General features: G+C 33.5%; 10 protein-coding genes, 1 non-coding gene and 6 pseudogenes across 13 annotated transcripts; 7 read left to right on the top strand and 10 right to left on the bottom strand.

Moving 5' to 3' along the window:
- Positions 1-9,525: 9,525 nt before the first annotated feature.
- Positions 9,526-11,460, bottom strand: LOC114712863 (legumin B-like; annotated as a pseudogene).
- Positions 11,461-17,744: 6,284 nt separating this feature from the next.
- LOC114712881 (cocosin 1-like) lies at positions 17,745-19,030 on the bottom strand (annotated as a pseudogene).
- Positions 19,031-23,532: 4,502 nt separating this feature from the next.
- Positions 23,533-24,505, bottom strand: LOC114712864 (probable 3-hydroxyisobutyrate dehydrogenase-like 3, mitochondrial; annotated as a pseudogene).
- Positions 24,506-25,944: 1,439 nt separating this feature from the next.
- Positions 25,945-31,100, top strand: LOC114712880 (3-ketoacyl-CoA synthase 7-like; annotated as a pseudogene).
- A 1,312-nt stretch (positions 31,101-32,412) lies between these two features.
- Positions 32,413-34,506, bottom strand: LOC114712862 (cocosin 1-like). Its single transcript, XM_028897427.1, has 3 exons — positions 34,311-34,506; positions 33,161-33,893; positions 32,413-32,763 (listed from the first exon to the last, which is right to left on the bottom strand). The coding sequence occupies exons 1-3, from the start codon at positions 34,504-34,506 to the stop codon at positions 32,655-32,657; spliced, it is 1,038 nt and encodes a 345-aa protein (XP_028753260.1). The 3' UTR covers positions 32,413-32,654.
- Positions 34,507-48,818: 14,312 nt separating this feature from the next.
- On the bottom strand, positions 48,819-50,682 carry LOC114712879 (cocosin 1-like; annotated as a pseudogene).
- A 2,565-nt stretch (positions 50,683-53,247) lies between these two features.
- On the bottom strand, positions 53,248-55,714 carry LOC114712860 (cocosin 1-like). Of its 2 annotated transcripts, XM_028897423.1 has the most exons (4): positions 55,496-55,714; positions 54,680-55,412; positions 54,414-54,585; positions 53,248-53,323 (listed from the first exon to the last, which is right to left on the bottom strand). In XM_028897423.1, exons 1-3 carry the CDS (start codon positions 55,689-55,691, stop codon positions 54,426-54,428), a joined length of 1,089 nt encoding a protein of 362 aa, XP_028753256.1. In that variant the 5' UTR covers positions 55,692-55,714; the 3' UTR covers positions 53,248-53,323; positions 54,414-54,425. The 2 variants fall into 2 exon arrangements, with proteins under 2 accessions (XP_028753256.1, XP_028753257.1); XM_028897424.1 differs by lacking the exon at positions 53,248-53,323 and having other exon boundaries at positions 54,212-54,585.
- Positions 55,715-59,354: 3,640 nt separating this feature from the next.
- Positions 59,355-60,867, bottom strand: LOC114712865 (probable 3-hydroxyisobutyrate dehydrogenase-like 3, mitochondrial). The gene has a single exon (XM_028897428.1). The coding sequence runs from the start codon at positions 60,849-60,851 to the stop codon at positions 59,928-59,930; it is 924 nt and encodes a 307-aa protein (XP_028753261.1). The 5' UTR covers positions 60,852-60,867; the 3' UTR covers positions 59,355-59,927.
- A 1,755-nt stretch (positions 60,868-62,622) lies between these two features.
- LOC114712878 (3-ketoacyl-CoA synthase 7-like) lies at positions 62,623-64,002 on the top strand. The gene has a single exon (XM_028897440.1). The coding sequence runs from the start codon at positions 62,623-62,625 to the stop codon at positions 64,000-64,002; it is 1,380 nt and encodes a 459-aa protein (XP_028753273.1).
- A 1,758-nt stretch (positions 64,003-65,760) lies between these two features.
- On the top strand, positions 65,761-69,839 carry LOC114712859 (RNA demethylase ALKBH9B-like). Of its 2 annotated transcripts, none has more exons than XM_028897422.1 (9): positions 65,761-65,990; positions 66,340-66,423; positions 66,654-66,737; positions 66,949-67,032; positions 67,218-67,727; positions 68,334-68,419; positions 68,514-68,824; positions 69,167-69,238; positions 69,452-69,839. In XM_028897422.1, the coding sequence occupies exons 1-9, from the start codon at positions 65,879-65,881 to the stop codon at positions 69,609-69,611; spliced, it is 1,503 nt and encodes a 500-aa protein (XP_028753255.1). In that variant the 5' UTR covers positions 65,761-65,878; the 3' UTR covers positions 69,612-69,839. The 2 variants fall into 2 exon arrangements, with proteins under 2 accessions (XP_028753255.1, XP_028753254.1); XM_028897421.1 differs by having other exon boundaries at positions 66,931-67,032.
- A 1,654-nt stretch (positions 69,840-71,493) lies between these two features.
- LOC114712908 (uncharacterized) lies at positions 71,494-72,333 on the bottom strand (annotated as a pseudogene).
- An 8,780-nt stretch (positions 72,334-81,113) lies between these two features.
- Positions 81,114-88,931, top strand: LOC114712902 (uncharacterized). Its single transcript, XM_028897461.1, has 5 exons — positions 81,114-81,637; positions 85,919-86,028; positions 86,113-86,484; positions 86,814-87,444; positions 88,384-88,931. The coding sequence occupies exons 1-5, from the start codon at positions 81,391-81,393 to the stop codon at positions 88,470-88,472; spliced, it is 1,449 nt and encodes a 482-aa protein (XP_028753294.1). The 5' UTR covers positions 81,114-81,390; the 3' UTR covers positions 88,473-88,931.
- A 612-nt stretch (positions 88,932-89,543) lies between these two features.
- On the bottom strand, positions 89,544-92,138 carry LOC114712847 (E3 ubiquitin-protein ligase RING1-like). The gene is made up of 3 exons (XM_028897401.1): positions 91,295-92,138; positions 90,261-90,355; positions 89,544-89,563 (listed from the first exon to the last, which is right to left on the bottom strand). The coding sequence occupies exons 1-2, from the start codon at positions 92,136-92,138 to the stop codon at positions 90,321-90,323; spliced, it is 879 nt and encodes a 292-aa protein (XP_028753234.1). The 3' UTR covers positions 89,544-89,563; positions 90,261-90,320.
- Positions 92,139-96,986: 4,848 nt separating this feature from the next.
- LOC114712919 (protein RETICULATA-RELATED 1, chloroplastic) lies at positions 96,987-102,240 on the top strand. The gene is made up of 8 exons (XM_028897481.1): positions 96,987-97,526; positions 98,450-98,614; positions 98,717-98,809; positions 98,890-99,005; positions 100,474-100,572; positions 100,674-100,979; positions 101,133-101,297; positions 101,536-102,240. Exons 1-8 carry the CDS (start codon positions 97,140-97,142, stop codon positions 101,822-101,824), a joined length of 1,620 nt encoding a protein of 539 aa, XP_028753314.1. The 5' UTR covers positions 96,987-97,139; the 3' UTR covers positions 101,825-102,240.
- Positions 102,241-103,217: 977 nt separating this feature from the next.
- LOC114712901 (probable plastid-lipid-associated protein 4, chloroplastic) lies at positions 103,218-111,227 on the top strand. Its single transcript, XM_028897460.1, has 7 exons — positions 103,218-103,317; positions 103,456-103,588; positions 103,671-103,784; positions 104,443-104,541; positions 104,690-104,764; positions 105,511-105,578; positions 110,871-111,227. The coding sequence occupies exons 1-7, from the start codon at positions 103,280-103,282 to the stop codon at positions 110,941-110,943; spliced, it is 600 nt and encodes a 199-aa protein (XP_028753293.1). The 5' UTR covers positions 103,218-103,279; the 3' UTR covers positions 110,944-111,227.
- Positions 111,228-111,720: 493 nt separating this feature from the next.
- LOC114712856 (patatin-like phospholipase domain-containing protein 4) lies at positions 111,721-115,598 on the top strand. The gene is made up of 7 exons (XM_028897419.1): positions 111,721-112,309; positions 112,714-112,857; positions 113,676-113,748; positions 113,929-114,034; positions 114,141-114,237; positions 114,583-114,678; positions 115,168-115,598. Exons 1-7 carry the CDS (start codon positions 111,794-111,796, stop codon positions 115,303-115,305), a joined length of 1,170 nt encoding a protein of 389 aa, XP_028753252.1. The 5' UTR covers positions 111,721-111,793; the 3' UTR covers positions 115,306-115,598.
- LOC114712923 (small nucleolar RNA Z103) lies at positions 115,596-115,698 on the bottom strand. Its single transcript, XR_003737290.1, has one exon. It is a non-coding gene; the product is annotated as a small nucleolar RNA Z103 (small nucleolar RNA).
- Between the last annotated feature and the right edge of the window lie 12,480 nt (positions 115,699-128,178).

The following is a 128,178-nucleotide window of genomic DNA, read 5'->3' as shown; positions in this document are numbered from 1 at the left end:
TTAAAATATTATCAAATCCTTTTATCTCAGTAAAATTATAATATGCGTGCATGATATCCAGATCTCAAAAAATTAATTGAATTCAGTAAAATTTTTGTTTTACCAGAATTGCTCTGTTTCTAATAATGATTTGCGATCGCCATTCTTTATATTAATTAATTTTCAGAGTATATATTTATAACTAATTTTTCAAGTAAATCTTTAATTTGTAACTTGATCATCTTTAAATTGATCTTTTTGGGCTCAGGTTTTATTTCCTTTTCCCCCTTAACATTTCTCATGTTTAAAAATTTGTCTTGGACGGCTTAGCCAGTTAAATAAGCCATCATATTATGTGGCTTTTCTTTTTTATTGTTTATTTTGCTTTTATTTTGTAAAGCTGCTCTATGATATTTCTATCTTTTTGGTGATTTTATAATTTGCATTTTGTTTTGACTACAAAAAAAAAAATCTCACAAAACATGACATATGATCTTCGCCATTTAAGTAGCTAGTTCAATAGTCAAAATCAAATAGGGTCGGTCCATATATTGACGAGAATTTATCAATGAGAGAATTACTATAAAACTTAAAAAAAGAATATAATTACTAAAATTTTTTGTAATAACTGATCAGTATATAATGACAAATTTTTTCAGTGTAAGAAATAATAACAGATATTCACGCTATTCATTTTCTTTCTGCACCTTTTTAATTTAGATTTCCATATAAGGGGTGTTTTTGGAAACATGCATTGATTACAACTAAAAATTTGTATGTAGAAATATAAAAATTGGGACTTATGTTAAAGGACTAATGAAGTAATACCATAAGATTTTAAAAAAAAGGTGTCATGAATATTTATTTGTTTTTTTTAATCATTCTTCACCTCTCAAATAGAACTCACGTATCGACGTATTCATTATGGTCATGAAAAGTTCAACATACAACATCATGCTTAACTAAGATTTAAAGAGATACTTAATATAATTTACGCCAAACCGCATGACTTATAAGATCCAGTTAATTTAGTTGGGAAGACTAATGAAGTTAATAACTCATATTATAGTATATTCATATTTATTGTTTTTTAAACTGATCACGGAAGTATTTTAAAAATATCATATAACGTATGTTGTAATTAAGTAATTTAATAACTTTTTTAATCTCTCCAAATTATTCAAATAAGATCTTATATTAATGACCAGAGATCTTATATTAAGGACCAGAGATAGTATTACTTTTGTTTTAAACAAATGTTTCTGCTGAAAGTTTTAATTTCACCATCTGATCACTGATCCCCACCATGAAAAAGACTCAAATAGAAGTTGTCGAACAAAACACAAAACTGCCTCTATCTTTCCCTCTATCTCCATCATATAAAAGTGGCTCGGGTTGCTGAAAGAGTTATTCAAGTTTTTGTCCTCCTTTACCGCAAGGGCACAGCCTACTATTGGTATCATCATCCATCCCTTTCTCTCTCTATCTCCATTAGAAGGATCGGACGTATTCAAAAAATTGTAACTTTCATCAGTTTTGCTATTTAATGAATCAATAAATTATGGATCTTGTTTGTTTCTTTATTTCTTTGTCAAATTGTGTACTAGGATGTATGGGAATATATTCTCAGCATAAATGAAAAGGACCCCACGTACATGGGACCCATAGACCCTAGTTATAATCGAAGAAGCAAGTTAAAAGGGGAAATCACAAATAAAGACCCTTGAATTAGCAAAATCACTCTATGGTCACCTGAATATGCTAAATTACTATGAGGGACCCGGTCTCAAATTGTAATTATGAAATCATGGCCAAATTACCAAAATACCCCTCTTTAATTTTTTTTTAAAAAAGAAAGCCACTGCCTCACCGGAATCCGGCCACCGGCGCCGGAGCTCCGGCGGCCGCTTCCGGCCACTGTCGGCGGCAGGACGCCGGAGTCCGGCCGCCGGAGCTCCGGTGCCGGTGGCCGCTTCCGGCGGTCTTCCTTTGTTTTTTTTTTTGAAACTGTTTTTTTTTTAAATTGGGGGGAAGTGAGGTTGGGGGGATTTGATCCCCCAACCTAATGCTTCCCAAAATAAGGAATGACCATTGAGCCAACAAATTTTTGTTAACATTATGATGCAAAAAAAAAAAAAAGTTAACTCATTTACTCTTGTTCCAGGTGATAACAACAATACATTTGGAAATAACAAGTTCTGATTGTAAAATAACACGTCTGGAATAAAAATTTAACAATATGTTTTTTTTATAACAATAAATTTTGTTGCAGGCAATAACAACAATACATTTAAAAATAACAAGTTCTGATTATAAAATAACAAGTTTGGGATTAAAATTTAACAACACGTTTTTTTTTATAACAACACACTTTATTTCAAGTGATAACAACAATACATTTAAAAATAACAAGTTCTGATTATAAGATAATAAGTCTGGGATTAAAATTTAACATGTTTTTTTATAACAACACACTTTGTTTTAAGTGATAACAACAATACATTTGGAAATAACAAGTTCTGATTATAAAATAACAAGTCTGGAATTAAAATTCAACAGCACCTTTTTTTTATAACAATTAATTATTTTATACTTTTGGAAAATAAATTATTTATAACTTATAAAAAGTACTTGTAATCTATTTAATTTGCTAAAAAAATAATTTTTATCTCCAATTTATAATCAGAACTTGAAGTATAATTTTTTATAGATTAAAAATACTTTTTTATTGTTCAAATTTATAAATAAAATTTAGGGAAAATGGCAACACACTTTTTTAATTTTTTTTTAAATTTTTAATCTATATATCTATACAACTTATTATAAATCAAACTACTTCTTATAAATTATAAATAGTACAATTTATTGTGGATTAAAAATACTTTTTGACTGCTTAAATTTATAAATGAAATTTATCTCTAATTTATAATTAAAAATACTATTTTATTCTTTAAATATAAAAACTATTTTTAATATTTAAAGAATGAAATAATATAAAATTTATACTATGATTAATAAATCAAAAATGCCTTATTATAAATACTTTATAATTTATAAGAAGTAGTTTGATTTATAATGAGTTGTATAGATATACAGATTAAAAAGTATTTTTTTAGAGAAATAAATATATTAAAAATATTTTTTATAAGTTATAAATAATTTATTTTTTAAAAGTATAAAATAATTAATTGTTATAAAAAAACGTGTTGTTAAATTTTAATCCTAGACTTATTATCTTATAATCAGAATTTGTTATTTTTAAATGTATTGTTGTTATCACTTGAAACAAAGTGTATTGTTATAAAAAAAACGTGTTATTAAATTTTAATCCCAAACTTGTTATTTTATAATCAGAACTTGTTATTTTTAAATGTATTGTTGTTATTACCTACAATAAAATTTATTGTTATAAAAAAAACATATTGTTAAATTTTTATTCTAGACGTGTTATTTTACAATCAGAACTTGTTATTTCCAAATGTATTGTTGTTATCACCTGGAACAAGAGTAAATGAGTTAACTTATTTTTTTTTTTGCATCATAATGTTAACAAAAATTTGTTGGCTCAATGGTCATTCCTTATTTTGGGAAGCATTAGGTTGGGGGATCAAATCCCCCCAACCTCACTTCCCCCCAATTTAAAAAAAAAAACAGTTTCAAAAAAAAAAACAAAGGAAGACCGCCGGAAGCGGCCGCCAGCGCCGGAGCTCCGGCGGCCGGACCCCGGCGTCCGGCCGCCGACAGTGGCCGGAAGCGGCCGCCGGTGGCCGGATTCCGGTGAGGCAGTGGCTTTCTTTTTTAAAAAAAAAATTAAAGAGGGGTATTTTGGTAATTTAGCTATGATTTCATAATTACAATTTGAGACCGGGTCCCTCATAGTAATTTAGCATATTCAGGTGACCATAGAGTGATTTTGCTAATTCGAGGGTCTTTATTTGTGATTTTCCCAAGTTAAAATTGTACGAAATTATATCTCTCACATGTGCACAATTAATTAACATCAATATCTTCAACATAGACTAAATGAAATGTAAATTGTATAACAAATCGTACTATCTATGCTTCCTCATCTTTCAAGCTTCATGCAATGAATTTCTCCAAGCGAAAATACTATGAAGTATGAAATCCTTTTAACTCGTCATAATTATATGCAAGAATGATATTTAAATCTTAAAAAAATTAATTTAATGACATTTTGGCCTTAAATTTGCCCATATTTAATACCACAAATTACATGAGAGAAGTCATAGAAGTTGCAATTAATGATATTTTAAATAGGGAAACTTAAAAAGATATAATTAATATCCCATTTAGCAACTTATAATAAACATGATATATTTTTTCCCAAAAAAATGCCTCATAAGAAATTTAATATTCTTTTTTAAACCTGTACTGTTTAGAATTTGTTTTGGACGATTTAAATAATATTGAACTTGCTGAAATAATCGTAGCATTGTGTGGCTGAAACAAGAAAGGATCTTATCACAAAAAATGTACACCTGTAGTGTACTATTTACAACAAGGCCGCGGATCGAGTTAGAAGTTTTTATTCATTTGTTTTCTAATTCTCTTTGCAATGTCTTAACCTTTTAAATGTTTTTATTTTTATGAAATAATAACGCAGTCTTGAATTTTTTTTTAAAAATACTAAAATTGTGTGGTTTTATTTTTGGAAGAATTACAATGAGATCCCAAGCAAGGAAAACAATTTAAAAACAAGTCCCAGATGTTGTCATTATCACTATAGGACTTGTCATTATAGGCTGTCGAAGTTGTTATTGGGATTTTTTGATAATTATTTCTTTTTTGTAGGACTTGATTATAATTCTCTTTTATTTTTTTTAAGAATTGTGAAAAAAATTTAAAACTATACCAATTTATGTCTGTAAGATATTAAAAATATCGCTCATTTTATGCATGAACACCATAAGCTCCAATAGGGACTAATCCCATTTAATTTGTGATCATCTATTACAAAAGCAGCAAGAGGTTTATAAAGCTTAGAACACGATATTTTTTTTAGCAAAAAGGAGAGATTTTTCAAAGGACCCATATGCTAATGAAAAAGATATAACCTTCCATCCATTTAACTTAGCTTCCTTCTAACTCTATCTTCAATGTGGCTATAGGGGGACCCTCCAAATATTCCCCTATTGATTAGCCAACACAATTAGTTGATGGAGTATTTATAGGGCTAATTTAGAGAAAATTGATAAATATGAGAAATAGGTCTTATATTTAGGCCAAAACCAACTCAACAATTGGGTCATATATTAAGGACCGGAGGAGTATTAGATATAGTGGCGTATTTTTCATGTGCTTTTCAATAATATCCTTCACACACACACATATTTATATTAGTAATTTATATGGTTGAAAGAGGGATCGAGAAAAGTTAGTAAGATTGGATTAGAATTCTTTATATTTAATTAAGGATATTTTTGAAAAGATTGAATAATTTTTTTTATAAAAAAAATCAACTAATTTTAATTTATATTTAAATTTTATTTGAATTAGCTAAGAACGACTTTAAATAGTAATTCCTTGAAGCTTAAGGATCAGGGCTCCTTGTTGGCTCTTTGTGAGTTTGTCAGCTTCTTTGTTGGTCAAGTTGTAAGCTTTGGTTATGACCTCAGTGGAAAAGCCTCCCATAATTCCTTGAGTTCCACTAAGAAGGAACTAAGTGAACTGGCCAGGAACATGAGCATGAGATGTTTCACGCAAAAAAACACTATGCTCAGTTCAGAATCTCTATAGTTGGACCACCACCATGAGACTGCTTCCATAGGCACTGGGATTACATCTCCTTTCTTCAGCCCCAAAACGACCTCTTTATGTGCGTTTGGGAGTACCATCCCAACTACGCCATTAGTTCCTTCGTTGAAGATCAAAACTGTAAGGTTAGAAGAATCCGCACAGTGAGAGAGAGCAAAGCCTTGAGGCTGAAGAACAAGCCGACCAGCACCAATGTTGTTGTTAGCCAGAGCAGGAACCTGAGAAATTGACCATAAGTGCGAAGTAAGATCCACCATCTCCTTCAAACATGGCTTCTGCTTTCTTGGGTGTCAAGTCCATCTCCATTTGCCTTCTTTAATTGATTTCCTTCAAACAAGAAAAAAAAAATTCAACACTTTCAATGAAAATATGCAGAGAGACAGTGAATATTACATTCTTCAAACAGTTTCTCTTAATAACTCTTTACAAATCATTAGAAGTAACATAATGTGAGACACTAAATTTGAGTATTTCTCGTTGGCAGGGATTCAAATCTTGATTTGTTATGTTGTGAAGCACTAATTCCTTTGTGCAACTCATTAGTAGCATATTACACCTTAATATGCCTAATTAATTAAAGTGAACACAGCTTGAAAATGATTTGATAAATAATCCTTTTACCTAATGCGTAGGGTAATGGAATCACCGATCGTCCAGCCTTTTGTGGTCAAGGTTGATATATAGTCATTTCCAATTTTATCTTCCAGTTATATACATGTAGCATTAATTAACACTTGAACAATCAGGGGATGGAGGGGTAGTAAACGTATTTGTATAGAATACGCATATAAAATTTAAGACTTTTTCTTTATCTGAAAAATTTAAGACTTGTTTGGTCCACTCTCATTTCACCACAACACAAAACTAGATAAACGCTGTGTCCATCTCCATCATAACGGAAGGGGCTATATATTGACTTTGTCGTTCTTCACCACCCATCGACAATTATTTGTACCGTCATCCATACACGTAGCTGTAAATAATTTTAATATTTCATATTTAATCATCTTTAATATATATATATATATATCTTTCTGATGAAACTTTCCATATTTTTGTCCATGCCCACTAGTAGTTTCCAACTTTTTTATCTGTAATTAATGAACCAATAAATTATGGGTCGAGTTGTACACATTTTCAAGATATAGGAATAAGGACCACAGTACACACACACACACACGTGGCCCCTGGTTATTCTGGTGAAACAATATTCTTGCCTTTCATCACTAATATACCTGTCAAAACTAATTAACAAACGTGTTTTCGAAAAACTGTCTGTTAAACAAAGATCCAATTTCTACTTCCCATATGCACCCACTGCTTTTCTCTGTTCTCAAATTGTATACAAAATCAAGATGATCCCTTTAGTGAATCATCTGCGTACATGTCATTTCTGACATCAACCTGAGCTAATCATGTTTTAAGCCAAGTGATTATATCCTCTTGCTAAACGACATCGGTGTTGGGTTCAGCTCATTTTAAGTGATTTTGTGATGTACCTGAGAAGAGTTTTATTTCATATGATACAAAAGTGATTTTTGATAGTGGTCATTAGAGATGCAAATTAAACCAGAAAGGGCTATGCATATGAGAAGGAGAGAGACAAGCAATGGGTTTTTGTTACAGAGCCAAAGGTGAGTGTTTTATATATAGAGGACATGCACATATATATATATAGACTTTTTTTTCTTGAAATATGTGTACCAAACTTGTTTTGGTTAAATTTGTACTGCTAATTACAATTTGTTTTGGGCGATTTAAATAATATAGAATTTGCCAAAATAGTCGTAGTATTGTATGGATGAAACAAGAAAGAATGTTATCACAAAAAATGTACATCAGTAGTATACTATTTACAACAGAGTTTGATTTCAGAAGTTTTATTCATTTGTTCTCTAATGCTCTTTGTAACGTACTAAATTTTTAAATGTTTTTATTTTTATGAAATAATGGTGCGGTCTTATGATTTTTTTTAAAAAAAATCTAAAATTGTGGGGTTTTTTTTTTTGTTGAAGAATTGTTAAAAAAATTTTTATGTTTGTAACACATCAAAATATCACTCAGAATTTAATGACTAATAAAACTAAAAGACACGTGATATGATCCAATAGGGGCCAATCCCGTTTGTGATCATTTGTTACAAAAGCAACAAGAGGTTTAGAAAGCATAGAACATGATTTTTTTTTTGGGCCAAGGAGAGATTTTCAAAGGGCCCATGATTTATTTATTTTTTTGGGCCAAGGAGAGATTCTCAAAGGGCCCATATGCAAGTGAAAAAGACAACCTTCCATTCCATCCATATAACTCAACTTCCTTCTAGCTCGATCTTCAATGTGGCTACTGGGGGACCCCAAATATTTCTCCAACCGATTATCCAACTCAACATGTTATGTTACGAATAAGAGTTAGTACAATAAATAAACAGTCAGTTTATAATTTATAAGATTGTGAGTTCAAATCTCACTATCGATTAGAAGACTTTATTAGTGAGTGATCTGTATGTAAATATTTTGTAAGAGCTCTTTAAACCTATAGACATATCTAAACCCTAACGAACTCTTAAAATCTAACTCATCTAAACTTTTACAGAACCAAAAAGAACCAACTTGTGTATTGGCTCAAAAAAAATTGTAAAATGTTTCCTTCCTTGCCGGCAATAGGTATTAGCTATAGGGGCATATCTTTCATGTGCTTTCAATAGTATCCTTCATATATATGCATCAGTAATTTATATGGTTGAAAGAGGGATCTAGAAAATTAGTGAGATTGGATTAGAATTCTTTATATTTAATTAAGGGTATTTTTGAAAGGATTGAATAATTTTAACAAAATCAACTAATTTTAAGTTATCTTTGAAATCCATTTGAATTAGTTAAAAACGACTTTAAATAGTAAGAAATGCCGTCATGAATGTCGGTATGTTTTAAACAGCAGCATATCTGCATATGACCACTGATTCCCCCCATGAAAAAGACTCAACAGAAGTTGTCAACTTTTTTAGCAAAGACATATAAAGCTATATATAAGGGGACAATAATGGTGGATGGGGGCCATATTTTTTTGAAGAAAATAATTAACACATGTGGGCATATAATTTTTTTATTTCACTAATATAAAAAATCTAATAATACTCCCTCTGTTCCTTATTATAAGAGACATTGATGATTATGGCATGTTCCCATATATAAGAAACACTTAAAAGTTGTCTCTAATTTTTTTGTATTGATTTCTATTTACTCCTATTTATTTTATCTCCAACTCATACTCTCTCTCCCTCCACTTCTCTTCTTTTAATAATTTAATTGTTCTCTCTCATATTCTCTCTCCTATTAATGGGGGCATTGTTGGAAAAAACATTATACTTTTTACACATTATTGTTCTCAACTAATTTTAACTGTTTTTTTATTAACGTAATTGGGTTATTTGTCTCTTATAATAAGGAACGGAGGGAGTAGTTTATAACTTTTAATTCTTTTTTTAAATAATTAAAAGCCAATTTGAGTCCTTAATTAAGGATATGCTTCTCACAAATCATCTGTGATCAACAGTACAATCTCCCATAGAATAACTTGCTAAAGATTTCTTCTCCTCCCTCACTTACTGCATCAATGTTCTACACATCCATTTTCTTTTAACTCAATCTTAACACTATTACACTCATCACACGTGTGTCTGTGCGTGCATGCTCTCTCTCCATATATGCAAGAAAGTCAAAGCACAATACAGACTTATTGTAGAAATAACATTACATACATGCATACATACATACATATATTCATGTTCGTGCGTAGGATGCAACATGTGAAGCACAAGAGACTATTAATTAGTTGGAGGGAGGAGATTTGAGGTTGGGCGAGATCAAAGCTTCTCTAAATCTGCAGGATCCACATTAAGAACCACTTGTTGCACTTGAGGAGACATAGCCTCCCATATTGATGACTTCCCAGCTAACTCTTCAAACATAGGCCTGCAAGTGATCCGTGTATGTATAAGCATGAATAATACTACCTCTATTCCTTAATATAATAACTAGTTTAACGTTTAATTTGGTCATAAATATAAGACCCTTATCTACTTTGTCTCTCATATTTGTCTATTTTTTCAAAGTAATTATTGTAGTAGTTGTACAAATTAAAAATTCCATCGAATGTCAATTCTAGTTAATATACATAATTAGAAAAAATATTCTAAGGAAGATACCATTTACTTATTACAAATAATTAACTTAACAAACTTTTTTAATTTACTCAAAATTAGTCAATTAGGTCTTATATTAAAGATCAAAAGTAATAATAATGATTTGATTAAGAATTCAGACGAGAAGCTAGACAAGTTACGTGCCTCTTTGCCGTGACGATGGAGTAGAACTCCATTCCAACTTCACTAGCAATCTGTGCACACAAAGAACTTTGGCACAACTATCAGTTGACCAGCTTCAACCTTAGAATCCAACACAAGCTTCCCGTTGAACCCCACAATCTCAATCTTCCCACTTCCTCTAGCAACATAAATCAATTGAGTTGAAGGGATGGTTAGATAGAGCGGTGCCTTAGTGGCATTAGGTTCAAGCTTCACTCTGATCACACTCAGCCCAACTTCTGCAACAAAAGGGAAATCTAAGTCAGTCACAGTTGTGACTAATCCTCCATTATTTTTGATCCCATGGTCTGGTTTTGCAGAATCAATGTTGTACACCATCTGTTTGGTCTTGTCCATCTGGGGTTCTGGAATTTTGTGTTGGTCTTTCTGAAGCTTAAGGATCATAGATCCTTGTTGGCTCTTTGTGAGTTTGTTTGCTCCTTCGTTGGTCAAATTGTAGGCTTTGGTTATGACCTCAGTGGAAAAGCCTCCCATAATTCCTAGAGTTCCACTTAGAATGAAGTAGGTGAACTGGCCAGGAACATAAGCCTGAGATGTTTCACCCAGAAATACCATGATCAGCTCAGAATCTCCATTGTTAAAGCACCATGAGAGTGCTCCTATAGGTATTGGGATTACATCTCCTTTCTTCAGCTTCAAAACCACCTCTTTTCCTGCGTTTGGGAGCACCATCCCAACTATGCCATCTGTCCCTGCATTGGCCAAGCCGTTCACATTAAGACTCAAGACTATGATGCAGAGACTACACAGTTAGGAAACAGCCATGTATATTACCAAAAAAAAAAATTACTGCATCTAGTAATTAATATAAGAGTTAGTTGACTAATTTGAGTAAATTAAGAAAATTTATTAAATTAGTTATTTATAATAAATATATCTTATCTTTCTTAAAATATCCTTAATAATCATATGCATTAGCTAAAATTACTATTTGATGGAACTTTTAACATATAAATTTATCACAGGGATTACTTTGAAAAAAATTGATAAATATAAGAGACAAAGTGAATTGGATTCTTATATTTAGGACCAAATTAATTGTCAAATTACCTTTTATATTGAAGACCGGGAATAGCACTTATGAAAAACAATACTGTATGGCTTGAAAAGATTGTAAGCTACCTTGAAGAATACAGCCAATTTTAGAAGAATCTGCATAGTGAGGAAGAGCAAAGCCTTGGGGTTGAAGAACAAGGAGACCAGCGCCAACGTTGTTGCTGGCCAGAGCAGGAACTTGAGAAGCTGACCATAAGTAGTAAGATCCACCATCCCCTTCAAACATGGCTTCGGCCTTCTTGGGTGTCAAGTCCATCTCCATTTGCTTTCTTTTGTTTCCTTCAAGTACAGCAGGGAAAAATCGCACATGTCAATGAAAATCTATAGAGACAGTGAATATTCTTTCAAACTCTTAATAACTCTTAGCAGATCATATTCATCAGGAAGATAGTGTCACAGAGAGGAAGAGAGAGGCACCTGTTGTTTTGGAGGAAAATGGCAATGAGAGAGACAAGTGATGAGTTTTTATTACAGAGCCAAAGGTAAGTGTTTTATAGAGCCATGCGTTTATATAGGCTCAATCTCAAACACACACAGTGGTCCGTTCGAAAGGATTAGCCTTTGTTTTCTTCTTCGCCTTGCTTTAATTATGATGTTTTGTTTTTAATTTGAAGTTATTAATACTCCTTCCTTTCCTGGTCTGAAAGTTTGGTATGATGCAAAGCACCAGAAAAAGCACAAGACAATAAGGACAATCTGATTTTTGGGGTTTGAGTAGACCATTTGAAATGATTTGATAAATCCATGACACCTAATAGGTAAGATGCATGCAATCACCGATCGCCACCCTTCAGTGATTAAAGTTGATATATAGTCATTTCCCATTTTATCTTCCATTTATTTACATGCACGTAGCATTAATTAACACCTGAAAAATTGTGCGGTGGAGGGGGAAGTAAGCATATTATCAGGGAAAAAGGGTGTCTCCACTTTCTTTTCCTTCTATTTTCATCCACTTCTCATCTCAGTCATAAGATGGAGATTTTAACAGTTCAGATTTCATATTTATAAAATTATAAATAAAATATTAAATTTTCAAAAATAAATAAATAAAGTTAAATAAAACTACTAAATTTTAGTCAGTATGTAATTCAAAACAATAATAAAACTACTTTATAAATTATTTTCAAAGGATGGCATCTAGACCATTAAACTTTTAATCTTAATAGTTGAGATGGGAAGTGGATGGAAATAGAGAGGAAGAGAAGTGGAGAGAGTCTTTGCCAGTATTATCAAATATTAGGTGTGTTCATGAGGCTCAATAGCTCGGTGTGCCTGCCCGAGCCTGTCCAAAAAATGCCTAGCCCGACCCAAAAAAAACTAGCCCGAAGAAAAAATGAGCATTTTCGGGCTGGGCTAATCACGGGTAGGGTTGGGCCATAGGCAAGGCATGCAACCTTTCTCATTTGGCCCTGACCGAAATATATATATAATTATTTATATGATAATATATATTTTTTCAGAATTATAATATATATAGTGTAATATTAGTATATTTTATTTTATTCTATTCCAATACCCAAAATAAATATTACTCCCTTATATTATTGGACTTTACATTTTTAAAGTTTTAATTTTTTTAAAATATACCACATATTTTAATTTTTCTGAATTACCTTACTGTGTATTATAATTGTCTTTTAACTTTTTCAAGTTAATATTACTTCATATGTCATGAAGTGATACTAACTATACTAATTTAAATGTAATATAGATCTCTATAAATTATATTAAACCATAAGTTAATAACATAATTGAATATGTTTATACAGTTTGTATTCTTTTTATATGCTTCGTCATTTTCTCAATTTTGTGGAGATTGATTCAAATCATTTGATCTTTAAGGTTTTAATTATAACTTTTTATTGTCTTGTTTTTAATAATTATGGATGTTGTTTAATTCTTGAAGCATAGATATTTGTTAAAATATATGGTAGAATCTTAAATTTCATGACTCAAGTTGTAAATTTGGATAAGAAAAGTTTGTCCTACCCAGCCCGCATTAGCCTAGCCCAAAATAGGTAGGGCTTCTATCGGGTAGGGTCAGGCAACAAGTTGTATTTTGCAACCCGTTCATCCTTCGGGCTGGGTATCAGACAAAGGTCCTGCCTTGCCCCATGCGCACCCCTATAATATCAATTTTGTGTGCATATGGCCTGCAACATAAGAGCATCTTAAATGTTTAATACTATCTCCGCTCCTTAATATAAGAGTTAGTTCACTAATTTGAGTATATTAAAAAAATTAATTAATTTAGTTTTTTGTAATAAATAGATGTTGTTTTTCCTAAAATACCTTTACTAATCAAGTGTAATTTGATAAAATATTTAATATGTATAATTAATACAAGGATTATTTTAGAAAAAATCAATAAATATGAGAAGTAAAGTAGATTTGGATTTTATATTTAGGATCAAATTAAAAGTCAAACAAGTTTTTATATTAAGGACCGAAGGTATTATTTAATTCTCTTTTATATATATATATATATATATAAATCTTTCTTTCTCCCGAAACTTGCCATATTTTTGTCCATGCGCACCAGTAGTTTTCGGTTTTGTTATGTAATGAATCAAGAAATTACGGGTCCTGTTTGCTTTTAATTCTTGGTCGATCGAGTTATATCTTATTCTGGTGAAGCCCAATTCTCGCATTAACAAAAGTTTTCTTGAAAAACTGTCTGTTAAACAAGGATAAGGCATTTTAATTAAGCCTATTTCTCCTTCCCCAGCCCCATTACTTTTCAATATTCCCAAATACTGCCCCTAATCTTTAATATAAGAGCTAGTTGAAAGTTAAACTTGGTTCTAAACACCACATCCAGTTGTAAATATAAAACCTAATTGACTAATGTGTGGTCCACTCTTATTTACCAGATTTATAATTTTTTTTCTTCAAAATATCCCTAGTGATTATAAGGGATCTTTACCAAAGAATAGTTTCAATACACTAATTTAACTAAGTCAACATACATTTATCACAAATAACTAATTTAACTAATTTTTTTAATATCTTTAAATTAATTATCTAGTTCTTATATTATAGACTGGAAATAATAATATGCCAATTAAAGTCACGATGATGCTCTTAGTGAAATCCATCCACATGCTATTTCTGACATCAACCGCTGAGCTAACCATTTTTGAAGTCAAGGAATTAAATCCTCTACTCGCCGCGACTCAGACTTAATCAATGGCCATTGGAGATGCAAACCGAAAACTTCTTAGTCACTGATATTGCAAGCCAAAAAAAAAAAAGATGTATTGATCGATTTTTCTCACCCACTGGAATTGCAGAGTTGAGAATTATTTTACAAGTACGCAAAATGATCCTATGAGTTGACAATTTCCTCATTGAGCTGCTAACTTAATTATATGTCTTCTTCGCCGAAAAACATTCCCACAATCAACTGATGATCCTACTTATCAAGACAAAAAAAAAAAAGGGAATTTGATAATATAGCATTACAAGTTCGGGGAGAGAGAATAATTTGGCTGGGAATCCGCAGAAGTTCCACCTCTCTCTCTCTCCATTAATCAAATTTGACAGCATGTTATATTTATAACACCACCCGGTGGAGAAGACAGCATAGAGCACCATAGATAATGGTTGATTGGGATATTTTCTTCGGAACCTACTATACAACCGATTATTATTCAAGCAAGCAAAATTATATTGTACTCCCCGTCCTAATGTATTATCTAATTAACTAATTTGAATAAATTAAAGATGTTAATTAAATTAGTTAATATGATATGTTCTTTTCAAAACACCCTAAACATCTCCCTTAATTTCCTCCCCCCTCTCCTACTTGATTATTATTGAAAAAATATCAATAGGATTAATTTTAAAAAAATTGATAAACATGTGAAATAAGTCTTATGTATAAAACCAGCATTAACTCTCTAATTAGATCCTATATTAAGGATTGGAGGAATACTATATATATCACTACAAAAATTGACTTTCAACAACAAAAAGTCATTGCTAAAAATAAAAGTTGTTGCTGAAAATACTATAGCGACCGTGATTGAAAAGTTTCAGCATTCAATGATGACTTTTGTAGACTTTTTGACAAAAGTGTGGCACATTTTTTTGTTGCCGCTAAAAGAGATACAGTAGAAAAATGGCTTTGCCAGCGCCACGTCATCACCAGGCGGCCGCATGTCAATGTCATGTCACCACCTCACCACCACATCATGATCCAAATATTTTCAACTTAAATATGTCCTCTTCAATATTCAAACTCGTGACCACCTCCTTCGATGTCCAATCTTCTTGTCATTGAGTTGGACTGAATTTGTTGATTATTATTGTAAAATAAAAATATATATTATCATATTATACTTTCAGTGGCAACTTTAGAGAAAGTTTGACCTTCAGTAGCGACTTTTAAAGTCGCCACTAAAAGTCTAAAGCTAAATGAATGCCTTAAAGACTTTTAATGGCAACACTAATAGTCACTACTAAAAGTAAGTCTTTCAGCAGCAAATCTAGGATGTCGCCACTGGATGTATGCCCTCTAAAGGCATTCAGTGGTGACTTTTTGTATCGCTACCCAAAGTTGTTGCCAGAAGTCTTTTTTTTTTTCCCCTATAGTGTACATAGGGAAAATTAAATTATATTGTAATCTCAAGAAAGGAACATAATTATTGTAAAGTCTCATAACTAGTCAATAAGAAATTCTAGTATAGAAAATAACAACAAATTTCAAATTGCTCACTTATTATTGGGAGTTTTTAGTGGTTATATTTTTTATTTGGAAGCTGATAGTGATTTCCCAACACACACACATATCATCTTTTTCAGCCTCACATATGCACATTAATAAACTTCAATATCATCGACATCAAACATGATCGTATTTATAACTCATGAATCACATGTTTTGATGATGGTCGGATTGTAGGCCTGACACAAAGGCTTTCAAATGTGCACAGCTTGTGGGATTTCGGACTTGAAGGTGTGTCACTATGTTTGAAGCTTGTGCCAAGCTCTCATTCCTTTTTTTTTGGTCGCACACCTGATCGTGGTGGGTGAGTCTCCCAACAGGGATTTTTATATATGTTGAGGCTCGAACTCGAGACTTCACTTAAGCGGTACCAAGTCGTTTACCACTTAGAACAACCCCCGTTGGTGGCTCTCATTCCCTTTCTTAACCATTTACGTGTTTTTTCTAAGTCTGAAGATATGTTTTGGTCTTAGTGAGTCTCCCAATCCAGCTCACCTAAACTGTGTATGACAAGGCAGCAGAGCTCATTAGGCCCACTCTCTGCATTAGACAAACTAAGTTGTCTGAGAAATGGCCCATTCGGCCCTACTTTGAATTGGCTTCATCATAATCCTCACGTGTGATCTTTCTACAAGAAAGAATTATATAAATTAAAAAAATTAGTTAAACACAATAACTTGTAAATATATATTTTACTTTTTAAAAATACTCTTATAGAAAGAGGGAGTAAGTAAGAGAGAGAATGAACAGAAAAAAAGGATGATAATTATTGCAATGATATATATTCTATATGGAAGGATATATAAATATATAATATATAGATATACATAAAGTGAAAAAATTACATAGATAAAATTTTTTTTGGATAAAATTGATTAAAGACAACAAATACTAAGAAATATATGGTTTTATTTTCAAATATACCCAATCATATTTGGAAAAATGATAATAAAAAAACTTGTTAAATTTCAAAAAGACAAAGGTCGCATTGGCCACTTTTATAATGGCTTTTATATGTCAAAATATATCAAAATTACCTATTTGTCATTTAAAATTTAGGTTTTTTTTGGGTTATTTTTTCATGATAGTTTTCTGTTAAAATATCAATCGTTATTATTTCGTTTGTCTGCATTATATGCAATTCTTCGCCACAAATGTCAAGATAAGGGGAGCATCTGCGTTTGCGCGGCACATGTATCCTTGTTGGCCACAAATGTCACAATTCTTGCTGAAGTGAAGTTTTGTAAACTTCTATGAGATGATCGTTATCTTTGTTAGCCAGGTCGTCGGTTTTATATAATCATGACCACCTCCGGTTCTAATTATAAGGCCTTTCTTATAGACTATAAATGAGGTCTTATAAGTAGAGCAGGAGGTAATACCATATATTATTATTTACCGTTTGTGAACATCCCCAAAATTTTTCATTTTTGACGTATATTAACATTTTTTTTTTACCAGAAATGTATATTAACATTGATGATACTTTTTTTTTTTAACACGAAAAGTGACTCATTTTGAATCAAACTTCACCAGCTTTAATTAATTTAGCCGATTTAAATGTTGTATTCTTTAACATTAAAGATAATTTTCTGCTAAAATCTCCATCTTTAATTTGCTCACCTAGGCCCAAATCAATCTCCACCCTTAATGGATCCATATCCATCAAAACTTGATTCTTTTTGTTCCTCCTCGTACAAACCATAAATTAATTTTCGTCCTACTCTATTATTGGCGTCAATATTATCAAAGAAAAGTGGGCCCTATATGTGGCCTGTAATTATTCAAAGAAGCAAAATTGTAAATTGCGTGTGTGTGTTCTTACAGAACCAGCCAATTATTCGAGTTGGTGGGAGGAATGATATTTGTGGAGTTGTTGATGTTGAGCAAGAAGAGCTTCTCAAAATTTGGATCCACGTTAAGAGCCACTTGTTGCACTTGTGGCGATATGGCCTCCCATATTGATGACTTTCCAGCTAGCTCTTTAAACACAGGCCTGCAATTAAATTTTTTAACGCTTTAGAGTTTTGGGCTAAGGTGGAGTGTCAAAATTACACACATATTAGATTTATTTACGTTTCAAAATTCACCTTTTTGTGGTGAGGATAGAGTAGAACTCCATTCCATCTTCACCAGCAATCTGTGCAGCCACAAAGAACTTAGGAACAAGAAGCAAATGGCCAGCTTCAACTTGAGAATCCAACACAAGCTTGCCATTGAACCCCACAATCTCAATCTTCCCACTTCCTCTAACAACATAAATCAATTGAATTGCTGGGTTGGTTAGATAGGCTGGTGCCTTCATATATAGCATTAGGTTCAAGCTTCACTCTCATCACCCTCATCCCAACTTCTGCAACAAAAGGGAAATCTAGGTCAGTCAAAGTTTTGACCAACCCTCCATTTTTGACCCCACCATGGTCTGGTTCTGCAGAATCAACGTTGTACACCATCTGTTTGGTCTTTTCCATCTGGGGTACTGGCATTTTGTGTTGGCCATTTTTAAGCTTAAGGATCAAAGCTCCTTGCTGGCTCTTGGTGAGTTTGTGTGCTTCTTTTTTGTTCAAATTGTAAGCTTTGATTATGACCTCAGAGGAAAAGCCTCCCATAATTCCTTGAGTTACACTTAGAAAGAAGTATGTGAACTGGCAAGTAACATAAGCCTGAGATGTTTCTCCCAGAAACACTACGACCAGTTCAGAATCTCCATTGTTGAACCACCATGAGATTGACCCCAGGTGGTAGTGGGATTACATCTCCTTTCTTCAGCTTCAAAACGACCTCTTTTTCTGCATCTGGGAGGACCATCCCAACTATTCCATCTGTTCCTGCAAAGACTATACAATCAGATTACAGATATATAGTAATGAAAAACAATATATGGCTAGAAAAGATTGTGAGCTATATACACCTTGAAGAACACAGCCAATTTTAGCAGAATCTGCATGGTGAGGAAGAGCAAAGCCTTGAGGTTGAAGAAGGAGCCGACCGGCACCAACGTTGTTGCTAGCCAGAAGAGGCAGCTGAGAAGTTGACCATGTGAAGTAAGCTCCACCATCTCCTTCAAACATGAGCTGTGGCTTTTTGGGTGTCAAGTCCATCTCCATTATGAATTACCTTTCTTCTGTTCTATCTTGCTGAAACAAGAAACACCTCAATGAAAAAAAGTTCATATAAACACATCCATTCAAACTAGTTTCTCTAATTACTTCTTCATCTATTTCAGTAATGTGATGCTATATTTACATGTATAAAGATATAGATATGAGTTTTCAGTGAGATGTGTATTGTTAATAAAGTGAGAAGGAGGAATAAATAGCATAAAAGAAACTAAAACTTGGATATATTTCTACTCTTTAAATTATATGCTACACCTTTACATTTTTGTTTTTTTTTTTGTGATCAATATTCTTAGCTATGAGAGGATAAAAGGGTAAGAAAAGATGGTGAGTTTTGGAATAGCAGGGAAGGGAAGAGAGAGAGACAAGTGATATAACTGAAGAAGAGGAAGGCATTCGCTTGGATGATCTTAAGAAGACGAGGTTGTGATATTTATAGCGAAAGATGACAATGATGTTCTAACTAATTACTAAGAACAGATGAATAAGCCAAAACACCAGTTTACATTCTTTGAAAGGCAACAAAAAAAGAGTTGCTGAAGTGGTCTGTTCAAAATTTTCTTGCATTAATGGCTGACCATCTTATCTGAAGCTATATCCATATTGTGTGTGTGAATATATATATATATAGATCAAATTAATAACAGAAAAAACATAAGATTCTGGCTATATGTGATATTCATTTTTTATCTAAAGGTGAATATGAAATTCTGAGAAAAAGGAAAATGAGAGAATTTAGATCCGTTTGAAAGAGGAAAAGAATAAATGGAATGATGCATAATCCTAGAGAAAGATAAAACCCGGCCAAGGGCACTGGTATTATGATAAATTGATTAAAGAAAAGAAGTGAGATTTGAGAAAATAGTCAATGAATAATTGCTTCACCAAATATCCATGAGATGCTTTGTCTTACTCCTTCGGTCCTGAATATAAGACTTTTTTTATAGTATAAAAATATAATACCTTTTTTCTAGTGTAATTTACACTACAAAAAGAGTCTTATATTCAGGACTGAAAGAGTATTTCAACATTCGCAATTAAGAAGCACTGAACTGTCTTTCCTTTCAAATAGGCTCGGAACAATGAAGAAAGAGTGGATGTCAGTCCATTTAGAAATGCCAGATGAATTTCGTGAGAGATCTAATCTTACAATTCAAGTGACCTCAAACGCTTTCTTTAACATTCATGTGCTTATTTGAACTGGTTTTTTCAATTCATTTTTAAAAAATTTTATGCAATTCATAACTCTCCACTAATTTTAATTAGGACAAAACAGGGTTAAATTTATCATGTTCATTATGTTCATTGCTCCAATATTATTCCGCCACTTATATAATTTTTTTCCCCATAAGCTTTTATTAGTTCTTGAAAAGTCTAGAAAAACATTTTTGTTTCTAAAAATAGAAGACAGAACTCTAGGTTTGGGGCCTGTTTGTTTTTGTTCTTTGTTTTCTTGTTCTCAAAACAATTTTATAAAATTGTTTCTTAGAACTATTTTTGAAAATAAAAAACAAAAGAATTTGTTTGGATAATAATTTTAAAAAATCATGTTTGAAAAAAAAAACTATAAAAAACCATACTTGGTAAATGATAGTTGTCGCTGGCACTGGTAAGTAGTGGATACTAGGTGAGAAGAGAAAAGATTTTTCAAAATTTTTCAAAACAAAAAATAAAAAACACAAAAGCAAAAACAATAAAACATGTAAAAATTGTTTTGGTGTTTTAGTTTTTAAAAACATGTTACTGTTTTTTATTTTTTAAAACAGTCAACTAAAAACAAATTACCAAACAAAGTTTTTTGTTTTTCTGTTTTTAAAAACAAAATTATTTTCAAAATAAGAAACCAAACAAGCCCTATTCTTTGTAATGTTCCAATCTGTGGAAAGTTGTTTCTTTCCTTTTAGTCATTAGAGAAAGTGATGATATTGTGATCAGTGAAGAGAACCACCGGCCGAAGGAGCAAAGAGGGGTTTCCTGGCTGAGCAGTTCATGAAGCTGAACGTGACTCTCTATATAAGAATCAATAAGGGCAGTGATAGGAACAGAGGAGAGAAATTGAGATATTTTGAGAGAGAAGCTGACAAGATATTGATGGGAAGATGAAGGGGAAACAATATGAGATGTTGAATAATACAGGTGGGGAGAACATGATTGAACAGGGACATATAATGAAACCAATAAACTTTACTTAAATTGTACTCTTCCGGATCTAAACGTAAAACTCATTTTATAATGTAAATTATAATACTACACGAATTTTTCTTTCTCTAATCCAAACCATAGAAAAATAGTTTTCTGAGAAGTAGATTGCATGGTCCCTTCTCTTTGAAACAGACCGCATGAGATCATGTTTTATATATTTCGCATGTGTCACACACGTTTTGTACATTTTGCATATTTGTGATTGTCGTAGTTAGCCATTCAATTACGCAATTATTCACTTGATCAGTTATTCAGAGAAACAAACACAAAGATTCATTGTACATTGCATAATACTCCTTTAATCCTTAATATAAGACTTAATTGTGGAGTTGATTTTGTTTCTAAATATAAGAAATATTTTTTATATTTTTTTTTTTCAAATTATTCCTATTGATACTACCTCAGCCATAATCAAATATGAGAGGGAGAGAGAGGATATAATGAAGATAATTAAGGTATTTTAGAAAAAAACAAATCATACTCTTCCGATCATTAATATAAGACTTATTTAACTAATTTGATTAGATTAAAGAAGTTAGGTAAGTTAGTTAATTATAATAAATGTGACACATTTTTCCTAAAATACCATTATCATCTTTCTTAATAATCCATCTTCCTTTTCTGCTTGATTATGGTTAAGGGAGTATCCATAGCTTGATTATGGTTAAGGGAGTATCCATAGGGGTAATTTAGAGAAAATTGATAAATATGAGAAATGAGTTTTATATTTAGGATCAAAACCAACTCAACAATTGAGTCTTATATTAAGGACAAGAGGAGTATTTATTATGGTTAATTAACTTACCTAACTTTTTTAATCTAATTAAAGTAATTTTTCATACTAATGGCCCAAAAGTTAGCCTCCCTTCAAACTGATCTCATTTCCTGCAAGGCCATCCTCAGGAAAGCTTGTGGAAGAACATTGCCATAAGATGAGTAAAAGAAAAAAACATGACAAGGATAAATATAGAAGCACAGGCAGCTGAAACAGCCACTCCAAACACACATCTTGAAACCTCTTTTAACGTTTTTGAATTAGAGAACAAACACTATCGGCTTATTTATTATGGTTAACAAACACTTACTGTTACAAAGAGAATTAAACCTACAACCTCCCACTGTAGATGGAAATATTTACGCCATTAGATTACAAGGTCATTAATACACACCCTGATATGAACCTTGGGATGAGAACCATGCCAAAAAAAGCTAATTCATAATGCAGAAGAGCGCAAAGTTCATATAAGCTTATATTAGACTCTCATGCTTGCAATTGAAGAATAAATCAGATACCTTGAAATTGGGCAGTGAAATGTTTTGATACCATTACTATCAGTCTTAGGGAGGACCCTACCCTAAAGGTTTCTTGTGAGATTAAAGATCCCAAGGTTCACACAAGTCCCAAACAGTCTCAGTGAGAAATAGATATAGAAACGCAGAATTTTTTTTTTGCCCCCCAAAGGAAATGAAGGTTTTGATTATTACAAACAATTTATTTTAGAATAAATTGATAACCTCTCTTAAACATTTTGTAATTTGATAATAATTATTAGAGTATGATACAACTCGTTTTGAAAAGGTTTTAAGCCAAATGTATTCACTCCCAGCACTAAGTTAAACTCTATTCAGGAATGTATCAGTCTCAGTTGGATATTACCGTCTCAGGCACTTCCCGTTCTCGTGTGTAATACGAAACAGTACACTTAAAAAAATCTATTGACATAATTTCAGCATAAAAATTATGTAAGCACACTTCCTATTTCGTAGGATACCACATCATATATTCATATTCTTAACATCTTGTTTCGTTTTACATTTGGTGTTGGCATTTTATTACAGTAAAGCTTATACCCTGCTGCCATTTTGATCTCTCTGGTTGTCTCCAAATAAAAATGTTCTTGCAATAAAACACTTTGGGCATGTTCAGAGTCATAGATCCAGCATAAGCTAAATGAAACCTCAGGCACTGTTGTAGCCACAACGATTTACTATATTTACCAATGATCAAAATGCATCTATTTTCCTCAACGCCTCTCAAGGCTCAAGACTCGTCCAATAAAATGAATCTTGGATGACGCTCGTCTTGCAGTTTTCAAACAAGAATGGGAAGCCAAAGATACGAGATTCATGCTTTTCGTGTAAGAGCTCATACTCCAGCTGCTTAGGCCAAGCAATACCTACCACACAATGTTAAAGTTCTTATTGCAAAAATACAACAATACGAGTTATAATAACTTAACATGCAAGATGCTGATATCCACCATTCAAAGGAATAGGGAATGAGAAACTCATAGCCCATTGATTCTCTGAATGACAGTGATAAGACCTTGACTCCCAAGCTTTCCATCTCCATTAGCTACCATACTGGAGTACAGTTGCTTGCACAGTGAAGCTTCGGGCAACACCACAACCTTATCATTCTCACTCTTCTCTACTATATCCACCCCCATTCCCAAATCTTTCACCATATACTCAGCAAAACCACCAGGCCTAAAATCCTTCTCAATTATTCTCTCTCCAAATAACCCCAACGCCTTGGTACAAGCCGATCCACTTCTGATTGCTTCCACAAACTGCTTCAGATTCAACCCTGCTCGTTCTGCAAACACCAAACCTTCACTCAAACCAATCAGATTCGCCCCAATTGTAATCTGATTCGCTATTTTGCAGCTCTGTCCACACCCTGCTTGACCCACATACGTTGCCTTCCCTAGAATCTGAAATAAAGGTTCTACCCCCTACAACACAGCTTGTTCACCAGCAGCAAATATAGCTAATTTCCCATCCCTCGCACCAATGTCGCCTCCAGAGACTGGTGCATCCACAGACCAACAATTTCTCTCGCGCGCTGGGGTGAAAATCTCTCTGGCAAGATCAGGGTGGCTGCTAGTCATGTCAACGGTGACGGAGTTAGGGGTTAGGCCGGAGAGAACTGAGTTAGGATCTTCTAAGACGACTGATCGAACATCTGATGGGTGACCTACCATGGGGAATACCACGTCACAGGATCGAGCCACTTCAGCCGGAGAATCGGCAACATGGGCACCTTGGGATTGCAGAGGAAGAGCCTTGGATGGGTTGCGCGCGTAGATGGTGACGGAGTAGCCGGCGGAGCGAAGGCGAGAGGCCATAGCAGCACCCATAACGCCGATACCTATCCACCCTATTCGGGCTTGGGTCGGATTTATGGGGTTCGGGTATGGAGTTCCCATAGATTGTGGAAGAGACGATGACGATGGATTGATAGGAAAGAGGAGGGTGACGACTTGGTGTTCACTGGTTAAAGAGGCAGAACAGAGCGGAACATACAGTGAGCACTGACAAGGAAGTAAGGAACTAAAAACATTTAAGAATGAGGAATTCATTATTAAGTTAATTCTAATTCTAAATATAAAATATATTTTTATATTTATTAATTTTTTTAAATTATTTTTATTGATACCCCTTAATCATAATTAAGTAAGAAACGAAAGGACAATATTAAGAAAGATTATTATAGTATTTTAAAATATATATATTTTTGTAATTAACTAATTTAACTTACTTTTTTAATATAATCAAATTAATTCAATAGATTTATATTAAGAACTAGAAGGGTATAATGTATGCATTTTATGAGTTATCATAGTTTCTTTAATGTTTTATGATAATGTAATAATTTAATTTAAATTTATGATAATGTAACAATTTAATTTAAATTGCTTTTGAAAATGGAATATATTTCTAGCTTCTTGCATGCATGTTTCATACTGCTAAAACATTCAACGCCTCTCTATATAGGAAATTTTGCATCTATAATCCGTATAGTTTGTTTCAAACTCAGCTGTATTGTGATTTTTTTTATAAATATATGAAGTTTAATCTTTCAACTTATATATATATACATATATTATCTTTGTTAAATTTATTTTAGAGAAAATAAAAGTACAAAGTCAAAGTATGGAATACAAACAACACTTAAGTGTCTTCATTTCGTCTTCTAAATTGATGTGGTTCACCTGGTAGTAGCTAAAATAAATTAACTGCATAACTAGGGTTTAATTTTTAGTATTATAATTTTTTTTACCTGCAATTTTTAGTATTCTAATTATTTATAATGCATCTCTTTTAGGTTTATTATATAGGATTGAGGAAAATTCACTATAAAAAAAAATCAAAGAGCTGTAAAATAAAACGACATAACTTAAAGTGAAAGTGATATCACCTAAAATAATGATAACTTATACATGACTTTTTAGAAAAGTTAAAGATAGTCACAAGACAAAAGACATATATAAAGTAAACTAACATATCTTTGCTTCGAGGTCTAATAATTCAAAGTTTGGATTTGGCCCAATACCTCAGAGCTACAATTAATGTCCCTATGCAACAAAAAAATGTTCTCACCAATATATGCTTTTGACTCTAACTGCTAAATAATAAGCACAACTTGTTGATTTTTACTTTTTATTATTTTATTTATTTTCTTGGGAAGGTTGGAAATATGGTTATATCATGAGAATTTTGTGATAAAAGCCATTTCCCAATACAACACTACTATTTAACTGGAAGAAAGATGCACAAATTGTAACTCCAGACTTTATCACAAAACACATCACATAGTTGCATTTTGAAACTTCTCTCTTTCTTTCCTTTGTTTCATTATTATATCATTACAAGCCCACCAAAGTCCTAACAATTTACCTGTATCTCATCTCACAATGGATTCTCTTCTTTCTGATTTTTCATCTCTTTCTTCAAACTTGTCTGCAGTACCACTTCAAGGTTCAGTAACTCTGACACAAACCTTAGCAACCATGTTTATTCTCATCATAGTACTATTTTTTCTTAAGTTAAGGTCAAGAAATGTCTACCTTGTTGACTTTGCTTGTTTTTTTGCCACCAAACAACCTACGAGTTCCTCCCTCCAACTTCATAGAACACTCTGAGGTCTGCGGTATCACCAAAGAAGCTATTGATTTTGAGTCCAAAGTGTTTGAAAGATCTGGGATTGGACCTGAAGCTTGCATGCCTGATTCAGTTCAGGAGATCCCACCTAATGAATCACTCAAGAATTCTCAAGAAGAGATTGAACTAGTCCTCTTCACTATAGTCCATGACCTTCTTAACAAATGCAAAGTCCATCCTAAGAACATAGACATCCTAGTATCAAACCGTAGCCTGTTCTGTCCCACAACTTCGACAACTTCCATGATCATCAACAAGTTTGGTTTCAGAAGCAATATAAAGAGTGTGAGCCTTAGTGGTATGGGATGCAGTGTTGGTATGTTATCAATAAGCTTAGCTAAAGATCTTCTTAAAGTCCACAAAAATTCTTTAGCTTTAGTTCTAAGTATGGAAGTTGTAGCTCCAAATGGTTATAGAGGTACTACCAAATCCAAGCTTATTCCCAATGTGTTGTTCAGAATGGGAGGAGCTGCCATTTTACTATCTAGCAAGAAAGAAGACAAGAAAATGGCCAAGTATGAGTTAAAGCACCTTGTGAGGACTCATTTAGGATCAAATGATAATGCCTATAAGTGTGTTTACCAAGAGCCTGATGAAGCTGGACATGTGGGGGTGTCCTTATCAAGGGCACTTCTAAAAATGGCTGCGTTGGCTTTGAGGACAAACATCACAACTTTAGGCCCTCTTGTGTTGCCTTACTCCGAGCAGATTCAATTCGCGTGGTAGATGATTTGTCGGAGAATCCAATGGGGAGATGACAACCAGAAGGCAGCATATGTGCCAAATTTCAAGAAGTCATTTTGGCATTTTTGCATACATGCAGGGGCCAAAGGGGTGATAGATGCAATAGAGGAGAGTTTGAAGCTGAAGAAGGAAGATGTGGAGGCTTCAAGAATGACATTGTACAGATTTGGTAACACTTCATCCTCTTCACTTTGGTATGAACTGTGTTATTTGGAGGCAAAAGGAAAGGTGAAGAAAGGAGATAGGGTTTGGCAAATTGCATTTGGAAGTGGCTTCAAATGTAACAGTGCAGTGTGGAAATGCATATCTGATATCAACCCAACTCAAAAATGCTTGGTCTGATATGATCCATTTGTATCCAATCCAGATACATGAGTTTGACTCTCAAACAACAAGAAGTTAACTATTTACTTGTGAGAAACATAGCTACTGATTTCTGCTATGTATTGTTTGTTTGTTTGTTTGTGGTGGTAGATACCAAACATAATAAAATTTGCCTTATGAATGCTTCACTTTTTTTTCCTGGTTTATTTAGTTCCAAACAGGCCTTTCATACTAACTTGTTTCCCCTCAATTCTTGCCCTAGAAGGGGAAGTTTGTTGATAGCACATAAAAAATATAGTCTGCCTCCATGAATTAAACCAACCCCTTATATGTTGTGCCAAATTTTACTGCTTTTACCTGCTGTGAACTTGAGAAAATTTTGCCTCTTGACTCCTTCATTAGTTTAAAATCACAAATTAATATATTTATTCTTTTTTTTTTGCCAACAAATTAATGTATTTATACACACTAATGTGGTACTTTCTTTTGAGATATGCCCACTCAATAACCAGAACAAAAAATGAGGAGAATTTTTGTTTTTTTGTTGAAAATAAGTTTATTTCTATTGGATAAACGAAACTTAGTATTTTGAAAACATCTATTATCTCTTTATAATACTAACTCATATCCCAACTATAAGATTTAGTCCATAGTGCAAGACTAAATTTTATATTTAGTACTAGATGAAGTATTTGATGGTTCCCAAGTTTGGAATTAATTTATTTTTTCTTTTTTTCTTAAAATAATGGCATTGATTCTGTCACTTATCTATCATACTTTCTTAATATTTTCTTCTTTTTGTCACTTTCCTTGCTATTTTTTTATTGTATTTTGTTCAAATATTAATAATTACAAGATTCTAAATATTCAAATACAGCTACAAAAAAAACATAAAATAGTCAAGAGTTATATTTTTATATTATTAAAAAAAATAGATGCGAATAAATTTCCAATTTTCCATTAAATTTTCGAAGGTTTGTATTTGAGATTTTATGAGTTTTTTTTTTAATTTTCGTTACGTATTTACGTCAATTATAATTTCACATCTTTATAAATAAACTATAGCAACATAATCTCTTCCTATTTTTAGGCATCAAGCGGTCCAATTCACTCCCATCGAGTTGTCCATTAAATTAGGAAAATATTTTTAAAATTTTATACTTTCGTTTAAATAATATTCCTACATCCAATTTATTTAAATAAATAAATACTTATTATTTTGGCAAAAAAGTAGATACTTGTTATGAAAAAAATTTTCACTTCAAATTTACTTTCTATTTAAATTTTTTTACCAAAATTTAAATAAAAAAACATTACAATATTCATGATAAAATGGCACAAAATCTGTACCGTCTTATCTCAACTTATTATACCTCTTTTTTTTTTTTGACCTTTAAAAATTTTCATTCATAAAATGATAGCGAGAGTTTAATACATATTGAAAAAGCAAAAATTCACAAAAAAACAGAAAAATGTTTTTAAAAAATCAGTATTATAAATTGAATACCTTATAAAAATTCGAAATATCTTCGTAGCATTATGATGAAAATTGGTATCACTCACCCTTATTATATAAAGACAACAAATAAACAACAGTGAAATTTTCTTTTCTTTTTTTCCGAAGTATAAAATGTTGAAAAATAACAAATGAACCATAAAAAATTTTTTTTTTATTCAAGTTAAAATAAATAAATTAATTAACTCGCCTGATTGAGGACCAAGAAACTACCACGAAATTAGGAAACTAACTAAGACATCATATACTTGTCTTGGTCCTCGCGTCAGAAGTCAGTCAACTCCAAAGTCGTTCCTTCCCCCATCTCTCTCCTCACTCTCTCTCTCTCTCTCTCACTCTGCGTTGCTCTCTGCCTGCAATTTCTATTTTGATCTCGCACGCTCTCTCCTTCTCTCTTGCTTTGTTTTCAAGTAGATACTTATCTTGGCATGGAATTCCTAGAGTCACTGAATAAGGAGCAAATCCTGCAGATTCTCTCTGATACCTTCTGCAACCATTGTGAGGCTCGACTTCATCAAAAAATTTCAAATCTCTGTAAAAGTAATCAAACTTGTCTTTTCCTCTATTTCTTTTAAAATGAATGGTTCTCATGGGTTTCGTTGTGTTCTGCTCATGAAGTTTTGTTTTCTTCATTATTGTTTCACTCTCTCTGTTATTCTTCAACTCTTCCGTTCTGGTTCAAGGAGTTAAGTTTATGGCTTTGTGTTTTTTGCCAATCTCGTTGGGTACTTCTGTGTTTTTTTTCCTACTTGTTATGTATTTTGTGCATTGATATTATAAAAGCACTTGATTCTAAATTTTATTTAAAATTATCTGAGGCAAAAGCCTTATCTGTTATCTTTGATGTTGTTCATAAATTTAGGGTGTGTTTGAATAGAAACCAAACCATGGTTTCAGAAGTACTTTTACGGATTACGAAGTAAATATGTGGAGGAGATTATCTTGTTTTACGGAAAAGTGCTTCTGAAACCATGGTTTTGGGATACCCAAACAGGCCCTTAGTATTTCGCTTGAACCCCAGGAAACCACTATGAAGCCTCACATGCTGCTGCTGATGACTACTATGGATCTTCTAGACATACATCCTACAAGTCCAGGAATGGTAATGCATTATTTGTTATCTTTTTGATTGATTGATGATTGATTAACTAGCTTTAACCATGTGCATTTACATGGGGATTTAGAAGTTTTTTGAAAAATAATGCAAAGATTAAAGTAAGCAAATCAATTGATTTTTTTGGGGGGTGTTTACACAAGTGAATAGTGAAATATTTTTCATTGTATGTTTATATAAATTATATTTATTTAGCTTTTCTTCTAAATGCAGGAAAGTACTATGAAAAAATAATAGGTATTATATTAAGAACCGGAGGAGTACTAAGTTTAAAATAAAGAAATCAGTTGATAAAAAAATTGGCACTTCCACATAAGTGAATAGTGAAGTATTTTTCATTCTATGTTTATATAATATATATATATATATAGCCTTTTCTTTTAAATGCAGGAAAGTTTTTTGAAAACCCTTATCCCGAGGATGAAGATGATTATCACGTTTCCTCTACTGATGCATCCTACAAGTCCAGGAATGGTAATGCATTACTGTTATCTTTCTATTGATAAACTAGCTTCAACTCTGTGCATTTATAATTTTTATTGAAAAATAGATTTTAAAATTGATAAAAAAAACAAATTGACAGTTACTGAAATGAATAATGATTTTTTTTTATTCTATGTTTATATATTTATTTAGTGCTTCTTTTGAATGCAGGGGAGCACTATGAAACGTCTTATGCTGATAATGATGACTATGCATATTCTAGAGATGCATACTTCCACTCCAGAAATGGTGATGCTTTAGTGTTTCATCATCGAAATCATAGAGAAGAAGAGGATAGTACAAGAAGCTATATCCAAAGGCATGAAACTCCTTGGTTGAGGAAGCATGATAATAGACTTGCTTTTGATTCCACACCTAAATATTTGAATCGCAAACGGCAATCTATAGTGCCATCTGATTTTGAGTTGCTACTAAGTGATGGAATCGGTGGAGTCTCATTGTTTGAATGCGGATTGTCTGCGGAACAAAAGGAGCATATCAGGTTTTCACTGGTTGGTAGAAAAAAGAACTTTGTTTACATTCAAAGAATTGGTGGGAGGGACACAAATGTTCTCCAAGGACTTGAACTTCATAATCAAGTATTCATTGCTGAGGAGCAAAGGAATATTATCAAGTATGTCTATAAATTGCAAAAGATGGGTCAAAAAGGGCAATTTAAAGGTACATGGATTGAACTTCCGCCTTCCTATTCTTTTCCAGTTCTTTAATTCAGTGATTCTGCGTTTAACTATTTCATTTGCTCGGAATTGTACTTTTTCTGCATTTTTTCTGCATTTCTAATCTTTGTTGTTTTTCCCCATTATGCTTATGGCTACTTTTGGCACATCTTTAGAACTTACTTTATTTTTTTTAAAGAATTGTTAAAAAAATTTAAAACTGCACCATTTTATGTTTGCAAGATATCAAAATATCACTCAGAATTTAATGCCTAATAAAACTAAAGGACACCTGATATGATCCAATAGGGGCCGAAGCCATTTGTGATCATTTTGTCACAAAAGCAACAAGAGGCTTAGAAAGCATAGAACGTGATTTTTTTCCCCCCCGGCGAAGGAGAGATTTCAAAGGGTCCATATGCAAGTGAAAAAAATGTAACCCTTCTGTCCATCCATATCGCTTAACTTCCTTCTAACTCGATCCTCAATGTGGCTATAGGGGAACCCCCAAATATTTCCCCAACCGATTATCCAACTCAACATGTTATGTTGCGAACAGGAGTCAGTCTAATTAGTAAGGAGTCAGTTTATAATCTACAACATCATGAGTTCAAATCTACTATTGATGTGAAAACCTTGTTGGTGTGTGATTTGTAAACACCTCTGCAAGAGCTCTCGAAGCCTGGAGGCATATCCAAGCTCTAATGAATTCTCAAAACCTAACTCATCTAAACATTTGTGAAACCAAAAAAAAAAGAAATCAACCTGTGTGTTGGCCAAAAAAAAAAATTGTAGTGTGTTTCCTTCTTTGCCCCACAATAGCTATTAGCTATAGGGGCATTTTTTTCATGTGCATTCAATAATATCCTTCTTATTACATTATGCATTAGTAATTTATATGATTGAAAGAGGGATCTAGAAAATTAGTAAGATTGGATTAGAATTCATTATATTTAATTAAGGGTATTTTGAAAAGACTGAATAATTTTTAAAAAATCAACTAATTTTAATGTCGGTATGTTTTAAACAGCAGCATATCTGCATATGACCACCGATTCCCACCATTAAAAAAACTCATTAGAAGTTGTCAATTTTTTTAGCAAAAACATACATAGCTATATAGAAGGGGACAATAATGGTGGGGGCCATACTTTTTTGAAGAAAATAATTAACACGTGGGCATATAATTCTTTTTATTTCACTAATATAAAAAATCTAATGATGGTTTATAATTTTTAATTCTTTTTTAATAATTAAAAGCCAATTTGAGTCCTTAATCAAGGATATGCTCCTAACAAATCATCTGTGATCGACAGTACAGTCTCCCGTACAATAACTTGCTAAAGATTTCTTCTCCTCCCCCACTTACTGCATCAATGTTCTACACATCCATTTTCTTTTAACTTAATCTTAACACTATTAGACTCGTCACACTTGTGTCTATGTGTGCATGCTCACTCTTCATGAAAGAAAGTCAAAGCACAATACAGACTTGTTGTAGAAATAACATTACATACATACGTACGTACATGTTCGTACGTAGGATGCAACATGAAGCACAAGAGATTAATTAGTTGGAGGAAGGAGATTTGAGGTTGGACGAGATCAAAGCTTCTCTAAAATTGCAGGATCCACATTGAGAGCCACTTGTTGCACTTGATGAGACATGGCCTCCCATATTGATGACTTCCCAGCTAACTCTTCAAACATAGGCCTGCAAGTGATCCATATATATATATATATATATATATATATATATAAACATGAATAATACTACATCTGCTCCTTAATATAAGAATTAATTTGATATTCGATTTGTTTCTATATACAATACTCCAACTCACTTTGTCTCTCATATTTGTCTATTTTTTTTCAAAATATTCATTACAGTGGTTGTACATGTTAAAGATTCTATTAAATGGTATTTCTAGCTAATACACATTATTAGAAAGGGCATTCTAAAAAAGATAACACTTATTTAATATAAATAACTAACTTAATAAACTTTCTTAATCTACTCAAATTAGTCAATTAGCTTCTATATTAAGGACTTGAAGTAGTAATAATGATTTGATTAAGACTTTAGACGAGAAGCTAGACAAGTTACTTGCCTTTTTGCTGTGACGATGGAGTAGAACTCCATTCCAACTTCACCAGCAATCTGTGCAGAGACAAAGAACTTTGGCACAACTATCAGTTGACCGGCTTCAACCTTAGAATCCAACACAAGCTTCCCGTTGAACCCCACAATCTCAATCTTCCCACTTCCTCTAGCAACATAAATCAATTGAGTTGAAGGGATGGTTAGATAGAGCGGTGCCTTAGTAGCATTAGGTTCAAGCTTCACTCTGATCACATGCAGCCCAACTTCTACAACAAAAGGGAGATCTAAGTCAGTCACAGTTGTGACTAATCCTCCATTATTTTTGATCCCATGGTCCGGTTTTGCAGAATCAATGTTGTACACCATCTGTTTGGTCTTGTCCATCTGGGGTTCTGGAATTTTGTGTAGGCCTTCCTGAAGCTTAAGGATCATAGATCCTTGTTGGCTCTTTGTGAGCTTGTTTGCTTCTTCGTTGGTCAAATTGTAGGCTTTGGTTATGACCTCTGTGGAAAAGCCTCCCATAATTCCTAGAGTTCCACTTAGAATGAAGTAGGTGAACTGGCCAGGAACATAAGCCTGAGATGTTTCACCCAGAAGCACAATGATCAGCTCAGAATCTCCGCTGTTGAACCACCATGAGAGTGCTCCTATAGGTACTGGGATTACATCTCCCTTCTTCAGCTTTAAAACGACCTCTTTTCCTGCGTTTGGGAGCACCATCCCAACTATGCCAGCTGTCCCTGCATTGGCCAAGACGTTGACAATAAGACTTAAGATTATGATGCAGAGACTATACAGTTAGGAAACAATCATGTATATTACAAAATATATACACACACACTACCGGTCTTAATATATATGTAAAAACTAATTTGACTAATTTAAATAGATTAAAAAAGTTTGTTAAGTTAATAAATGTGTTATCTTTTTTAAGATACCCTTAATAATCATGTGTGCTGCCTAAAATTATCATTTAATAGAATATTTAACACATACAATTACTATAGAGACTATTTTAGGAAAATGAATAAATATAAGAGATAAAGTGGATTGGGTTCTTATATTTGAACTAAATTAATTGTCAAACTGGTTCTAATATTAAAGACTGGATACTTATGAAAAACAATACTATATGGCTTGAGAAGATATTGAGCTACCTTCAAGAACACAGCCAATTTTAGAAGAATCTGTGTAGTGAGGAAGAGCAAAGCCTTGAGGTTGAAGAACAAGGAGACCAGCACCAACGTTGTTGCTGGCTAAAGCAGGAACTTGAGAAGTTGACCATAAGTAGTAAGATCCACCATCTCCCTCAAACATGGCTTCGGCCTTCTGGGGTGTCAAGTCCATCTCCATTTGCTTTCTTTTGTTTCCTTCAAGTACAACAGGGAAAAATCGCCCATGTCAATGAAAATCTATAGAGACAATGAATATTCTTTCAAACTCTTAAAAGCTCTTAGCAGTTCATTTTCATCAGGAAGATAATGTCACAGAGAGAAAGAGAGAGGCACCTGTTGTTTTGGAGGAAAATGGCAATGAGAGAGACAAGTGATGAGTTTTTATTACAGAGCCAAAGGCAAGTGTTTTATAGAGCCTTGCGTGTGTATGGACTCAATCTCAAACACAGAGTGGTCCGATCGAAAGGATTAGCTTTTGTTTTCTACTTGGCCGTGCTTTAATTATGATGTTTTTTTCTTTTAATTTTGAAGCTATTAGCTTTTGTTTTCTTCGTCGCCTTGCTTTAATAATGATGCTTTTTTTTAATTTGAAGTTATCAATAATCCTTCTGTTCCTCGTCTGAAAAGTTGGTACTCCTCCGGTCCTTATTATAAGACCCAATTTGACTTTTTATTTGGTCCTAATTATAAGACCCAATCCATTTTCTCTCTTATATTTATACATTTTTTTCCAAGATAATTCTTCTAATAATGATAGTTTTAGCCAATATACTTAATTAGCAAGGATATTTTAGGAATAACAACACTTATTTATTATAAATAACCAACTTAACTTACTTCCTTAATCTCCTCAAATAAGTCAATTGGGTCTTATAATTAGGACCGGAGGAGTATAATGCAAACCACCAGAAAAAGCACAAGACTGATTTTTGGGGTTTGAGGAGATCATTTGAAATGATTTGATAAATCCATGACACCTAATATACGTACGATGGATGCAATCACCGATCGCCACCTTTCCGTGATTAAAGTTGATATGTAGTCCATTCCTATTTTATCTTCCATTTATTAATTATCACTTGACAAATTGTGGGGTGGAGGGAGAGTAGGCTTATTATCAGTGGAGGGTGCGTAGGGCCCACAACATCTAAGAGCATCTTAAATTTTTAATATTTAATTCATTTATATTATTTCTAGTTCTAATTATAAGACCCTGTTTATAAATTATAAACAGGGTCTTATAATTAGGAGGCAGTGTGTGTATATCTCTTTCTTTCAGCTGAAACTTTTCATATTTTGGTGTGTATATCTCTTTCTTTCAGCTGAAACTTTTCATATTTTGGTCCATGCCCACCAGTAGTTTTCAGTTTTGTTATGTAATGAATCAAGAAATTACGGGTCTTGTTTGCTTTGGTTATCAATGCTCCTCCTGTTCCTGGTCTGAAAAATTGGTACGATGCAAAACGCCAGCAAAAGCGGAAGATTGATTTTTGGGGTTTGAGCAGTCCATTTGAAATGATTTGTATATAATAGGCATATAAAATTTAAGACCCCCCCCCCGGGGAAAAAATTTAAGACTTGTTTGGTCCAGTCTCATTTCACCACAACACAAAACTAGATAAACGCTGTGTCCATCTCCATCATAGCGGAAGGGGCTATATATTGACTTTGTCGTTCTTCACCACCGGTCGGCTATTATTTGTACCATCATCCAGGCACGCAGCTGTAAATAATATTAATATTTCATATTTAATTCTCTTTAGAGTGTGTGTGTATAGAGCTTTCTACTGAAACTTTTCCATATTTTCGTCCATGCCCACCAGCAGTTTCCAACTTTTTTATGTGTAATTCATGAATCAATAAATTACGGGTCTTGTTTGTTTTGAATTCTTCATCGAGTTGTGCACACGTTTCCAAGATATAGGAATAAGGACCACATATATATGTGGCCCCTAGTTATTCTGGTGAACCAATGTTCTTGCCTTTCATCACTGACATACCTATCAAAACTAATTAACAAACGTGTTTTCAAAAAACTGTCCGTTAAACAGATCCAATTTCTACTTCCCATATGCACCCATTGCTTTTCTCTTTCTCAAATTGTATACAAAATAAAGATGATCCCTTTAGTTAATCATCTACGTACATGTCATTTCTGACATCAACCTGAGCTAACCATTTTTTAAGCTAAGTGATTAAATCCTCCTGCTCGATCGACCACATTGGTGTTAGGTTCAGCTCATTTTAAGTGATTTTGTACTGTACAGGGTAAATACGTGGAACGAGTTTTATTTCATATAATACGAAAGTGATTTTTGAGAGTGGCCGTTAAAGATGCAAATTAAACCAAAAAGGGCCACGCATATGAGAAGGAGAGACAAGTAATGGGTTTTTGTTACAGAGCCAAAGGTGAGTGTTTTATATGCAGAGGCTATGCACATATAAATAGAGAGACTTATTTTTCTTGAAATATGTGTACCTAACTTGTTTTGGTTAAATTAATAAATATAATAAATATGTTTTATATTTAGAATCAAAATCAACTTAATACTTAGATCCTATATTAAAGATCAGAGGAGTAGAAAAATTAGTGAGATTGGATTAGAATTCTTGATATTTAATTAAGGGTATTTTTGAAAAGATTGAATTTTTTTAAAAAAAAAATCAACTTCTTTGAAAAGATTAAATTTAATTATATTTAATTAAGGATATTTAATTAAGGGTATTTTTGAAAAGATTGTGAGTTTGTCAGCTTCTTTGTTGATCAAAAATTGTAAGCTTTGGTTATGACCTCAGTAGCGAAGCCTCCCATAATTCCTTGAGTTTCCACTTAGAAAAAGTAAGTGAACAAGCCAGGAACATAATTAAGCCTGACATGTTTCACCCAGAAACACTATGATCAATTCAGAATCTCCATTACTTCACCAAAAAATAAAAATTTCAGAATCTCCATTTGTTGAACCACCATGAGACTGCTTCCATAGGTTCTGGAATTGCATCTCCTTTCTTCAGCCCCAAAATGACCTCTTTATCTGCGTTTGAGGTTCAAGAACACGCCGACCAGCACCAACGTTGTTGCTAGCCAGAGTATGAACCTGAGAAGTTGGCCATAAGTAGTAAGATCCACCATCTCCTTCAAACATGGGTACCGCCTTCCTAGGTGTCAAGTCCATCTCTATTTGCTTGCTTTAATTGGTTTCGTCCAAACAAAAAATAAAAAATAAACACTTTCAATGAAAATCTACAGAGACAATGATATTCTTTCAAACAGTTTCTCTTATTTATAAATTACTTTTAACATACGGACTAAGAAAAATTTTAAATTTTATTAACTCTCATTTAAAATTCAATAACTTTTTAATTTTATCCCTGTTTAATATACATTATACTTCATGTAAACAAAGTCAACACAATCATAAATAAAGAATAAAATTGTATATCTATATAAAAAATTTCTCTCAGTACCCTATAAATAGGACTAAAAAATAGGGAGAATTAGAGAGAGGGACCTATTGTGGATAATATTTATTCGAAAGGATTTTAAAAATTATAATTACTTAGAAAGACCAATCAAAAAAATATAAATTTAAAAATACTATTTTGCTCCTAACTGAATCTCCTTTATTCTCTCTCACCATGTCCTATTATTATCTTATTTTTAAATGAAATAATGAAGAATTCAAACTGATCAGAATTACAAAGTTACGAAGCAATTCTAATTAGTAAAATGAAATTAACAATCAACACTAGTTAATTTATTTGTCTATCATTTTTTTAATTAACAAAACTCTTTTTTTTGGCTTTTCATACTATTATTCTGTTTCATGCCTTATAATCCCAATTTAGGATTAAATTGAATCCTCTTAAATAATACAATTACAAATTTAAAAAAATATAATAATAAATAATGTATAACTTATTCATAACTTATAAAAGTAAAAAGTATTGTAGCAATTTTTTTAAAATGAATGTTACCACTTCATGTGTTCATATTGTGTGGTAAATGTTGGTATGTCATGTATATTTTTCTTAGATTTTGATATCATTGATCGTTAATATGATACAAGTTCAAGCCTTTTTATGTATGAAATTGAACACTGAGAATTTATTAAGAAAAAAAATAGGGGGAAAAGATATAATAAACATTGAACCCAAATAAAAAGCTCTTTTATGCAATATTTGATATTTGGTGTTATTAGGTCAAATTTTTATCAAGTCTAAATAGAGATAGCTCTTTCAATTTTATCTTTTATATTTATGTAGACTCAAATTTGAATTTTGGCACTCAAACTATTATAGTTACTTTTGTTATGATAAATACCTGTTGATATAATGACTTTTATATGCTATTTTTTATTTGAAATTTGTAATTTTATTAACCAATATGATTCAATTTATTTCTAAGGGTTGGGTTTATAAATTTATAATTAATGTCCTGAAATAAAACAAGAGTACCTTGCCAAAAAAAAAAGGTTATGAAATAAATAAATAAAAATGTGGTTGACTTTTATAACTTTGATAACTTCATCATTCAGAAAGCTTAAACAAAGTTTTATTGATTAAAAATAATGGAAAAATAAATTAATTAGTGTTGGTCATTAATTTAATTTGATTAATTACAATTGGTTTTGACTTTGTAATTCTAATTAGTTTGAATTAATATGAATAAGAAGTTATTATTTCATTTTAAAAAAGATAATTATAGGATATGGTGAGAGAGAATATAGGGGGTTTAGTTAGGCGCAAAACAATATTTCTAAATTTATATTTTGGTATTTGGTCCTTCTAAACAATTATAGTTTTTATGATCCTTTTCAATAAATATCATCTATATTAGGTCCTTTTCTCTAATTCTCCCTAAAAAATATCTTCTCTCTCTGCCCTATAAATAAAATCAGAAAAATAACATGTGAGACACTAAATGCGAGTATCTTTCACTATCAAGGACTTAAAGTTGTGAGGGACTAATCCTTCTTGCAACTCATTGGGAGCATACGACACCTTAATAGGCCTTATTGAAGTGAACAGCTTGAAAACGATTTGATAAATAATCCATTTACCTAATACGTAGGATAATGCAATCACCAATCCTCCAGCCTTTTGTGGTCAAGGTTGATATATAATAGTCATTTCCAATTTTATCTTCCAGTTATATACATGTGGCATTAATTAACACTTGAACAATTGGGGGATGGAGGGGTAGTAAACGTATTTGAATAGAATACGCATATAAAATTTAGGAATGGTTTTTTTTTTTTTCACGTGAAAAATTTAAGACTTGTTTGGTCGCCAGTTATATACATGTGGCATTAATTAACACTTGACCAATTGGGGGATGGAGGGGTAGTAAACGTATTAATACGACCAAACACGTCTTAAATTTTTCACGCTTTTTTGGAGAGAGATACTATTTCACCAATCGAGTCACAGGTATCTAACATATTCATACCTAACGATTTTCCGCAAAGTGGTGACGAAAGGTATAACTTGTACAAATATTTTCAGAATCAGCGGATGAGTTGTGGTTAGGGGTGAAATGCCACTCGAACCCAGAGTTAGCTGGTTCTCCCCGAAATGCATTGAGGCGCAGCAGTTGACTGGATATCTAGGGGTAAAGCATTGTTTTGGTGCGGGCCACGAGAGCGGTACCAAATCGAGGCAAACTCTGAATACTAGATATGACCTCAAAATAACAGGGGTCAAGATCGGCCAGTGAGACGATGGGGGATAAGCTTCATCGTCGAGAGGGAAACAGCCCGGATCACCAGCTAAGGCCCCTAAATGACCGCAAATCGAACCAATTGGATGTCCGACTCGGGCCTATATGACATGACCGATCAATAAAAATACTCTAACACTCCACCTTTGTCATATATTCCATACATCACACTAGATAGATATCATATGTTTGGTCGCCAGTTATATACATGTGGCATTAATTAACACTTGACCAATTGGGGGATGGAGGGGTAGTAAACGTATTTGAATAGAATGCGCGTATAAATTAAAATTTAGGACTGGTTTTTAAATTTTTCACGTGAAAAATTTAAGACTTGTTTGGTCCGCTCTCATTTCACCACAACACAACCATATATATGATGTGTCCATCTCCATCACAGCGGAAGGGGCTATATATTGACTTTGTCGTTCTTCACCACCGATCGACTATTATTTGTACCATCATCCATGCACGTAGTTGTAAATAATTTTAATATTTCATATTTAATCATCTTTAATATATATATATATATATCTTTCTGATGAAACTTTCCATATTTTTGTCCATGCCCACTAGTAGTTTCCAACTTTTTAATGTGTAATTAATGAATCAATAAATTATGGGTATTGTTTGTTTTGAATTCTTCATCGATTGTACACACATTTTCAAGATATAGCTAGGAATAGGGACCACATATATATATATGGGGCCCCTAGTTATTCTGGTGAACCAATATTCTTGCCTTTCATCACTGATATGCTTGTCAAAACTAATTAACAAACGTGTTTTCAAAGAACTGTCTGTTAAACAAAGATCCAATTTCTACTTCCATATGCACCCATTGCTTTTCTCTGTTCTCAAATTGTATACGGAATAAAGATGATCCCTTTAGTGAATCATCCACGTACATGTCATTTTCTGACATTAACTTGAGCTAACCATTTTTTAAGCTAAGTGATTAAATCCTCTTGCTCGACTACATCGGTGTTAGGTTCAGCTCATTTTAGGTGATTTTGTGCTGCACAGTGCAAATGTTTTGTTTCATCAGTAAACAAACATTTCACTACAAAAAAACAGCTAATTACCGACGGAATTAGTGACGGAATAATTGCCGTCGCTAATTTCTGACGAATTACCCACGAAAATTCCGTCGCTAAACTTAGCCACGGAATTAGCCACGGAATTTTTTCCATGAGAAAATTCCGTAACTAATTCCGTGGCTAAATTTTTATAATTAAAATTAGCCACGGAATTTTTTCTGTCAGAAAATTCCGTGGCTAATTCCATGGCTAAATTTTTATAATTAAAATTAGCCACGGAATTTATTCCATTAGAAAATTCTGTGGCTAAAGTTTTATAATTACGATTTGTGACAGAATTAGCGACGGAAAATTATTCCGTGGCTAATTTCCGTGGCTAATTCCGTGGCTAATTCCGTGGCTAAAATATAATATATAATATAATATAATATAATATAATAAATATATAATTAAATTCTATATCTTATAAATATTAAATAAAAGAATTAAATTTAAAAAATATATTTATGAAAAAATTATTTATTATTTAAAATTCAAAATTAGTGACATTGGAAATTAATATTATATTTAAAATAATTTTTTAAAAAAAATAAAGCATTATAAAATAATAGTAAAACAAATATCTAAAAATTATTTTTTACAAAAATAGTTATAATTAAAATTATATAGTTTATTTTTAGTTTCTAATAATATATATGTGTATAAATAATTATTTGTGTAAGAGAATATTATATATATTTAATTTTGTATAATAAGTCAGTAAGTTCATTGCAGCTCAACTAGTGAAGTCGCACGCATGCACAAACGAGGTCTTTGGTTCGAGCCGTGGAGAAGTCAATTTGAAGAGGAATTATATGGTGACGACATGTGGCAATACAAGATGGCATGTGAGATAGCAACACGTGGCGGCAGAGGTGAGGTGGCAGGGACACGTGGCGATAGAGCTGAGGTGGCAATGACATGTGGAGATGAGATGGCAACGACACGTGGAGGAGAAGGTGAGGTGGCACTGACACGTGGAAATGAGGTGGTGACATGTGGCGGCCAAGGTGAGTGGCATTTTAATTTTTTTTTTTAAATATTAGCGACGAAATCAGGAATTCCGTTGCTAATTACCGACGGAATCGGAATTCCGTCGGTAATTAGAGATGGAAAAATTCCGTCAGTAATTACCAACGGAATTTCAATTCCATCGCTAATTCCGTCGGTAATTACTGACAGAATTTATTCCGTCGGTAATTAGCGACGGAATTGAAATTCCGTCGGTAATTAGCGACGGAATTGAAATTCCGTCGGTAATCCAATTAGTGACGAAAAAATTAGCGACAGAACCAATTCCGTCGCTAATTCCGTCGGTAATTTGATTCCGTCGCTAATCCGTCACTAGTCCGTCGCTAATTCCATCGCTAAATAAAAATTCCGTCGGTAAATTCTGTCGCTAATCAAATGTTTTTTGGTAGTGTTTGAATTGCGGTATTATTAGAAGATACCATATTACCTTCAAATGTTGCCCTTTATTTGCCTCATTAGCATCACTATCACTACCTATGTTCTTCTCCACTTTATATCATGAAGATTGGCATTTTGGACACTCATCACTAAGATCAGCATACTCTTCCTTGTATAATATGAAATCATTAGGACAAGTGTGTATCTTTTCATAGCCCATACCTACCTAAGACAAAATTTTCTTTGCCTCATACACACTATTTGGAAGAACATTGTCAGCTGGAAGCATATCACCCAGCAATTGAAATAACTCCATAAAACTTTTATCTGTCCACCCATTAGTTGCCTTCAAATTGACTAATTTCAATACAGTTGTCAACCTTGTATAAGTAGAACACCCAGGATATAAAGCTATTTCTACATCACTTTGCAAGCTGTCATTCCCCATTCCAATGATGAATCATATCACCCATTCTATCATTCAATCCACCCCGCACAACTTCCTCTTCTTCAACCAATGGCGTTGTTTCTCTTTCGTCATGCTATATCCATCCTGTATATCAAAGATTTATCCTCTCACAAAATAAGTGATCCTTTATACCATCAATAGTTAATCGTTCCCATTTAAACAATTAACACAGGGGCAAAAATACTTTCTACTTTTATCGTAAGCATTCCTTTTAGTACCCTATTCTCATACTCCTTACTTATTCTCAAAGCACTCATCTAACTACGATACATTCTGTTAATATATAAATAATACTAAATAATTTAATTTAATTTAAGACCAAAATCAATAATACTTTAATTCCATCGAGCTCAATTCCAAGAAAAGTAAAGCAACTCAAAACTAATTTCAACAATTTAATCTTGCAAATTAAGTAATTTAGAAAATTTACAAATAAGGAACATAAATTAAAGCCTTTTACAAGAAATAAAAGATTATCTAATATTAAACTTTTATAAACAAAAATAAAATTTATTAATTGCACAATTAGTATTTTGACATAAACATTTATTTTATGTATTAATAATATTGATAATGTTTGTATGATTTATCTAAAGATGAACAACTTGGTCCCTTGATCTTGAAATTTTGCACGGCACCATAATCAAATTTTTATTCATTTTCAACAAATAAACTTTATCATCCAAAAAATTTTTTACAATAAGTGAAACATGTTTTTTTCTATTTAAACTCACTAATTTATTTAATGTAATCATTATTAATTGTTTTTAGCTCAAATTCATATAATTCATACACACAGCCATTTCATCAAACATCTAAACTATAACAATAAAATCTTTAAAACCACTCATTCTTCATAATTCATGGCTATAATAATTTTTTTAAAAAAAAACCAAATAACATAAAATCCCAAAACTCAATTCTATTTCATTGGTTATACATAGAGGCATTTCATCAAACATCTAAATTGCAATACAATCACAATCACAAACCTCCTAATTCTAACGGATTCAACTACAGCAACACAAGTAATATATATACCACCAATTAAACCTTCAACCTAGAGAAGATATCTAGCTTATCTATGAAGTGAACAATAAAAATGAAGGAGGAGTTGTAGACTACCCACCTACAGTGAGCTGATTTGGGAACAGACAAGGAACAAAATGTGAGCAAGGAAAGAGAAAGAGAAGAAGAAAATATGAAATGGAGGAGGGGAGACTGTTGACCTTGAGCTGGAAATTTGGGGTGCAAGCTGGAAAATGGAGGGACAGAGCACGAAATTTGGGGGGGTGAAGGTCGTGGCGGGGGGGGAGCTGAGGCCATTTAGGGGGGTTGGGTTACGAAGTGGTGGGGGGAGGGAGCTGAAGGCCGCAGGGTGGGTGGGTTGTGAAATAGTGTTGGGGGGAGCTGAAGGTGGGGAAGCTTGGGAAGGCAACTAGCGTTAGGGGAAGGGGGAGCTAATGGGGGGAATGTGGGGGGGCCGCAGTGGGGTAGGGTTTGTGAAATGGGGGTGGGGATTGTGAAATTTGGGATGGGGAGGAGGAGCTGAAGGTTGGGGAAACTTGAGGTGGGGAGTGAAACTGAAGATGCTGTCTGCGAAAATTTGGGAGGGGGGAGCTGGAGGGAATGAGAGCGAATTTGGATTTGGGGGAGCTGGAGGGAGAGTGAATTTTTGGTGGGGGGAGGCGTGCAAAGGGCCCTAAAACAGGGCCCATAGTGGACCAGACCAGACAAGTATAAGCCCATATACTCATTTGGTCACTAGACCATATGAGTATATGGACCCCATACTCATCTGTTATGGCCTAACAGACAAGTATGAAGCCATATATTCCTCTGTTTGGCTTAACCAGATGAATATATCATCCTTTTTTCCCCTCTTTTTTCAATTTCAGATGAAAATGGGGGACAAAAATGGACCTTTTTGTAGTAGTGAACGCTGATTTTTGAAAGTGGCCATTGGAGATGCAAATTAAACCAAAGGGCCATGCCTATGAAAAGGATAGAGACAAGTAATGGGTTTTTTGTTACCGAGCCAAAGGTGAGTGTTTTAACCAACGAGGATTGGGTTTAGCAGAAGGAGCTAGTCCCTCACAACATGGAAAATCAAGGTTTGAATCCTCGCTAAGAGAGGTGCCCACATTTAGTACCTGATAGTGTCTCGAATAGAATTGCCTCAAATAGCAGAATACTTGTACTTTACCAAAAAAAAAGGGTGAGTGATTTATATACAGAGGCCATGCACGCGCGCACACACACATATATAGATAGACATGTTTTTCTTGAAATATGTGTGCCTAACTTGCTTTCGTTAAATTTGTGCTGCTAATTAGAATTTGTTTTGGGCGATCTAAATAATATAGAATTTGCCAAATAGTCGTAGTATTGTATGGGTAAAACAAGAAAGAATCTCATCACAAAAAATGTACATCAGTAGTATACTATTTACATCAGCGTTTGATTTCAGAAGTTTTATTCATTCGTTCTCTAATGCTCTTTGTAATGTACTAAAATTTTAAATGTTTTTATTTTTAACGAAATAATGGTGGTTTTTTTTTTTTTTAAAGAATTGTTTAAAAAAATTTAAAACTGCACCATTTTATGTTTGCAAGATATCAAGATATCACCCAGAATTTAATGACTAATAAAACTAAGGACACCTGATATGATCCAATAGGGGCCAATCCCATTTGTGATCATTTGTTACAAAAGCAACAAGAGGTTTAGAAAGCATAAAAGATTTTTTTTTTTTTTGGCGAAGGAGAGACTTTCAAAGGGGCCATATGCAAGTGAAAAAGATATAACCCTCCAGTCCATCCATATGGCTTAAATTCCTTCTAACTCGATCTTCAATGTAGCTATAGGGGACCCCCAAATATTTCACCAATCGATTATCCAACTCAACCTGATATGTTTGCGAATAAGAGCTAGTCTAATTAATAAAGAGTCAGTTTATAATCTATAAAATCGTGAGTTCAAATCCATTATTGATGTGAGGACCTTGTTAGTGGGTGATTTGTAAATACCTTTGTAAGAGCTCTCGAAACCTGGAGACATATCTAAGCTCTAATGAATTCCCGAAACCTAACTCATTTAAACATTTGTGAAACCAAAAAAAAAATCAACCTGCGTTTTGGCTAAAAAAAAAATTGTGAAGTGTTTCCTTCTTTGCCCCACAATAGCTATTAGCTATAAGGGCATTTTTCCATGTGCATTCAATAATATCCTTCATATTATATTATGCATTAGTAATTTATATGGTTGAAAGAGGGATCTAGAAAATTACCAAGATTGTATTAGAATTCTTTATATTTAATTAAGGGTATTTTTGAAAAGACTGAATAATTTTTTTAAAAATCAACTAATTTTAATGTCGGTATGTTTTAAACAGCAGCATATCTGCATATGACCACTGATTCCCACCATTAAAAAAAACTCAATAGAAGTTGTCAATTTTTTTAGCAAAGACGTACATAGCTATATATAAGGGGACAATAATGGTGGGGGCCATACTTTTTTGAAGAAAATAATTAACACATGTGGGCATATAATTCTTTTTATTTCACTAATATAAAAAAATCTAATAATAGTTTATAATTTTTAATTCTTTTTTTAATAATTAAAAGCCAATTTGAGTCCTTAATTAAGGATATGCTTCTAACAAATCATCTGTGATCGACAGTACAGTCTCCCATACAATAACTTGCTAAAGATTTCTTCTCCTCCCTCACTTACTGCATCAACGTTCTACACATCCATTTTCTTTTAACTTAATCTTAACACTATTACACTCATCACACGTGTGTCTTGTGTGTGCATGCTCTCTCTTCATGAAAGAAATCTATTAATATATAAAAATATAGTACAAAGCAGGAATTGCTGACAGGTCGACACATGGCATCACCTATGCATAGATAAATGGTCTTTATTTTTTATTTTGATTATTTTTTAAAAGCCATGTTTCCATGTTTCTACCCATGTTCCCCACATTCCTGCATATAACTCACATGTGGTGTTAGATAAATGTGTTTTATTTTTCTATTTTTACAAAAACCGAAATTCCCTACACGTCCCTATGTATAACTCACCTAATATCCAATATATGAGCTTCTAATTCTAATTCCTTTCATGTCATCACAAATCATGGCACATATATAAGATGAAAGTAATCATTTATTCATGCAAGTAATTTTCGGGTGGTTATGTAATTTCAAATTCGATTTATGAATGTGGAGACTATATTAGATTTCAAATTCGATTTGTAAACATGGAGACTATGCCAACCATGATGTAAAGTACATATTTTCAATTTTGCATTAATTTCTTAGTGCGATTTAATCTATCCATGTATTACTATTATAAGGGAGGGGTCTCTGTAAGGCTATTTAGTAGTGCAACAAGTGCTAATTCAACTTTGGTTTCCATTCAGGTATCTGCTTGATTAGTATTGTAGCTTTTTAATTCTAAAAAGTTTCTTCTTTTGTCCCTTGCTGTTTCAATTTTTTCTACCATGCACCTCGAAATACTAGTCAAATATAGGTATATACATTTAGTTTTGGAAAATTAAAAAAAGGATGGACCTAGTGCATGACAATCCTTTGGAAGTTGCTTTCGACAAAGTACTATGAATTTATATCTACTACAGTCATTGTAAGATTTTATAACTACAAGAAATCTATCTTTTATCAATCAGTTGCCTCTGTCCAAGATTCATTTACTGATGCTTGTCATTTTCTACAGGTGAAAGATTTAATGAGATAGTTAGAAGTCCTTACTTGGCTCCTAAGGTACTAAAACAAAACTAGCCATATTAGGTAGGTTAGATTTGTCTTGTGAAAAGCGTATTTCAACTCATGACAATTGAATTTTTAATGGCTAAGAATTAAATTTAAAGTCACTATGGATATGCTGTTAGAAGAAAATATATAAATGCTTGTCTTCAAATGGCTTCAATATGGTCAGAAAAGAGTAGTCTATTTGCTTCTCAAGTAACAAATATATCTTGTCTATGCCATCTGAATTTTTGCCAAGGGGTTTGCTAGATAAGAGTCAGATTTGTTTGGTAAATCAACAACATTTACTGACTTCTATGCTCCTAATCTGGTCACTGTGCTTGCTTTGGTCTTAGATTGCGACTAAATGGGTGCTCTTGAGCTTAGAAAATAGCTTCATACTTACCAACATGGTCTGCTACTTGATCATAGTTCCACGTCTTTGTCAACGTCTTAAAGTTAAATGTCGAGCTACAACTAACCATTTAGTTTTGTGTGGATCCAACTGAAAATATAAATATTATTAAATCAAGGATTTAAACTGAATTTTTATTTGAGTTATCATCCTTCCATATCTATCAGTTTTTTTTTCTTCCCAACAATTATTACATGTAGGGAAAAAAAAAGATAAAAAGTGCGAGTTGTAAAAACTTTTATTTGCCTTGAACATACCCCTGTGCATTGCACGGGCATTGAACTAGTTAAAGTCAAAGCACAATACAGACTAATTGTGGAAATAACATTACATACGTACAACCCCGAGGGGTTAGGTCAGCTGGTTGGGGCTGTCCTAGCTTAACCACGGGTCTCGAGTTCGAGCCGTGGAAACGCAGCACCTTGAGGGACCAGAGGGCGCCGACCGAAAGGTTCCTTGCAAGCCTTCAATCCAGATTAGTCTGGAGCCGCTGTCACGGCTGAAAGATGCCTATTGCCCTGAGATACCGGATGGAGAAATCCAAAAAAAAAAAAAAACATTACATACGTACACACACACACATTCATGTTCGTACGTAGGATGCAACATGAAGCAAGAGGTTATTAATTAGTTGGAGGAGGGAGATTTGATGTTGGACGAGATCCAAGCTTCTCTAAACCTGCAGGATCCACATTAAGAACCACTTGTTGCACTTGAAGAGACGTGGCCTCCCATATTGATGACTTCCCAGCTAACACTTCAAACATAGGCCTGCAAGTGATCCATATATATATATATATATATATATATATATGTAAACATGAATAATATTACCTTTATTTTTTAATATAAGAACTAATTTGACATTTAATTTGACCATAAATATAAGATCCCAATTCACTTTATCTCTCATATTTATCTATTTTTTTCAAAATAGTTATTATAATAGTTGTCCATGTTAAAGATTCCATCAAATAACAAACTTCTTATTACAAACAACTAACTCAACAAACTTCTTTAATCAACTCAAATTAGTTAATTAGCTTTTATATTAGAGACCAAAAGTGGTAATAATGATTTGATTAAGAATTCAGACGAGAAGCTAGACAAGTTACATGCCTTTTTCTATGACGATGGAGTAGAAATCCATTCCAACTTCACCAGCAACCTGTGCAGAGACAAAGAACTTTGGCACAACTATCAGTTGACCGGCTTCAACCTTAGAATCCAACACAAGCTTCCCGTTGAACCCCACAATCTCAATCTTCCCACTTCCTCTAGCAACATATAAATCAATTGAGTTGAAGGAATGGTTAGATAGAGTGGTGCCTTAGTAGCATTAGGTTCAAGCTTCACTCTGATCACACTCAGCCCAACTTCTGCAACAAAAGGGAGATCTAAGTCAGTCACAGTTGTGACTAATCCTCCATTATTTTTTACCCCATGGTCTGGTTTTGCAAAATCAATGTTGTACACCATCTGTTTGGTCTTGTCCATCTGGGGTTCTGGAATTTTGTGTAGGCCTTTCTGAAGCTTAAGGATCATAGATCCTTGTTGGCTCTTTGTGAGCTTGTTTGCTTCTTCGTTGGTCAAATTGTAGGCTTTGGTTATGACCTCTGTGGAAAAGCCTACCATAATTCCTAGAGTTCCACTTAGAATGAAGTAGGTGAACTGGCCAGGAACATAAGCCTGAGATGTTTCACCCAGAAGCACCATGATCAGTTCAGAATCTCCATTGTTGAACCACCATGAGAGTGCTCCTATAGGTACTGGGATTACATCTCCCTTCTTCAGCTTTAAAACGACCTCTTTTCCTGCGTTTGGGAGCAACATCCCAGCTATGCCATTTGTCCCTGCATTGGCCAAGACGTTGACAATAAGACTTAAGACTATGATGCAGAGACTATACATTTAGGAAACAATCATGTATATTACAATATATTTACACACACAACCCGTTCTTAATATAAAAGCTAGTTGACTAATTTAAATATATTAAGAAAGTTTGTTAAGTTAGTTATTTGTAATAAATGTGTTATCTATTCTAAGATGCCCCTTATAATCATATGTACTACCTAGAATTATCATTTAATAGAATATTTAACACGTACAATTACTGTAGAGACTATTTTAGAAAAATGGATAAACATAAAAGACAAAGTGGATTGGGTTCTTATATTTAGAATCAAATTAAATATCAAACTAGCTCTAATATTAGAGACCGGATACTTATGAAAAACATTACTATATGGCTTGAGAAGATAGTGAGCTACCTTCAAGAACACAGCCAATTTTAGAAGAATCTGCATAGTGAGGAAGAGCAAAGCCTTGAGGTTGAAGAACAAGGGGACCAGCACCAGCGTTGTTGCTGGCCAAAGCAGGAACTCGAGAAGTTGACCATAAGTAGTAAGATCCACCATCTCCCTCAAACATGGCTTCGGCCTTCTTGGGTGTCAAGTCGATCTCCATTTGGTTTCTTTTGTTTCCTTCAAGTACAGCAGGGAAAAATCGCACATGTCAATAAAAATCCATAGAGACAATGAATATGCTTTTAAACCCTTAATAACTCTTAGCAGATCACATTCATCAGGAAGATAATGTCAGAGAGAGAAAGAGAGAGGTACCTGTTGTTTTGGAGGAAAATGACAATGAGAGAGACAAGTGATGAGTTTTTATTGCAGAGCCAAAGGTAAGTGTTTTATGGAGCCTTGCGTATATATAGACTCAATCTCAAACGCATAGAGTGGTCCGATCGAAAGGATTAGCTTTTGTTTTCTTCCTCGCCTTGCTTTAATTATGATGTTTGTTTCTTTTAACTTGAAGTTATTAGCTTTTGTTTTCTTCTTCACCTTGTTTTCAAATTTAGATGGAAATCAAATTATAGTTTTAAAAGTAATTTTACAATATATAAAATAAATATGTAAAGAAGTTTGTTTCAATTTACAGAAAAATGTTTTTAGAAAGTACTTTTAGCCAAATCCAAACACCCCCTTAATTATGATTTTTTAAAAAAAAAAATTGAAGTTATCAATACTCCTTCTATTCCTGGTCTGAAAAATTGGTATGATCAAGACACCAGAAAAAGCACAAGACTGATTTTTTGGGGTTTGAGCAGACCATTTGGAATGATTTGATAAATCCATTACACTAATATACGTACGATGCATGCAATCACCGATCGCCACCTTTCTGTGATTAAAGTTGATATATAGTCAATTCCTATTTTATCTTCCATTTATTAATTATCACTTGAAAAATTGTGGGGTGGAGGGAGAGTAGGCTTATTATCAGTGTAGTATGCGGCCCACAACATCTAAGAGTATCTTAAATGTTTAAAATTTAATTCTCTTATATTATTTTTAGTCCTAATTATAAAACCTTGTTTATAATTTATAAATGAAGTCTCATAAAATTTAATTCTCTTATATATAAATAAATATATATATGATCTTTCTTTCTGCCCAAACTTTCCATATTTAGGTCCATTGCCCGCCGGGAGTTTTGAGTTTTGTTATGCAATGAATCAAGAAATTATGGGTCTTGTTTGTTTTTAATTCTTGGTCGATCGAGTTATATATTATTCTGATGAACCCCAACTCTCGCATTAACAAAAGTGTTCTTGAAATACAGTCTGTTTGACAAAGCGAAGGCATTTTAATTAAGCCAATTTCTCCTTCCCACCCGCCATAGCTTTTCAATATTCCCAAATACTACCTCCAATCTTTAAAAAGTTAGTTAGAAGTTGAATTTGATTCTAAGACCAATTGACTAATTTTCGGTTCATATTATCTCCCTGATTTATAATTTTTTCTCAAAATATCATATTGATTGTAAGAGATTCCTACTAAGAAATAGTTTTAAAGTAGATAATCAAAATGATAATTTAATTTAAGCAAGCAAACACACATTAAACACAAATAACTAACTTAACTAATTTTCTTAATATTTCTAAATTAATTATTTAGCTCTTATTTTAAGGATAGGAAATAATAATGTACCAATTAAAGTCCCGATAATGCACTTAGTGAAATACATCTAGGACCGAAGGACTGCTATATATATCACTACAAAAAAAATGACTTTTAACAGTGACAAAAAGTTGTCGCTAAAAATATAAAAGTCACTGTGAAAATGCCATGGCGAATGTGACTGGAAAGTTTCAGTGGCAAAAAAAAAGTTGCCGCTGAAAGACATTTTAAACGGTGACTTTTGTAGCCACTAAAAGTATTGTTGCTACCAGAAGTGATTTTCAACTGCAACTTTTTTGTTGTTGCTAAAAGTGATGCAGGAGAAAAATGGCTTCACTAGTGTCATGTCATCATCTAGTGGTTGCCACATCACCACTCTCATAGCATGTCACCATCCAAATATTTTCAACTTAAATATGTCTTCTTTAATATTCAAACCCGTGACCACCTCCTTTGATGTCCAATTTTCTTACTATTGAGCTAGATTGAATTTGCTGATTATTATTGTAAAATAATATATATCATTATATTATATTTTTAGCAATGACATTCTGAAAGTCTGACCTTCAAAAAGTCACTGCTAAAAATCTAAAGCTAAATGAATATCCCAAAGACTTTCAGTGATGATAATTTGGTGGCAACATTGACAGTCGCCATTGAAAGTCAACTTTCAGCAGCGAGCCTAAAAAGTCACCACTGAAAGTATGCTTTTCAGTAGTGGAAAAAAAGGTCATTGCTGAAAGTGAGTCCTTCAGCAGCAAATCTAGGATGTCACCGATAAATGTATGCCCTCTAAAGACATTTAGAGGTGACTTTTTGTGTTGCCACTGTAAGATACTTTTAGTGATGATTTTCAGTTGCGACAAAAAAAGTCCTCACCGAAAGCCTTTTTTTATAACATAAAATTAAATTATATTGTAATCTCAAGAAAGAAACATAATTCCTGTGAAGTATCATAACTAGTTAATGACAAATTCTAGCATGAAGATACGTTCTAGGCTTAATGAGTCCCATGATCTAGCTCGCCTAAAGTGTGCATGACAAGGCAACAGAGTCCATTAGGCCCAATATATACATTAGAAAACTAACGTGTCTGAGAAATAGTCCCTTCGGCCCCACTTTGAATGGGCTACATTATATAATCCTCACTTGTGATCTTCCTGCAAGATAGAATTATATAAATTAAAAAAATTAGTTAAACACAATAACTTGTAAATATATATTTTACTTTTTAAAAATAATCTTACAGAAAGAGGGAGTAAGTAAGAGAAAGAATGAATAGAAAAAAAGATGATAGTTATTGCAATGATATATATTCTATATGGAAGGATGTACAAAAATATAATATACACATATATATAAGTAGACAAATTGCACAGATAAAAAAATTTTGGATAAAATTGATTAAATACAAAAAATACTAAAAAAATATATGGTTTTATTTTCAAATATACCCAATGATATTTGGAAAAAAAATTGACAAAAAAATACTTGTTAAATTTCAAAAGATGAAAATCGTACTGACAACTTTTATAACAGTTTTGACTATTTTTATAGTAGTTTTTACATGTCAAAATATGTCAAAATTACCTATTGTCATTTAAAATTTATTTATTTTGGTTATTTTTTCATGATAGTTTGCTGTTAAAACATCAATCGTTATTATTTCGTTTGTCTGCATTATATGCAGTTCTTGGCCACAAATGTCAAGATAAGGGGAGCATCTGCACATATGTGGCGTATATATCCTTGTTGGCCACAAATGTCCCAATTCTTGTTGAAGTGAAATTTTGTAGATAATCTTCATGTTTGTTAGCCAGGTCGTCGGTTTTATAAAATCATTAGCATATATTATTATTTACGGTTGTGAATATCCCCACAATTTTTCATTTTTTGTGTATATTAACATTGATGATACTTTTATTCACACAAGTGACTCATTTTGAATCAAACTTCACCAACTTTAATTAATTTAGCCGATTTAAATGTTGTATTTTTTATATTAAAGATAATTTTCTGCTAAAATCTCCATCTTTAATTTGCTCACGTACTCCCAAATCAATCTCCACCCTTGATGGATCCATATCCATTAAAGTAGATTCTTTTTCTTCCTCCTCGTACAAACCATAAATTAATTTTCGTCCTACTCTATTATTGGCTGCAATATTATCAAAGAAAAGTGGGCCCTATATGTGGCCTGTAATTATTCAAAGAAGCAAAATTGTAAATTGCGTTTGTGTGTGTTCTTACTGAACCAGACAATTATTCTGAGTTGGTGGGAGGAATGATATTTGTGGAGTTGTTGATGTTGAGCAAGAAAAGCTTCTCAAAATTTGGATCCACGTTAAGAGCCACTTGTTGCACTTGTGGAGATATGGCCTCCCATATTGATGACTTCCCAGCTAGCTCTTTAAACACAGGCCTGCAAGTAAATTTTTTAACGCTTAAGAGTTTTGGGCTAAGATGTTGTGTCAAAATTACACACATAGTATATTTATTTACGTTTCAAAATTCACCTTTTTGTGGTGAGGATAGAGTAGAACTCCATTCCATCTTCACCAGCAATCTGTGCAGCCACAAAGAACTTAGGAACAAGAAGCAAATGGCCGGCTTCAACTTTAGAATCCAACACAAGCTTGCCATTGAACCCCACAATCTCAATCTTCCCACTTCCTCTAACAACATAAATCAATTGAATTGCTGGGTTGGTTAGATAGGCTGGTGCCTTCATAGCATTAGGTTCAAGCTTCACTCTCATCACACTCATCCCAACTTCTGCAACAAAAGGGAAATCTAGGTCAGTCAAAGTTTTGACCAACCCTCCATTTTTGACCCCACCATGGTCTGGTTCTGCAGAATCAACGTTGTACACCATCTGTTTGGTCTTATCCATGTGGGGTTCTGGCATTTTGTGTTGGCCATTTTTAAGCTTAAAAATCAAAGCTTCTTGCTGGCTCTTGGTGAGTTTGTTTGCTTCCTTGTTGTTCAAATTGTAAGCTTTGGTTATGACCTCAGAGGAAAAGCCTCCCATAATTCCTTGAGATCCACTTAGAAAGAAGTATGTGAACTGGCCAGGAACATAAGCATGAGATGTTTCCCCCAGAAACACCACGACCAGGTCAGAATCTCCATTGTTGAACCACCATGAGATTGACCCCAGAGGAAGTGGGATTACATCTCCTTTCTTCAGCTTCAAAACGACCTCTTTTTCTGCATCTGGGAGAACCATCCCAACTATTCCATCCGTTCCTGCGGAGACTATACAGTCAGATTACAGATATTTAGTAATGAAAAACAATATATGGCTAGAAAAGATTATGAGCTATATACACCTTGAAGAACACAGCCAATTTTAGCAGAATCTGCATGGTGAGGAAGAGCAAAGCCTTGAGGTTGAAGAAGGAGCCGACCAGCACCAACGTTGTTGCTAGCCAGAAGAGGCAGCTGAGAAGCTGACCATGTGAAGTAAGCTCCACCATCTCCTTCAAACATGAGCTGTGGCTTTTTGGGTGTCAAGTCCATCTCCATTATGAATTGCTTTTCTTCTGTTCTATCTTGCTGAAACAAGAAGCACCTCAATGAAAAAAGTTCATATAAACACATCCATTCAAACTAGCTTCTCTAATTACTTCTTCATCTATTTCAGTAACATGATGCTATATTTACATGTATAAAGATACAGATCTGAGTTTTCAGTGAGATGTGTATTGTTTAATAAAGTGAGAAAAAACAATAAATAGCATAAAAGAAAATAAAACTTGAACATATTTCTACCCTTTAAATTATATGCTACACCTTTACTTTTTTTTGTTTTTTTGTGATCAATATTCTTAGCTATGATAAGTACCTGTTATGTTGGAGGAAAAAAAGGTAAGAAAAAGATGGTGAGTTTTGGAATAGCAGGGAAGGGAGGAGAGAGACACAAGTGATATACCTGAAGAAGAGGAAGGCATTCGCTTGGATGATCTTAAGAAGACGAGGTTGTGATATTTATAGAGAAAGATGACAATGATGTTCTAACTAGTTACTAATAACACATGAATAAGCCAAAACACCGGTTTACCATTCTTTGAAAGGCAACAAAAAAAGAGTTGTTAAAGTGGTCTGTTCAAAATTTTCTTGCATTAATGGCTGACCATCTTATCTGAAGCTATACCCATATTTTGTGTGTGAATATATATATATATATATATATATATAGATTAAATTAACAACAGAAAAAACATAAGATTCTGGCTAGATATGATATTCATTTTTTTATCTAAAGGTGAATATGAAATTTTGAGAAAAAGGAAAATGAGAGAATTTAGATCCGTTTGAAAGAAGAGAAGAATGAATGGAATGATGCATAATCCCAGAGAAAGATAAAACCCGGCCAAGGGCACTGGTATTATGATAAATTGATCAAAGAAAAGAAGTGAGATTTGAGAAAATAGTCAATGAATAATTGCTCCACCAAATATCCATGAGATGCTTTGTCTTACTCCTCCGGTCCTAAATATAAATATAAGACCATTTTTGTAGTATAAAAATATAAAACTCTTTTTGTAGTGTAATTTATACTACAAAAGAGGTATTATATTTAGGACCGAAAGAATATTTCAATGTTTGCCATTAAGAAGCACTGAATGTTCTTTCCTTTCAAATAGGCTCGGAACAAAGAAGAAGAGCGGATGTTGGTCCATTTAGAAATGCCAGATGAAGTTCGTAAGAGATCTAATCTTATAAATTAATTAACGTCAAACGCTTTCTCTAACGCTTCAAGTCCTTATTTGAACTGGTTTTTTTTATTCATTTTTAAAAAATTTTATGCAATTCATAACTCTCCACTAATTTTAATTAGGACAAAACACAGGTTAAATTTATCATGTTCATTATGTTCATTGCTCCAATATTATTCCGCCACTTATATGATTTTTTCCCCCATAAGCATTTATTAGTTCTTGAAAAGTCTAGAAAAACGTTTTTGTTTCTAAAAATAAATGACAGAACTCTAGGTTTAGGGCCTGTTTGTTTATGTTCTTTGTTTTCTTGTTTTCAAAACAATTTTATAAAATTGTTTTTTAGAACTATTTTTGAAAACAAAAAACAAAAGAATTTGTTTGGATAATAATTTTAAAAAAATCATGTTTGAAAAAAATATATATAAAAAATCATATTTAGTAAATGATAGTGGTCGCTGGCACTAGTAAACAGTAGATGGTAGGTGAGAAGAGAAGAAGATGTCTCAAAATTTTTTAAAACAAAAAATTAGAAAAAAACAAAAGCAAAAACAATAAAACATACAAAAGTTGTTTTAGTGTTTTAGTTTTTAAACACATGTTAATTGTACGGTCCCTTCTCTTTGAAACAGAGCGCATGAGATCATGTTTTATATATTTCGCATGAGTCACACACGTTTCGTACATTTTGCATATTTGTGATTGTTTTAGTTAGCCATTTAATTACGCAATTATTCACTTAATCAGTTATTCAGGGAAACAAACACAAAGATTCATTGTACATTGCATAATACTAATCCGGTCCTTAATATAAAACCTAGTTGTGAAATTGATTTTAGTCCTAAATATAAGACTCATTTATTATATTTATCAATTTTTTTCCAAATCATTCCTATTGATACTCCCTCAATCATAATCAAGTATGAGAAGGAGAGAGGATATAATGAAGATAATTGAGGTATTTTAAGAAAAACATGTCATATTTATTAGAGTTAACTGACTTATCTAACTTTCTTAATCTAATCAAATTAACTAAATATGTCTTATATTAAGGATCGGAGGAGTAATTTTTCATACTAATGGCCCAAAAGTTAGCCTCCCCTCAAACAGATCTCATTTCCTGCAAGGCCCTCCTCAGGAAAGCTTGTGGAAGAACATTGCCATGAGATGAGTGAAAGGAAAAAAAATGGCAAAGATAAATATAGAGGCAGAGACAGCTGAAACAGCCACTCCAAAAACGCATCTTGAAACCCCTTTTAACGTTTTTGAATTAGAGAACAAACACTATCGGCTTATTGTTACAAACAGAAGTGAACCTACAACCTCCCACTGTAGATGTAAATATTTATGCCATTAGATTACAAGGTCATTAATACACATCCTGATATGAACCTTAGGATGAGAACCATACCAAAAAAAGCTAATTCATAATGCAGAAGAGCGCAAAGTTCATATAAGCTTATATTAGAATCACATGCTTGCAATCGTAGAATAAATCAGATACCTTAAAATTGAGCAGTGAAATGTTTTGATACCATTACTATCAATCTTAGGGAGAACCCTGCCCTAAAGGTTACTTGTGAGATTAAAGATCCCAAGGTTCACACAATTCCCAAACAGTCTCAGTGAGAAGTAGATACAGAAACACAGATTCTTTTTTTTTATTATTGCAAACAATTTATTTTAGAATAAATTGATACCCTCTCTTAAAAATTTGTAATTTGATAATAATTACTCGTCCGGTTCTTAATACAGGACCTAATTATTGAATTGATTTTAGTCTTAAATATAAGATCTATTTATCATATTTATCAATTTTCTCTAAATTACCCCTATGGATACCCCCTTAATCATAGTCACGTAAAAGGAAGAGAGGGGATATTAAGGAAGATAATTATGTCGTTTTAAGAAAAACATGTCATATTTCTTATAATTAACTAACTTACCTAACTTCTTTAATCTAATCAAATTAATTAAATAAGTACTCCTCCGATCCTAATTATAAGACCGAATTGACTTATTTGAGGAGATTAAGGAAGTAAGTTAAGATGGTTATTTATAATAAATAAGTGTTGTTATTCCTAAAATATCCTTGCTAATTAAGTATATTGGTTAAAACTATCATTATTAGAAGGATTATCTTGGAAAAAAAATGTATAAATATAAGAGACAAAATGGATTGGGGTCTTATAATTAGGACCAAATAAAAAGTCAAATTGGGTCTTATAATAAGGACCGGAGGAGTATTATATTAAGGACCGGAGAAGTATTAGAGCATGATACAACTCTTTTTGAAAAGGTTTTAAGCCAAATATATTCACTCCCGGCAATAAGTTAAACTCCATTCAGGAATGCATCAGTCTCAGTTACCATCTAAGGTACTTCTCGTTCTCATGTATAATACGGAACAGGACGCCTAAAAATCTATCGACCTAACTTCAGCATAAAAGTTATGTAATCACACTTCCCATTTCGCAGGATACCACATCATATATTCATATTCTTAACATCTTGTTTCGTTTTACATTTGGTGTTGGCATTTTATTACAGTAAAGCTTATACCCTGCTGCCATTTTGATCTCTCTGGTTGTCTCCAAATAAAAATGTTCTTGCAATAAAACACTTTGGGCATGTTCAGAGTCATAGATCCAGCATAAGCTAAATGAAACCTCAGGCACTGTTGTAGCCACAACGATTTACTATATTTACCAGATGATCAAAATGCATCTATTTTCCTCAACGCCTCTCAAGGCTCAAGACTTGTCCAATAAAATGAATCTTGGATGACGCTCCTCTTGCAGTTTTCAAACAAGAATGGGAAGCCAAAGATACAAGATTCATGCTTTTCGTGTAAGAGCTCATACTCCAGCTGCTTAGGCCAAGCAAATTTGCAAGACACATCCAAACGTATGACCTAATATGAAATTCTTAACCGACCACACAATGTTAAGTTCTTATTGCAAAAATACAACAATACAAGTTAGAATAACTTAACCTGCAAGATGCTGATATCCACCGTTCAAAGTAATGGGGAATAAGAAACTCATAGCCCATTGATTCTCTGAATGACAGTGATAAGACCTTGACCCCCAAGCTTTCCATCTCCATTAGCTACCATACTAGAGTACAGTTGCTTGCAAAGTGAAGCTTCAGGCAACACCACAACCTTATCATCCTCACTCTTCTCTACTATATCCACCCCCATTCCCAAATCCTTCACCATATACTCAGCAAACCCACCAGGCCTAAAATCCTTCTCAATCATTCTCTCTCCAAATAACTCCAACGCCTTGGTACAAGCAGATCCACCTCTGATTGCTTCCACAAACTGCTTCACATTCAACCCTGCTCGTTCTGCAAACACCAAACCTTCGCTCAAACCAATCAGATTCGCCCCAATTGTAATCTGATTCCCTATTTTGCAGCTCTGTCCACACCCTGCTTGACCCACGTACGTTGCCTTCCCTAGAATCTGAAATAAGGGTTCTAACCACTTCACCACAGCTTGTTCACCACCAGCAAATATAGCTAATTTCCCATCTCTCGCACCAATGTCGCCTCCAGAGACTGGTGCGTCCACAGACCAACAATTTCTCTCGCGCGCTGAGGTGAAAATCTCTCTGGCGAGATCAGGGTGGCTGCTAGTCATGTCAACGGTGACGGAGTTAGGGGTTAGGCCCGAGAGAACTGAGTTAGGATCTTCTAGGACGACTGATCGAACATCTGATGGGTGACCTACCATGGTGAATACGACGTCACAGGATCGAGCGACTTCAGCCGGAGAATCCGCAACATGGGCACCTTGGGATTGCAGAGGCAGAGCCTTGGATGGGTTGCGAGCGTAGATAGTGACGGAGTAGCCGGCGGAGAGAAGGCGAGAGGCCATAGCAGCACCCATAACGCCGATACCTATCCACCCGATTCGGGTTTGGGTCGGATTTATGGGGTTCGGGTATGGAGTTCCCATAGGCTGGGGAAGAGACGAAGACGATGGATTGACAGGGAAGACCGGAAGAGTAGGGTGACGGCTTGGAGTTCTTTTTTTTTTTTTGACCAGAGGGCTTGGAGTTCACTGATCAAAAAGGGAGAACGGAACGCAATATACAGTAACTACTGATAAGGAAGCAAGGAACTAAAAATATTTAATAATTAATACCCTTACTATTTTTAAATGAAGACTTAATTATTAAGTTAATTTTAGTCATAAATATAAAATCTATTTTTTATATTTATTAATTTTTTAAATTATTTTTATTGATATTTCTCAATTATAATCAAGTAGGAGAAGGATAAATGATATTAAGGAAGATGATTATAATGTTTTGAAAAAAACATCTTTTTTTTAATAATTAACTAACTTAACTTACTTCTTTAATCTAATCAAATTAGTTAAATAGATCTTAAAGACTGAGGGAGTATAATGTGTGCATTTTATGAGTTATCATAGTTTCTTTAATATTTTATGATAATGTAACAATTTAATTTAAATTGCTTTTGAAAATAGAATATATTTCTAGCTTCTTGCATGCATATTTCATATTGCTAAAACATTCAACGTCTACCTATATAAGAAATTTTACATCTATAATCCGCATAGTTTATTTCAAACTCAGCTGCATTGTGATTTTTTGATAAATATATGGAGTTTAATCTTTCAACTTATATACACACACACATATATATTCTCTTTGTTAAATTTATTTTAGAGAAAATAAAAGTATAAAGTCAAAGTATGGAATACAAACAACAATTAAGTGCCTTCATTTCTTCTTCTAAATTGATGTGGTTAACTTGGTAGTAGCTAAAATAAATTAACTGCATAACTGGGGTTTAATTTTTTTATTATTATAATTATTTAATGCATCTCTTTTAGGTTTATTGTATAAGATTGAGGAAAAATTCACTATAAAATAAAATATTAAAGAACTGTAAAATAAAACGACATGATTTAAAGTCAAACTGGCATAATCTAAAGTAATGATAATTCATACGTGACTTTTTAGAAAAGTTAAAGATAGTTATAAGACAAAAGACATATGTAAAGTAAATTACTCCTCCGATCCTTAATATAAGACTCATTTAACTAATTTGATTAGATTAAGGAAGTTAGATAAGTTAGTTAATTATAAGAAAAATGAAACGTTTTTCCTAAAATACCATAATCATCTTTCTTAATACCCCTCTCCCTCTTCTACTTGATTATGGTTGATAGAGTATCTATAAGGGTAATTTAGAGAAAATTGATAAATATGATAAATGGGTCTTATATTTAGGACCAAAACCAACTCATGAATTGAGTCCTATATTAAGGACCGGAGAAGTAACATATATTTACTCAAAGCTCTAATAATTCAAAGTTTGGATTTGGCCCAATACCTTAGAGCTACAATTGATGTCACTATGCAACAAAAAATGTTCTCACCAATATATGCTTTTGACTCCAACTGCTAAATAATAAGTACAACTTGTTGATTTTTACTTTTTATTATTTTATTTATTTTCTTGGGAAGGTTGTAAATATGGTTATATCATGAGAATTTTGTGACAAAAGCCATTTCCCAATACAACACTACTATTTAGATGGAAGAAAGATGCTCAAATTGTAACTCCAGACTTTATCACGCAAAACACAGCACATAGTTGCATTTTGAAACTTCTCTCTTTCTTTCCTTCATTTCATTATTATATCATCACAACCCTACCAAAGTCCTAACAATTTATCTGTACCTCATCTCACAATGGATTCTCTTCTTTCTGAATTTTCATCTCTTTCTTCAAGCTTGTCTGCAGTACTACTTCAAGGTTTAGTAACTCCGACACAAACCTTAGCAGCCATGTTTATTCTCATCATAGTACTATTTTTTCTGAAGTTAAGGTCAAGAAATGTCTACCTTGTTGACTTTGCCTGTTTTCTGCCACCAAACAACCTACGAGTTCCTCCCTCCAACTTCATAGAACACTCTGAGATCTGTGGTATCACCAGAGAAGCCATTGATTTTGAGTCCAAAGTGTTTGAAAGATCTGGGATTGGACCTGAAGCTTGCATGCCTGATTCAGTTCATGAGATCCCACCTAATGAATCACTCAAGAATTCTCAAGAAGAGATTGAACTAGTCCTCTTCACTATAGTCCAAGACCTTCTTAACAAACACAAAGTCCATCCTAAGAACATAGACATCCTAGTATCAAACTGTAGCCTGTTCTGTCCCACACCTTCCATAACTTCCATGATCATCAACAAGTTTGGTTTCAGAAGCAATATAAAGAGTGTGAGCCTCAGTGGTATGGGATGCAGTGCTGGTATGTTATCAATAAGCTTAGCTAAAGATCTTCTTAAAGTCCATAAAAATTCTTTAGCTTTAGTTCTAAGTATGGAAGTCGTAGCTCCAAATGGTTATAGAGGTACTACCAAATCCAAGCTTATTCCCAATGTGTTGTTCAGAATGGGAGGAGCTGTCATTTTACTATCTAACAAGAAAGAAGACAAGAAAATGGCCAAATATGAGTTAAAGCACCTTGTGAGGACTCATTTAGGATCAAATGATAATGCCTATAAGTGTGTTTACCAAGAGCCTGATGAAGCTGGACATGTGGGAGTGTCCTTATCAAGGGCACTTCTAAGAATGGCTGCGCTAGCTTTGAGGACAAACATCACAACTTTAGGCCCTCTTGTGTTGCCTTACTCCGAGCAGATTCAATTCGCGTGGTCAGTGATTCGTCGGAGAATCCAATGGGGAGATGACAACCAGAAGGCAGCATATGTGCCAAATTTCAAGAAGTCATTTGGGCACTTTTGCATACATGCAGGGGGCAAGGGGGTGATAGATGCAATAGAGGAGAGTTTGAAGCTGAAGAAGGAAGATGTGGAGGCTTCAAGAATGACATTGTACAGATTTGGTAACACTTCATCTTCTTCACTTTGGTATGAACTGTGTTATTTGGAGGCAAAAGGAAAGGTGAAGAAAGGAGATAGGGTTTGGCAAATTGCATTTGGAAGTGGCTTCAAATGTAACAGTGCAGTGTGGAAATGCATATTTGATATTGACCCAACTCAAAAAAATGCTTGGTCTGATATGATCCATTTGTATCCAATCAAGATACCTGAGTTTGACTCTTAAACAACAAGAAGTTAACTATTTACTTGTGAGAAACATAGCTGCTGATTTATGCTATGTATTGTTTATTTGTTTGTTTATTTGTTTGTGGTGGTAGATACCAAACATAATAAAATTTGCCTTATGAATGCTTCACTTTTTTACCTGGTTTATTTAGTTCCAAACAGACCGTTCATATTAACTTGTTTCCCCTCAGTTCTTGCCTTAGAAGGGGAAATTTGTTGTCAGCACATAGAAAATATGGTCTGCCTCCATGAATTAAACCAGCCCCTTATATATTGTGCCAAATTTTACTGCTTTTACCTTATGTGCGCTTGAGAAAATTTTTCCTCTTGACTCCTTCATTAATTTAAAATCACAAATTAATATATTTATTCTTTTTTTGCCAACAAATTAATATATTTATACACACTAATGTGGTACTTTCTTTTGAGATATGCCCACTCAATAACTAGAACAAAAAATGAGGAGAATTTTTTTTGTGAAAATAAGTTTATTTCTATTGGATAAACAAAACTTAGTATTTTGAAAACATCTATTATCTCTTTATAATACTAACTCCTCCTATCCTAAATATAAGATTGAACCCATAATGCAAGACTAAATTTTATATTTAGTACTAGAGGAAGTATTTGATGGTTCCCAAGTTTGGAATTTTTTTATTTTTCCTAAAATAATGGCATTGATCCTGTCACTTATCTATCATACTTTCCTAATATTTTCTTCTTTTTTCCCCAACTTTTTGTCACTTTCCTTGCTATTTTTTTATTGTATTATTTTTTCAAATATTAATAATCACAAGATTTTAAATATTCAAATACAGCTACAAAAAAACATAAAATAGTCAAAAGTCATATTTTTATATTATTAAAAAATAGATGTGAATAAATTTCCAATTTGCCATTAAATTTTCGAAGGCTTGTATTTGAGATTTTATGAGTTTTTTTAATTTTCGTTACGTAGTTAGGTCAATTATAATTTCACATCTTTATAAATAAACTATAGCAACATAATCCCTTCCTATTTTTAGGCATAAAGCGGTCCAATTCACTCCCATCAAAATGTCTATTAAATTAGGAAAATATTTTTTGAATTTTATACTTTCGTTTAAATAATATTCCTACATCCAATTTATTTAAATAAATAAATAAATACTTATTATTTTGGCAAAAAAGTAAATACTTGTTATGAAAAAAAAATTTCACTCCAAATTTACTTTCTATTTAAATTTTTTTACCAAAATTTAAATAAAAAACATTACAATATTAATGACAAAATGGCACAAAATCTGTACCGTCTTATCTCAACTTATTATACCTCTTTCTTTCTTTCTTTTTTACCTTTAAAAAATTTCATTCATAAAATGATAGCGAGAATTTAATACATATTGAAAAAGCAAAAATTCACAACAAAACAGAAAACTGTTTTTAAAAAATCAGTATTATAAATTGAATACCTTATAAAAATTCGAAATATCTTTGCAGCATTATGATGAAAATTTGTATCACTCGCCCTTATTATATAAAGACAACAAATAAACAACAGTGAAATTTTCTTTTTTTTTCCCGAAGTATAAAATGTTGAAAAATAACAAATGACCCATAAAAAATTGATTTTTTTTATTCAAGTTAAAATAAATTAATTAATTAACTCGCCTAATTGAGGACCAAGAAACTACCACGAAATTAGGAAACTAACTAAGACATCATATACTTGTCTTGGTCCTCGCGTCAGAAGTCAGTCAACTCCAAAGTCGTCTCCTCACTCTCTCTCTCTCTCTCTCTCACTCTGCGTTGCTCTCTGCCTGCAATTTCTATTTTGATCTCGCACGCTCTCTCCTTCTCTCTTGCTTTGCTTTCAAGTAGATACTTATCTTGGCATGGAATTCCTAGAGTCACTGAATAAGGAGCAAATCCTGCAGATGCTCTCTGATACCTTCTGCAACCATTGTGAGGCTCGACTTCATCAAAAAATTTCAAATCTCTGTAAAAGTAATCAAACTTGTCTTTTCCTCTATTTCTTTTAAAATGAATGGTTCTCATGGGTTTCGTTGTGTTCTGCTCATGAAGTTTTGTTTTCTTTATTATTGCTTCGCTCTCTCTGTTATTCTTCAACTCCTCCGTTCTGGTTCAAGAAGTTAAGTTTCCGGCTTTGTGTTTTTCACTTTTTTGCCAATCTCGTTGGGTACTTCTGTGTTTTTTTTCCTACTTGTTATGTATTTTGTGCATTGATATTATAAAAGCACTTGATTCTAAATTTTATTTAAAATAATCTCAGGCAAAAGCCTTATCTGTTATCTTTGATGTTGTTCATAAATTTAGTATTTCGCTTGAACCCCAGGAAACCACTATGAAACCTCACATGCTGCTGATGATGATGACTACTATGGATCTTCTAGACATACATCCTACAAGTCCAGGAATGGTAATGCATTATTTGTTATCTTTTTTATTGATTGATGATTGATTAACTAGCTTCAACCATGTGCATTTACATGGGGATTTAGAATTTTTGTGAAAAATAATACAAAGATTAAAGTTAACAAATCAATTGATTTTTTTTGGGGGGGGGGGGTACACAGAAGTGAATAGTGAAGTATTTTTCATTATATGTTTGTATAAATTATATTTATTTATCTTTTCTTCTAAATGCAGGAAGGTACTATGAAACCCCTTATGCTGAGGATGATGATGATTATTATGTTTCCTCTACAGATGCATCCTACAAGTCTAGGAATGGTAATGTATTACTGTTGCCTTTCTACTGATAGACTAGCTTCAACCCTGTGCATTTGCATGGGGATTTGGAATTTTTAGGAAAAATAATACTAGGTTTAAAATAAGGAAATCAGTTGATAAAAAAATTGACAGTTACACAGAAGTGAATAGTGAAGTATTTTTCATTCTATGTTTATATAATATATATATATAGCTTTTCTTTTAAATGCAGGAAAGTATTATGAAACCCCTTTAGCTGAGGATGAAGATGGTTATTACGTTTCCTCTACAGATGCATCCCACAAGTCCAGGAATGGTAATGCACTACTGTTATCTTTCTATTGATAAACTAGCTTCAACTCTGTGCATTTATAATTTTTATGAAAAAAATAGAGTTTAAAATCGATCAAAAAAACAAATTGACAGTTACTGAAATGAATAATGAAAATTTTTTTTTTATTCCATGCTTATATATTTATTTAGTGCTTCTTTTGAATGCAGGGAAGCACTATGAAACATCTTATGCTGATAATGATGACTATGCCTATTCTAGAGATGCATACTTCCACTCCAGAAATGGTGATGCTTTGGTGGTTCACCATCGAAATCATAGAGAAGAAGAGGATAGTACAAGAAGCTATATCCAAAGGCATGAAACTCCCTGGTTGAGGAAGCATGATAATAGACTTGCTTTTGATTCCACACCTAAATATTTGAATCGCAAACGGCAATCTATAGTGCCATCTGATTTTGAGTTGCTACTAAGTGATGGAATCGGTGGAGCCTCATTGTTTGAATGCGGATTGTCTGAGGAGCAAAAGGAGCATATCAGGTTTTCACTGGTTGGCAGAAAAAAGAACTTTGTTTACATTGAAAGAATTGGTCGGAGGGACATAAATGTTCTCCATGGACTTGAACTTCATAATCAAGTATTCAATCCTGAGGAGCAAAGGAATATTATCAAGTATGTCGATAAATTGCAAGAGATGGGTCAAAAAGGGCAATTTAAAGGTATATGGATTGAACTTCTGCCTTCCTATTCTTTTCCAGTTCTTTAATTCAGTGATTCTGCGTTTAACTATTTCATATGCTCGGAAATGTACTTTCTCTGCATTTTTTCTGCAGCTCTAATCTTTGTTGTTTTTCCCCATTATGCTTATGGCTACTTTTGGCACATCTTTAGAACTTACTTTGACAGAACTTGTATAGCCTTGTCTATGGAGTAGTTATACTTCGTTACATGCAGTAAGCTATGTGTCTTCTGCTTAGAATTGACACAGATTATAAACACAGCCTATAAAAACAATTAGGGAGGGGTTATATCCTGTTCAATAAAATCAACAGCATTGGGTTTTGTTTCTCACAAATATACCAAGAATGAAGAGACAGATAACGCTTGGTATTTTGAGTTAATCTAGAAAAACTGAGTCACCATCTTTAATGAAAATTATCATAAAACACTTAAACTAACTGAATTTTTCCCCTTTTCGCAAGTTGTGCACTTCCTAAGCTAGTAAATAGAAGGCTCTTCTATTTTATTGTATTTCTTTGGGTGTCTTTTAAGCTTCAGGAGATTTTGTTCTCACACTTTTATTATTTGGGTTTTTCTATTTTTAGAATGTACATATTCAGAACCTAGAAAGTGGATGCGTGGCAAAGGGCGTGTAACAATACAATTTGGTTGTTGTTACAATTATGCAATAGTAAGTTTAAATTTCCTTCCCCTTTATTCTTTAATCTTTGGTTATGAGTTGTTTTTTCAAGTTTAACTTATTAGCTTCATGTTAAATCCTGCAGGACAGACATGGCAATCCTCCTGGCATTCTAAGACAAAAAGAGGCTGATCCATTACCAAATTTGTTCAAGAAAATGATCAAGAGGATGGTTAGGTGGCACATACTGCCTCCAACATGCATCCCTAATAGTTGCGTTGTCAACATATATGATGAAGGCGATTGCATTCCTCCTCATATTGATCATCATGATTTTGTGCGACCTTTTTCAACAGTTTCATTCTTATCTGAGTGTGACATATTATTTGGTTCAAATCTAAAAGTTGTTAGTCCTGGGGAGTTCCAAGGGCCTGTTCGTATCGCTTTGCCCGTTGGGTAAGCTCGATTTCCTTCTTGACAAAACCTGAGAAAAATATAGGTAGATGGATTTATGAGCATTTCAATTTAGTGGGACCTATTTTTGACATTCTTACAAAACTATCCATGAGTGGTTGTCAACCTAAGATTTTCTCTTCCTCCATTCTCTTCCAATGCTCTTCCCTTGTCAAAAAATCTTGGAATCATATTTGGCATTCTTGGATTTTAAACTTGTTAACTAGAACAAGTTAGAACATTCATATTCTTGTGTCATGTTATAAGTAGATTTGTGTGAATCATGCTTTTTGGCCAATTCTTGTTTAACATTTAGAGATTTTAATGCTTATCTTCATAATGCAGATCAGTGTTTATTTTCAATGGTAATGGAGCTGACGTTGCTAAACATTGTATCCCATCTGTCCCAACCAAAAGGTAATGTGAATTTTTCCCAAAAAAAATACATATTTGTGAAAAATTCTCAGATAAATTGGCTTGTAAAAGTTGGGCGGAGCAAGCCCAATCATGTACTGATATGTAAACATGTAAACTTTTTTTTTACCTGGTTTACCTATCTTCTGTCGGGTGTACTTTAGAAAATCTCAATTATTACTATTTATTGTATTTTGAGACTTTTCCTTTTTGCAGGATTTCAATCACATTTAGAAGGATGGATGATAGTAAACTACCATCTAACTTCTCACCTGATCCTGAGTTGGAGAGCATCAAGCCTCTTGACCTTTCTTCTTCAAATAAAACAGAGATTGAGTATTCAGAGAATAAGAAACACAAGACAAATAGTGTTTGAATCTAATGCAGCAAGGCAAAGGTTACAGTTGAACAGATTGAGTTTACAAATTTATTGTTAATTATGTAGTTATATAATTTTGAGTGTTTTGTATAGTCGATGAGTTTGCTCAGATTTTGAGAGGTTGATATGCAATATTTATTGCAAACGACAGTGTTTATATCAATAATGTGACCTCCATCTTTGAATTTTTTATAAGGAGGAAAACTCTTGATTCTGTCTGTTTCATATCTAGTCTCGAGCCAATATAAAAAATAAATTTTGCTCTAGTTCCTTAACAATTAATGGAAAATTATGTGAATTTCTTATGAACATGGGTGCAGAGAATAACTTATTATTACTATAAAGCATTCTAGTGCAGAATCCCACAAACTCCATGTTTATATACATATATACTCTCTTTTCCCGTCCCTTGTTATAAGATTCACTTAATTATATTATGTGATTTAAAAAAACTGTTAAAATTAATTAAAATAATAAATATGTTGGAAATGTACTTTTTTTTTTCAAATATACCCTTATTTATAAATGAGCAAGTGTGAGTGAGAAAAAGCAAGTGAGAAAAAAAATAGGAGAGAATGTATGGGAAAAAGTTAATGAAAGAAAATATATTAATTAAGAGTAAAGCGAGTAAAAATGCATTCCTAAAAGAGATCTTATAAAAAAAACAAACCAATTCAAGAAATTGAATCTTCTAATAAGAGATGGAAGGAGTACATAAATATAGGCATAGTATAATTTTTAATTCTTAAAATTTGACATCATTTTGATTATAGTTCTAAAATTTGAAACTAGTATTTTTCCCCTTAAAATTTGAAATTATATTTAGTAACTAATGTTCATAGACAAAGCAAAAAATACTGATTTCAAATTCACCAAAATCAAGTTAAGGCTCTGTTTGGGTGCTCCAAAACCGTGGTTTCAGAAGCACTTTTCCGCAAAACGAGGTAACCTCCTCCACATATTTACTTCGTAATCCGTAAAAACACTTCTGAAACCATGGTTTGGTTTTTATCCAAACACTACCTAAATCTAGATGGTACTAATTTGACATCATTTTGATTCTAGTTTAAAATTTGATATCAAAAACTACCGAAATTTACCAAAATCAAGTAAAATTTAGATGGTATTATCCCTATACACTACTTCCGGTCCTAATTATAAAAACTAGTTGACTAATTTAAGGAGATTAAAGAAATAAATTAAGTTAGTTATTTGTAATAAATAGATGTTATATTTTCTAAAATATCCTTACTAATCAAGTGTATTGATTAAAACTACTATTATTAGAATGACTATCTTAAAAAATATATATAAATATAAGAAATAAAGTAGATTGGGGTATTATATTTAAAATCAAAATAAAAATCAAATAATGTCTTATATTAAAAACTAAATGTAGTATTTATTATATTTCAACATTGAAATGTGATCTTAAAAGTAAACAAAGGTAACATGAGACCACATTGCCCTGCACACTAGGAGAGATATATCGTAACCCCAGGGGGATTGATCGATGGAAAGACTTTTCCTACGCCTAATCGAATTCTTGGCTTTTCCAAAAACAATGTTTGCTTTTATCCTACCAAATAGGCTTTTAATCAATGGATTGATCCATGGAAAGAGGCTTCCATGTAGTACCCAAAAGAAGTTTATTAGTTCCCTTGTAATATGCCTTTACCTTGCCCAGCTTTTATGCTACCAAACAGGCCGCATAATTACAATCAAGTAACTACAATCAAATAATTTGAAAATTAAACAATAATCTTTCAGATCGAAATTCCACTTTACTTTTAATTTTAGTCAAGAAAGAAGGCATTATGTTCATCTGAAACAAAAAACAGAGAACAAGGAAGGCACCCATTTGGAAAATCAAAAGAAGAAAGAGTAAATTAAACATGCTTTTTCATCAGTTCAATAGTTCAATCAGATCAGTAGGGAATGTTCAAAAGTAAGCTTCCTGAAATCCTAAAAGCCTTGGTATATATCAGATCTACCCAGAATCAAATCAGAATGATCTTTAATCAGTTCAATACCAGGACTTTATATCAGATCTGCCCAAAACAAATGAATTTTCCTGCTTCGTGAACACTAGTTCTTCAAATTTTCATTTGTTCTTCTTCAACTTGGGTACATTTCTAGATTATGCATATAAAATCTGAAAATAAATCAATAATTTATTGTGGTTACACATTTGATCAGCACATTTTCAGGCTAAGAAGGATGAACCTTGCCAGAAGAAAGTCCTTTCCAAGCCGATTTCATGGAAGAAGTAGCAGAACTCAGAGCAGCTTCAATATACCTTTTGGAAGCAACAGAAGCAGCTTTTCCATTAACCTACCCATTTTTCTACCACTCTCAGCAGTCTGAACAAGGCTATCAAGTTCAGATTTTTCCATCCTCTCAAGCTCAAGTTCAAAGCTTCTGAACTCATCCATGGCAGATTCCATCACTGAGTCGAGATAGTCCTCAGCTTTCTGCAGAGCATCCTCTGCTTCTTCTTCCTCTTTCTCTTGCTCAAGCTCCATGGCTGCCCAGGCCTTGTACGACTCAATCTCAAAGAGCTTCATTAGGTCTTCTATGGTGGATGGATCAAAGTTCTTGTCTTCTAAAGCTTGGTCTGAGAGGAAGGTGAATTGGGAGAGAAGAGCTTCCATGTTTCTTCTTAATCTCTCTCTTGCTTTTTCTGCGTGTTTGTGTGTTCTTGAGAATTGAGAAGAAGATCTGAGTGGGTTTAGTGGAAGCAAAAGTGGGTGAGGAATTAATCATATAAAGGCTGAGGTTCCTTTTTCTTTTTTTTTTAGTTTTTTGACGTTTTATGGAGTACAGTTAAGGTAAATGGAGATAAATATATGTTGGACTATTAGACCAGGTCTACAAAGCATAAATTATAAATTAATGTGGTTTTTTAATTTTAATTTTAGTTTATAACAAAAAATAGAGAATTTTCATTTTATGGAAATGCAACATATGAAATATTTTTTTATTTCTTTTCTTTGTTGCGTTCATGAGTTAATGGGGATTGTGGCCTGGCTTCATGATATGTGATTCCAAGTCAAAAATTGAATTTTATCTGAACAGTGATTTAGATACTATAAAAATTATTAGGAATATTGGCTCATTTTTAACACTTTTTATTATTTGCTTGGATAATTATACTTTGAATATAACTACTAATATACTACATTCCTTTTTTAATATGAAAGATAGTTTGATATTTAATTTAGTATTAAATTTAAGATCTCAATTTACCTTATTTCTCATATTTATCAATTTTTTTAAATAGTCCTTATAGCAGTTATATAAAAAAATTTTATTAAATAGTAGTTTTAACTAATACATATGATTAATAAGAGTATCTTAGTAAAAACAATACCTATTTATTATAAATAATTAATTTAACTAATGTTTTTAATATATTCAAATTAATCAATTAGTTTTTATATTAAAAACTAAATGTAGTGTATAATAATTAAAAAAATTAAAATCATTGAAAGGAAAGGTGGGATGGGGACATAGAGCCGTTGGTGCATCTATTTCTTCTGGGGCTGGGAGAAAAAAATATTGTTTGTATAAAATATTGGTTGTACAAGAAGGAGATAAGGTAAAAGGGGTAGCTTTGTGATGTCTAAAAATCATAGACCATTAGACTCAGATAGAGAATCTCAATCATAGTGGAAAAGTGGGGTCCATTTCTTTGAAATTCTGGGACTCACGAGCAACCAATCCAATACATGGGATGAGTGAATTTGTGGGCTTCCTTGAATCTTGTGGTGAAAGTGAAAGAGGTTTTGCTTCTCACATTCTCATCAATTTCTTGCTCTTTAGGTTTTGCAAACAAAATTGTACCTCTCAATTCATTCGCCACAACTACTTGATTAATGACCGTTGTGTTTTGCTTGGGCAAATGGATAACTCTTGCTCCCTCACTAATCACTATGTGTTTTTCTTTATATAATACAATTAAATACACAGACATATTAATATGTTAATATTGAGTTCAAGCTCAGAATCTTGTCTAAGAGTGGTGGATGGTGTTATTATTGAGACAACTAGCCATTAACATTTAACCATGTATTTGGTTTTGTGATTTTTGTCACAAGTATTTGAGTTATTACTCTCTTTTTTTCAAAATATTTGAATTATAACTAATAAGATTTTTTTAAAGAATTTTTGTAAAAATAAAAAAAAACGTGAAATGAATAGTGAATTTCTTAATTTCACTCAAATATTAGGTGAGGACTTTTAAATCACCATGAAAAACAATTTACATGAGTCATCTTCTAATATTACTACTAGTTACTCTTCAGGTCCTTAATATAAAACTCAATTGTTGAGTTAATTTTGATCCTAAATATAACACTCATTTCTCATATTTATCAATTTTCTTTAAATTACCCATATGGATACTCTCTCAATCATAATTAAATAGAAGAGGAAGAGAGGGTATTAAGAAAGATTATTATAATATTTTAGGAAAAATGTGTCACATTTCTTATAATTAACTAACTTACCTAACTTTCTTAATCTAATCAAATTAGTTAAATGGGTCTTATATTAAGGACCGGAGGAGTATTATTAATATAAAAATCAGTTGAAATGTTAAACTTGATCTTAAATATAATACTCCAATTTACTTTTTCTCCCATATATAATTTTTCCCCAAAGTATCTAAATTTATTGTACATATTAAGAGGTTTTCAACCAAGAGATAATTACAATATACATTATTAGATATGGTAGTTTAGAAAAGACAACATAAACTTGTTATAGAATAATCAAATTAACTAATTTTATTAATATTTATAAATTATTTATCTATCTTTGATATTAATTAGTACTCTAATATTCTAATGTGACTTTTAAATACTAAAGTATTTGATTTAATAAAACACTGCATTATTGCTGATGAGTTATTTTATAGAAGAATATTTTCCAATGCACATATAATTGCAAAAACAAATAAGAAAAAAGTAGTTTATGACATTTTTCGCTTCCTTTTTCTTTTTTTCGGTATCGCTTAAGAAACTTGAACTTCAAAAACATTTTCAACAGAACAATAAGACACAAACAAGCTTCGGCCCAGCATGTAATGGCCAGCCCAAAAGGGCCTTTGGGACCTTTTGGAATCGAGAGGAAATCTTTTGGCGGCAAAGATCAAGAATTTTACGTTTTGGTGCCGTCAAAACTCAAAATTTAAAATTTTTCCACTCAGAAACTGTTTGTTTTTATTAAATAAAAATATTTAATTGGAGTGTTTCTTAAGAAAGAGAATAATAGTGCGTTCTATTAAATTCAAAGATGTAGTTGGATATGCGTGGATAGGCATTATAAGCAGTGGCTTCCAAAAAAAAACATAGGGCAAAAAATTAGACAAAGATGGGCATTATAGGCTGCAATTTCACATTTTCAATGGTTATTACCCACACAAACACATGCGTCTGTATGTTATATGTATTTATATATGCATGGATATGTTTATACATTTGAGTATATTTTATTTTTTTTAATAAAAAAAGGCTATGAGAAACCCTACAATATCAAAACAAAAAACACACTTCACTGCCTCGTAACATCTTAGGAAAGGATCCATAGTGGAGATAATAAGATGCTAATCACTACCTCCTCAACTTAAAAGCTAGTTGAAAAGTTGAGTTTAATTCTAATTATAAAACCTCAATTTATTTTATTTCCAAATTTATAACTTTTTAAAAAAATATTTCTATTAATCATAATGGATTCCCATCAAATAGTAGTTTCAATATACATGATTAGAAAGAGTAATTTAACAAAGTCACTATATATTTGTTACCATTAACTAACTCAATTAATTTTCTTAATCCACCACTGACCACCTGGATCAACTAGTAAGAATTGTTCCAAATTCCAGCTTAACCAAAGGTCACAAGTTCAATCCTTTGGGAATGCAGACCGGATGCATATGCCAAAAGAAAAAAATTCTTAATGCTTCTAAATTATTTTATCTATTTTTTGTATTAAGAATCGAAAAAATAAAAGAGATAGATAGTATCTAGCATGAATCTTGTGAGTCAATTGAGGTCTCTTGTATTATGATGTTAAAATCCCACATAACGAATCCTAACACAAGGACATATGTGGAAAAAAAACAGTGAAAAACAAATTGTAATGCTTTAGATACCATAACTTATAGTTAGAAACACAAAAACACTGTAGAACATGGCCTGTAATAAGAATCAAATATGATAATGCATTGACCCTTTTAGTTTCATTGTCAACATTTTGGCCAACTCCAATATCCTTTTTGATGTGTATATGTATGTGCGCATGCATTCTTATTTCAAAGCGATATGGAGTGCATTATAATCAAAACAAAACTTGAAATAAAAATTTACTTGCATAAGCATTCATAAATTTTTGACTAATGACATCAATTGGATTAAGATTCATCAGCGATGTTAATATAAATATTTTATATCTGGCTAGTTTATACAAAGGAAGTTAATAAAAACTTGTTTCAACTTTCAACATCATTTTGAAACGTTGCCATGGATACTCTTAAATTCTTATATCTGTGCAGATAATTCAAAATTTAGGAGAGTTTCGTGTAATATAATTATAAAAACTATGATCTGTGCTTCAGAAAATGAAAAATTATTTTGTAGGTACCTATATCTTCTTTTAATCTTAAACTCGGTACTAATACTTTTTTCTCTTCATTAAATCATTTAACTTCGCTTTATTAGTGATATTTTTTTTTGTAAATAAAAGTTTAGATGAGTTAGATCCCGGGAGCTCATCAGGGTCAGGATATACCTCCAGGCCTAAAGAGAACTTTATTAGTGATATTTATCCCTGTAACCTAGTCCTGTTAGAATTATTAACTCTTCATACAAGAAGTAACAGAATAACGGTACTAACAGAGCAAAATCAAAGAATTTATTTTAGAAAGCATATAGGTACTAAATTAAAAATTGAAAAAAAAATTATAGGTATTTGTAAAATTGTATTTTTCTTAAAAAAATCCAAACGGCTCACTGGGCTTTGCAAAAGCCAAACTGAAAAATTACCTTTTTATAACGCAGTGTGTAATTTGCATATTTTAAAAAAAATTCAATGATGTAGTACTCTATTTTATATTGTTAGGCAAGTGAGCTAATTTAGAAAATAGAAGATAACAAGCAATTGCAAATTGGTTGTGCCAAGCCATGAATAGGATTACAATAGATGCTGCTTTAACTGATTTCACAGAAATGGGGTACCTACCCATCATTATCTCAAAATTTTAATAATTATTCCTTTTTCGTAATTCTTACCTACTCTATCCAATTCCATTTCTGACTTTTGCTTCCATTTGCAAGATTCCACATTATCCCAATATTTTCCCTCTTTTTTTTTTTTGCTACAATCTTTAAATTAGTGGACAGTATGATTTTGCAAGTTTTTTTCAAGTTATTCACTCATCTTGCTTGTTTTACCCAAAAGACACGCCATATGGAATTCTTTTTCAAGTTATCACTCATCTTGCACCTATATGTGAAAAGTATCAACAAGCTAATCCAAACAAGTAACTGATTTCTAAAATTATAATTTTTTTTTTTGAAATAGCCTCTTGGAGATGTTAAAGGATGTGAATTAGAATTAATAATATATAATATAAAAATTCTGACAAAGTTATGCTACAAACATGATCTAGCTTGTTGATTTCATCAAAAGCCACAACAAGTGAAGTTTTCATAATATTAAATAAATTTACCAAATGAAAGTGATAATTAATTTTGAGGTCATTTCAGGTACCCTTTAGTGTGAAGGACACAAATGTAATTTTTTTATTATATTTATATAATGTCAATTAAGTGGTTGCATCCATTATGTAATAATATTTAATTTTGATATTCTTAAAATAAAGAAGTACATAACCCTTTTTGTATTCTTTAACTTATCAATCTTTTTATTTTATTTCCTGTTCGGTATTACATTCCAAATAAATTCTTACAAGCAACCCTACGCAGATTAAGCTAAGAGTTTGTTGAATGTTCAATTAAACCCCCCCGAAAAAAAAAGTCCTCAACTACCTCTCCAAGAAAGGGAAGAAAGGGTACCAAAAAAATGAACTTGCAAAACTTGAAATTGAAATCAATTAAAACGTTTAAGTATAATTATTAGATAAATTAAAGGGTTAAGATGTAATGTTAACCCACAATCTTATTTTTGAGGTATAATTTTGCTTTTTAGTGTCAAAATCGCACCTAAAGATCAGAAGCAAAATTGTACCTTAACCCCAAATTAAAAAGTAAATGTGAAATTTTACTCATAATTTTATTTTCCATGTCTAATTTTACCTCTTATTTTTTTAGTAATACAATTTTACCCCGCACTCAATAATTGAGGGTAAAATTGTAAAAAAAGAAAAAGAAAAGTTAAGGGTGAAATTGCATATGAAACACTTTACCCTAAATTAAAACTAAAAAATCAACTTAAATTGATTTTTATTATATTACTTTATTGTGGAATATAAATATTTCTAAAAATTAGAAAAAAAAACCTTAAAGATGATGTGTCACGTGTTAGAAAGATACTCTCAAAAGTAAGCAAAAATAAATTTGTTGTCAAAGGAGGATACTGTTGAGTCTTGAAAATAAAACCCAAAAAAAAAAAAAACTAAGTGTGATTTGTGATGTCGGTGTGTTTCAAAAGAAACTATTTTCCTGTAATTAAATAAAAATTTATATTTTATAAATAAAAAAAATCGTTAGGGTGATCTGTCGCGAGAAGGCACACACGAGTAATGGACAACGGAGAATGGACATTCAAACTCGCACAGTGACGTTGAAGTGGAAAGCGTTGGCCAATCTGATAATATTCGCTGCCTAATCTTTACACCGACATCACAACTTCATCCCATAATTAATAAGTCATCCCTTTTTTTTCTTTTTCTTTTTTTAATGATTCAACTTGATCATTTTTTAATGAGAAAGTTCATGGTTCAGATCTCAAATATTAAAAAAATTGGTTAATATTATATTTGGTTTTTCAAGTTTGAAATAATAAGTTTTGATCTTTCAAAAAGCAAATGATTCATATTTTTATTAAATTATAGAGATCAGTGTTTTGACTTGAGGAATCAAAATAAAAAAGAAAGTAAATTTAAACGACAAAAAATTATATTAACTCTAAAAAAAAGTATTATTATTTAATTATATGGTTATAATAATTTTTTCCCAAAAATTGTATACAAAGATTGGGGGGCCTCTCTAGCCATTAGAACTAGGCCTAGTGGAATCAAAAGGATCATTCCATTGGTGTGCTTTTGAATTTGATGTGGCTTGCAACTCATTATACCCATAGGCCTTGTTGGGTTCCACTTGGGAAAACTATTTCCTTTTCATCACATGAATGTATAAATATAAAATAGTAAAAAATGATTAAAAGTTCCTGATTAAAAAATTAAATATGCAAAGGTATTTAAGAATTCACACAAGTGAGCACAACTTATTTTTAGCAAGTATAATTTTTTTTAATTCTGTAAACATAATTTTATCTCTAAGTAAATGGCTTTCATGTTGCATAAAATTTAAGTTAGGTTGCACACATCTCAAAAAAATTACACTCATTAAAAATAGGCACATTTGCACAATTAATTTTTAAATTAGAGAGCTTTGACCAATTTTTCTCATAAAATATTATTGCATTATTGTATTTATTATATAATAATTATTTTTATTTAAGAACATATTTGACATTTTACATTTAAAAAATCACTTTTTCCTTTCACCTATAGTGTATTTTATGTTTTGAGCTAAAATTGAAGAATGAGGTTAAAGGAGCATGCTATTAAAGAGCAAGTTATAAATCAAATTCTTTTTGAATTCATCTATTTAATATTCATTCTATATTATCAAGTTAATTAGAAATAGTTCTTAAAAAAAAACTATTTTGTATGAAATTTGGATATTAAAACCAGAAGAAAGCGTTATGAGGGGAAAGAGTTATAATAGCTTAAATACAAAATCCCAAGTTAAAATTCGTACAGACGTGAAAAATATTTTTTTTTAAATAATTACTCATAATTAAGCTGATATTATTTTCAGTCATAAATATAAAATTTTTTAAATTTATATTTTTTTTTTCAAAACATTCTTATTAATTGCACATAATAAGGGATTTCTCATGAGAGGAACGTATGAACTGATTTATAAGTGACAATTGATGATTGATTGATAATAACTACGTATTATTTTATTTCGTCCAGCGTGGCAATCACGTCGGTAGAATTACTTTTCAATATTCTCCTATAATTTCATTTCATATTATTCTATTTCATTATTATGCTTCCCAAACGCGTAACCCTGTTTATAAGTATATGTATTCGCCCAGGCAATTCATGGTCCACGCGTGTGGCGCGCATTGGTCAATCCCTTAGCTTACGAAGCACAAAAGTGCCATGCAATTACAAGCTTTAAACAATGTTATGATTGACTTGTTAAGGAATCCTATCAATGTTTATCCCATTCCCAACCACAATTTTACCTAAATCATCTTTTTCTATACTTTTAGTAAGGATACCTGAAATTTTTTTTTTTGGACACAACTACCTTTTTATTGGAAACAGTCCTATTTAAAGTATTATTAGACATTAAATATAAATGCTTTTTTAGTAAAAATTCAAATATTTGTACGATAAATTGTAAGTGACTAGTCTTTTCTATTAAACCCAATATTTATTGGTGATATTTTAAATTTGTTTAAGAACCCAAATGCAATTTATCTTCAATGACTACAACTCTTCTTAATTAGGCATAATTTATCTTCGACTATGTACAAAATCAAAGAAAGAAAAATTTCACTTGCTTAATTCACATCCTTTTTAAAAAAACTTTTTTAAATAGGAACATTTTAGCTTTTTATCATTTATTATATAAAAATTGTACCTAAGCAATATTATTTACAATTTGTAAATAATCAAGCATAATACCAGTTTCCCATCTTTACTAGGGGTGATACAATTTTTCACATTAGTGGAAAGTGTGTAAAATTATAGATGAGTAGGACATTTCATCATTTGAGTAATTGGTGTTGATAAAAAACTGTTATTTCTCATCAGTGTTATATATTCCTCCGATCCTTAATATAGGACATAATTGTTAAGTTGATTTTAAATTCTAAATATAAGAGTTATTTCTTATATTTATCAGTTTTTTCTAAATTATTCCTATAGATACCCCTCAACAATAATTAAGTAGAAGAGAGAGAGGATATTAAAAAAATGATTATGGTGTTTTAGAAAAAATATGTTATATTTCTTATAATTAACTAACTTATATAATCTAATCAAATTAATTAAATATGTTTTATTTTAAAAACCGGAAGAGTATTATATTTATTTATTCCAACTATTTTTCTTGGCATAGGCGATAATATGGCTGATACAACTTTCTCCACTTTATGTCCCAACACGCTGTCCTTTTCTCCCTCGCCTTTGCTTCTCCTCAACGTTCGGTAGCCTAAAAAGCATCGACTGCATAAAATAGAAGAAAATCTATAGAGAGAGAGAGAGATTGTACTTTGTGTGTAGAGTGTAGTGGATAGTGAACCTTTTTAGAGAGAGAAAGGTGGGACAACGGGTCTCTCTCTAGTTGTTAAATGTTAATTGAATAGGCTTGCCACCATCAACACTTGTCTCATGTACACTTGTCGAGACCCTTCTTCTCCTTGTTGTTGAGGGACACACTGCGTCCTGCCACCTCTGGTTAGAGAGAGAGAGTTTGTGAAGGTTTTGGGTATTCCAGATGCTTTGCGAATGGGCAAAATTCAACAGCAAAATCTGCAGCAACGGCAGAGCCATGACCCTGAGGATCCAGCTTCGTCGGGACTCCTCTGCCGGGGATGTTCGGTGGTTCTTCAAAGATTTGCAAATGAGTTCAGTTTCAAGTGCCTCTTCGTTTTGATCTTGAGTCTTTCTGCTTTGGTTTCTGGGGTTTTCTGGGTGTACCCTAGGTTCGCGATAAAGACTCGGTATGATGCCAGCGATGCAATTAAGCAAAGTGGTGAGTTTTCCCTTTCCTTCCCTCTTTAATGGCTAGGTTTTTTTTTTTTTTCCCCCCCCTTCACCATGTTGTGAACAAATTGGCATGATTTGGTGAATCTAGTAAATGTGAATTTCTAATTTCACATTTTGATTGATTGATTCTAATCTTCTAATTATTCTAATTGTGGTCTATTTGGTTATTTTCTTTCTTGGTCCTGATGCGCTTGATAACATCCTGAGGGTGTTATTGGTGATCTCGGGTCTGTAGTTGTCGATCGATCTCAGATTTTGTCTGTGATGCTATGAACCAAGTGCTGTTAACTTTTACTTCTTTCTTTCGATCGAGGAATCCTTCTGCTTTGAGAGGTCGGGGTGCAGTTGTTAGCCAGATTATTCTATGATCATATTTCTCTATAACTTTGGATACGTAAATGAGTAAATTCAAAATGTTTCCTTGTTAGATTTTGGGGATGAGTTCTTTCAACATGATCTATATGATGACACATGCTAATGGGAGTGACAGTACTATCTTATGTCTGTGTTAGACGTCTTGTTTATGCTGCTCCTGCAGATTAGACAACTGATAGCTTCCTGACTGTGATATGTATATGGATCACCAAACATATGTCCTGAAACTTCGTATGTCTTTAAAATTATCCTTAAAACTAAGCATGTTGTTTTCTGTTCTTTGATTTAATTTATATCTAGTTAAAAAGGCTATATATGGAAGCACACATTAACTATAGTCTATAAGTAAATTTAAAAAATATATATTCAAGATAAAACTTGCGATTTTGTCGTTAATAGTCAACTTATCAATTGCACCTTAGGAAGTGCTGATAGACTTATTTGCGCCACCCATACCAAAAAATAGGAGACTAAATCTAGGAAGAGAAAATTGTGGATCTCCTGCTCTGTAGAAGGTCTTTTTTGGCAGTCGTGATCTAGAGAGATTTTAGGAGGACATATAAGTTTGGCCCTTTACACATGTCAAGATGACTGACACAAGCGCGCTTAGATGACAAGAAAGGGGGGAAAGGATTGAAAAGTGAAAACAAAGGATTACTATTTCTCTCTTTGGACAGGAATTAGTTTTCTGAAATTCAGTTTTGGAAGTAAGATAGAAAATTACATAGTCTTTCTTCTATTTTGTTCAATGAAAAAAAAACCGGACCGGACCGGCCGGTTCAACCGGAAAACCGGTGAACCGGCTTCCAGTCCGGTCTGGTTTGAAGAAGGAACCGGATTCAAATCGAACCGGAACGGATCGGAAAAAACCGGTGAAAACCGGAAAAACCGTTGTGTCGGTGGGTCGCCGGTTTTCTTTCTTTTCCCTCCCCTTACCAGATCCCTTAACAGAAAAACTCCATCGCCGTCCTCTTTCTGGAAAGTCGTCACTATAACTCCTCTTCTCTTCTTGCCTGCGTCGCTATTGCTCTCAGCTTCAGCCACTTCTCATTTCATTACTATTGCTCTTTTCTGGTAAGGCCATGCTCGAGTTGTTGCTCCCTAAGCTCCATTATTTTCTTTCCTTGTCTGGCCAAGTGAAAAATGGAGAAGGACGAAGAGAGTAAAGAAGAGAAGTAAAAGAGCGGTTGAAGGAAGAAACTGGAAAGTGATTGAGATGATAGAACGATACCATACCGTCAGTCTGCTCACTGCTGCACATTGAGAAAAGAAAAAATAATGACATCAAAAAAATTGCTGGAACATGGGAAACCACAACGGTTAATTTAAAATCCAAGCCCATACTTCCTATTTCCTGTGAATAATTTAAATGCGTAGCAGGCTAGTAGCTGTAGCCTGTAGGTGACTATGACATAGCGCTGTTCCATTTAAACTTTTTTAAAAGTGTTAGAATGATATGATTGATTGCTTGATTTCCGACATGTGTGATCTCCTAGTGCTTGGCTTAGATGATTTGAATTTTGGTGTCCTAACACTCGTGCTTTCTTATATTTTTTTGAATGATTATTATTTATAAATTTTGTTTTATTTTAATATTGAGTTAAACTGTATTATTTTAATATGAACGGTTTGACCACGGTTCGACCACGGTCCGACCAATAACCCTTGACCCAATGTCTCGACCGGTTTAATCTCCGGTCTGGTTTTTTGTTCCTTGATTTTGTTTGATCAGATATAAATGTAGTCTATATTGAATGAAGTTTTTTTGAATCTATTGTTTGCAATGGAAGCCATAACTTAAAAATCCATTCGATTTCCTTGCTTGGAACAAATTAAGAATATGATTCAATTTAATGGTTGTTGTTCAGGTGACCCATGACAGCATAAGAAGATTTGAGTGAGATCAGTGACGGATATCAATTTACTAGTTGTTCACATGACGCAACTAAATGAGTTTCACTCCATGAAACCTGTATTATACACAAGAACCTCCCATTTTTCAAGTCATCTTTTCAACCATGAAGTTTCCTGAGATTTAAAGCTGAAAAAGAAATATGATATCATTTAGAATGAAATTGATTCCAATCTTGGTCTTCTGATATCCAGTTTTTCTTTTTTTCTTTTTTTCTGGTTGAAAGAAAGAAATAAACTTTTCTAAATTATGCTAATCGGTTCTGACCCGACATACCTAGCTCTTACACATATCAAAACTGGAGAGAAAGAGCATGTACGACATAATGAAGAAAAATCTAACTTAAAAATTTCAAAGACATACAGAGGAGGTCGAGTACAACATCATATGCTAAGAGTTGCTAATGATGAGGGGTCCCTATGTTTAATGTGTTGCCATTGAATAATGCTAATTAGTCTCTGTAGTTGCCTTTGTTCTGAGGCCTGTGAGGACTAATTGGACTGGTGGTTAATGCTTATTTCAAAATATTTCAATATAATTCATGGTTTGAGGCTCTGTGTTTATCCAAATGAAATGAGTACATATATTCAAAATTCAAGGCAGAGGAAATGCTATGGAGTTCCTGAGAATCTCGCAACAGAGAAAAGGAAGGAAATACATACAATCGATGACAAATTAGAAAAGGAAACAACGGAGAATTGATAGCAATAAAGAGTTGACTACTGCTGATAACTAAAGAAGGAAAGGAGCTGTCGGAGATCCTACTGCACTTATTATCACTCATGAAACATGAATAAATGATTATACCTGTGATGCTGATGAATGCTGCAGCTTATCTCTGCAATAACGCACAACTCAAGTCTATTGTAAATTTCTATGTTTTTGAGATTTAATTCTGCAGTTCAGATAAGAATATGATAAAGTTTCGCAGAGTATAACTTCTTGATCTTGCCAGACTGACATATTTTTTGCTATTATTTTTGCTTCTACCCTTTTTGACATGAATCCTAGGCATTCATTGTCATTTGAACGGTCTGGCTGTGGCCTTTTCAGTCATGACGTGGCTTTCATTTTTTACCATGTTCCAGAAGCTTGAATAACTTTGTCTTTTTACTTTTCAGATGACCATCTGAGCAGTTTTTTATAATTAGTATATAATTTTATGCTGAATCTGTTAATAGTTACTGATTTAAATGAGTTATCACTTGTGGTTGAAAGTCGCTGAACATGGCAGGGACTTTTCTCTCACGTAAGCCCTTTTTATTTATCTTATTTTTAATTCCTTTAATTATTCCTATTTAGCCTAGGACTCAGTCGCACCTCTCTGTTCTGATTTTAGAGGATTAAACCTAGATTAGATTCTCCTAGATCGTTGGCTACGCTGGGCAGGTCTGTTGCCTAAGTATTTGTCTATTTAGCCTGACAAAATAATGAGGGCATAATGCTGCCGATCGGTATAGAGGCTGGACAGCTTCACTCATCAATAATTAATTTAATGAATTTGAATATTTTGTACTTAGCTGCTCACTGTTGTAAAATAGCTTCGTGGCGTTTGTTCAATAAGGATGGCTTTTGAATTACTGTGCATTTTTGGGGTGGTGACTATTGGAACTGTTATACGGGGATCCTCAAATACTACTGTTCCCGTGTATTCTTTGTTTATATACAAAAGACTATTCCCACTTGCCCGAGATTTTAAAACCAGGTTGATGAAGTCGGAAGTAAAATAATTTATGGGCCAATCCTCTGATGGGTTGGGTGTGTTACTATCTCCAACAGGAATAAACCCTTCTAAGGCAATCATGTAATGGTGAAAGCAAAGTCCTTTTTTGTTCATGTATTTTATGCTGTGCAATGATGTGGTTTGTCAAAACACTTTTAACTCTTTTCTCCAACTCTTTCCTAAGACCTCTCCTTTATCATTTTTCTAATTATACTTTTTTTATAAGTTTCTTAATGCTTTTCTTTTGTGGATTTCAGCTACTGTTCAAGCATCCTTCAAACTGGAAAAGCCAGTTTCACAGCTGATTCCGTACATTAAAATACTAGAATATGATATATACGGTGAAATAGGTGTCCCAAATACAGAGGTTTGTCCTCGAGCTTCTCCTCTCATTTTTTTCAGTCTTGGTTCAAATACAGAAAATGACTTTTAGGCTTCTTGCTCCTAACAGGTAGCTATTTTATCCATACACAAAAGTGGTACACCTAACTTCGCAAATGTAACGTTTGGTGTTCTCTCTAAGCCACTGAATGTTCCAATAAACTCAGTGTACTTGAGTCTGCTGAGGTCATCACTGGTTGAACTGTTCCTCAAACAATCTAATCTAACTTTGACAACATCAATATTTGGGAATGCGTCTATGTTTGAGATTGCAACAGTACCTGGAGGCATATCTGTAATACCTGTGCAGCTGGGTCCTATTATTCAGATGCCTGAGATTCTGTTTAATTTTACTCTCAATAGTTCAATAAATGAAATACTGGATGGTTTTGATGACTTCAAGAATGAGCTGAGATTGGACTTGGATCTAAGATCCGATGAGGTATAGTCTTACTATCCATTTCACTCTTTATTTTGGGTAGTAGGAAATGCAATTTGGTTTTGAAAGTGCATATAGATTTCTGATTTCCTTATGATTATCAGTGGGTTGTACCACTATAGCCTTTTTATTGTTGGATATTTGTTGATATGCAATATATATTGAAATATTCATTTAAGGACGAGGCAAAACTCTAAATTAATGTAGAAAACATAGACTGGGAAATTAGTTATTGAGAAGAATTTATAATATAAAATATTTTTTGTTGAAGACAAGGAATGCTTATATTATGAGTTGCCTGTCTTTGATCCTGTTTCTACTTTTTCATGCAGAATGTTTACGTTCAATTATCAAATGAAATTGGCTCAACAGTAGCTCCCCCAGTGACAGTGCAGGTTTCAGTCACGTCAACGTTTGGAGTAATTCCACCTCAGAGATACCTTGAATTGGCTAGAATAATATCGGGCTTCACCGAGAAAAATCTTGGCCGTGGGAACTCAAACTTTGGCAAAGTCAAAGAAGTCAGATTATCATCTTATTTTAAGGGCATGTTTCATGGAGAGGCACCATCTTCTGCCCCTGCTCCATCCCCACAGCCCGTTGATGCTGCTGAACCTTCAATCTCACCATATCATTCTCCTTCTCACTTACCAGTATCCCCAACTTCTGCTAACCGATCCCCTTGTTTTGACTGTCAAGCGTCATCACCTGCACCTTCTATTGAGACGGGGCATCCACCTGACCCTTGTCCATACAGTGGCTTCTCATATCCTCCGAGATCATCCCCAAAATCTTATTCTAACCCATCCTTTAAATCTGCTGCTCCTCCTCCCTCAGATTTTGTGAACCCTACGTCTGGGATATCCCCAGATCAGGCACCTACAACCCATGGCTCCAGACCTGGCCTCGGCAAAGAAAAAGCTGTGAAGCCAATAAATCGGTCACTTGCTTCCTTATCTTCATGTAAGTTCATATTCTCTAGTAGGATATTTCCTATCACTTTTTATGCTTTGCTCCAATCGGCACTAATGATAAGATTTACCTGATGCTTCTGACATTTTAAAGATTCTTATAAATACTTTGCTATTTGTTAGTCTCTAGCTGCTATCCCCCCGGCTGAACATCACGTCAGAGTGATTACTAATTTTTCTTTACTTCATCAGTAGTGACATTATTGTATATGCATAGTCATTTATTTGCATATCCGAGATGGGGGAGACATTTTTGTTTTTGAGGGTTACATTGTTTATGATGGAACGTTGCTTCTCCTTCTGATGCGCTTTCGTTCTACCAACTAGGCAACTTAAATCAAGATTTGCTTCGTCACTGGGTAATAGTGTAGAAGAATATAAAAGGAGTCTCTAGATGCTAAATTGATCTGTCCCCTAAGGACAATTATAAGTGATTTTTAATTGGTATAATGCAGATGTTAATTAAAAAGGATTCAAGAAGCCCCCCTTAGACAAAAAGTTTGCATCAAACATTAAAGTAGAGGCATCTTACATGTTACATTGATTACCACTCTGTTCCTCTATATAAGTCTCTTTACATATCGAGAAATGTATTGAATTGATAAATTGTTTTACATTTGCCCCTATTAAAAAAAGGGTACTAAAAAAAATGTTGCACATTTTCTCTCGCCTATTTTCTTTATTGCATTTGGTGCCTGTGAAGTTGCTGATGAGGGTCAGGACTAATTGGTAATGGTTAAAAACATTAATAGTATTATGAAATTCGTCTGTTCATGAATAAAATCATCTCTCTCTCTCTCTCTCTCTCTCTCTCTCTCTCTTGCCGGAGTAAAATCATATTATTCAGGCCGTATTGCTTTGTTATCTTAAAACTTTGATTTCTATATTCTCTCAGTACATAAGCACACTGTTCTTTCTCTCTTTGGTGCAGCATCAGCGTGTGGTGATTCTCTTGGGGAAATCTTGATCTTGGTATTTTATATGCTATCTGTGTACTGTCTCTTTTGTCTTTCTCCATAATATCAGAGTGTAAAAGATATGGAGAAATTGCCAAATGAAGGATCTGCAAATCCCGGCATGGAGACAACAGCGTAATGGCGCTTTGAAAGCTCCTTTTAAATCAGAAGCGGATAAAAAGGGTCAAAGCCAAAAAGTTGGCAGGCCTCCCGTTTAGTTATCACATAGAGAGAATGGTAGATGGTAGATTTCATCTATAAAAGGTAAGTAAACTAAGTCAGTTATGGGGAAATATATAACCATGTCAGAGTGGGTCTCAAAAGAAGTGATGTGCTTATATGTTTCTTCATAAGGTTTTATTGCTTGTTTTTTTTGTAAATCAAAACTAACAGCACCACTCATTAAGAGCAAAGAGTGGCTTCCAGATGCGAGAAGAACCGTCTTTTGTATCCATTCAAGTGTATGATATGCCAAGTATTATGGGTTCTTTGCGCATCAGACTCTAATGTTTAACTGTCAAAACTTCTCCAGCAAATATCCAGAAAAAAGTCATGTGTTCATCACACTATACTTCTCCCTTCTTTCTATCCACAAGACATACTAGATCTATAATTTCAAGACACGCTGAAACTCAGGGCTTGGACGTAATTTTGCGATGTACAATATAAATATATGAGAAGTATGAAAACATTTTTTCAAGCCAATCCCAAATTGTTTCTTTGTTGATCAACGTCAACATATTTCTAAAAACATATTTAGTATTTTTGTGGTACAGACTAATTTATCCAAAAGGAAAATGAATAATTAAAAATTTGGCAAAATGAAAATTGTCGAAGGATTTTATGAAGTGAGATGAAACAACAATAAAATCTTGTATATATCTTGTAGTAGATAGTAAAATGGGAAAAGAAGAAAAGCAGAAGTACAGTACAGTAAATATGTTGTGTGTGTATGCTATGGACTGTGTATGGTGCGTATACAATTATGTACGGCATGCAGCAACTGTTATAATATTATGTGTTATGCCTAAGCTTTAGTGGCCTTGAAATTTGTATTCCCTGTGTTTTGCTTCTTCAATTTCTTGCGAAACTATACAATCTGCATCATGCATTCCTCCAATCTAAGATCGCGTACTGCCTCAACTGCTGCTTCAACTTCAACACATAACGTCACGTCATAACTCATAAGTTAGAGAGAGATGAGGGGAATGAACCAAATCTTTTGGAGTAATGCAGTTCCATAATTGTGCGGGCTTTTTTACCTCTACTACTATGCTATTACATGAGCGCATAAATCTACTTTTTTACTATGTAACGTTTGATCACACATAAAACAAACTAGAGAAATTGCATAATTGCAGGACCACAATCGGGTCCTATTTTCACATGTATAAGCTTTGGCGTCGGTGAAAAAGAAATTGGAGGAGCGAGACAGGAGAGCCTCCAGCTAGAGAAAAGATGGACTAAGACGAAACTTCACTTATTTTTCTCTGTTTCTCCACTTTAGTCCATTATCTTTTTTTTTTTTGGGAACACAGGGGGATAAACCCCAGCTAGATCAACACTCTACGATAGCTACCCAGCTCCAACAAATCTTCCTGTAGAATAGCCAACACCTCAGCAGGCGGTCTGTTCCAAATCCTCTTTCCCGTTATCTTTTAAGGAAAGAAACTTTGAAACACTTGACACAAAAGCTAAAACAAGGTATAAGAAATGCAGACTTTTCCTCTCCTTTTGTTTTTGGGAAATTGGGCTTCCCACGATATTCAACTACAGTAGCAGCCTAGTAGGTTTGGTTAGTTGAAGAAATGCTGAAACCATTCTATGTAGTGTATAAATAGGAGAATGTTACCTTCTTGTTGCAGCCATATGAATGAAACAAGTTTAACGCATGAGATCAGATGATATCAGACTATAACATGAACAATGAGCGCCACCACGGGCCACCTGCATAATTCTCACAAACCTTTTTGTTAAGCTCTTTCTAAAGCCTACCAACCCATTGCTTTAATACATTTCTGGGACTAAATGTAGATATAAAATCACACTTTAGTACCCTGAAATTATGAAATTATCAATTGTAAACTTTGGTCATTTAGTGACATTTCAGAAAAATGTTAATTACCCAAAATGCCCCTATTCACATACGTACCTATCTATTCATCTCTAAAAAGTGTGTTCAAAATATTGAAAACTCAGTTGGAATGATTTTTATTTTTCATATTTGTTTTTTTCTATATTTATCAACTTTTATATTTATGCATATGTTCACGGGAGAATCCTACAAAAAGAAGTTTGAAATTAATAAATTTCAAATCAGGTTCGGTAAAAACATTTTAATATGTTTTGACAATACTTGATTGTAAATAATTACACATTTTTATAGAAATTTCTTAACTTTATCACTTGCAAGATTTTTTAGGTGGAAAACATATTTGTGTCTTTCACAGACACCAATAGTCCAAAACACTATGCACATTATTAAGAATTAATATCACTATATTATTAATTATTTTTTTGGCAAAACAATATACTTCTATGATCCTATTTATATTATATGTTAGAGAGAGAATTTTTACATTCTATTTATAAATTACATCATCAAAATTTTCATTTAAATATATTATTTTGCATTCCATGTATTGATATGTAAAATTGTTATTTCATTAAAATTTGTATATATTAAATGTGAGTAAAGTTGAAAAGTTATTAAATTCAGAATAGAATTAATAAAAAATTTTTAAAAAATTTGGTGAAATTTAAATTTTTTTTAGTTCCATCAAAACAAGTGGTAAATGAATTATAAAAGTTCAGTAGAATAAAAGTTCAGTATCATTGATATGTTGGCGTATTTGGTGCTTCAAAGGGTTTATAACAGAAGCTTACCTCCTCGATCATGATTTTCCGGGAAATCAAACAAAAATCTCTCAGCCCATTCTACAATTGCACGCACAGGTCGGAACGAAACAAGCTGGCTCCAAATCCAGTTCAAACCTTCTGTAGCATCTTCAAACCTAAATCCATATCGATAGTCGAAATGTGAGAAATCTTGACGGAAATTTGAATATGAAGAAGAAGATGAAGCACTTCGCAGCTCATGGCGGCAGATAGGACACGTATTGTGAATGCGAAGCCAAGGAGTAATACAATCCGAATGATAGAAATGCTTGCACGGTAACTCCTTCACTTCCATATCAATCTGAAACTCGTCTTTGCAAATCGCGCAATTCGGATCGGTCGCCAATTGTGTTTCCGTCACTTTCACCGTCGGCAACCCTTCGATGGCGGAGTCTGCTGCCGGAGGCGGCCTGTTTTCTTCGGTGGCTCCGGGAAGGTGTAGTTGTGGACGAGTTGGTCTCACGAATCGGAGAGTCATCCAGGTCTGAGAATTCGGTCCTTCTTCGGTTTCTTCAGTCCATCGAATTGTTCGATCGAATCGAGTGTTTCGCTCTCTCATGGATGGATCCAGAATGAGAGCCAATCCGTTGATCAATTGAGCGGCAGGTGAAGGCTGCAAATTAGGAGGATTATTCATGAGAAGCCTGGGCCTCGTGATATCGAGTTCGAGGTGTAATTGACGGGAGCAAAAGGGGCAGAAAGAGAAATTAGGGTTTGCAGAGGAGGGGATTCTGACAGCGCGCTGGCAAGTTTGGCACCAGAAATAGTGGAAAGTTCTGGTTCTTGGAACACCATTGGCGACAACGCGAAGACGATCACCACTCATATCCATAGATTAATTGCAATTATAATATTATTGTCGAGCTTCTTTGAGGGTGCAGAGATTTTGAGTGTTGAGGAAGAAGACGGGAGTATTTATAATGATCATACTGCAAATTGATTGACGAGGGCTTCAGGCGAAGAAGAAAGCGGAGGTTGAAGGGGATGAAAGGGATGGCTTTGGGGCCAAAAGGAAGTGATTCTTTTTCCATTACTGTTGGGTGTTTCAAGCTTCATGAAACATACATGGTACGTAAAGCTTTCTTGAAAGACAATTCGAAGTTATTGAAGTGCTTTGGGCTTCTTCCAGGAATTAAGCATGCATGCCATGAGAAGATATCACTTGTGATCATATTTGTACGTAGCTGGGAAGCTTCTCTTCCCACCTTAAACATGCATATTCACGTAAGTTTGAGATAAAATTCTCATTGAAAAGTCGTTTTTAAAAAACTTATTTATCATTTTAAACAAGCACTAAATGCAAAAACATGTGTTTAAGAGAACTACTTCCAAATTCTAATTAGGCCCAACTCTACTTAAATCAAACATAGTCAAATAATCATCATATATATTTATATGTATATATAAGAACACATAAAAATTAAAATTAATCAAATCATAAATCAATGTATTGAATAGATTGGTAAATGAATAAGTAGAGATAGTGATTCAATTCAGAATCAAAATCGATCATAATTAAAATAATTTCTAAATAAAAAAGATATTAATTTACAAGTAAATAAAATATTCATATACTCATTGTACAATGGCTTAATATTTAGGACCAGAGGAGTATAAACTACAAATAAAGTAATAAAAGTACAAATATGATAGACTATAATTTTTTTCCTTTTAAACTAAAAACAATGTAGTTTCAGGCTCAATAAGGAAATATATATATATATATATAATCCAATCAATCCGTATAAAACTCTTGACTAGATTGATTAAGAGATTAATTGGTTCATTGGTTTGATTAATTGTCCAGAGTTGGATTTTAATACTATGCTATAATAAATCAATACGAATACCAAACATGAAAATTTTAATAAAATATTCATAAATCATCCTCATCAAATCTATATATTTTCTAAATAACTTATAAAATTTCATACAGATATACTTTTATTAATTAACTAGCTAACAATATGATTTTTCTGTCAACAAAGTTAGGTCTAGTAGAAAGAATTAATCCATCATAATATAGTGAACTAATAGTCGAATTCCTATTAGCAAAAATGCTTACATTTAATACATAATAGTAATTCGAACAAGATTATTTTCATTAAGAGGATACTTGTAATGAGGGAAAAAAAAACACACACACACAATATGACTTTCCTTGTCCTTTATAATTTATCATCTACCATTAGCTGGGCACTGGCCAAATCAGATTGATCCATCAACCAACCTTAGAATGACCTAGCTAAGGATAGTAGGATTTGACAGGGTCTTTTGGAGTTAGGTCCTAGTAAATAAACTAGGAAGAATTATAATGATGTTAAAAAAAAAAAATTACATGACAAATCCTAAAAGTTATCATTTTCTATTCTGAAACTTGTTATTATAAATTGTTTAGATTGTTATTGAGACTTCTTAACAATTATTTTTCTCTATTAGGACCCCATTATAATTCTCCCAATAAACTAGCTATTATAGAACGTCATTTACAAGATAATTTAACAGTTTCTAGTGAAATGAAAATAAATAGGAATAATATAGAGAACATAATTGAATAAAGCTTAGTTAAAGCCAAAAAAGAACACCATTGAAGAAGAAGCAAGCAGAAGAAAGGAATAAAAGTACAAAGGGAATATTTGTGCATATAAAGTTTTACATCATAATTTTATCATAACTAATTAAATTAAAAGGCAATGTGCCATCTTATCATTAACTATTTTTTCATTAAATTAGGAATATGAGATATAAACAATTAGACTTAGGAGTGTTCAACATCGGCCCGTCCCAATCAGCCTGTTCTGGTCCTGGCCTTATTGGGACAGGACAGACCTGTCCTGAAATTTTTCAAAACAAGGCAAATCGGGACGAGATGGGACGGGATAGGACATGGGACAGGGTCGTCCTGTCCCGGTCCCTTTTTTTTTATAAATTTTTTATCATATTTATATAAGGAGGAATTACAATCACGTCCCACATAAGAAAAATAATTGCTAAAAAGTCCTAATAACAACCTCAACAGTCTATAATGACATGTCCTATAATGAGAATGACAACCTCTAAGACTTGTGTTTTAATTATTTTCCTTATTTGGGACCTCATTGAATTGTAACTCTCCCTTTATATAATATCATTTTTTTTTAAGATTTGAGACTATTGTATAGAACTATGGACCCATTTATTTAGAGCTTTTATATTTGTTAATAATTTGAAACTATTGATTATTAGAATTTTCAACAAGTTTTTATTGTGTTCAAAGCTTTTATTAGAGTTTTTAATGACTATTATATGTAATATTTTGGGCTTTTGTTTAATAGTGACCAAAGAAATAAAAAAGAAAACAAAAGGATATTTTTACAAGGGCTAAACCTAAAAAACTACAATTAGGAAAAAAAATCAGATTTTATTACGCCCAACAACTCAAAAAAATATAAATAAATAAATCGGGACGTCCCGATCCTGTTCTGACCAGGACGGAGGACAATAAAGTTGTCTGGTTACTGTTTATCGGGATGGAACCGTTTTGGTTCCGATTTATCCCGTGAACAGTCTTAATTAGACTAAATTTTATATTGCCCAAAGAAACTTCAGATTGCATGCGGATAAGCTCTCTTGACATTTAAAACTCCGCAGTAAACTTCCTAAAACTTTTATTTTTATGTAAATAACCTCATGCCGTTGATTTGTCTAGTATTAATTTCACTAAAATAACGTAGTATAGTAGGAGTTTATTTGTACACGAGTTCACATTTAACGGTTTATCTATACATAATTTTTTTGAGCAAAACAGTTAATTTTTTATTTTTTTATATTTAAAACAGTTAATTTTTATTAATACCACAAGAAAAGTACAAACACCAATAGCCACTTAAAGCCCAAAAGAGAAAAACACTCAAAAACAACCCAGAGATACAACCTAACACACCAACTCGCCTAAAAAAGAAGCTAACATCAGAAACAAGCCTACTACAAACAGAAAGGAACCAAAAAAAATTACCTATACATAATTTAAAGTTGGAAGGAGTTAGTGTCAAAATTTTTTTTTTTTCTCAGTCGAATCGGAAAAGCCAACAATTTACAATTCTCATGGTATGGCTAATAAAATCCATAATTGAGTACACAACATAATAGTTAAATAAAAATAATAGTATATATATACATACATCCATAATATAATGGTATAAATAAAACAAATAAAAGTAAAATAAGAAATATTACAAAATTTAATATAATTGTAGATTCTTTAAATGTATATTGATAATGTAAATGTGTTGAAAAATTTAAATCCCAAAATGTCCATCACACATCAATAAAATGTTCGTAGAATGTAATACATTGGGTAAAATGATTCTAAGAATATTAAAATAAACTTTTCAACAAAATAATATATATATACACACACACTATAATGACAATTACTACAAAAAGTTTTTTTTTTTCGTGTTTTGGCTTGCGTTTTAACTTTTACAGAGCTCTTAATAAAATACCCCGGGGTTAGACAAGAAGAGGGATTGATGAGGGAAGATAGTTTCTTGGTGATTATATGATATACAAATTTTGTATTAAAAAAATAATACTATCCAGGTCTTTAATATAAAAGCTATTTGACTAATTTGAGTAGATTAAAGAAATTAGTTAAGTTAGTTATTTATAATAAATAAGTGTTATTTTTTTCTAAAATATCCTTGTTAATCAAGTGTATTCGCTAAAACTACCATTATGATAAGGCTACCTTGAAAAAAATAGATAAATATGAGAAAATAAAATAGATTAAAATCTTATATTTAGGATCAATAAGAACCGGGAGGTAATAGAATATGTGAGTGCATATACTGTTGTAAAATTGCTATGGTTCATGATAGGGGGAGTTTGACAATTATTAGAATCACTTGAAATTTTTTTTTTTCATGCCACATATTTACGTTTTAGTAGTATATCATAAAAATCACTTTTGAAAAACTAATTTCGAGTCTTGATTCAATTAGTCAGTTCAAACTGGTTCACCAATCATGATGACTCAATTTTCCAGAATGATTTAGCTCATAAGAATGGATTGAAAGATTCATTTGTCGATGATTGGCTCGGTTGATCCCATCCAAGCAATCATGCATTGGAGTCACTAATTAATAAAATTAATGATTTTAACTAATTTATTTAAATAATCAATAAATCAGTAAATAAGACAACAAGAAATTAAGCTTCTTTACTTAAACTCTTTTTTATTTAAAATACTACCTCAGTTCTTATATTTTTTTAAAAGTTTTTTTACTTAAAATAAATCAAGTTATGTAATTCTATAACTTCTTTGGTCAAAATGTAATTCTTTAACTCAACAAATTAAAATGGGAGAATTGTAATAGAGTTCTATGAAAAAAAAAAAACTATCAAAAAGCCTCAATGACAAGTTAAGAAATTGTCATTTCTTACTTTAAAATTTTATTATTACAAGATGCTAAGCCGTTGTTAAAATTTTACAGTAATTATTTTTTTTAATTAAAATTTATATATTTTTTCTGTTCATTTCAATTCATTAACCTCCGGTACGATTTCGACGAGGCTAACCGAGTCCTCAGGTTTTAGGTCGGCCGAGTCAACTCGCCTGGTTTCTCCTTACGGGAAAGGCTTTCGGATTGGGTTGTCGCCTAGTCGGCTCTCTTCCACTCCATCAAAATCCCTCTCACCCTACACTTTTCCTTCTCTTTCGATTTTCTCTCTCTAAATTCTTCGTCTTTAGAGAGGGATAACTCGATTCCATCAGGACCTCTTCGCCGATGAAAATCTTCTGAGAAAATCCTACCCCAATTTTCCGTCAATCCAAACGGATAAGCCCTCCCAAATGTCACTTGCGGTGTTCCAAACGGCTCAAATCATGCCCATGAACTCTCACGCTGCCACAAAGGCCTTGCCGCCGAATCCCTCGTTGCCGACCCCGAAACACGGTTCTCTCCAGCTAGTTATAAAGCCCACCGGCTTCAAGCTCAGGCGACGATTTTTGGTGGTCAAAGCCTCGGCTACCTCTGAGGTGGAGAATGGTTCGGCGGCTTTATTGGAACGGTGCTTTAGGTTGCCAGATGCTCCCGGTACTTCCGATTCTTCGCTGCCTTCATCCTCTTCAATGAATTTGGGTCCCGTAATGAAGGGAAAATACAGTTCGCTTGGTGCCGTGACATTAGAAAAATCCAAACTCGATTTGTCGCAGAAGCAAACCAAGTCTAGTCCTCAGGTTAGTGTCCAAACGTTGAGTTGAAGACTTCGGGTTAATACCCTGTGGTTATTTTTTTGACAATTTTTATGAGAATATAAGGGAGTGGAAGAATGAATGGTCAATTAGCTGTTTCTGCTCTATACAATGTTCAGTAGAATGAGGACCATGCCTTTGCACAACTTGACCGTCTGACAGTGGCAAAAATATTTTTGTTTTTTAGGGTGCCTTCCCTTTTCTTTGTGGGGGTTTTTTTTGGGGTGGGGGGTGGGGGGAAAGAGCAGCGACGGTGAACATCGTAGATACAAATAGAAATTGAATGCTGAAACGAAGCAATACTTGCGTCCAACTGCTAACTAGTGTCCCTTATTACATTTCTACACTGCTGACAACGAAGGTTAAATAAGTTATGGTTGCTTGCCGATCATGTATGCGATACTTAAATCTCCAATTTAGGGACTAGTTCTGGTTATCATCTTAATTTTTGAATAGGTGTGATTATTCAAGTTAACCTTTTTTTTTTTTTTTTAATTTTCTTGATAAAATATATACCTTCGGGGCAATGCATTTTTCAGGAAGTCTGACTAATTGCTCTGTGTGTGTGTGTGTGTGTGGTTTACAAGGCTATTGTGCTGAGTCATTGACCTTTACGTTAGAATGAATGATATATCAAGTTGTTCATAGGGCAGAGTACTAAAAAATAAGCCAAATGCAGCACTTGTGATGCGTAATATATATCTTTTTAATTCTTTGGATTTGCTTCTTCTCGAGAATATGATTACTTTGATCAAGTAGCATGTTTAAGCTTTGCCTACAGCTTAGTAATAATTGTGATTGTAATTTATAACGTCTATGACATAAACATTAAGTTTAATCAATTATAAATCCACTGTTGTTGATAATGTAACCCCTCTCTTGTCTGAACTATTATTTAAACTTTGCAGCTTGATGTTGGGGGAGGAGGAGGAGATATTGGAAAGAAAATCAATCATGGTGGTGGTGATGGAGGTGACGATGGTGGTGATGATGATGATTACTTTGATGACTTTGATGAGGGTGATGATGGAGATGAGGGTGGCTTGTTTAGGAGACGTATACTCCTTGAAGAGGTTAGAAATCTCACTAAATAATCTTTTTGGATAATATATGCTTTATTTTGCTTTCTTTCACAATTTCATATACAAATGAAGCTCTTTGTGTCCTTGTCACAGTTATTTGACCGTAAATTTGTGGATGCGGTGTTAAATGAGTGGCAAAAAACAATGATGGATTTGCCTGCTGGGTTACGCCAAGCTTATGAAATGGTAGACTTGTTTTCAGGGCTGCAGGCAGCTTTTAGGCTTTCAGTGATGTATCACTTTACTGACTGAAATTATATTTCCAGGGTTTGGTTAGCTCAGCTCAGATGGTAAAATTCCTAGCAATTAATGCCAGGCCAACTGTTAGCAGGTTTATTTCCCGAGGGCTACCACAAGGAATGTCAAGGGCTTTTATTGGCAGGTGAGTTTATTTTTGACGAGCTGACATTAAATTAAGGGCACATATTTATGCATTTACACATAATTTAGTCTTTATTACAACCAAGATAGCCACATTGAAAAGGTGATAGACTATGTTAGCACCTTGAGGCAGGCGGTGCCAGAGGAATTCTTGCCTGAGTGAAGAAAGGAAATGAGATGGGAATAAAGTATGAAAATATGCTGTGTCAGTGGACAATATCTAATGTATGAACTATTGTGATGACCTTTGACATATGAATTAACTTTTCATGTATGCTAATCAGATAAAACAATGCAATATTAAGGACGTGAGTCAGAAAATGCTGGTCTTGTTTTAAAATACTAAACCTGATAGTTTTGACTATTCAGGGTGGGTTTTTTTTAGGTTTATGTATTAATAGAAAATTAACCTAGTCTGTGCAAGGCACCTGAGCTACGCACCTTTCTTCCATTTGAATGGCACCAAACCCATTGCCAAGCGAGCATTTGGATGAAGTTCTCTTGCCTCAATGCCTCCAGCAGCATGGGGTCTCTTGTCACCTTGCTTCAGAGCCATAGTTTCTAAGAGGAGTGTCTTTGTTTACACCAATCACAACATGCAATTGACCTAGCCATGTTATGAGCAAAGGAGTTGAATTTCTACTAATTTGTGTGGCGGCCCAGAGCTGCATTTTTCAATTTGAAAGTAACATCTAGCAAAATTGTTTTGCTGATTCAACACATTATTTTTTAATGTTTATCCACTAGAATTAGGATTTATTGGGTTGTTTATCTTTGAGTGTTCTGCATTATCTCAGTATAATAGTATATCTAGGTTATCTTATAATTAGCCTAGTTATCTTTATCGATAAGATTAGGATTTGAATTTGAATTTAAATTAACATTATCTTATTATTTTTATTGCTCTATAAATAGAGTTAGGGTTCTCAGTTGTATTCAGCTTTTGATTTGATTGAATAAGAATTCTTATTTTCCCGGCCTCCCCTCTCTCCTTTCTCTCTGTTTCCTCTCCTTTTCTCTTGTCTCTCTTCCACTTCCCCCTTGCCGTTTCACACCTGTCAACTCCTATAACCATAACAGGGAACAAGGAAGGAAGGACTCATGTATGTTTCTCCAAGAAACCTGAAGGCTGTATTTTAGGTCAGCATGGGTACACTAATTGACAGATAGATACAAATCTATCATCGTTTTGTTTTATTTTCATGAGGGTATTACAGTAGGCTATGTTGTTTCAATATATATTTGTCCTTTATGATGTGGAGTTGTTATTGTTGGATATCAACATCTGAAGTCAGTCTTCTTAATCTTTAGAGAACATGGTATAGATGTCCTCTCATGTCTGATAAGACTTAGTAGTTTAGCTGACCTCTTAAATGTGTGAAAAATTTAGTGATCTCTTTCACTCATCTGTTTAATTTTTATTAAAAGTGTATAGTTTAATACACATGCATTAATGTTATATTGCACAGGTTGCTTGCAGATCCTGCATTTATGTATAGGCTTCTATTGGAAGAGGCTGCTACAATAGGTTTCTCAGCGTGGTGGGAGTTTAAAAACCGGAAGGATAGGTGTGTTGTCTGTTTTAAAACTACTTGAAGATATGTTTGATGTTCTCATTGAATGAATTTAACCATTCACTTAATAATTGCTAACTTCAACCTGACTCCAGGATAAAGCAGGAATGGGATCTTGCACTTATCAATGTGCTCACTGTGGCCGCTTGCAATGCTGTAGTTGTTTGGTCACTTGCTCCTTGTCGATCATACGGAAACACATTTCGGTTTGATTTACAAAATACCTTGCAGAAGCTTCCAAACAACATATTTGAAAAGAGCTATCCACTTAGAGAATTTGACTTGCAAAAGAGAATCCAATGTTTCTTATACAAGGCTGCAGAGTTGTGCATGGTTGGGTTGAGTACTGGGGCGGTACAAGGTGCATTGTCAAACACATTGGCTAGTAAAAAGGAGGGAAGGTAAGCGAGGGTGAAACCAAAACAGTGTTCAATTATGTTCAAATTTGGTTCATTCAAGTACTGAAATGTATAATTCTGCATCTAATTGATGGAACTACAGTTACTAAACGCCACCTTTTATTGTATTTCATGTGACTTTGGAATTGTCCGCAGGTTATCTGTGACAGTTCCCAGTGTGAGCAGCAATGCGCTTGGTTATGGTGCTTTCCTTGGAATCTATGCTAACCTGAGATACCAACTATTATGCGGATTTGATAGAGCAATGATTAGCCATTTTGATGTTATTGGAGTTGCATTGTTCTTTAGCACAGCCTTGAGGTCTGTTTCTCGTGCTAAATCAGTAGCATTTTTAGTTACTGAGCCGCATTTTTGCTTCCTTTTCTTGTCTCTGGCCTTTTCACTAGTGCTTCTTTTTCAACAATTGGCTTCATATATGGAGCCGCACATACCTGACATTATTAGCAAATGTTTTTTATTTGACTCTAGTACTTGCAGGGGTGATGGGATATTATTTAGAGATGCTATTTCTTGAGCATTAATTGTGGACTTTGTGCAGGGCATTGAATGTTCAATTAGGAGAGACCTCCAGGCGTGCCTGGCTCGGAGTTGAGGTAGATCCCCTGGCTCATTCAGATGACTTGTTGAAAGTATACAGGAGGTCTTCTGAGAATGAAGAAAAGTCATCTTCAAAATGGTTTATATCAAAGAATGCAGTTGTATCTGGGCTTGGGCTGCTGGGCATCAAACAGGGCAGTCTAGACTCCGCCGCTAACTCAGAATCTTCAGCTCCTAAAGCACGGAGGAAAAGAATTGTCCGGAAGAAGGTTGCTGCAGGGTCAGCTTAATTCTTCTGATACAAACTTAGACACTGCTCAAATTTTGCCCTATTTTGGTAGAATCTAGTCAATCTACTAGATTGTCCTTGGCTATTTTTGGCTTCTCCACAGAACTCTGAGAGGGGGGGTTAACTTGTGGGCCTAGATGTCACCACGCCAACTAAGTTTGAGGAGGTTTCTTTTCTTCTACTTGTTTTAGCCAATTCTTATATTGATCATTTTGCGTTGGTTGACTGGATTTTCCTTAATTTTTTTTTCCCAATAAAATAGGTTTAGTTCTTGTAAGAAGAATCCTATTTCTAAATTCTGTTGATATTGAAACACTTGCCTTAGTTCTCATATCATTTGAAACACTTGCCGTGGTTCAATTATCGTCTTCATGAATTATTGTTCCTGAGGAGTAAAGACCAAAGAGTGATGTTTCAGAGAATTGTACCTGTGTATACATACATTCCTCAAGTCCCTGTTATATTCTTCGCAACCTCAATGGAAGCATTGCAAGCCATCGTGGGCCATGAGCACCCTGGGCTTTTTTTTTTCCCTGCCACCCATACGTTGCATTTTTGAAGGGTATCACTGTATCAGGACACTTCAGTTAATATTACCTTGAGATACTATTTAATATTACCTTCAGATACTATAAACATGCGCGCACACGTAATATTGAGCAATAATATTTATTAAATAAGAACAATGCAATTTCTTTCAATTCAAACCTCAAGTATTGCACCTAGAGTTGGTTAAGAAAAAATTTAGATGTGTTGGGTTTAACAATTATTATAGTCAGGACATAGCTTCAAGTGTGGTGTTAGATTCAAAAAGGACGTATTGAATTTAAAAAGTGCTTGCAAAATTGTATATTGCTTTCTAATAATTCTTAGTAGGATTTCAAGAGCAATACACCATGTCCGTGGGGCCTTCTCCATGAGATCATGACAGAATTGCTCAGGAGGAGCGGAGGACAAATGGGGGAAAATATCCAGCTGTTGGGAATTCTATGATATTGCATGATATATTCCTCTGATCTTATTTATAAAACATTTCTAGTATATTTTATATAAATAAAAAAAACCTTAAAAAGTATTAACTTTTTATTAAAATATAACAATTTTTTAACTTTATCTATATTTAATATATATATCTTTCAAAAGAGATAACTACCTGTATTATAATAAATAAAAGATAAAATAGTATATTTATGCTGAAAATTTAATAAAGCGACTTATAAATAAGACAAAAAAAAATCTTCTTTTTCTATCCTATAAATAGGACTAGATGAGTACTTTTGATTGGAACAGAGTGACCTGAGCCATTGGCCATCAAATAATCTCATCCGCTCATTTCAATTAATGAGACGGTGCGTTTTGTGATGAGCGCCATGGTGCTCTTCCCGGTGGGTGTGATTACCCAAGCTGCGCTCCACGATATTAGCCTGACGAGCAGCCAGCCCAACTGTCTTCTTCAATGGCTACTCTCGGGGTTTCCCCTGCTGCTATTCCCAGGTCTATCAGATTTAGCATTGATTCTCATCCTTCCTTCTCTGCTTCTCTCCCAAACCCTCTTTTCTCTTCCTCTTCCCCAAAATTCCTTATCCCTCTCACCATAATACCCTTCGTGGATTCTTCAAAATGGAGCAACAGGGTTTCTTTTTTCCCTGGGTTTCTTAGTAGAAGGAAAGATGTTCAGAGCCTCAAGGAGGAGCTTTATCAGACAATTGCACCTCTTGACCGAGGCGCCGAAGCTACCCCGGAGGATCAAGAACGTGTGGACCTGGTGGAACCTACGCATCATTCTGAAACCTTAGAATTTTGCTTCCGTATTTTTTTTGTTTTATTAATAATTGGGTCTTTTCTAGATTGCTCGTAAACTTGAGGCCTTGAACTCTGTAAAGAAGCCTCTCAAGTCCGATTTGCTGAATGGGAAATGGGAGCTTCTGTACACAACATCTCAGTCTATTTTGCAAACGCAGGTTTGTGATTGTGTAATAGTGGGTAAAACTTCGCTAGTTTGAGCTTCTCTGGTCGGTTGACGTGATACTATCTTCATCCCTGAATGTTAGGGAATCCATCTTAAATGTATTTTTTTTTTTAAAAAAAGGAAGTCATCTTAAATTTTAGATTAGAAGATCGAATATGTAATAATTATTTTGAAAGACCAAGTGCATATAGATAAACTTAAAGAATATCACTATTGCTTGGGAAAGTTGCTACGATTTTAGGAAACTTACCAGCCAAATTTAAAACTATAGTAACTTCTTAAAAATTTAGGTGCAAGTCTCCTAAAACTCCTTAATTTTGGTATTTGAAGATAATTACAAAGTTTATGATCTTTTAATTTGAGCTCTTACGTATAATTTTCTATTTCTAACATGTCCCGACAATCACTGCGTTAGGGCGGGCCCAAGGCTTGTGGATATGCCTTTGATGGCCCACTATGTATGGCTTTCATGTTTCCTTGAACTCCTATTGGCAGAGATTAATATATGAGGAGCACATCCAAAAACACTATGTTTGTGGATAAGTTACATGTAATTTGTTTTTGGTTTCTCATGATATGTATAACTTTGTTGCTTTCTTAATTTTATTAATCTTCCTTATTAAAGTGAGGATTGATTGTGATCATGGTAGAGACCAAAGTTCTTGCGACCAAATGGAAAGATCTATCAGGCCATTAATCTGGATACTTTGAGAGCTCAAAATTTGGAAACTTGGCCATTCTACAACCAGGTACTCTTACTACTTTAATAGCTTTTAAGAAATTTGTGTAATTACTCACTAATTTCCTCTTCCATTATTTTCAAATCTATTTTTATTCCTATAGAAATTTAGTATGATTTGGAATTTGGAGCCTACAAATTTCTCACCATTACTGCAGGCTACTGCCAATTTAGTGCCTCTAAACTCGAAAAGGGTGGCTGTGAAGTTTGACTCCTTCAAAATTGCCAGTCTGGTAGGTGATGTGTGCTGGCGTCACTTCTCATATTTGATTTATCGGTCACATACTCAGAATATGCTGATGTCCGAGCCAGAGCATGCTATTAACCTCCCAAACTTTTCTTTTACTGGATCAAGCACCGTTTTCTTATTACGGTGAATTGCATCTAGGATTCCTAGAAAGATGCATTGATACACTTGACACTGTTTTCTTAAACTTGGCCTAAAAGAGTGATAACTTAATGGGGAAAAAAGAGGCCACGAGAAGATATTTAGAGGCAAGAGCTTGGATTGAACTCATGGGCATCCCAATGCATATGAATTCTTAGTTATATCAAAGTTTAGCTAATGACCATAATGTAGAGAGATGTCATTGTTTTTCCTTTGTATTACGGAACCAGAGATGTTATTGAAACTAAATCCCTTCTCTGCACATTTGGCTTAATGCACTGAGGATTTTACTCCCAGAGTGCTTCTTAACGGAATTGAATCTAAGTTGTCAAAGAGGAATCCTATCTTCTCTGAGCTAACAGCACCTTTGCAGCAGCAGAGTTTCTTGGTTGACGTTATTTACTTCTGAACCTTTTCTTCTTTTTGGAGGAGGATTAACGATTACTGTTGTGACATATATTCTTTCTGTTACATGCATAGTAACAAACTATTGACTGGAATTCATATCAAACGTCCGTATTTCTTTTTGTGTGTTTGTGTGCAAGTTATCTATTTTTCTGCGGTAAATGACTTTATGAATGGTAATCTCAGATACCTATTAAATCTCGTGGAAGTGGTCGTGGTCAGATAGAAATTACTTATTTGGATGAAGACTTAAGGTAAATCCTTCAGTTTTGAGAGGTTATTATATATTGACTGTCCCTGTCAATATATAATAATAACAAAACTTTATTATTAGAATAAATTTCGTTGTTGTTATTGTTTTTTTTTTTGATACAAAGGAAAGAGAAAACTCAACGCTGGTAAGCTAAATAAAACTAAATAAAAACCAGGGAGTGGCATCCTGCTTACGTGATCCCACTCTCCAGGAGAAGTCTTGCCGTCGTATCTCCCGAAATGATTTGTAGGCCTATGCCCATAGAGAGAGAGCGCTTTGCAAAGAAGTCGGCCTTGTTGTTCTCATCCCGTTGAATTGGAATCAGCTGCATATCCCAATGTCTTCTTATCAAGTCTTGTAAATCCCGAATGAGGCTATGATCCTTGTGCATTACACCGTCATCGGATTCTACTAGCTTGCAAACTTCCAGTGCGTCCGTACAGAGAGATAGCTTTCGAATCCCCACGTCCCATGCACAACGAAGGCCCATGATACACCCCCACAGCTCCGCAGTGAGGCTGTCCCCATCTGCCAGACGAAGCATGAATGCCTCTACGATCTTACCATCAGGGCTTTTGATAATTCCCCCACAACCAACACGTTGAGAAGCGTAGGAGAATGCCCCGTCAACTAGAGCGACAAAACGGTCACGTTCTCTGGGTTCTGTTCTGTCTAGTTCCGGGCTCGGTTGTTTAATGATCTTGCTTTTATGAGAAAGGATCTGCACCGCCTTACCCATGCAACGTAGGATCCCATTAACTTCCGCGATGCATGCCGGGGCGCTTGTGTTGGTATCCTGATGTACCCTTTCGTTCCGTTTTTTCCAGAGCACCCAGCAAAGGATCCCAAATCTCGCATCCCAGCGGCCTTGCTGGTCTTTTCGTTGACTGTACAGATTATAGTGGATCCATTCTTTCAGCTCCTGTTGCCAAAAACTATTATCTGTTCTGGGGATACCCAAGGCCTCCCAAGTTGCACTAGCTAGATCGCAGTCACGAAGTATATGTATGATGTCCTCCTTCTTCCCAGAGCACCACTTGCAGGTCCCATCCTGATGCAATCCTCGTCGAAATTTCTCTTCATTCGTGAATAGTCTATCATGCAGGATTAACCACAACGTCGTCTTGCACCGTTGTGGAATCCGTAGTCTCCAAATTCTCGCCCACTCAGGGCTCTGTCGATTCTGCTCCTTCGCAACTAGTTGGTAGGCTGATTTTACTGAAAACACTCCACTCTTTTCATGTTTCCACCAAACCTGAGACACCCCATTCCTCTGCACCATCTCTACACCCTGTTTGACCAAGTCCCACGTAGCTTTAATTCCACTCCAAGCCCTAGAGCCCTTCTGTTCATGTCGATGGTGGGAAGGGTGTCATTACCACAGCGGTATTTGCCTCTCATCACGTTGACCCAGAGTGCATTTCGGTTTGTTATAAGACCCCAACCAACCTTCATGAGGAATGCCCTGTTTTGGAGACTGGCGTGTCTAATACCAAGGCCTCCGTGCCCTTTCTCTAAGCAGACCCGGTCCCAAGAGACGAGGTGCGCTTTTCTTTTATCCGTAGTTGAGCCCCAAAGGAAGTCTCGAGAGCAACGGTCTATATCATCACAGCAGCTTGTGGGCAGTAACGCCGTTTGCATGACATGGTTCGGTATTGCCGAGGCCACACTTTTGATCAACGTGTTCCTTCCCGCCAACGAGAGTGTGTGTATCTTCCAACTACTAAGTCTCATGCGGACCTTGTCAATAACGTACTGATAAGTATTTTTAGTTACTCGATCATGATGTAGGGGCACACCAAGGTATTTTCCCAAGTCTGCAGCCGGAGTAAAACCCAGTTCGTTACTCAATTGTGTTCTTCTATTGTGGTTCACATTGTGGGAAAAGAAGACCCTTGTCTTAGCGTTGTTCACACGCTGGCCAGAGGCTGCACAGAAAGCATCTAAACACTGCTTGATTACCAAAACTTGGGAGAGGGTTGCTTCAGAAAAGATGATTAAATCATCTGCAAAGAATAGATGGGTTATTGGGGGGCCATCTTTGTTCAATCTAATCGGGTTCCAACACCCTCTCTGTACTTGTTCCTGGATTAGGTGGGCCAACCTTTCCATGCATATCACGAAGAGGTAGGGTGAGAGTGGGTCCCCTTGCCGCAACCCTCTAGTTGGAGTAAACGAATCTGCCTTGCTGCCATTCCAGAGAATTTGCATAGATGGAGTGGTAAGGCACGCCTCTACTAGCCGTATAAACTTTTCTGGAATACTAAGGTCCGTGAGACATTTAATGATGAAGCTCCACCGCACTCTATCATATGCTTTTTCAAGATCAATTTTGATCGCCATGAAGCCTTTTCTGCCTTTCATGTTTCTCATGGAGTGGACCACTTCCTGCGCCACTAAAATATTGTCAGAGCTAAGTCTACCAGGAACAAAGCTACACTGGTTGGGAGCTATGATGCTTGGTAGGCAGTGTTTGAGTCGGTTCGCAAGGATTTTTGTGACCGCCTTATAAATTACATTACACAAACTTATGGGTCGAAAGTCTCTCAAATGCTCCGGTTGGTCTTTCTTTGGTATGAGAACAATCAGCGTCTGATTGATTTCCTTCACTGCTTGGGGACAAGAGAAAATGTTGGTGAGAAAATCAGTGACCGTGTGACTAACATGAGGCCATTGGCTTTGGTAAAACAAAGCATTAAGTCCGTCTGGGCCTGGAGACTTTAAAGCTCCCATATTCATGATGGCATTCTCCACCTCCTCCTTTGAAACATTTTCCCCCAAGCGGCGCAAATTTTGTGGGTCAATGGGAGGGAAAGATACTTCACAAGGGAGAGAGTTTTGATGATGCGTCTCCTCTTGAAATAGTGTGATAAAATATCGGGTAGCCATATCCTTGATGGTACCGTCATCATAGATCCACTCTCCCTCAGCATTCTGGATAGCTTCTATGCTATTTCTTTTCCTTCGTGCATTTGCTCTTAAGTGGAAATATCGAGAGTTTTTATCACCTAGATAGAACCATTCACATTTTGCCTTTTGTGCCCAAATGAGTTCCTCCTGGAGAATTATGTCCTCAAGTTCACCCCAAAGCTGTTGTTGTAGTTGCACTAGAGACGAGAAAGACCCATCCTCTTGAAGCACTCGGTTAATACCATCAAGCCGTTGCATAAGCTTACGTTTCTGTCTTCCCACATGTCCGTAAACCTCATAACTCCAAACTTTCACTTGCCTCGTGAACTGCTCTACATTTTCTTTCCAAGACCTGTCTTTGATCCAGGTTGTGGCTACAAACCTGTCAAAGTCCTCATGCATTACCCAGGAAGAGAGGGAGCGGAAAGGTCGTTGGGTGACGGCAACGTCGCATTTCTCATGCATTTGTAGTAGAATAGGGTGGTGATCTGACTTGAAATGATAGAGCACTTTTGCTGACGCAAAAGGAAATTGGTCAACGAAAGCCGAGTTAGTGAGTATTCTATCCAACTTACTAGCACAACCCTCGCGTCTCCAAGTAAAGAACGGTCCTGCACTCTTCAGCTCTGTAAGCTCCATGCCAACGAACCAGTTGAGGAAGTCCTTATCAATACCTTGAGGAGAGCGAGCAGCGGATCTCCTCTCGTGACTATATAAGGTAGCATTGAAATCCCCCCCTATGTACCATGTACCGTCAACAGTGGATTTCAGACAGGATAACTTTTCCCACAACCTTCGTCGTTTTCCCGCATTAGTACTTGCATAAACGCAGGTGACAAAGTAGTTGGTAGCTCCTTGACCCATCACAAGGTGTATGAGCTGATCATCAGAATCTAATATCTTGACGTTCCAATTCGTGTCATTCCAGAGTACCCATAGTCCACCACTACGTCCATTCGCATCAACAATGTGGGAATTGTTGAAGCCAAGCTTCCTCGCTATGCTTCGCGCTTTATTTCCACTTGACCGAGTCTCCAAGAGTGCTAACAAGTCAATTTTATAGGTTCGACAAAGTTCCCGAACCAGGCCTGGGAAAGACTTCGCCCCAGACCCTCTGCAATTCCAGAATAGGCTATTCATGGGAAACCACGTTCAAGTGGGGTTGGCTTTTAGGGCCGTTGACATTGGTTAATTCAAGATCCACCATCTCAGTTGTTATGCTTCCCTTTGTGCTCCCATCCTTCAGTGCGTTTAATACAGATAGCGCGTTATCGTTGTTCAACATGGGCTCATCAATTTGATCATGGTCCTCGTCCGCATCCTGGCCCACCAGAGCTTCGAAGGGGTTGCTGGACATAAGAAAACTACTAGAGGGCTTCACAGGATTGCTTAAGTCTGCCCGAAGGTGCGTGGTCCTTGGTGAGATATTTTCCTTCTCTTTCTGGCCTAACTGCCCCTTAATCCTCCTATTATGAGTAACTGGGACCCACTTTCTATTATTTGTGGTATCTCTTCCTACCTTTCAGGAATCAGATGTGGTGCCATGCACAAATCGTGCCGTCAATATTTCCTCACTATCAGCTGACTCATTGATCATACGTGATTCCCGCGCACCTTTCCCGTGCGATTGCCATTGCGAGGATCTCGCTGATCTAGTTTCCTTCTGCCCCAAGATTTTCGTGGTTGCTTGTCTCCGCCGTGCTGGTCGTTTGACCAAGTTCCAGGCCCCCAGGACCTCCTTACCCGGTTGTTCGTCGTCCCTGGAACGATTTTCTGACCCCTCCGTGGTTCTAATACGAGTGGATGATGTTGTTATTGTTACTATAATAACGTAGTTGATCACTTTTTATTATTATATTACCTCCAGTTCTTAATATAATAGGTCGTTTGATTTTTATTTTGATTCTAAATATAAAACCCCAATCTATTTTATCTTTTATATTTGTTTTTTTTTTCAAGGCAGTTTTTCTAATAATAGTAGTTTTAGTCATACACTTGATTATCAAGGATATTTTAGGAAAGACAACACGTATTTATTATAAATAACTAGCTTAACTCATTTCCTTAGTCTACTAAAATTAGTCAATTAGCTTTTATATTTAGGACCAGAGATAGTAATAACCAAACTAACAGAACTGTAGGTTCAAATTCTTAATTTAAACCCTAATCACCCCAATTTTTCAATTAGATCGTTAGTCCCCATATGATAGTCAACAATTGCTAGTTTTTCAAGACAGCTTAAGTGCGTGTTATGACTTTCCATTACTTTGTCGTCTTCTGAACTGTCCAGCTTAAGTGCGTATAGCTATGACTTTCCATTACTTTGTAGTCTTCTGAACTGTCTTTGCTTATTTTGGAATCTGAATATCCTTCTTCTGCACAGGATAACAAGAGGTAATAGAGGGAACTTGTTCATTCTGAAAATGGTGGATCCATCCTACAGAGTCCCTCTTTGATGTATTGACTCTAGCAGTTGGTAGCACAGTTGTTTTATTTTCATATTTGTGGGTATGTACGCACATGTGTTTGGTTAAATTTTGTTCATATGTATTTAAAAAATAAAATGTTCATGTGCAACCCCCCCCCCCCAAAAAAAAAGGAAAAATGGGGGCGAAAAAAATTTGTTCTTAGGTTTCCCTCTTTACACCATGAACAATACTCCCTTATGAGTTGGATGGAAGTATTTAAGATAAGTAAACCCAAATTAGTAATTGAAAATTATCTTTTACTGTCCACTAAATTGATAATCTTTCTCTCGTTAATTTGAAATCTCATGAATTTTTTGCTTCTAAAACTCAAAACAAAAATGTTTCTGGCAACGATATGCCCGCCTAGACCGTTAATTACAGACCAAGGGTCCGACGCTTTCTAATACTGGTTAGTTAATAATTAAGGCCATTGTCCTAATGACGGTTTAAAAGGACGAAATTATTATTCTAACAAAAATTGTAATTTTTTGGGTCCGATATTCTAATAATAATGTTAATTATTTTGGTTAAAACATGTTTTTAAACATAATCAGTCCTTGTTTTAATTTGGCTTGCTAAAGAGGCTGTCGGTGGTGGAGGAGCTGGAGCCGGAGAAGATGGTGAGAGAAGCGAATGAGCTAAACGATGCGTTTAGGGGATGAACGCAATGGTGGTCATCCCCAGCGGAGCACCCAAACTGTTCTCCAAACAACAAACTAATTTCGTTCATATTTTCGTCATCGATCTCATAGACCGTTAACTATGCTTCTTCTTCTTCCGCTCACAGTCATATCCCAGCGGAGAAGCCGAAGAAGGAGCCCTCTCCCCTCCTTCCTTCATGGCTTCCTCCTTCTCTCCTTTCTCCTCCGTGCGCTTTCCCTCCCCTCTCCGTAACCCCAACCCTAATTCCCTTCTCCTTCTCCCCCCTCGCACCTCAACGCTCAGCTTCACCGTCAATTCCTTGCCCCCGCGTAAGCTCGAAAACTCCGCCACTCCTCCGCCACCTTCCTCTGAGAAAAAATCATTCGCCGTAGCCACGGGGGAGATTTTCTTGAGCATTGCTTCGCGACTGATTAATCGCCGGAGTAGCAACACTGTTGTTGGCGATTCTGGCTCTGTGACCATGTTTGAGAGTTCAACCAAGAAAGGAGCATTTTACGAGGAGCGGATTGGAGCGGTGATTGAGGATGAAGTTGAGCCTGGGGTCGTGTGGGAGCAGAGGATTGAGGATGTTGAGGCTGAGCGGGGAAGGCGCATAATCACTAGCCCTGGGTTTAGCTTCTCGGCAGCTGGGCTTTTGTTTCCTTATCATCTTGGAGTGGCGAAATTTCTCATTGAGAAGGGCTACATTAAGGTGGACAATTAATTTCGGGTTTAGGACGCCAGCCCCAATGTTACTGTTATTTTGTCACTTAATTTTTTCTTATATTTTCGAGATAGAATATTTGTGACTCCACAGTTTCCATTCCCAATTAGAAGTTTGCGACAAGGTCTAAAAGTTTATCTATTTCATACGAATATTAGTGGTAATGAAAACTTTTGGTGCTTGATAATCCTCCGTTTTAGAATTGTTTTAACGATTTCTGATGTGCTTCGTATTCTACGCTACAATGATAAGTGATGTGCATTGTTTAGTTGCAGTGGTCATGCTCGATGCCACATCTCTTGGCATTATTTGTTTTATTCCAGCTTAATCTGCAAGTTTATTTATCATACCACTCTTAAATGAAGACTTATTCGGTTTATTTATTGAAGCAGGAAACCACGCCATTGGCTGGTTCCTCTGCCGGAGCTATAGTCTGTGCTGTAATTGCCTCTGGTGCTAGTATGGAAGAGGCCCTGGAAGCTACCAAAATATTGGCTGAAGATTGTCGGAGCCAGGGAACTGCATTTCGGCTGGGGGTATGCTTTTAATCCAAATATATATAGTGTGTGTGTATATATATATACAGTCCTATCTATAAGTAACCAAAAACAATATAAAATTCTTTTTGTGGAGCATTTTATTGATCAATGACGAAACTAATTAGTCTATGTTGTTTCTGAGAATTGCTATAGATGACATATTAGATAATGTCGAAATGTTATGTTTTGCCCCTGGAGGATTTAGGTATCAATTATTTGAATTTTAAATTTTACTTACACAATCATGACTAATTTAATTTTTTTTTTCCTTGGTATTCATTAGTCCCTAAAGCTCCAAATTTTGAGGGACTAATTAAGTAACAAAAAATATGTTCTCTCTATGAAATTTGCACCAAGGCAGGGCTTGGGAATATCATGTTATTGCCCTGTGAGTTCTTTTCTTATTTTACCGTCCCTTATCTTTTTGGCGCCTTTTCTCTCATTCGTTGAAGCAGAAATTCTGTGGGGCCTTACCAATAATAAGATTCTGTAGGAATGCTGATTGCCGCAGTTTTCTGACCTGCTATTTCACTATTGTCTCTGTTTACACGACTTTTGATTAATGATAAATTCTTTCAGGATGGAGAAATAGAAAAACCCACTTCAATATGTTCATATAATAGTGTGTTTGTTTGGACAAATGGAAGAATGATCCTATGAGCTTTGTATCTTTATGTTGTGAAAATTGAATAAAATTAATATCCATGATGAGAAGTTAATTTGAGGTTAACATCAATTGTAGCATGTGTGATTGTGGGTGATATTCTTTTTGTAAGCTCAAATTTCACTTATGGTTCAAATTTTGTTCTGCATAGGCGGTTCTCCGCAATGTTCTTGAAAACTTTTTGCCAGATGACACTCATGTCAGATCTAATGGGAGAATTAGAGGTAAGACTGGTCACTTGGAAGTTCCTTTTTTTTTTTTTTTTTTTTTTCAACAGAAGAATTCGTACTGAAATGAGTGATGCTGTGAGCTTCATTTGTTTAATGAACATACAAATGATGGCTTCTCCCCTAGGATTATATTAAGTTTTACTGTTTCTTATTTCATTGCTTCTTCTGTTGCAGTTGCTGTGACACAACTTCTTTGGAGACCCAGGGGTTTATTGGTAGATCAGTTTGATTCCAAGGAAGATCTCATCAATGCTGTTTTTACTTCTTCCTTTATTCCAGGGTGATTTGTTAGTATACTATTTCACTTTGATTCGTGTATTATGGCCCCATCCATGATCATAAATTATTAAGGAAATTAAGTTAATAAGATCCATGTCGCTCTTCAGATATCTTGCACCAAGGCCAGCAACACTTTTTAGAAATCGCCTATGCATTGATGGGGGGTTGACATTGTTTATGCCACCAACATCTGCTGCACAAACGGTATATCAATGACTTAATGTACTAGTTGAAATCTTTAGATTCATCCGAATGATTATTTATTTTTAACCTGAAATTAAGTGCAGTATAAAATATTAAATTAATTTTTTTTTATAAAGAAAAAATATTAAATTAATATGACTACGCAATTGAACATATCCAAAATACTTTATGTGAGGTTCAATCGGGTAAGTTCATTTCCTGCCTGTTATGATTCTTACTTTGTGCCGGTTTATGGTTAACATCAATAGTTTTCAGTATTTATTCCAAAAATGATTGAACATAGTTATGATATGCCATATCTATGGTCAAATTTCTACCTCAATAAAGTTCTTTTTGCTTCTATAGGTTCGTGTTTGTGCTTTCCCATCAAGCCGATTGGGACTGCAAGGCATAGGGATCAGTCCAGACTGCAATCCTGAAAACAGAGCTAGTCCTCGTCAGGTAATCATGCAGTTCTTTCTTTTTTTTTCTTTTTTCGGTGAATGAATAAACTGTGCAATTCTTGAGTGTCTGCTATCAGGTTCTTTTATAGAATTGTAATTGGAACAAAAATTAAATGCGCTTTCTTGTATAATTATTATTAGGTTTTCTAATCAGAACGTGTAGGTGTATAATTTATGCAGACACTTGTATTTTTTTAATTTAAATCATGCGCCTTTCATGTTATTACTAGAGAATCATACACTTCTGTTTTAACTGAATAGCCTGATATTGATTGATTATGATGCTAAGATAAATAATCATATATAAGGAACTGTATGCAAGTCTGGTCCATTTTAATATGTGACCGAGCTATTCTGAAAGGACCAATAGTGCGAAGCTGAATTGTAAATGAACTTTGATGTGTTATATTTGGATTGGATTGCTGACTCATAAGGAACTTTAGCCACTCAATGGGGCAATGAAAGTGATGCTTTGAAATTATTTCAGCTATTCAATTGGGCACTCGAGCCAGCAGATGATGAAATCCTTGACCAGCTCTTTGAGCTTGGATATCTCGATGCAGCTGTGTGGGCATTAGAGAATCCAGTTGAAAAGACACTGCAAGATAATGTTCCTGTGGCTTGAATGAAACAGCATAACAACAGCATTGAATCACTGTGGAGATCGCTAGTCCTATTGGAGATTGCTGATTAGCAAAGGAGCTTGTTTTAAATCCTTTGAAGAGAACATCAGATCAAAAAACCCAAAAAGGGGGAATATAGAAGTAGTATGTAGGTCTTGGTAGCTGATAGCTACGCAGGACGTAAATATGGTTTTCTTGATCTTGCATATTCGTAGAAGCGTACGAATTTTATAAACTCTTTACAGAAGTAAAAGAATAGATACAGCTTATAAAACGAGGAGGTACAAAAGGGAAAGAATAAGCTTTTTTTTTTTTTTTGGCTTGGTTTCTCAAAAGAGAAAAATCGCTCGGTAATTTCAGCGTCGGTCATCTGGGGAAATAATCATCACTTCTAGGAAAGAATGTTTTTTTTTTTTTTTCGCTTCAAAAATTTTAAGAAAATGGTCGAGTTCACCTACGATCTAGATAGGGGAACTAATTCAAGATCCGCTAAGGCCTATTCTTATGAGTCCAGGACAGGAACATGACAAGCAAACTCTTGTTTTTGCTGGTGCAGGAATTTTTCAACTTCACTAAACTGTGAATATGTCTTTCCCAGCATCTCGACTAGTTTAGGCATCAAACCCAACCCACTCTATTTGTGGGAGTGTCCAACCCCTGATTAAGTTGTTAGGAGTACACCCGGTAGGGCTTTTTTTTTTTTTTTTTTTCCCCTCTTTGTATTTTTTTTCGGGTCACTATGGGAGTCTTGTATTTTGCGCAAAACTTCTCGATCCTCATCCCTATGATCTTTTGACTCCACTCGTAAACAGCGACGGGTGAAAAATAACAGGGGATAGAATTGCATATTATGAGAGTATATACTATTATCCTTTATTCAGGTTTACGTTTAAAAATAAATTACAAATAAACCTTCTTAATTCTGTCTCAATTAAAGGCTTCCACGTGCTTTGCTTTTAAATATAAAAGCTAATAGAATGGTTAGTTTGATTTTAAATATAAAATTTTAATTTATTCTCTCTTTTAAATTTATAAATTTTTTTTAACTTTTCATATTAATTATACATATTAAGGAGAGAATAGTTTTCAATACAAATGATTAAAAAAGGTGTTTCAGGGAAACCAATTAAATAATTAACTTAACTACTTAAGTAGCATAAAGAAACAAAATGATACGTGAATCCAAATTAAAAAATAAGAAAATTAATCACTTGGTCAATTTTAACTTATTGTGACTTAGTCTTTTAGCCCAAAAAAAGAAAATATCACAAATAAAGACCTTTGAATTACTAAAATTATGCAGAGGTCACCTGAATAAGCAAAATTATCATGAAGGACCCAATCTCATATTACAAATATGAAATCTTGGTGAAATGTCTGAAATACCCTTCAGCCAAATGACAAGTTGACTATAAGAAATGATATGTTCACTTTAATGAAATAATTTCAGTAGATCAAATCACAATTTGGTTGAAGGTATACCAAATGACAAGTTGACTATAAGAAATAACAAGTTTACTTTAACAAATGAAAACTTCAATAGACCCAATGACAACTTGACTGAGGGCGTTTCAAACATCTCATTAAGATTTCGTATTTACAATATAGGACTGGATCCTTCATGGTAATTTTGTTTATTTAGGCGACCTCTGCATGATTTTGGTAATTCAAGGGTCTTTATTTATTATTTTTCCAAAATATATATATATATATATATATTGTACCTCGGTCCCTATTCTCCTCCGTTTCAACGCCCTAAAATATTGGCAGTGAGCTTTGCTACCCTCTTGAGCAGTGGAGGAGAGGAATGTAAAGCCATATGTCTCTCTCCCCCTATAGATGTGTGTGTGTGTGTGTGTGTGTGTGTTGTGTGTGTGAGAGAGAGAGATTAGAGGAGGAGGAGATGGAACCACCTTCTTATAAAACACAGCAGGCAGCAGCAACGAAAGGAAGAAGATAGCGACGGACATGAAAGGTGAACCAAAGAGTCACATACCTACGGGGAATAAGGGCTTTGTTGGGGAGCAAACAGAAGCCTGCTATGATGTGCGTAGAATTAAGGGTGTATTAATAGGGAGCCTAATAAATCATGAAGGGTACATAATTTTTATGCTATTAAAACCCTTAACCTCAGGCAAGCATTGAGCACTTCTTCCAATAGCTCCTTAGCTTATCATTATGCATCCCTGACTCTGACCAAGTTAAAATTTAAAATTATATTAATTATTATATATACATAATACTTTTGGCATGGCTATTAATTTTGTTTTGTTTTTTCACCTAGGCCTTCATGGGGAGGGGGGGGGGAAAATGGAGTTGACAAAAAGAAAGTGGGAGACACAGACAGCATGCTCTGCATCTTCTTTTGCTCAAAAGCACACCACATGCATAGTTTCATACATTGACCCTCCCTTCTTCAAAAAGAAGCCATATTCTCTCTCTCTCTTTACTTGATGCTGAAATTTTCTGATACTTCAATCTGCGTTTTCACTAATTTTTTTGGTTAAAAAGTCAAAATATCATTAAAATGAGAATGGGTCGCAAGGCTACAAAGCAGATAGAGTAACAGTTATCCTGAGTGAAATTCAATAAAGAAGAATAAGATACTACCTTAGAATTGCATTCCTTAAAACAAGATAAAAAGAAAAATATATCCTTCCAAATTTGATTGCCTGAAAGCGGTGGTTTTGAAGGTGCTGCCCAAAAACAAATCCAAAAAAATAATTGATCTTTGTAGTCTTTACTTCTCCAAAGAAAAACTTGAACTGAAGACCCCTGTGTTTTCACTAATTAAAAGAATATTTGGGCTACACAAGACTTGCAGATTAAGAGCAATCTCATGGATCATCTAGTTTTCACATGTGTCTTATTTGGAATTCACAATTAATGTTATGTGATTCTAGCAGTCCAAGGTTATACACATAGAAGGGCAATTTTGTCAATTCAAGTTTTTAATCCTAGACATAGACCATAATCTTTTTAATGAAATTTCAATAATTAGAGGTCTCCAATTAAAATCAATGGCTTAGCAGGGTCCGGGATTGTTATTTCTCTCTCTCTTTTTTTTCCATAGAAAGAAAAGAAAAGAACGTAAGATGATAAATCAGATCCTTTAAAAAGTTAAAAATAGTGCCAATTGCATGGGAGGGGAAAAAAGTAGCAGCTGGCCCATGGCCATGGCGTCCCATTCCTAGTCGTACTGCCTGTCTACACTAAGGACACCAAAGTCTCTCTATTTATTTATAATTCCTCCAATTCTAAACATAGGGTGTCTTTTGGGAAAAAAATTGTTATCTACTAACTCCAGTCTTCTACTCTCGCCTAATTATAATACCTCATTTATAGTCTATAAATGAAGTTTTATAATTAGGACCGAAGATAGTATAATTTTACCCATCTTTAATACAAGAGCTAACTAAATTTAGACATATTAAACAAAACTAATTAAATTAGTTATTTATAACAAATTTATATTAACTTTCTTAAACTACTCTTTTCGATCATATACATTAGAACTACTCCTGGTGGAATCATTTACAATCAACAAGAATATTTTATAAACAAAATTATAAATTTGAAAGATAAAATAGATTAATATCTTATATTTAAAATTAAATCTACCTCTTAATTTGCATTTGTATTAAGGACAGAAGATGATATAAACTACTGAATCTGTCTCTAACAAACACTTTTCAAATATTATCAAGATTGTAAGGCATTTTCTAGAAGCTTTTCTTGATGCCCTTGATAATTTTAAAGAATATTAATTTTTTTTATATATGCTCATATTTAATAAGAATAGTAAGCATAGGTAAAAACTAATAGAATGTTGAAATTTAGTATAGTTTACAAAGACGGTGTTAGAAATCACTTGAATTTTATAAGAAATTAGATACTTAGAGTAAAAAACACACGAACAAAGTTGAAAAATATTTTATTTCCGGATAAAATTAATAAGCCAGCCTACTTTTTTTAAAAAAAAAAAATAATGAGGCAATTAGAGGAATGGAGGGGATATTTATCTGGTAACTGAAGAAGGACGCCAAAACCTTGCCACTTTGGCCTTTCCTGTGAGTTATTTATAGAAAAAAGTTTGGTCTTACATATAAGTCTAAGGTGATTAATTGATAATTTTTTTTAATTTTATTCCTATTGAATACAATAAAAAGTATATGATAAAAAAAATACAATATATTTTTTTAATAACTTTTTTAACAAGTGCAAATATAAAATTTTTTTATCAATTTAATAGAAATATTGGTATGCAAAATAATGTAGAATTAACTTATATGTAGAAGAGTATGCAAAAGGCAAAGAACACGATGTTCGGCCGGCACTTATTAGTTATTTCCTGTGGCCCCATGTTTTTATATGTCCTCCTATTCAATTATTTGATTGTTTCAACTTTTTTTAAATGAAAAATAAATTTTATTTTACAAAAAAAAATTAATTTAAAAGATATTGTATTGTTTATGTTAACTTTTAAAAATATTCAGAATTTTTTAAAAAGAAAACTATGATTATTTTGAGAACTATTTTCATATAGAGCTTCAAATGAATTGAGATTTCATTAAATTAATGTTTTGATGTCTGCTGGTTTTTCCCCTTAAATTCCTTATACAATAAATCACTTTTCAAGACAATTTAAAAATTAATTATGCTGATAATATAAAAATTAACTTATATTTTGAAGCTTAAATAGCATGCAGGAGGATGATATGTAATTCCATGGGAACTCTCACAAGAAAAGTTTCAAAGTGTTGAAAACATACAGAAGTTTGGTAGCTCCCACCATACCCCCCACAAGTCCTACATCTCCATGCACGCTTCTATATATTTCTGTCTCCTCTCTCTCTCTCTCTCTCTATATATATATATATATAATAAAAACACACACACACACACACAATCTTTCCACAAAATGCCACCTTAATTCAAAGCCTCATCATACAACCCAATTATATCGACTTTTCTCTCTTATATTCTCTCTCACACACACCTAATTAACCTACCCACCACCCTCTCTCTTTCTTCTCAGAGTTCTCTCTTTGCTCTCTAGGGTTTCTCAGAGGCCTTGTTCCATAGCCATTTTGGCATTCTGTCCACCTCCCTTACTGCTAGCTAGCTAGCTCTCTCTCTGGGTTGATGATGAGCAGAGACAGAATTGTCAAAAATTATACGAAAATTAAAGGTTCATTTGATTTCATTCAAACAATAATATCTCTCTTTTCTTTCATCCTTTCTCCTTAGCTATCTCTTCTCTCTTTTCAATCCAAACATATAGCATCCCACATGGTGCGAATCAATGGAGATGGTCAGTTTGCCAAACGGGTTCTGCGAATTTGTCTCTGAGAAACCTACTTGAGAGCTTCCTTATCAGTTTCTGCAGCGTCGCAAACTATAATCTTCACGTCTCTTGTGTTGTGAATATACATATACATATATATACATATATAGACACACACACAGACTTGTGTCTTCTTTCTGTTGCCAACTACATATAAATATATGGTTAGATTTCTCAAACCTCACACGATTTTTCATCTTGCAGGTTCATGCATGGTTTAATTTGAATCAGCAAGGCTTTCGAGTATGGACACTAGTCCATAATCTATCTCTCATGGGTTTCTATTTTGCAGGTTCTTTACGAAGTTTGGATATATACTGACACAGTAAGTTAATTATATATGATACAGATAATCTGATACAACAGAATCAATTTGTATATGTAATTGAAACTTTAAGTCATGGATACATGTCTGAAGCATATTGAAAAGAACAGATCGATACTACTCAATTCGGTTCCTTGATAGCTAGATTAGTAGCATGTCATCATGTGAGGGATCGATCTTCTCCAAGAAACTGGGTTGGAGCATGAAGATTGTATATATATGCACACGAAGGAAGGAAAGTAAAGTATATGGTCCTCATATTCTCTTGCAGTGATAAAGTCATCTGATGGAACTCAGTGTTTCTGATAAATTTTTGACTTAACTCAAAGTTTGAACTCTAGTTACTTCTAGATATCTCTTTTTCTCTTTTCTTTTCTTTTTGTACAGGTCAATCACTCGTGTATGTGTGTGTGTACATATATATATATATATATATATATATATATATATATTAGAGTTGGATATATCTCAGAACTCATATATAATTCAATGTCGGCATCAGACATATGTTAATAGATTATTCTCTTACACTTTCTTCCATAGAAAAGGAAACAACTGTCAAATATTTTCTTATACTTAGCTCATTTGATCATCAATAGAATAAGCTGTTAAATAAGTTCTTACGCAATCTCTACTTCAAGTTATCTGACGCTTTTTCTGTGTAACATAATCGACAAGTCTGAAACCCTAAATATGTGTGGTGTTGACAAAACTCTTGGCATGAACAAGAAATTTCAAACTCTCATTAATAAATACGAACTGATGACCTAACCACTCAACCAACTTTGGTTGGCAAAAAGTGACTATATATATATATATAGAAATATTCTTGACATTCTTTTTGTATTGGGGTCCTATAATTAATAAAACTTTGGTCTTGGCTGGTAATGATGGCGAGAATGTGAGCTTTTTGATTTTCGCTTTACAAAATGGTGAAAGCATGATAATGAATGATGGTAGTTGTTGAAGTTCCATTGGCCATAAATGGAACCATATTATTCTTTTTGCAGCATTGGATTCCTTGAAGCATTATTCAGAGAGTTACTAGAAAGAATATTTATGATGAACTGCTAAAAATGAGAGACCACCTATTACTTACTTGTGTGTTTTGATGTTAATTTTTTATGCCATGTTCTGTACTATATATATTAACGTCCACGTACACATGCACAATAATAAGCAGTTCCACCCACCACCACCAATTCTCCATCAATTGGCATACATTTGTAGCAAAGAGAATCTCTCATATATAAGTGCTGCAACCTACTGGTTTGAGTTTGTGTATATTTATGTACGAACCTTAGAGATTCAGAAATATACAGCATAGTAGTGTCTTCCGATCTTTAATATAAAAGTTAAATAACTAATTTAGGAATATTAAGGAGATTATTAAGTTGCTAGTACTCCCTCCGTCCCTATTTATAAGCAATAACTATCATTCTCTTTTTGTCTCTAAATATAAGTAATATTTGCAAGTTATCTTAAATTTTTGTAACAAATTTGCCATTTTGCCTCCATTAATTACTTATTTTAATACCTAATATATTTATTATCTTATTTTTCAAACCATCATCTCTCTTCATCCACATTCTCTCTCTTTCACAATTCTCTTTATTATAAAATTTTCTTATTCTCTTTTTTATGCTCTTTCTCTTTTATAAATAATGGTATTTTACAGAAAGAACTTTTAATTTCTATCTATTTTTATTGTCTTTAACTTATTTTTTGATCTACGTGATATAGTCCAAGATTGCTTATAAAAAAAGACGGATGATGTACCATTTAGTAGGAATCCCTTGCAATCTATGTAGTTGATCTCACCTGGGCAATGAGATAGATAAGGCTTTTTGTTGTATCTTTTTTAATTGCTTTATCAAATTAATTGTCCTTATTTATTATATTTAATTAAGTCTATATATCCGTGACATGTAGACATACGATTACGTATGTGATGCGACAAAGACAAGGTTTTAGGCGTTCAAAGAAGAAATGAAGAGTTTTTAAGACTCAGAAACTTAATTATAGCTCTAATTAATATAAATCAATTTCTGTAATAATATATATGTTGAAAAGTTCAACTTATATTCAAAGAGCTCTCAAATCTCGATGAATAAAATCTCTCCTTTAATTATTATGCTTTCTTCAGGGGGGACCATCATCGATCTGCCTAATTTAATTAGTTGTTATTAAATTTCCCTGAATATGATGGTGATCTCTTAAAAAAATTTTAAACATTATATGCTGCTATTTGGTACAAAGTATTAAAAATAAGGGCTAAGAATTTGGATTGCAATTGAGAAAACTCATTAGAAAAATATTTAATATAAATAATTACTTATTATATGACATTAGGCAAACCCATAAAAGTGGGGATTGGGAAATATCATCTCCCCCTATAATATTTTCCAACCCCACATACATGAGTTTGCTACATTCCATATAATAAGTACTCTCCCATGCTAAATATTCTTTTAATAGATTTTCTCAATCACAATTATTATCTCTCATTTTCAATATATTTCATACCAAACAAGACTTATATGTGAGTGTATACTTTTATCAAGAAATGACCGCTGAAAAAATTGCATATAATAATCTATAGAGTACTAACTTTTTTTTGGCTTGAATAATATTATTTCTAGTTCTTAATATAAGAGTTACTACCTCCGGTCCTATTTATTTAAAAGCTAATTGACTAATTTGAAGAGATTAAGAAAGTAGTTAAGTTAGTTATTTGTAATAAATAAGTGTTGTTTTTCCTAAAATATCCTTACTAATCAAGTGTATTGGCTATAACTATTATTGTTAGAAGGACTATCTTGAAAAAAATAGATAAATATGAGAGACAAAGTGAATTGGGTCTTATATTTAGGATCAAAATAAAAGTAAAATAAGGTCTTATATTAAGGACCGGAGGTAGTAATTTAATATTCATTTTAATCTAAATATAAGATTCTCAATCTATTTTGCCTCTCATATTTATCTATTTTTTCTAAGATAGTTTTTGTAATAGTTGCATATATTAAATGTTTCATCAAATAATAATTTTAGCTAATATACATTATTAGTAAGGATATTTTAGAAAAAAAACAACACCTATTATTACAAATAACTAATTTAACTAATTTTTTTAATCTACTTAAATTACCTAACTAGCTCTTATATTAAGAATTAGAGATAGTAATCTACAAGCTTTCAATAATATTTAAAAGAAAAAAAAAAGAAAAAGGGAGACTTTGATGCGATCATGCTTAAGATAGGTCTGATAAAGGCCAAAAATGAAAAAAGAAACTATAAACAAATATAAAGGACATGCTAGAAAATTGTTTTATATGTTACAATTTTAAATTGATTTTACGTACATATAATGTATTTTTTTTAAAATGAATGAGAAAATTAACATGATTACATGTTTATACCTATGTTGGCCAAAAATGTTTTATACTTATATGTACAATTATAGTTAAAATTTATAATCATATAAATTAAGGCTAAAATAATTTTAGTCCTTTAGGTTTATATTAGGTTTCATTTTTGTGCCTTAAGATTATTAACAGAAAAAGCTGACTGACCAAATTTAAGTGGTTACTGTGTAATGCTAACGAAGAAAGCTCATATTTTAATTTTTTAATATGATATTTTTATATATTAAAAGACCAAAATATAACTGATAGACCATTATGCCCTTGTATAAAAGAATCAGCCACATATGTCTGCCCTCCGTCTTTAGTTTTTCGTATTTCTTTGTTTCCTTATCAAACAGATGACACAGAACACCATTTGGCATCCACCAACTCCAACGGTGCTTATACGAAAAACCTCCTTGTCTGGTCTATCCATCTCAGGAAAAACTCCTCTCAGATTTCTGCTTTTTTTTGCTGTAACTTGCGATTAGTTTCAAGTTTGGACTATTGATTTGAGTTTTTGCTACAATTTTCAGAAAACCCTTCTTGCTGCTTGAAGTCAATGGTGATGACTGACTGATTGGGTGTTGATGTGATTTTGATAAAATCCTCTTTATAGTCACATGCATTGGGGTTGTTTTGTTTGTTTGTTCTGAGCGTCCAGCGTTGCCGCGTTGGTGATGACGGCAGGGTGAACGACGGAGAGGGTGTGGGGATGGAGGAAGCTGTGGACAAGGGCAAAAGGGTCATCTCACTTTTAATATAATTAAAAGATTAAAAATGTTGGGGAAAAAAAAAAAGATTAAAAAAGTAATCATGGCTTGTGAGCATTTATTGTACACTACTTCTCACTTACACTTGCCCACTCAGCATTTTTTTGTTAGTAACATTCACAGTGTTAAGTTTTAAGGATTAAGAATACATTTTATAAACTTAAAGGACTAAAATAAAATGTTATATAAATTTAAATGATTAAAAATATATTTTAGCCTATAAATTAATTTAGTAATTTGCACCAGGTGAAGCTAGATTTATAATTCTTTTTAGTAAATGGACGAAATATTATTAATAAATAAAAGATTAATAGACAAGATTCCTATTTATTACTTTTTTTCCATTTCCATTCCAGCACAAATAGGACTATATAATAAGGATGCATGGAATAATGTTTCTATATTTACGGCAGCATGCAAGTGAACAGTGACTGAATAATCAAGTTTGGAGATCTTCTAGAATCTTTTTTTTTTTAATTTCTCTTTTGACCGAAATATCTAGAATCCTCATTATATTTTAGAAAGTTTTAGGTAAGTTTTAAGGGATATTAGCTAAGAAATTGAAGGTCTCTATGTGAATACAAAGTGTAATTTTCTTGTCCCAATTTATCTTTCACAAAGTGTAATTCTCTTGTCTCAATTTATCTTTTTTCCTTCATTCAAAATAGAAATGAAAATCTATAGAATATCAAAAGGATATAAATTAACACCGTCAAGGTTAACTCTAATATGTAACCTTTTAAACAAAAGTACTCATCCGGTCCTTAATATAGGATCCAATTATTGAGTTGGTTTTGGTTCTAAATATAAGACCCATTTATCATATTTATCAATTTTCTCTAAATTACCCATATAGATACTCCCTCAACCATAATTAAGTAGAAGAGAAAGATATGGTATTAAGAAAGATAATTATAGTATTTTAGGAAAAACATGTCATATTTCTTATAATTAACTAACTTACCTAACTTCTTTAATCTAATCAAATTAGTTAAATGGGTATTATATTAAGGATCGGAGGAGTATTAGTTTGCTTCCTTAATTTTCTGAAGTATCTTTTGCAATCTATTAACATTATCGTTAGCATGAAATGATGATTTTTTGTACTAGTTATTATTTTAGAAATTAAATTTAATAGGTCAGATTGAAATAAAACTAATTAAGGACTCAAGATAAAACCTTTTGCCTAAGCTGTTATAATTAGAAAGTTGAAACGCGAAATGAAATATATGTTAAATTGTCTAAATTTGATTAACATGTAATATAATATACTTCTCCAGTCCTAAATATAAAACCCATTTTATAGTATAAATTACACTCTAAATATAAGACCCATATTGTAATATAAATTATGCTATAAAATGGGTTTTTATATTTAGAACCAGAAGAAGTATTATTTATAAATTATGAATTACAAGGCCATATGGATTGCGTAGGTTGACATGAATTATGATTCATGAACTTCACCTCATGAGAAATCATAGGATGCTTTAGCTATTTTGAGGATAAAAATTTTATTTTTAATTAATGAAGGTATATAATCAAACATTTAGTGCTCCATACTATCTTGAACAAAGTTGCTTTTCATAGGAGGATACCTATGCTTATAAAAAAAGTTATATGATTGAAAAAATGTTTATCAAAATATCATATATTAATATTTAAATTATATAAATCCAATATCGTAGTATTCTAGAAAAGTGATGTGTTTGAATGATCAATAACTATAGTGAGAAAGAAGAACAGATTGTATGCCATGATAATATGGACAAAATGGGAAGTTCTGAGTCCACATTTGTGTGCTAATTTTAGTTTGAAAAAGCAGAGAGTGCCTCAAAGTCATCTAATTAAAGAAGAGCAAGCTCATGCAATGACTAAATTAAAAAGGTTAAAGCAATCTAAAATCATACTTAACCTGGCTGCTTCAATATGAATGGAATATGCTTTTAAAATCATCTTTTTTCAGAAAATTTCGCTCATCTTATCAAATTAGGACGTGTTTAGATTATTGTTAGTAAAAGTGTTTAACTGAAATTGAAAGTCATCAGTTATTATAATGTAATTCACTTTTAGATAATCTTTTATTTTAAAAAATTAGTTTGATAGAAAATTGTTTGGAAGATATATTGAGAAATAAATTTTAAAATGTTCAAATTTAAAGAAAAGCCAGAAGTCAAAAATCAAAAATCAGAAAAAAGAATTACTTCAATTTTAAATCAATTATACAAAAGTCATGCCAAACAATCGTTTTTTTTTTTTTTGGGTTCCATCCAACGTGCTATTTTGTTCTAATTGGCTTTTGAAACTTTTTGACCTGGTTACCAATTAGCTAGCAAAGGTAGTGGTAAAAGTTTTTGCCGTAGCAAATATATTATTATTCTTGTTTTTATGGTTAGAGTTGTTAGGAGTTGATACAATGTGATTTATTGATTCCACTTTATATGTTTTTCATATGAATCACGCAAGGCACTACAGTGCATTTTGTCGACCATGTGATGAATAAACTGAAGCAAATTAAAGAAATTAATCAATGGTTGAGTATTATTCATATCTAAAACATTTGATTTTTTTGTTTTGTTTGCGTGGTTCATGTTATTCTTCTGCTAGGGTGGTTCTTTGTAAAAACGTTGAGAATTTCAGTAAAAAGTGGACACAAAATAAAAAATTATTAATAATTATAGTGTAGTAAAATAATAACATAAAATATGAATCATCTTCTAGTCTTTTTTTTAAAACAAAATTTGTGATAATTTTTTTGGCATGTTGCTGACCAACCATTCCCTGTTTTACATATCTCACTCTATATATAAACAGTCATCATTACCGACTGGAATTGTAAATGGTTGAAAGATGAAAAAAGTGGCCCTGATTTCTTTTTTAATATGAATTTTAGTTCCAGTTATAAAGAGTTTTTCTCATTCACAAGATTATTTGTTTATTTTATTATTTTTCAATTTCATTACGTTTTATGTATCAGACATGAAAGGCAACCACTTGGAGGTCTCTGATATCATGTTAAAGATTAT

This window comes from Neltuma alba, unplaced genomic scaffold (genome assembly GCF_004799145.2).
Source record: "Neltuma alba isolate B1F8T4 unplaced genomic scaffold, ASM479914v2 tig00011398_pilon, whole genome shotgun sequence".
In the NCBI taxonomy this organism is placed as follows: Eukaryota; Viridiplantae; Streptophyta; class Magnoliopsida; order Fabales; family Fabaceae; genus Neltuma; species Neltuma alba.
The sequence above is the reverse complement of the archived record's forward strand: the minus strand, read 5'-3'. Positions and strand labels throughout refer to the sequence as shown.

Coding starts and splice junctions, on each gene's coding strand:
- LOC114712860 (XM_028897423.1), bottom strand. CDS start 55,691: ATGGAGATGGACTTGACACCCAAAAAGCCACAGCTCATGTTTGAAGGA. Junction 55,413..55,495: donor AATTGGCTGTGTTCTTCAAG/GTGTATATAGCT, acceptor TAGTCTCCGCAG/GAACGGATGGAATAGTTGGG. Junction 54,586..54,679: donor TCTATCCTCACCACAAAAAG/GTGAATTTTGAA, acceptor ATTTACTTGCAG/GCCTGTGTTTAAAGAGCTAG.
- LOC114712856 (XM_028897419.1), top strand. CDS start 111,794: ATGGCTTCCTCCTTCTCTCCTTTCTCCTCCGTGCGCTTTCCCTCCCCT. Junction 112,310..112,713: donor TTGAGAAGGGCTACATTAAG/GTGGACAATTAA, acceptor TTATTGAAGCAG/GAAACCACGCCATTGGCTGG. Junction 112,858..113,675: donor GAACTGCATTTCGGCTGGGG/GTATGCTTTTAA, acceptor TGTTCTGCATAG/GCGGTTCTCCGCAATGTTCT.
- LOC114712859 (XM_028897421.1), top strand. CDS start 65,879: ATGGAATTCCTAGAGTCACTGAATAAGGAGCAAATCCTGCAGATGCTC. Junction 68,420..68,513: donor GTTGTTACAATTATGCAATA/GTAAGTTTAAAT, acceptor TAAATCCTGCAG/GACAGACATGGCAATCCTCC. Junction 69,239..69,451: donor CCATCTGTCCCAACCAAAAG/GTAATGTGAATT, acceptor TCCTTTTTGCAG/GATTTCAATCACATTTAGAA.
- LOC114712902 (XM_028897461.1), top strand. CDS start 81,391: ATGGGCAAAATTCAACAGCAAAATCTGCAGCAACGGCAGAGCCATGAC. Junction 81,638..85,918: donor CGATGCAATTAAGCAAAGTG/GTGAGTTTTCCC, acceptor TGTGGATTTCAG/CTACTGTTCAAGCATCCTTC. Junction 86,029..86,112: donor TAGGTGTCCCAAATACAGAG/GTTTGTCCTCGA, acceptor TGCTCCTAACAG/GTAGCTATTTTATCCATACA.
- LOC114712862 (XM_028897427.1), bottom strand. CDS start 34,506: ATGGAGATGGACTTGACACCCCAGAAGGCCGAAGCCATGTTTGAGGGA. Junction 33,894..34,310: donor AATTGGCTGTGTTCTTGAAG/GTAGCTCAATAT, acceptor TGGCCAATGCAG/GGACAGCTGGCATAGTTGGG. Junction 32,764..33,160: donor TCCATCGTCACAGCAAAAAG/GCAAGTAACTTG, acceptor GATCACTTGCAG/GCCTATGTTTGAAGAGTTAG.
- LOC114712865 (XM_028897428.1), bottom strand. CDS start 60,851: ATGGGAACTCCATACCCGAACCCCATAAATCCGACCCAAACCCGAATC.
- LOC114712919 (XM_028897481.1), top strand. CDS start 97,140: ATGTCACTTGCGGTGTTCCAAACGGCTCAAATCATGCCCATGAACTCT. Junction 97,527..98,449: donor AAACCAAGTCTAGTCCTCAG/GTTAGTGTCCAA, acceptor TAAACTTTGCAG/CTTGATGTTGGGGGAGGAGG. Junction 100,573..100,673: donor TTTAAAAACCGGAAGGATAG/GTGTGTTGTCTG, acceptor ACCTGACTCCAG/GATAAAGCAGGAATGGGATC.
- LOC114712901 (XM_028897460.1), top strand. CDS start 103,280: ATGGCTACTCTCGGGGTTTCCCCTGCTGCTATTCCCAG. Junction 103,318..103,455: donor TCCCCTGCTGCTATTCCCAG/GTCTATCAGATT, acceptor ATGGAGCAACAG/GGTTTCTTTTTTCCCTGGGT. Junction 103,589..103,670: donor ATCAAGAACGTGTGGACCTG/GTGGAACCTACG, acceptor GGTCTTTTCTAG/ATTGCTCGTAAACTTGAGGC.
- LOC114712878 (XM_028897440.1), top strand. CDS start 62,623: ATGGATTCTCTTCTTTCTGAATTTTCATCTCTTTCTTCAAGCTTGTCT.
- LOC114712847 (XM_028897401.1), bottom strand. CDS start 92,138: ATGGATATGAGTGGTGATCGTCTTCGCGTTGTCGCCAATGGTGTTCCA. Junction 90,356..91,294: donor GGAAAATCATGATCGAGGAG/GTAAGCTTCTGT, acceptor AGAATTATGCAG/GTGGCCCGTGGTGGCGCTCA.